The sequence below is a fragment of the Pongo abelii genome, chromosome 12 (assembly GCF_028885655.2).
Source record: "Pongo abelii isolate AG06213 chromosome 12, NHGRI_mPonAbe1-v2.0_pri, whole genome shotgun sequence".
Lineage (NCBI taxonomy): Eukaryota > Metazoa > Chordata > Mammalia > Primates > Hominidae > Pongo > Pongo abelii.
This window is the reverse complement of record NC_071997.2, coordinates 43,133,317-43,277,495: the sequence shown is the minus strand read 5'-3', so window position 1 is coordinate 43,277,495 and position 144,179 is coordinate 43,133,317. Positions and strand designations below refer to the sequence as shown.

At 47.6% G+C, this 144,179-nt stretch overlaps 1 protein-coding gene across 8 annotated transcripts; it reads left to right on the top strand.

Moving 5' to 3' along the window:
* The first annotated feature begins 72,150 nt into the window (after positions 1-72,150).
* Positions 72,151-133,001, top strand: PAX8 (paired box 8). 8 transcript variants are annotated; one of them, XM_054546684.2, is made up of 12 exons: positions 72,156-72,326; positions 72,689-72,788; positions 104,006-104,171; positions 106,328-106,528; positions 108,194-108,282; positions 108,842-108,964; positions 109,246-109,421; positions 114,235-114,355; positions 114,883-115,010; positions 123,196-123,297; positions 130,197-130,283; positions 131,755-133,001. In XM_054546684.2, exons 2-11 carry the CDS (start codon positions 72,764-72,766, stop codon positions 130,281-130,283), a joined length of 1,218 nt encoding a protein of 405 aa, XP_054402659.1. In that variant the 5' UTR covers positions 72,156-72,326; positions 72,689-72,763; the 3' UTR covers positions 131,755-133,001.
* The last annotated feature ends 11,178 nt before the right edge of the window (positions 133,002-144,179 follow it).

The window sequence follows — 144,179 nt, the reverse complement described above, 5'->3', positions numbered from 1 at the left end:
TCACCTGTCACCCAAGCTGGAGTGCAGTGGCGCTATCTTGGCTCACTGCAAGCTCTGTCTCCCGGGTTCACGCCATTCTCCTGCCTCAGCCTCCCAAGTAGCTGGGACCACAGGCGCCTACCACCACGCCCAGCTAATTTTTTGTATTTTTAGTACAGATGGGGTTTGTCCATGTTAGCCAAGATGGTCTTGATCTCCTGAGCTCATGATCTGCCCGCCTCAGCCCCCCAAAGTGCTGGGATTACAGGCGTGAGCCACCTCACCCGGCCAAGAGTTTTTTTTATGAATTATGAAATAGAACAGAGAAGATTATGGCCTGAGTAAAGGTGGGAACAAAGGAAATAGAAATGATCATATGGATGCAAGAGACTCAGCAATGAAATAATCACAGACCCTGCGATTGAGGACTAAAATGATGCGTGTTTTGGCTGAGCCTTTAGTTTGATGACCTTGGTGAGAGATACTTGTACAAACCTGGAGCCAGCTTGGGGAGAAAGTGGGTGGATCCAAGGTCCTGAATTCTACCATGGAAACAGATTTAGAAACTTGATTTAAGCTAGGTGCCAAATTGATTCCACAGGATTGCCAAATATTGGGAGGGCAGGGACAAAGATACTGGCATTAGTGATGTGAGGAGGCATGAGACTCCATGTGGGAATGGAGGCTTATGGACATGGATTCCTTTTGTAAGGGCCTGCCCTCAGGAAGCCTCTCTGTCTGCCAGGTGAAACGTGTAAGAGGAAGCCAAGGAACAAAAGGAATGATTTAGGTCTGAGTGCCAGAGAGCATTGCACCACCACTGATAGACCCAGAGAACCCAGAATGGGAGATGCTCAAGGACAGTGGTGGTGAAAAGCAAACACAGAAAGGGAAATTTGATGGCATCCAGTCCTACCTACCTCGCCAAAGAAGACACTTCTGCTATGTCCCCAGTACCATTTGGGTTGAGTGTTCTTCTAGAAACATGAAGTCTACTGCTTTGTGAAGAGTTGGCTCCATTACTGGACAGCTCTAAATGCAGGTGATGATGATGATGATGATGATGATGATGATGATGATGATGATGATGATGATGATAGAAAGAGGAGCAGGAGAAGGGGACAACTAACATGTATTGAGCAGTCTCCTTCTGCCGGGCATTCTTCCAGGTTGTACATGCACTGTCTTATTTAATCCTCAAAATAACACTATAAGATAGGCACTATAATTATCTATCTTCGTTTTGCAGATGACAAAATGAAGGCACAGAGAAATGATATAGCTTGCTCAAGGTCATACAGAAGTGGTCGACCTGGGATTTGAACCCATGTCATCTGATGGCAGAGCCTTCACAAGACTGGCATGTATTGCTTGCTAGTGATTCCATATCTACCTGTCTGTAATTTCTATCTAATTCCATTTTCTGTAGGAATTCAAATCAGTAAACAGAAACTTTTTTGCATTTTTTCAAATGTGTTAAGACCGCAAAGTGTACATTTTCTCTGAATTTTCTCTTCTGTAGGTTAAATACATCCATTCTATCAAGTGTTCCATAAGAGGAGATAATTCTAGTGCCCTTACCATCTTGGTCCTCCTTATTGAATATCCCTGAGTTGGTCATAATTCTCACTGAAGGTGAAACCTAGAGGTAAACACAGTACTCCCAGTGTGACTCAATCTGAATGCAGTAAAATAAGAGAATGTAGTGCATGATGGTTCCCTGTGTGGGGGTAGAGCAGATGGCAAGAAGACTAGGCCTGGAGAAAAGCCCACTGTAAAAGGATGGGGTGATACTGAATCAGAAAAGAAGACGAAACAATGAGTTTAAGGAGGATAAGAACTGAGAACTTAAACAGATCTGCTGGCTTAGGGAGAGTCATTGGGAAGAAATGCAGGAGCTATGGAAAGAATAGGTAATGAGCCAGCAGGAGGGACTACGTGTTGTCCTCTCTGGTTACAAAAGGAAAGGGAAAAGGACAGTGGCTGGTGGGAGGTGGAACAGACAGAAGGATGAAGTAAGAGGTTGTTTACATGCTAGGAAAGTGAGGATGGTGCGTAAGGCAGGGAAAGGATTGTCAATAGAGAGGAAAGAATGCAAGAAGAGGGAAAGACTGAAGTTGCTGCAGCCAGAGTCAGATGGAGGCAGCAAGTGAGATGAAAGGTAAAAGAAGCACTTTGGGGGTAGAGATAGCGATATCTGAAGGTGCAGAGAAGGAGGGCTGATAACACCTCCCACATAGTGCTTCATGTTGTGCAAAGGTTTTCCATGTTCATTATCTCATTGGATCACACACTAGTCCTGAGAGGGGAAATACTACTATTTGTAGTTTACCATGGAAGACAATGGAGAGTCAAAGAAGGTAAGTGACTTCCCCAGTGCTATGAAAGGAATACAATTTTCTGATTTCTTGTCCCTTTTCCTGAGTCTATGACTACAGCCTATTACACTGTGTCCCAGAGCGCTCAGTAAGATGTGAGTCAAGACCATGTCCCAAAAGGGAACCAAGAGAAGTGAATTGTTGAGAGAAATTAGGAACTAAGGAGAGCTTGGAAAACTGAGCACATTGTTTAGAAAAGGGGACAATGAGAAATAGAGAATTGGTCTGGCAACATCAAGAGCATCAAGGAAGATAGCCTAAGTCTGCACTAATTTAAAGGAGGCCAACCCCAACCTTCTCCTGTGTCCTGAGAAACAATACTCCATCCATTAATCCCACTGAATTTAATGAATGCCACAGTGCATCAGAGAAACAGTAGGTGACTCAGAGCAGGAGCAGGAGTTTTGTGCGGCCAGACACAGGGTACAAGGTATAAGACGTACATGAATCAGGATGACGGTCATGCCGGGCAGGATGTTACCAAAGAATGATGTACCTGCACAGAGACCCATAGGAAAGAAAGGGGACTCAGTGGAAGGGGGTGATCTAAGAAGGTTTCTGGGGAGTGCTGAGCCCAGAATTTCACACATGTATAAGCATGGTGGTGAGAGTAGCTACAAAAATTAAGAAACGTTAATGTTAGTGAATGTGTTTGGCTGAAGACAAGTCCTTTTACTAAAAGGGCTGTAAAGCTCTCCCATAAGGGTTGGCAAAGGAAGCCTTTGTAAAATCTGATGTGGAGAAGGGGCATGATGAGTCAACATGGCATTGAAACTGTCCATGAGAAATCAGGTTAGGAGACTAATGAAACATGGTGTGAAGGCCTAAACTAGGGTTCTGGCAATAATGATGGGAAAAAATGTTATGAAAGGGAGAATAAATTGATTTGATTGCTGAATAAGATGTAGATAATGAAGGAGAAGACAGAAGTCAAGGATGAGTCTTGATCATCAATGAAATCATAGCAATATTGATGGATAAATAAAAATTAGAAGAGTCACAGTTAATGAGGAGAGGAAAGCTTAAGAGAACACAGGGAGATATGCATAGATACCTGGAGACACAGTCTGATGTTCTCATCAGTGATCAGATCTAAGTGATGAGATTCAGAGGTCATCTATAAGGAGAGACGTATGACTCCTTGAGTGTGGGGAACAAGGGAGAGAAGCAGAAGGCCATGGTCTGAGCCTTGAGTGACATCAGAGAAATTTTCTATCTGCTAGGGAAGTGGGAAGAAACATTTCAATTAAAAAGCATTTCAATTCAAAAATGAGAGATACTGGAAAAAGAAGCTGAAGGCATCAAAACTTAGAGATGGTAAGGAAGTCCTTGGTGCTCTTGGGTTGAGTACCTAAGATTGGTGAAGGGGAAGCACTGTGTGTGTGTGTGTGTGTGTGTGTGTGTGTGTGTGTGTGTGTGAAGGATGGCCTGGGACAGGCAAGGAAACCCAGAAACTTGGAGTTCTTTCAGGCAACTGTCAAACTCCTTTAGCTCCCAGGATGCTGCTCTCAAGGTGTTGCCAGGGTAGGACCAAGTGCCCAAAGATGCTGGCCACATTTTTGAGGTTGGTAAAACCTGGCCTGGAACTCCTGGTGCCACGTTGGCATGTAAACAGGTATCTACTAGCCTCACCTTGTCTCAAGACCAATATATGCTGGACGATCTTGGCCCTAGATGGAACTCCATAACAAATACATGAGGGGAAGTGCATTAGAAAGCATTTCCATTTGTGTACAAACAATACTTTAAAAACTGCTTGCATTTTTGGGAGTTGAGTTTGGCAGTTGCCTGGAAGAATGCCCAACCCCAGTTCTACTAGAAATCTTGGCCCAGCTAGTGATAATTAATGTTTTATGAAGAGTGTGAGCTGACTTACAAGAATACATATAAGAATGGTGAAAACATGTTTGAAGTTATCTCAGTACATAAAGGTAGAGTCACCATTTGTGTGTAACTAGAGAGTTTGAGTTGCCCAGCCTGAGTTTGAGACCTGCCAACCTCACCTCCTTGCTCTGTAAACTTGAGCATGTCTCAGACTCTCAGAGCCAACTTCAAATCTCAGACCATCTCACGGTGTAAAAAGAATAAAATGGACCAAATTACATAGCAGGACTTTATGAATTTTAAAGTGCTTTTTAAATTATTGTATTGCCAATAAGTAGTAAAAGAGCCTTTCTTTACGTTGGTCTTCAGAACCTAGAGTTCAAGCATTTGACAATGACTTTCCCTGCATGGCTTTTTCCCTCATCTGCTATTCCTAATTCAGTAATACATAGCAAGTTTCCTTTTCCCAGTTATCCTCAATCATTTTTAGCAGAGAAACTTCACAGTCCCATGCCCTCTAAAATGAGTTTGGAACTAAGTCAGGAGGTTTGGGAAGACAGTTCGGTGATCTGAAACAAATAATTCATTTGGGGGCTTATGTCTCATTTTCTTGTGGGGTAATTCCAAGACCTGACTCACTTTGGGCTGAAGCTATTAGAAAATGTCCATGTAGCCTTAGTTTAGGAGAGCTGCAAAACACCACCTTCCAGGCCCATTATAATGCCAGGAACTTTCACGTCCTTTACAATACAAAATTTAATCTAATCCTCAAAGCAGCTTCTCAGGTTGAAACTACTATTCCTAGTTAACAGATGAAGAGTCTGAGGCTCAGAAAAATTAAAAAGTGTGCCGAAAGTCACATATATATGTGCCACAGCTGAGATTTTCATCTTTTTTTTCAAGTCCACCCCTATATACCACCATTAAACCACCCCTATAAGGAAGAGTCTCTGTGAACCAAAGGAATTATTTTGAGCTCCTTCTCCCACTATTTGGACTCAAGAGTTTCATCGAATATGCTACTCTGTCAGCAGGGCTGAGATAGAGAAATTATCCAGTGGAAAGGATCACAGAACCCAGATATAGATCCACATATGTATGAACACCACTTAATATAAACACAACTGACAGTGCAGGTCAACAAGGAAAGAACAGACTATTCAACAAATCTCACTGCAACAACTATTTAGCCATAAAAACCAACTAAATTGGAATTCTGCTTCACAGCATACATAAAATCAATTCTAGGTGGCTTAATAACTTAAATATGTAGGGTAAAATTTAAAACTTTAGAAGACAATATGAGGGAATATCTTTGACTTTAAGATAGGAAATACTTTTGTTTTAAAACACAATATAAAAAATAAAACTCATAAAGAAAAGATTGTTAACTTTGACTGTGTTGAAATCAAGAATGTGGGTTCATCAAAACACACTATAAAAAATTGAAAAGACTGGGCACAATCTGGGAGAAAATATTTGCAACACATATAATCAACCACAGGTTTTCAGGACAGAATTTCTGCAAATCAGTAAGAAAAAGGCAAACAGCTTAACAACAACAACAACAAAAAATGTCAAAAAAAATCATGAATAATCATTTCACAGAAGAGGAAACACAAGTTTCCAACAAACATACAAAAACCCATTCAACCTCACCAGTAAGCAGAAAAAATGGGTGAATGAATGGGGTGACCAGCTCAAAGCCTATATAACATGAATATAATTCATAGAAACTCTTGGGGCAACTGAGGGAAGAAAGCAGAAGAGCAGAAGCTAAGACCTGAGGTCTGCAACCAGGAATCTCTTTCTCTTATCTTCTGAATGCGCTCAGTCAGATAGAATTAGGGTCATCTAATCCAACATAAGCCTAATTAGGCCAGGCATGGTGACTCATGCCTGTAATCCCAGCACTTTGGGAGGCCGAGGCAAGGGGATCGCCTGAGGTCAGGAGTTCAAGACCAGCCTGGCCAACATGGTGAAACCCCGTCTCTACTAAAAATACAAAAATTAGCCAGGCATGGTGGCAGGCACCTGTAATCCTAGCTACTCAGGTGGCTGAGGCAGGAGAATCGCTTGAACTCGGGAGGTGGAGGTTGAAGTGAGCCGAGATCGTGTCATTGCACTCCAGCCTGGGAGACAAGAGTGAGGCTTCACCTCAAAAAAAAAAAAAAAAAAAAAAAAAAAAAAAGCCTAATTAAATCCTTCTTTATTAAATGAAAAGAAGAATGAGAGTATGTGAATTCTGCATTCTGCACAACCTCTCCACTAACCCCACCCTCACCAGTCTCCCTGTAGAATGTCTTCTTCTTTCTTGACTCCCTCCTGCTTTTTCCCTGACCCCTGCTCCCCAATCTATGCCAATTCAGTCCTTTGAATGCTCTTTGATTGTAGACATTGTTTACTGGTTTGCAAGCTCGATGCCCTTCTAGGCCCTTCTAGGCTGTAAGCTTGATGCAGGGAAATGTGTCTTAGTCATCGGTTAATCCTGCACCTCTTACAGTGCTTGGCAAATCATATGTGCTGGACACTTCTTTTGAATCTAACAGACACTAAGTCACCGACCATGAAAAGCAGCGAATCTAAAGTCAATGACTCAAAACGCAAGTATTAATAGATTAACAGAGTAGGGATCTCAAAATGAAAAGAAAGGGCAAAAATACAAAGTAGACTCCAGGCTGATTATGACTAAGATATAAAAAAACAATTTAAACTAAGCCCTGAAGTCTTGCTGAGTCCCCTGCTAAGCCAAGCAAGTCTGATGCACATAATACCCTTGCAGGCCACACACAGCCCAAGTTTGGGCTGGGATATCCTCGGAAGAGAGAATAAAAGTCAACTTTGTGGAAATGGGGCAATCCAGATTTTTAGAATTTGAGGTATTTGTCCCTAGAAAACACTCACATCATTGCATACTGAAAGGAGCAGGCCGGTGGCAAGGTGACAAGGCCAGGGGTAGGTGCAGAAACACAAGGAGGTAAAGGCAGAGGGTAGGGACCCACCCACAGAGAAGTGTGAGCATCAGAATGAATCATGCCTGTTATCACTCAGACCACTATCTGCACTGAACCTGTATTAATTCTGCCAAAGTGGCCAAAACCCAGTGGAAATTCTTCTAGCAGATACTTCTGGAAACTCCTCTTCCAAAAATCTCTCAAAGTTGCTTTACTTTGTCGTACATCAAATGCTTCCTTGCATCTGAATATAAAAACAGAACTTGAGGATGAGATCAGGTTAGAACTCATAATAGGTTCTGATGATTTCTTTTCTTCTTCTTTTTGGGAATATTCTCAAATGTTGACCAGTGTAGCCTGGTTAGTGAAAGCCATTATTGTTCAGCTAATGGATTAAATGCCTAACTAACATTACAACACAAAGCAGGTACAACTTGTTGACCACTCATGGTGTGGTCACCGTCTTAATCAGTGAATGTGTGTTATCCTCATAATAGTCACAGTAGTGTCCTTGGCCAGGATTGTTATCAACCCCACTTTCCATATCAGAAAACTGAGTCCTGAGCAATAAAGTAGCCTCTACTAAATAAAAGCACTGAGATTATTCTCCAAGGCCATCTGATTCCATCTCCTTCTAGCTGATATTCATGAAGAAGGATTGCTCTTGGGAACACCGGGTTCTCTATACGCATTGTCAGTTATTTCTGCAAACAACAATAACAACAACCATTAAACTCTGGGAAACTCATGGGCAGGACTCAGCGCAGAGCTGGGCATCATGCTACTTTGTACATCTGCTGATTAATTTTGTTTGTATGAAGCCACATACAGCATCAGGAATTTGAGAATGTTAGCTAACCAATGAAGACTTCCAACTCCAGGGGGTCTGTATTCTTTTCCTCTTCTTTCCCTTTCCTTTTTCCTTCCTTCCTTCCTTCCTGCCTGCCTTAAACATTTATAGGCACCTACTATGTACCAAGTGCTGTGCTGTGAGCTGGGACACAGAGATTAAAAAGACATGGACCACTCAAGGGCCTTGGCATCTAGGTATGGGAACACACCAATGCTCAGTGCAAGAAAGGCTACTCAAATTCCAGGGAGACGAGTGAATAGACAGAATCAAACACACCTCCTTTTCTCTGGGTTCCTCATTAGACTACAGGGCTATATTTCTAAAGGGAAGGGGAACTCCCAGGCAGGTCTGTCTGGAAAGTGAGGGCAAGTCTGCAAAGGAGCCCGACCACATTACAAAGAGGAAGGACAGTGCCTGTGACAAGAAGGAAGAGCCACAGAGCCAGGGTGGTGGCACAGTGCAGGACCTGGGAGAGGAAGACAGATTCCCCTATGCCAAACCCTGAAGAAGCGGGGAAGGGGCTGCAGGTCTGGGAAATAAGTTAGCGAGCAGCAGAATTCTATCTGACCAGTTGCACCCCAGCTCCCACACTCAGCCCACTATCTCCCAAGGAGGACTTTGACTTCTCTTTGTCCTTCATCTTGTAAATAAGAAGGGAAAATGTAAATCACCTCAGTGCTAGAGAGTAGGACAGGGCTGGAGCCCGCCTTCCAGTGGGAGGGGGAATATCCATTCCAATATTTATTTATTATTATCATTTAGAGGAGAGAGAGGAAAAAAAAAAGCCAGAAATATTTCCAAAATGTCAACACTATTAAGGAAATCTGAACACCTTAATCCATTTAAATGTCAGCTAAAACCAGGCAAAGGGTTTTCGGGAGGGGAGAATGAGGAAGTAAGGAGGGGCAGAGAGAATTAACGCCAGATTCCACATAATCTATCAAAGTTTCTTTCTTTTCTTAATATATTAAATATTAAATGCTTCTTTGCATCTGAGTGAGAGAGGAGAGAGAGAGGGACCAGGGTGGAACTCATAAATGCCTAGATAATTGGTTTTGAGGTTTTTTTTCTTCTTTCTTTCTTTCTTTCTTCTTGGCGGAATCTCAATTTCCCTATAAAAGAGAAAATTCATTTCCAGCCACTAATGTAATGTCAGCGTGCTGTTTACTAAGCATGGATGATGTATAGGGGGACACTACTTTCAGAGGACTACTTAATGATGCATAGAATTAAATCCTGAGCTCCTCAGCTGAGCCTCCTCCCTCCCTCCTGGTTCCCAGGCTCCCAGTGCATCCTGGGAGAAGCAGGCTTGGCATAGCCTGTCTCTCTCATTACTAGAATTCTGGGGTCTCTGCCGAAGAAGCTTGGAAATCACCCTTAACTTTAGCAGACACATTTGCCCTTGGCGTAGACCAGAGTGAGCTCCTGGGCAGTAAGAAGCTGATGGCCAGGGGAAAGCAGACTGCTCAGTGCTGAGGGACATAGAAACAAGGAGTTCATAGGATGCACCAGGGTGTTGGGGTTTCCCTGTAGAGAAAGGGCTGGCCAGGGAGAGAGAGGGGTGGAGCTTCTCCCAGCTCTCCTTCTGCGCCCTGGGAACCATGGCATTCAGATGTCAAGTAAAATATATTTCCCTAGTTCAGCTGCAACCTTAGGGGCCTGTGAGGCTGTCATTGCCAGAGCAGCACCTTGGTTCTCCTGCACCTGCTCTCACAGTGGGCTGGCCAGCCTGGGTGGGCCTGGCCTCTGCTGAGGAGCTGCACCCTGCTGAGAGACTACCCCACCTTCCCCACTGGGGAAAAGTGATTCAGCCATGCCACCAAGGAGACCACCAACTGGTGGTCAGCACTGAGGAATTGGGAATGAAGGCAGGAAGGTAGAAAATGGGAGGGATGAGTGGGCTGAGGGGAGAGGGGGAAATGTAGCTCTCCTGTGGTGGGGGTGTTGGGAGGGGGTATCCAGACATGCAGTCCCTTCTGAATCTCCGCCAGGGTCGCTTTGGCCCTCTTGAGTCTACTGAAACTGACTTCCCCCTAGGTAAACCCAGTGGCCTCATTTTCTTTATCCTCCTGAGCGTTTGCTATCACTAACCACTCTTTCCTTTTGAAAGCCCTCTACTTAGGCATCGTCGATGCTGCTCTCCAGAAAATTCAGTGAGTCCCTATCTCCTTTGTGGGGGTCTTGGGCTCTTCTAGTCTGCGCGCCAAGGATTTCCTATAGGAGTCTTTCTTGATGGCTCTCTCCTCTGTATATTTTCACTCCCTATACAGGTTCCCTGTTTTTCATGAATCCAAAGCCCATGTCTCCAATCTAACCATGAACCTGGGCTCCCAGAGTATGTCCACAGCCTCCTCTAGCAGCAAATTCAGAACTGTTCCCCAGTCAGCTCCCTTCCCCGCCACCCCACTTCTGCCCATGCTATTGCCATGGCTTTCAGATTAGAGAAAACTTAAAGTCATCATTGTCTCGCTTTTCTTTTATTAAAATTTTGAAATGACCTTTGGCTTCCATCTTTCCTACTTATCCCCTGACCCCCATCACCCCTGATCCAAGTCCTAGGCCTAAACCCTTGCCAAGGTCCCCCAAATTTTGCCTTCCTGCAGTTGAATCATCCCAGCCTATCCTGAACTCTGAACCCCACCTCATTTTCACAAAATACCATTTAAAACCCATCATTTTACAGAGGCTAGTCACCACCCACTGAACTGTGTCCAGACTACACAGCCCTGAGCAGATCCTACTTCAAAGGAGAATCAAAGGGAGCGCCTTCACCAGCTGAACCTGTGGAACAACAGTTGGAGAAACTGAGTTTCCAACCTGGAAAAGGGGAAGTTAAAAGGTTGCCGAGCTTGTTTAGGAAATCAGAAGGGCTGCTCTGCAGCAAACAGGGAGAGATACTGATGACACAGAGAGAGGTATCTGAAATCAGTGAACACCAGGAACTATGAGCTAGGCTCCACAGGACTTTCCAACAGAGACACCTAAAGGTGAAATTATCTGCTCCCATCTTGAAATATTTTCCAACAAAGACTGATGATCACGTGTAGGGATCTTACAGAAGAAACTCACATGTAGGACTGGGAAGGCATGCATAGTTTTTCTAGAAGGGTTTTAAAGTTCCTCCCCACCCAGAGGTCCTGTGATGCTGCACCTCGCTTCAAGACCTTCCTTCATCTAGCCATCCCTCTGTATTCCTCTTTTTTCCCAGCATCCCAGTGTATGTCCAGGCAGGCCAGATTCCTCACTGTCCACACACACTCCATGCAAGTCTTTGCCCATGTGGCTTCCCTATGAAGAATGGCCTCTTGCTGGTCCTTCAGACCTCCTCCTCCAGGAGACCTACTCAGACTCCTCTGCTCTCTCTTATCTTTGCTCAGCCCTTCAACCACACAATCTTGTACTATACTCCCCCTCCCTACCCTTAACTTTTTCTAAGTGAGGATGAATCTGACCTCCTATAGTATATGAATCATAATGCATCTTTTGCAATCTCACTGTAGCTAACACAGAACCTTGAAACACTGGCCATTAATAAAAACTCGATCTGTTGATTGATTAAACACAAGTACACACAATTTTCACTGCCCACCTTGAGTATTGCTGTGTGAGCCTTGCCAGTCAGGAAGTGTTGCCCAAAGAAAAATTCTGCATGTGGCTCTCCATCATATACTGAACAAAATGCCAGTTCCTAAGCATGACACTCAGATCCCAGCCCATAGTGATCCTGAGCTACCTGTTCAAGTGTCCTTGCATTCCTTACTCTATCCGCTGGCCAAATCAGACTATATGCCATGAACTATTTTCACAGTTTCCCTGCCTCAAAAGCTCTTCCCATTTTTATGCACCTGGACATTCCTATTTGGTCTTCAAAAGGCAGCTCAGAAATCACCTTCTCAGTGGAGCTTTTCCTGATGACCTCTAAGGCAGCTTCTTTGCTCCCTCCTCCGTGCTCCCAGGACACTTTGGGCAGATCTCCATTATATTGCTCACCATATTTTATTATAGTTAATTGTGTACACATCTGCCTTCCCCGTCATATGATGTGCTTGCCTTTCAAGGGCAAGGACAATGCCTTACCCAACCCTCATGCCTCTAGTACCCAGCAGCATGTGAGGTGTATAGGAAGAAGGAAGGAGAGAGGGAAGGTACAGAAGGAAATGGAGGAAAGGAGGAAGGGATACAGAAAAGAAAAGAAGGAAAGAAAAGGGAGAAGATATTATGGGCAGTGGAGATGTTATGACAAGGATCCAATAAAGCACATTAACCTGGCCCATAAATAATAAGTGACCAATAAAAGACACTTCATGAAGCTTCATGAGTCTGAAAAAGGAGATCTTTGCCTTCTTTCAGACACATCCGCTCTGGTCTGAATATACTTGATTCATGGCTACAGGTTCTCTGCATTACAGTCCATACTAATTAAAGTAAATGTTCTCTCCCTTCTGGGTCTTTAGTGTGCCCTGTTGCATAAGACAGAAGACAGTAACTATTTCCCAAAATAGTGGAGGTCTTGCATGATGAGATAATTCAGTGCAGGGATCTGGGAGCATGTCTTGCCCCAGGAGCATGGTTTATTCAGCCATAGTGGGGTGGGAAGGTGGTCCTGGGCTTTGTGGTGATAGTGGATGTGTTGGACTAACTCTTGGCAGATTCGGTCCTCAGGGAAGTTCTGCCTAGGTATTGCTGCTAATTGGAATAACTAGGTGTCCCAGCTGGGCCAGAAGGGAGCCCCTGGAACACTCCGCTAGATGGAGCTGGAAAATACCATTCTCCAAAAATGTATGTGATCCCTTGATTACAGCAGAAATGAGATATCGCTCAAAAAAAATGTTAAACTGATTCTATAGGAGTTTGCACATAAATAGACATGTCTGATGAGCTACTTGGTGTTTCCTTATGGAAGCCCATTTGCAGAAAGGAATGATATGAACCCTGTGAGATAATTCACCAAAAGTAAGAAAGTCTGCCAAGGTGAACCAGACACAGCAGCAGGACTGGAGCTTAGGGTGATGGTGGCTCTGTGTGCAGCATTTGAGTAACATTAGGAACTCATTCCAATTCAGCTATCCTAAAGACACAAAGAGAAGAAACGTCTGTGTGTTTGTAAATTGACTAAATTTTGTCCCACTAAATTGTGACCCTTTGAGGTACAGACAACGTTATTTTGAGATCTTCCTCAGTGAAGCACCGGGGACACAATGTTCTCACTTCCTGCGAACATCACTGGTTGAGCCAGTTGGCAGCGATTTAGGATGACAGAGCGAGCCCCTTATCATGGCAATCCTGGGACAAACAAAGACTTTTGCTGAATAGTAGAGGTGACAGGCCAAAGTAACAGAAGCCAGCATCAAATGGTGGCTCGGACTGCACAGCCTCCAGCAACTACCCCATGGGTAGTCCAAGAATGTTTGGGAGGAGGGAACTCAGTAAGACACTGTGAAGCAGGTGGGAGCTCAAAGGTAGCAAGGCTCGAAGCTATGATTCAGATGTCATTATCTGAACCTACAGACTGGTGAGATGCAAGACTGAGAATACATTGTTTTGTTATTTTTGTTTTACCTTTTGATGTTTGTTTAAATACAGAGAGTAATCATTTAGGCCAGGGGCGATAATAAAATAACCCTAGCAGATGCTCATACCTTAGATCAACTCAAGACACCCTACAGCCGTGTGCTCTAAGTTCAGGCTCGGTGTGTGGGGCAGGCATTCCCCAAAGATAAGAGGTCCCACCTGGGAATCTTGGCTATACCCCCTGAGAGTCCAGGAAGCCTGGGGTGCTCCCAAGGATGAGATCGTGAAGGGGAGGCAGAGTTCAAAGCCCACCCTCAGGGTGTCAGAACAAGGATCTCCTCCCTTAGAGCCTCTGTGTGGCATCAAAATAAAGGGATTTCAAGAGACCCTAAGAAGTTGGACACCTTGCCATCAGTCAGTCCACCAAGAGCTCTGGTTGGCAGCAGCTCTTTAGGTCTGAGCACCTGTTCCTGGGATTTAGGCACAACCAGAATTTCCTTGTATTGTTTTCTTTTCTGCATCCTTTGATTTTCCCCTACTAAATATAAATTCTTTTAGACTATGGCTTCTAGATTTTACCCTTTAACATAATTCCCTAAATAAAATATCCTGATCTCCCTCCCTTCTCATGTCCTCCACAAGCCAACCCATCTCCATTAGCAGGCCCACCACCCAAGATAATTGGACTGGCCCCAGAAGAAAATGAAGACCCTACAAAATCTGCCTCTCCCCCAGGGGGTCACCGGTGCCTCCAAATCCGGTCCAGCAGGCTTGGTCTCCTCTTTTCCCTCAGCCCCATTCCTTCCTGGTCAGCCCATTATCCACTTTCCTGGGTCTTATAAATCTAGAGCTAATCTGCTAAACTCCTCTGGGTCTGAACGTTAATGGCTGCTGCGAGTAAATGGGTTACCTTTCCCTGGAGCCTTCTCAAGCCACTATGGCAGGAGATTTCCACTCAAATCCTTCATATTAGTAGGTTCCTGAGACACCCACATTTCAGTTCTTTGGAAAGTACTAGGGTCAAACTACTGGAAGACCTAGGACCCCGGTCACACACCCCACCTACTCCACACTTCCTGCACTGTCCTGGGCCGTCTCTCCCTCCTGAGGGTCTCCACAAATGGCTCAATTCCATACGGTCTTGTTGATCTTACATCAACCAGTGCAGAAACTTCTGTCTCTCTCTCCCCATTCCTAACTCTTTCTTTCACATTTTCTTATTCATACTCACCTTCCTTTAAAATAATTCCATGGATCTTTTTTCAAAGTTAAAGTTAAAGAGACTTTTAAGAATCTTAGTTTGAGTCTGTGACAAAATAGGGGAAATATCGTCCCTGAGGATGATTCTTGAGACAGTTATAAATGACTATAATAAAATTAGAAATTTAGAATAAGAAGGGATTCCCAACTGCTATTCTTCTAGCCAGGAGTCGAAACAGGCCCTTCACAAAGGGAGTGACAGGGAGGATGGCAGGGAGGGGCAGTGAGGAAAGTGGGGAGTTGAATAAGCCTTGCCAGATTGGGAAATGAGACCCACAGGGAAACATGACTCCAATCCCTCCTCAGCCATAAAGCCTTGTTCACACACCCTCCCCAGCAGCACTTCCCACACACATGTGTAAACAACAGAAAGGGCTCCAGGGAGCCAGGCTCTGAGCGGGAGTGGGAGAGAGAGAACAGTCTGAACTCTCCTGGCTTGGGATTTAGGGAAAGTGTCCCTCAGTTTCCTCATCTGTAAACCTTAATAACTGAAGCTAACAGCTACTTAGCCATCGCCATGGCAGACACTTCCAATTTCTTTATGTGCATTCACTTACTCACTCCTCACGGCAACCTGATGAGGCAGGTCCTATTATTGATCCCATTATACAGATAAAGAAACTAAGGCTTGGAGAGATAAAGTCACCAGCCAGAGCTTATATGGTGCACCTTCAGTTCATCCACAAGACTGGCTATTTTTCTACCTGCTTCTCTGAAGCCTTTTATGGCAGGACTTGTATCTTATTCCCTTGAAATACAGAATCTTCCTGGACCTTCTCCTTCTATGTTCCATTTTTGTCATCAGTAGGCTAGGGACAGAAAGAGGGTAGACGAATTTTCTTTGGTACTAAATTGGTCTATGGGTCAAGAGGAAAGTTAGCCAGGGATATCAACCCATGCACGTGGACAACACCTCACCTGTTTTAAATTTTTCTTCCACACATTTTCTTTTGGCCTTCTCAGAAGCCTTCAAATATAAATGAAGCAAGTCTTCCTCATCTATAAAATGAGGGTAAAATTGCCTGTCTTGCAGCGTTGGTATGAAGACTAAACGATTATAGGAGAGCCCTTAGGACAAAGTCAGGCACATAGTTTACTCTTACCAAACGTGAGGTTCCTTCCCAAGTCTAGGAGAGTGATGGCACTGACATGGAGACTGGACAATGCATAGTCTCACAACTGTAATTCCAGCATCCCGGGCTTCCTCCCTGGAAGCAAGCATGACAGCATCCTGTGCCTCTTCTCTAGGCTACCTTTCTCCCTGCCTGTTTCTTCTCCTCTCTCCCCACCTCAAATGTCCCAAATCTACAAGTTCTAAAATAAATTTACAACACGGTACTGTGCTTTAGGACAAGAATGGGAAAGAAGACCCCAGATATGGAATGGATAAGGGATGTTTTGGGGAGTAGGATGCAGACATCGTCAGGGAGGGAAGGGCTCAGGTCACTGAGGGGAGGAAAGGTACATGGCACTGAAAGACACCCAGATGAGTGCATATGCAGCACATGCACACACATGCACATGCATACACACATATATGTACACATTATCCAGTGCCTTGGTAGACCACACCTCTGGCAGCAGTGGGTAGTCTTCACAAATGAGCCCCTGCTCACTCTAGAAAGCTATTCAGGCAAACTGTTCCTCTAGGAAACATTGATTTTTAGGGACTCTTCTGAGAAAGAGCAATTGGGGTTAATATATGCCTATAATCATATAAAATATAACTAGGCTCTGTTTAAAATGTGGCCAACTGTGCCTGAGGACCAGTCCCCTTGGCTGGCCTTTTAGTCCCCATGGCTACCCCTGAGATATCTCCACAGTTCCTTAGGGCACCACAGTGTACACTTTGAAAACCACAACCTCAAACCAGAGAAGGAAGAAATGCAAGGTTCTGAAGTTGGGGACAGGGGACCATGGTTGACTCTCTGATCACACTATGCAGGCAGTTGCCTATGCAGCTCTGGGGGGCAGATTGCCTGGTCCTCTACTTGATGGCATTCCTGAACCAGAGCTGGATGGTCGCCTCCACATCTCTTGCTTTGTGAAATCCTTATAGAGCCCTGCTTTGTTTAGGCTTCCACTGTTTGGATTTTCTGTTATATGTAGGTCTGCTCAGGCCCCAGCTGATCCATCATGCTATTATTCCTCTCCTGGCCTCCTGCATCCTGGGCTGACCTCCTGCATCCCAGGCTGACCTCCCACACTAATGCTCTCTCCTTCCCCCGGCCCCATTCGTGACTTGACAGCACTTGTTCTCTTCCTCTGTACAAATCATTCAAGATGCCCTCCCTGTCTGATTCACTGCAGTATTCCCAGGGCTCAGATCCATGCTTGGCACACAGTAGGCACTCAATGAATGTTTCTTAAGTAGACAAACGAATTATCTCACCAACCTGGCATTGCTCTCATTATCTGACAGCTGTTCAGCCTACTCTCAAACCCTGACCCCTTGTCCTTCTCCTATCTCATATTTCTTATTGTCTATGAAAGATCTCTATTTGGTTGGCCTTCCAACCCCTGCAACAAAATTTGTCTGAAGCAAAGCTTGTTATCTTTCCTTCCAAGCCAGACCCCATTCCCAGCTTCCCAGTTATTGCTAGCAGCACAATTAGCCTTAGGACCACGTGGTCATTGCTCTTCATTTTTCTCTTTGCTTGGCGTTCACTCCCTCTTTGACTCCTGTCTGTTCTTTCTCAGCAAGGTCTCCCAGTCTCTGTACTCTCTTTTCTCACAGCAGTTCCTGATCCAGGCTTGGACTCTGCACTGGAAGCACCAGCGGGCGGTCTTCCTTCCCACTTTGCACCAACACCAGTCAAGTGCAGGTCCTGCCAGTCCCCTGACAGAGAGGGCCTTGAAAGTGAATGTCACAGAGAGCACTCAGTGAGTGTGGGATGAGAGATGAGTAAAGGATGCCACATCTCTTTTTCCTTGAGGAGAAGGATCCTCTGTGTCTATCGTACCTTTGCAATTAATACAATAATTGTGAAGACAGACTGGAGGCTCTTCTCAATTCATCAAGTATATTGCATCCCCGAAACCAATCTAGAAATTTTACCCCTCTCCACTACCTTTACACCCTCACTCCTTCTCCCTTTCTCCTGATTCTGGGCCACAGCTGTTCACTGAGTGGCTTCCACACAACAGCTGGGGAAGCGCCCATGATAGGAATCACTGCTGAGCTCCACAGCCTGCCTGCAGGAGGCAGAGGGTCCTGGCCTCATCCACCTACTGGCTTCTCCTGATTCTGTGCTCCCTGGCTTCTCCTTCATCACTCTCTGGAAAACACTTCAAAGCTTCCTGCTCTCTCAATGCTGACCCTATGGTGCTATTTCCCAAATAAATAAATGACAAAGAAAGAAACAATAACTCTTCATATAGGCAGGGCAGGCCATTTTCTTCACCATCCACCTCCATTGCAAACTCTAATTACCTGATCCTACCTATAGGTGCTTCTCACATGAAGAATGGCAGAGAGGATTTTGCTCACCTTAGCATGCTTTCTGGGTATAACTCTATGTCCCGGATAAGCTTTTGGGCTCTCTGCACCCCACACTCCTCAGTCTATTTGCGCCAACTGATTTATGCAGGGCTGGGAAGCTTCCAGAAAACAAACAAAAAAACAATTTGGGATTTGGACATATACAGACATGTCTGATGACATTGGCAATGCCTTCATGAAAGCCAAATTGCAGTGAGGAACTTTAGGAGATAGATCCCGAGGGAAAGAAGCCACCATTATGAACCAATCTGGAAACAGGACCTGAGCAGTAAATGGAAATATTTCTGCATAGAATGAGGCCAACACTGCTTGAGCATCCTTGCAGAGAAAAGGTCGTGTATATGCAAAGTGAAAAGAGCTGGAACGTCTTGGAGCTCAGGCATCCCTGTAAAGGAGTCACAAAGGAAGAGAGAAGCCTTTCCCTTCCCATTCTGTAGATGTTCAGATAATAGCTGTCCAGAGAAAGTGGTGGTGGCCACACTTCAAGAGGCAGCCTGAGCAGAGTGATGATGGTGACACAGACAAGAAGCAACAGGCACAGCAAAGAGATTCATGAAAGCATCATGGCAACCCCGGAGTACCACCTGAGATGGCTAGGAGGAGCCACGGGAGGATGGCAGAGGGTGGTGGCCTCAAGTTCCTAGCCGCACCTCTCCAGTCCCAGGAGCCAAGCACACAGTCCCTTGTGACCTCATTGTACCCACAGGTAGTGAGGTGAAGAAGCATTTAGATTATATAAAGAATCCTCCACTCAAGGTACATCAAGTAAGTCCAAACAATTATGTAGGAAGAATAAAAAAGACAACAGGCTTGCAAAGCATTGAGCATATTTGCAAAAGCTGAGTATAGACAGTGCAGGTGCTGTTTGGTCAGGATTGAATGGGAGGCGGAGGAGAGGCCAGACTTTGGTGTCCACTCAGCCCGTCCTGAGCCAGCACTGTCCTTGGAGTGATGGAGGGTTCGAGTAAGTACAAAAACACTGGAAGCCTCAGAGACTGGCAAGTCCAATCCCTCTTTTACATGAATAATCACCTGGGCTTTCCACAAAAGAAAATGGTTAGAAGTAGCATTTGGGTGGCACATCACAGAAGGTCCCCACACACATTAGCCTGGACGATTCTCACAATGTCCCCATGAGATTGTGTTGTCCTCACTGCGAAAGCAAAGAAATAGGAGGTTTGATAATATTAAAGAAAGTGCCCAAGGTCTCTTGGCTCCACTGCACACCATGCTCTGTGAAAGACGGAAGGGGTGGGAGGCAGGGGCTAGTGGGTTATGCAGGGGCTAGTGGGTTATGCAGAGGATAGCTTGATGAGATATTGCAACCATTAGTTCAATACAAAGAATGCATGTGAGTGAATGAATGAAAGAATGGATGAAAACCTGTGAGATATTAATAAAGATCATCAAACACAGGCTGTGTAGGTTTTTAAGAACTGAATAATCTCATTAAATAGTGGGAAAATTTAAGATTCCAGAAAACTCAGAAAATATATGGGCCAGTGTTTGGTGTACATCAGTTCATTAAAATTATAGATGTGAAGACTCTACTCATAAACTACTGAATCAGAATTTCTGGGGCCTCCTTATATTCAACAAGCTGCCCAAGTGATTCTGCTGTGTGTGAAAGTTGGAGAACTAGTGATTTAGGTTATAGTTTAATTTGTAATAATCAAGACAAATAATTAAATGCCTTGTAATAAACACTCACATTCACTGATTGCCATCATGTCTCTTTCTGATAATAATAGTGAATCTACATGAGCACTTACTCTTTGCCATATGTGTATATTCTGATTGAATTTTCATAAGAACTTTGCAGGGTGAGTATTATTATCTTCACTCAGTAAAAACAGGGCCTAATGCTCAGAGGGATGGAGTGACTTGGTTAAACCGACATTGTTAGATTGTGGCAAAGCTGGCTCTGCAACAGGTCTGCCTGTCCCCAAGCCCGTGCTCCCTCCATCAGAGCCAGGACACCCCTCCTCCTCTGCATGAAGTTGGACCCAGGGCTGGGCTGGGAGGTTCAGAACAGTCTGTCATAATTTCAAAAGTGATGAGCATAATTCACAAATGTGAACACTTATCTATCATTGCAGCAACAAATAAGAACTTTTGAGAAGCTGGTGACCAAAGTTAAGAAGCATAGATAGCCTCCAAAAACTCTAGAAGAAACGGAGACCATGCCTGTGAAAGAATTATGAAACATTAGAGAGGGAGTTTGAGGGATAACAGAAGATGGAGAAATGGAGGCTGGCTTGAGAAATGTAAGTAGCCTAGATCTGGAATCTGGGAAGGAAGGGAGTGAGGGAGTATAGTGGAAGGTGCTGCAGAAAGGAAGTTGGGTGAAAGGGGAAGGAAAGAAACTTCCAGATGAAAGGATTCAAGGATAAGCCTGATGTGATGGAGGTGGGTAGAATGAGAGCAAGAGCCAGGAGAGAGAGAGAGAGAGTGACAGAGAGAGAGAAAGAGAGAGAGAAGGAGAGAGACAGGCCTTGAGCGGATGATTCACCCATGCATGATTTGTAACATCATGCACTGGTCACTTAGAAAATGTTGGATCACTGAGTTACAAAGATCTTCCAAATGCACAGTAAAAAGCCCCACTGTACACCTGGAGGTAAATAAGAAAGCAAAGGCAAACGACCTTGAAACAGCATTGACCTCTCAGACACCCTGAAAGGATCTCAAGGAGTCCAGGAGTCTCAGGCTAACACCTTGAGAATTACTGCTGTGGTGTAATGAAGAGCGTTCTGAACTGGGAATCAGACAAACAGGATGCTGTATCGGACTCACCTTTTCATTAGCTTGGGCACGTCCCTGAATTTCTCTGAGCTCTGTCAGACAAGCTGGATGACTCATTATTTCTTAACAATTCCCCATGAATTCCCCCATCAGAGCATTTCTCTGCTCTGCCTAAGATAGACTCTTCTCTGCCCAGTTCTCCAACTGCCACCTGCCAACTGTACCCCTTCTTGAAGGCATAGCCAGTAACCACCGTGACATGTTCTCTATTTCCCCTCTTCAGATACATCTCTCCTTCTTAGGCCCTTTACTGCCTGTGTTTGGACCTCTCCTGGGGATCTTATCTCGCTCTGTCCGCAGAGTAAAAATGACCAGAATCCTTTTCTGGCACCCCATCACCTCTGGCACCCCCTCTTCCCCTTCCCAACTGGACTGTGAGTCCCTGAAGAGCAGAGACCACCAGGTCTTGTTCATGTTTGTGTCTCCTTCAGCCACTAGCCCAATGCCTGATACAGAGTAGGCACCCTGTAGAAGTGAAATTAATTGGTTAGCGTGTTTCAGAAAGATCTATCTGTAAGGTTAAATGGATATTTATGGGAGAAGAGGCTGGGAAAAGGTGACTGGGAGGTGAAGGGAGAGGAATGGCGGTAAAGGGAAATAATGAGAAAACTGATGGAAGGGGCCTGAGGGGAGAGGTCAGAGTGTACACCTATGGGCTAAAGAGATGGGGTGTGATGGGGGCACAGTAAGAAGATAAGAAGGGCATTTTATGGTAGACTTAGAGGATGGGGAGGGGAGTGGGATGCTTGGGCAATGGCATTCCATTGGACTAAGACACTAAAGAATACTTGGGATGAAAATCAGGAGACACTGGGTGGAGGAGGAGTCCTGGCTGCTGGATGAGTCCTTGAGTGAGTGAGGGGCACGAACAGAGGTGCTAGGAAGCCGACCCCATTCACTCTGCACACGATGCCAGGGATGCCATTGGATCTCCTGTGTGGGGCTTCCTGAGAACCCCCCTTCCAGGCACCTGGAAACCCTTGTCAGCTCCCACACATCTGGTGAGGAGCAAGCCCGCATGAAGCACAAGTGGAAAAGAGCAAGACACTCAAAACCTCTGTCTTTTTCTCTTCAAATATTTGCAGAGGGAGTGTGGCAGGAGCTCAGTAATGCGGTGCTTATTGCTCACACTACATTAAAATTCAGATTGGCTTGTGCAATATCCCTGGCATAACCACTCTGTGCTGATATTTTTATAACTCTTAATATCAAACAAATTGCCTCTTCACTGAGACAGTTTAATGTGACGGGGGCCGTGCCTGCCAGCTTCCTCACGCCGGCCCCATAAAGATCACCGTTCTGTTACTGGGGACAGAGGAGCTATGAATTTACTGTCCAAAATATGACTAGATTATGCAGAGTAAATCTTGGACTGTATTAAAAGGATCATGGTGTTTTAATTTCTTTTCTCTCTGCATACACTCACCACCGCATCTTTTTTTACTAATAAAATAAGATGGGGGCCTCCAGGTTGAATCATCTATGAATCATCTTTTCTGGCCTAGGTTCCTGTTTTTGTCATATTCATGCCTCTTCTTCAGTCGTCAATAGATGCCTTTGGCTCCGCCTTACATTCAGTAGATGCCTCCTCTTTCCTTCATGATCTGGGAGAGAAAAAGATTTGAATGAATTTTTCTAGAAAATCTCCACCATACTTCAACTTCAGGGTCAACAGAATCTTCTCTCATTTGGGTAACTTTTACCCCAATGGCATCTGGGGAGTAGAGAGAACTGTAGTTGAACACTGCACTCTTCTTCACGAGCTCATTCTATCAAACACTCCTTTTATTACAAAGATATGATTTCCTACATAATTAGGAAAAATAGACTGTATTTATTGAATAATCAGTTCTCCCTTTCATTTATAAATCAAGGACCTAGAAAAATGCCAATCAGAGCAATCCTTTGAGATAGTACGTATTCCCAAATTGAGTTGTTATAAATCAACCCAAAGCAAAGAAACCTGACATTTTACTAGCCCAGGTCACTTTACTGTAGGTAATCAGTCCTTTCCAAATATTGAACATAGTTTGTGAACTCTGCCCTCCCACCATTACTGCCCTAGAGAGCCACTCAGAGACCCAGGACACTGAAGTTTAGAACAAATGAGTAAGGTGTCCTCCAAGAAATACATTGATTGGAGGAGTCATGTGAGTAGAAGTCTCAGTACAGCATATGCAAGTGCTAATAGCAGCACAAATGCAAAGAACAAATGATCAAAGTGTTTTGCATCATCTTCCAGCCCTCCTGAGACCACACACTCCAGACTGACAGACAGACATACAAATGGACACCAGTCACACATCCTTGCTTTCAAGGCAGGGAGGAAAGCTTCCACTTGAAAAGTGCCCCATCACTTGAAAGAGTTACCTGTGTGAGGTCACATAGTTTTGAGTGTTTTTCTCTCATATCTTTATATGTCAGATCTTCTTTTTCTTCTCTACTTGTATTTTATGAAATAATACTTAGGATGACTCCACCATTTTCAAGTTTTACATTTTAATATAGTTTGAAATTGGTATCCTCACATAACACAGTTAACACCAATCAGAGGTAACTTCACCTAGTATTAAAACTTGGTGCACATTTGTTTTGTAAATGTTTTAGGAAGATTTGAACTGAATAATATTTTTCTTTAAATACCATATCTTTTTTGTTTCCTATGGCTGAAGCCATATCCACTCCCTTTGCTTCCAGAACATTCCAGATTACCCTGGCTTGCAGCAGTGGTGGTCTTTGAAAATCTACAAAGTCCCAGAAAGGCTGATCTAGGCTAGGAACTCAGATCAGGCCCTGCAGAATTGTCAACTATTAAAATATGTCACATCTTATGCTTATGAAACTAGGAAAAAGCATAAATCACGCTTTTATAACTGACTGCTATGGTCTGAATGTGTCCCCCAGAGTTCAAATGTTGGTAACTTAATCTCCAATGCAACAGTGTTAAGAGGATGGATATTTAAGGGTTATTGGGCTCTGTCCTCATTAATGGATTAATGATGTTATCATGGGAGTTAGTTATTGATGGAGCAGGTTTCTGATAAAAGGGTGAGTCTGCCCTGCTTTCTCTCTTGCTCCCTCCTGCTCTTTTCCCCTTCCTCCTTCCGGGGTAGGATGATGCAGCAAGAAGGTCCTCACCAGATGCAGCCCCCAACCTTGGATTTCCCAGCCTCCAGAACAGTAAGAACAAAAAAATCTTTTCTTTAGAAATTACTTAGGCTGTGGTATTGTGTTATAGCAACACAAAACAGACTAAGACACTGACTATGATAAAAATGGGATGTTCTGGGCCAGGTGCGATGGCTCACACCTGTAATCCCAGCACTTTGGGAGGCCAAGGCGGGCAGACCACGAAGTAAGGAGATCAAGACCATCCTGGCTAACATGGTGAAACCCGGTCTCTACTAAAAATACAAAAAATGAGCCGGGTGTGGTGGCAGGCGCCTGTGGTCCCAGCTACTCGGAAGGCTGAGGCAGGAGAATGGCGTGAACCCAGGAGGCGGAGCTTGCAGTGGGAGGAGATGGCACCACTGCACTCCAGCCTGGGCAACAGTGCAAGACTCCGCCTAAAAAAAAAAATAAAAAATAAAAAAAAATCTGAATAATGCAAAAGTTAGGAAATCTTGATAATAGCAAAAATTTAGAAACAATCAAAATGAACAAAAATATGTGCCTTGTTAAAAAAAAAATCATCCATAGAGCATACAAACCTATAATAAAACACTGTAACAACTTAAAATTTTGTTTTAGAAGAAATATTTAATATGATATAAAAAGGGGCCGGGCGAGGTGGCTCACGCCTGTAATCCCAGCACTTTGGGAGGCCGAGGCGGGCGGATCACGAGGTCAGGAGATTGAGACCGTCCTGGCTAACACGATAAAACCCCATCTCTACTAAAAATACAAAAAATTAGCCGGACGAGGTGGCGGGCACCTGTAGTCCCAGCTACGCGGGAGGCTGAGGCAGGAGAACAGCGTGAACCCCGGGGGGCGGAGCCTGCGGTGAGCCGAGATCGCGCCACTGCACTCCAGCCTGGGTGAAAGAGCAAGACTCCTTCTCAAAAAAAAAAAAAAAGGTATTTACAATTTAACATTGAATGAAATAAAGCAGGTCAAAACAATGTTTACAATATGACCTTGTGTTTTAATACATATATATTTTGAGATTTAGGATAAATTCCAAATTGTTTATAGTAGAATAACAGGTGATTATTTTTTTCTTCTATGTTGCTTATCTCTGTTGTCTTAATGTTTGATGGAACAAATAAGTGTATTGCTTTCAAAATAAGAGAGAAAAAAAGTAGTCTGGAAAATTGTTTTCATTGCACATCTGTGGGAGTTGAAAATTGAGCCTAGAGCTTATAAGACATTCTTGTATTCATGCATCTCAACAAATAATACTTATGGCCTAAGGTAAGTTAGCCCTGTGGCACTGCAGAAAAACCAAAGACCCACTACCTGCCCCTGACAACTTATAGTTCTGCCACCCAGACAAGAGAAAACTTCAATCGCTGCCTTTGAGGTGAGAATCGAGGGCTCACCTCTGCCAAGTGCCTCTGAGACTTCCACAGCTCCTTGGACTGAAGTTGGAGCCAGCACTGCCTCCTGTGCCCTGAGGGTCCCAGGGGATCAGGGTGTGGCTGAAGTAGTCTGGGCCTGCAGCTACTTCCTCAAGTCCACTCTCTCACCCGGACAGCCTGTCCCACTGCCCTTGGACACCCACCTCGTCACACTCTTCTGTTTCTCCCCTTCCCATCCTCTCTGTCTGGTTTCTTCCAGGCCACCTCCAAAGAGATCTGCTGCTCCACCCTCAATCTGTTGCTTGTGCCTTACTAGAGGTTTCTGCCCTTTTCAGCGCCACATCCCAGGGAAGGAAGAAACATGCTCCAGGGCTGGAAGTTCCTCTTTGAGGGGAGGAAGTTCCCTGGAGTCTGCAGCAGATGGGGGAGGCCCCAGTGGGGCGCACGTGGATGCATTTCTGGGAGGAAACCAAGTACCATCCGCTCTCGCTCGCTCCCATCCAGTGTTTTCTTCCCCCAGTGAGTCTCTTAATTTTGCTCATTTATCTTAAAGAGCTCCGTAAGCGCCGTGGGCTCTGGTGGGGGGTGGGGGGGGGCGCACGGGGCCTGCGACACCCGACCCCCACGCCTGCCTCCCAGAGGAGCCATCCAGCGCGGACCAAATCTCATTTTCCTACAAATAGTTTGTCAGAAGCAGCAGGGCAAGTAATAAATCACGGAGAGCAAGAGCGGAGAGAGAAGGGGGGGAGACTGGCGAGGGGAGGGCGGGGCCGAGGGGGCGGAGGGAGGGTTGGCGGCGCAGATGGAGGAGCGCGCGGGAGGGTGCGAGCGGCGGGGTGGGGCGCAGGCTAGGGAGAGACAAACGGAAAAGGAGGGAAGGAGATCAAAGAGACAAAGAGAGGAAAACACAAGGGAGGATGAGAAAGGGAGAAGGAGCCAGGGGAGTCCAGGGAAAGGAAGCAAAGGGAGAGGGAGAGACTGAAGAGAGGAACGGAAAAGACTGGAAAAGATAGCAAGGGGTGAATCAGGAAGCAGAGAAGGAGAAATAAAAGGAGAGGAGAAAATGAATCCAAAAAGGATGCGAAAAAGGAGGAAGGAGAGAGGTCTGGTGGAGAGGCAGACCCGGAAAAGGAACGTGGGCGAGGGGGTGCTCCATGTGTCCTGAGCCCCCTCTATGCCCTGAGCCACAGGGGTGCCTGTAGTCTGACTCCTTGACCTCGTCCTCCCTCATCCTTATCCCTGCTGCCTGCTCCCGGTGGACTGATGCAGGATGCAGGCAAGGATGGGCTCATCTTTGTCCACTGTTAGCCAGCCTAGAGAGACAGTCATTGCAGTGTGTGTGTGTGTGTGTGTGTGTGTGTGTGTGTGTGTGTGTGATGGAGACAGGGAGGGAAACCTGCATACCAACTATTACGATGAAGACATGCGTCCTTAAGCAGGCTACTTCACTCTTCTGAGCCTCAGTTTTCTGATCTAGAAAATGGGAACAATAATCTCTCTTTGCAGGCTTGGGAGAATTGAAAGAGATGACCCACAGGAAAAGCATCTACCACACGATGCAGGCTGTCAATTAGGAAACGCAGCCTCCCTTGAGTTTCTGTGTGGGTGAATCTGGCTCCTGGGGCCCCGGGTGGGGGTGCCAGGCTTCAGAATCTGCACACTGCTTCACCACCCCCGCAGCCTGTGATCCCAAGCCAGGCCCTCTGATCCGGCAGCTGTCAACACAAGCACACTCCAGTGCTTTCTGCTTTGCTGTTGGCCTCCCTCGGGAAGCTTTGAACACTAGTGAGATCATCATTGTCAAACTCTCTGAGCTCTGGTGCAAGGGCAGTCAGATAAGGAGGAATATGACGTGCCAACCCTCCTCTTTGGTCCCCAGCCCTCAGCCTCACCCTGCTGACCTCTGGCTCCTGCTTAACTCAGGAACTGTAGGCTCAGAACAAAGTTTGAGGTTCTGCTTCTCTGATTCACCCCTTTCTCCTTCCTGATTACTGGCATGGTGCCAGGCACTGCAGGACAGAAATCAGGTAACTTTACAGATGGGAGGAATGAAGTGGTGCTTTTAGGGGCCTATGTTGTGCTGGGCACCAAAGTAAACTGCATGAGGACAGGGACCTTGTCTGCATGGCCCACAGAACTATCCTGGCACAGTGCTGGCACATGTTGAGCTCATGAAATGAATGAGTCACTTGATATTGTGAATATGCATTCACTTATTCACACCTTATGACTAAAAAAAAGCTGTTATTCCATTTTATGGAAAGGGCAACTGAGACGCAAAATCACAGGCAGGAAGTGATCAAACCAGCGGTTGAATCCAGAGCAATCTGTCTCCAAAGCGTGTGCTCCTTCCGCTGCAGCCCGTGGCCTCCAGGCATCCTGCCCGTCGACGCCTGAGGCACCAGGGTGTTAGGAGTGGCAGAGACCCAAACCCGTGATTCCTGCTGGACCTTCTCCTTCCCCCTAGATTCTGGAGAGGGCACCCCACAGAGCACTCCATTTGAGGTGGCCCATTCATTTCTGGGCTCCTTGCCATTGGCATTGTCCTCTAGCTCTGGACTTCAGGCTATGCCGCTCTCAGCCCCTCAGCCCCAGCCCCAGCCCCCTGCCCTGCTTGGGACTTTGAAGATGAGGTCACGTGCCTCAGAACTCCTCTCACCTCAGCTCTTAGGACCCCAGCCATACCTGCTCTGCACCCCTTCCCCTCTAACCCTCCAGCAACGGGGGCTTCCTCTGGGGATCTCATGTCCAACCCCGAAAAGCAGCAGAGCCCAGGGAAAAGAGAACCAGGTTCCGCTCTCCTGCCATGTACCAGCTAGATGACTCTGGGCAATTCTTTTCACCTCTCCAGGACTCAGGTTTCTCAACTGGAAAATGGGGATTTAAAAAAAAAAATCCACGCCTAACTCCCAAGGCTGTCATGAGAATGGATTAAGGCAAAAGCTGTGAAAGTGCTTTACAAATGAGAAAGCCTCCAGCTCTCCTTCCCAAGGGTCTTGCATTTCCCGCACAATGTACCCCGAGCACTGTACATGCCTGTCCACCTTTGCTTCATGAAAAACCATGATATGTCGCCATTCAAAATCCAAATAAAGCCTCACGAGTGAATTTACTTATGGGAGACAGAATAAAGCAATGGCTAAGAGCTCTAACAAGAGTAAAAAATCAAGTCTCCAATTTTTAGCTCTTCCACTTACTAACAGTGTTAACTTTGAACAATCATTTTACCTCTCTAAGCCTCAGTTTCCCCATCTATAAAGTGGGATAATAATAATACCTGTCTTATCAGGTAGATAATGTATATGTAACATTCCTGTCTTATCAGGTAGATAATGTATATGTAGCACTAGGGACATATTAAATACCCAATAAATGGCTACTGTTGTTATCTCTTATTTTAGTCTCAACTCTTGAAAAATGAATCAGTTGTCAGACTTCATAGCTTGTCACCTCTCTCTCGATGGTCCCAGTGTCAGTTCCTTGGTGCATGTCCTTGTTTTGTCTTCCTTCAGTGATGACCACACCCTCCTTTTCCTGCCCCCAAGTCACCCACCGCACTGTGTTCTGACCTTATCACCACCGTGGGTTCCCAGGGAGCCAGACCACATGAGGATGAGGGAATGCAGACGAGGGGAGGGGACCTGCCCAAAGTCACAGGGGTGCTACATGGGCAGAGCTGCTTCTAGGCTCATGAGGCCAATCATTTGGATTGTCCCCACCCAAAGCCCCGACAGGGCATCGAATTCCTTAAAGCCCAAGACTGGCTGCCTTTGTGAATGCCCTTTCTTAAAGCCCTTTGCAAGGGTGCCTTCATGGCCTGGCCTCCCTCTGCCCATGCTCTGTCCCAGCCTATCTTTCCAGCCCCTTCCGATTACTGTCACTCTCTACTTCCTTGACTGTCTTGCCCTGCCAGGAAGCTTTCTCCCATATGATTCCTTCAGAGCTTGTTCTTGCGTGTGCCAGGCCTCAGACTGGCTACTGTGGGAACAGGAGAATCTGAGGCACAGTTTTTGCCCTCAGAGAACCCCAGTCTAGTGGGTGCCACATGCCCAGTTAAACTCCCATCCTAACCTTGCAGCTCAAGCTGTCCTGTCAGTCCCTGAAGCCCACCTTCCTCCATGAAGCTCTCCCAGATTGGCTGACTAATTCAAGGCTGCTTCCCAAATCCTCCCAAAGGGCACCATTCCTCTTTGGAAGCTATACACATGAGGTATTTTTATCTCCTTTTAAAAACTGCACCTCTCTCTCTCTCTCTCTGTTGAGATAATATATACGGCTGACATCTTAAAGTCCATTTTCAAAATGTATACTATCTTTTCTGTGTTTCCTGAATATAAAAGTCCATGCCAGCCATATTGTATTGCATTTGAAACCTCTAGAGGTAGGAATCTCAGTTCTGTGTAAGTCTCAGGGTATCAAGGCCCAGATGCCATAGCAGGAGGGGGCAGCCAGGGCTGCCTTCAGGAGGAGAGGAAAGGCACCCACAGAGCAGCCAGAGCCACGCAGATGTCATTGGAGGAGAGATGAAGTGCTGTGGACGTTAGGGAAGGAAAAATCCATTTCTGGATGTGGAGAATCCAGGGAGGCACCCATCCTTGAGGACCAGCTCAAATGCTGTGCCTGGCAGGACAGCTTCTCTGATCCCCCAACTGCACTTGAGCTTCTGAGGAAACACCCCAGTTTTCCCGGACTCACTTTGTGACACTTAGTGGATTCTCTATGGGAGTTTGGGACAGTTAAATTTGTACACAACTTTGCTTTCTCTCTTTATGACTCAATTTGGCTAATTCCTCCTCAAAAGAGGCCAGATACGATCAACTTTTGTATCCCCTCCCTCCACATCATCCCCCTAATGTCATGCCTCATACTAAGTGGGTGCTCAATAAATGCTTGAGGAGGGGAAGAAAGAAGGGAGGGAAAGAGAGAAAGGAAGAAAGAAAAGAGGAGGTAGAGAAGAATAGAGGAGAGGAAGAGAGGAAGAAGAGCTGGAAGGAAGATGGGAGGGAGAATGGAAGGAAGAAGTGAATGGGAGGAGCATTGAGGAAATGCCCACAGGTGGAAGCAATCCCCTATAAATGCAGGGGCTCTTCTCCGTGCTCTTTCAGTGCCAACAAGGGGCCCTGGGAACAGATTTAATTTTCTATTATCAACCTGGGGAGAGAGCCCCTGTCTCCTAAGCATGCTGTGTGGAAACCAACACTTTATGGATAGCACTGAATATGTGTTTCCAATGAGAAGTAACAGCTGCAAACTCATTAGGATGATTAAGATGGCTCCGATCACCAACCTTGAGCAGGATCCAGTAAAATTAAAAAAATCCGTCAGCACCACTACCCCCTTTCAGAGCAGGAGGTTGCCAGGCAGAGAGGAAGTGCCAGCAGCCAGGGTCCTCTGGCCCAGGTGCAACTGCAGCTTCCAGGTGAGAACACAACCGCCAGATGGCAGACACATGGTGATGGCTGGGAGGTCCAGGGGCTTTGCGCCTTGCATATGGGGCAGGAAAAATGCAGTCTACTGAAATGTGAACCAAATGGAAATGTATTCTCACATTTCGATTCCTTTTTCTGAGACATAGTGGACCTCAGATTCTCATGCTGGTTTCTTTGTAGCAGGGTAAGGATTTGTCCCACATGCGGGGCTGAGCCAGGCCCAGGAAGAGCAGCGGGCTAGGGCAGAGCTGCTTTGAGCTGATGGCATGGCTTTGGGCTGTTTGTTTGCCTGACCTTGTCCTAATCTGTAAAACCTATTTTTCCCACTCAAGGTGGTACCATGTCACAGTTTGTCTATACAGACTTTCTAAATGGGATTTGGAAAGTTGTTTTTTTTTTTCCTAGAAAAAATCTTAGACTGCAGCTCTCATTATTTCTATTCAACACAAATCCTTCTCCCTCTCCACATACATCTGATCTTTCCTTAAGTGTCACTAACCACATGAGAGTCTCCTCTGCTCTGAAACTCACTCTGCCCTCTGTGTCAATGACCTGGTTACTCTTCATCACAGGCTTCCAAAAAATCTCCAGCCATTCACTCAATCAGAGGATCCTTTATCAAGAACATGCTATACGCAAGGCTATGGGAGAAACAAAGATGGGTCACACAGTTTCTTTCTTTAAGAAGCTTCTTTCCAGGAGAAATAATTTAAACAAACAAGTAAATTATTATAGTATAGTGTCCTGTATTTCATAAACATAACGCCCTATGATGAATGTCAAAGTTGATCAAAATTTTAGAGGTCATCTAGCCTTTAAAATATCCACTTCCTCAAGGTGGCTTTACAAATCCCATCACAGCACCATCTTTGCACCTAGCATTTGGAAGGCCTAAGTTCTGTGGTTATGGAAAGAGATCAGAGTTTCTTGATGGAATTATTTAAGAGAAATGCCTGTTCTTCTGGGTGTTTCCATGTCTCTCCCAATCCTGCTGGCCATTTGAATCCAGGGTTTAGCCTCTCCAGGCCTCAGTTTTCTCCTCTGTTAACTGAGAGGGTTGGACTACGTGGCTTCTGAGACCCTTCCAGAGCTAACATTTTATGATCTGTGATTAAGACTGAGACGGCACTGTTCAGCCCGCTGTCCACAGGGTGACCCACTAACTTTCATAAAAACAATCATCATTAACCTATGTTAATTGGTCAATAAAGCCATCACAATTTTATAGCGTGAAATCTGAGACCTGCTGAGATCAACGCTACTGGTGAGCCAACTGGAAGTTCAGCCTCAGAAACGAAATTGCTGACTAGTAACCCCAGTGTCATATTAGTCAAAGTGGCATAGACTCAAACTTATTCTGGTTGAAATAAAAACAACTGATGGAGAAACTGAGTGGCACATAAAACAGTCTTGGGGTTGGAAGAGCACAGGTCAATCAGACTGTGGGGGCTTCTTGGGGTAAGGACTGGTATAAATGAAATCGAGAACTATGTTCTTCTCCCCTTAAAACACCTCCATCATAACCACACTGGTACCCAGGCAACCTGTGGTCAGTGAATCAGGGCTGGAGCCTCCCATCCTTTCTCAAGTTTAATCTGCTTATTATTTGTCTCATCTCAGATTTGGGGATCATCTCTTGTTCCTGATTATCCACTTTCCCCTTGGATTTGATAGAATTCTGCTGATCTTTTAGGCTCACCCTCAATATCTTTCTATTTTTCTGCCACCCTATTCGTAATTAGAGTTATCAAGTGTACCACCTATTATGTGCCAGATGATTGTTGTGCTTTATCTCAGTAAATCCTTCCAACAATTCTAGGAGATTGGAATTTTTCTCTCCAAAATTTTATACTAAAGGAAACTGAGGCTCAGAGAGTTTAGATAACTTGCCAAGGTCATACACCGGTAATTAGGGGAGCCAAGATTGAAACCCAGGTCTGCTTGCATCCAAAACTCTTTTTCTAACATCTAGACCCCTACCCCATTCAGCCCCTGGGCCAGGTCTACCTAGCACCCCTCAAGGAAGAATTAGATAGTCACACTATGAATTATCAGTAACTTCACCTTGTCCAAGAGGAGCAACAAAATGTTGACAAGAGCAAAGTGGGGGTTGAAAGCTGACCTGACCTTGTCCTAATCCGTAAAACCTACAGATTAGGTGCTCAATAAATGTTTGAGGAGGGGAAGAAAGAAGGAATGGAAAGAGAGAAAAGAAGAAAGTAAAGAGGAGGTAGAGAAGAATAGAGGAGAGGAAGAGAGGAAGAAGGGCCAGAAGGAAGATGGGAGGGAGAGTGCAAGGAAGAAGTGAAGGGAGAAGCATTAAGGACATGCCAGCAGGTGATTTGCATTTAAGCGGAAAGACGGAGACCATAGGCAAAAACTAAGAGGAGACAAACAATGAGTTTGGGAGTCAGGGAGGTAAAAGGAGCCAGACACAATGCAGGTGAGAGCAGAAAGCCCGATAAACCAATGCAGGACATGTGAGCCTGCAGTAAGAAGTGGCTTTTAGCACAAGGCACATCCTGCCAGGGAGAAAGAATTCCATTACAGATGCTGCATGTGGCTGGACAGGGAGAATCCTTGAAGGTCAGCCACCCAGCTTCCATCATTCTGTATCTCCTCTGCCAAGAAGGCTTCCAGGCCAGTACAGAAAGCCAAAGTCACTCTAGTTAGAGCTGTAGACTCTGTATAGTAACTACCAGGTTAAAAAATACCAAAGTATACATGTAAACTTACAATCTATACACCTACCAGCTTCTCACTTATGAAGACTGCAAAACAATTGCCATAATGTTCCAAAAGTTAGCCCTCAAATGTGAGTTGAAGTCAGCCACGGTGGAGTGCACCTGTAGTCCTAGTTACTTCGGAAGCTAAGGTGGGAGGATTGTTTGAGTTCAGGAGTTTGAAACTAGCCTAGGCAACATTGTGAGGCCACCATCTAAAAAAAAAAAAAAAATAGATGAGTAAATAACTTGTCAACATATTATAAGGAGGCTCTACTTTGAGAAAACGTGTTATACAAATGTATAAATGCATCAAACTTTGTTCTGGAGGAAAGGATTCTTCAGGTTACCTGTAGATTTGAGTTGCCCAAATTCAACTTAGACATGAGTTTTCTAGAATGCATCTATTGTGTAAAGTGATGATGATTTGCAGGTATGTAACCCTAGAAATCATTGCAGGCAGCCACACTGTGATCACCTGCCTATGCTACTGGAAGTTTCTGTTCAACCTGGTATAGCAGTCAGTAGTCATTCTTGCTGTTGTGATATCATTAACCAGAAACACTCCAGAGACATATGTTTGCAAGTTAAACGAGGACATGGCTGGTTATTATGTACATATTTAATTAACACTCCTATTTGTGTAAGATATAATATGGTGTTATATGCCTATTCTCAATGCTTGATTAGCAATACATAATATTGTTAATGTTTTAATGAAGGATAATACCATGGTCTTTCCCAAGCACTCACACTGAACAAAGTCCCTAATATGTGAGAAACGTTAACTAGGAGCCACAGGCTTCCCAAGCTATGAGGACTAAATCCAGCTCTTGTTCTTTTGAGTTGTGGGTTATTGCTTAAATTGCTTCACCTCTCTGAGCCTCAGGTTCCTCATCTGTACCTTCTGAAGGAGACCTACCCTTGAAGCCCCACCCTCCTCATGCTTTGCTCCCTTCTTGGAGAGCCACTTCCTCACCAGGCTACCTCCCACCATGTAGCCTCTGAGCCTGCTGCCCATTCTGCCTGGCTCACTGTTCTCCCTTTTTAGCCCACAGAGCTCCTGTCACCCTTCATGTCTCAGTGCAAGCATCAGGTTCTTCGAGAAGCCTCAGTGCAGAAAGGATCAAGTCAAATCCTTCCGTCATTGTTCACATTTCATGGCATTTATCGCTGATGCAGATTTCTGTGCATTTGTGTGATGATTTCTTTCACGTTTATCTCCACCAGTGGACTACAGGTTTCTGAGAAGAGACACTGTCTGTTTATACTCACCACCATACCCCAGGAACCACACCATAGTGGGAGCTCAATTCATGTGTCATGGGTGAAGGGACATTAATCAATCAGTTGATATGAAACAGGATGACATCACCTGAATCACCATCATCATAAAAAAGAATAGCTGACTCTCACCCTTACTGCACCCTCCCCCAGTACATGACCCTGACCTTCAGGAACATATCATCTCGAATCATAAACACCTGATCTTACAAGTGTCTCGTTCCTTCTGCCAGCTGCCAGCTGCCCACCGCCCACCACTGATCTACTGAGCCAGGGTGTCCTGAGTGAATAGCACCCTTAATGGCAGGCACAGGTAACCATCTGCCTCCACGCTTATTCTCCACTGCTTCCTTTTTTTCCCCAAATGAACGTCTTGTCCTTCTTCCCTCTTTGCTTCTCTCTTTCAGAATCATCAGAAAACCCTAAACCATTTTATTTAACAAATCAGCTACTGGTTAGTATCTTTAAAGAAATCTGTGCATTTTCTTCCTTCCCTTTCACTTTACCCTTCCCCTCTCGTCATTCCTCTCTCTCTCTCACCATTTTCTCCCTCTATTCATTCTATTTGTGAGCCAAAAATTGACCTTAATAATGACTGATAAATGCAAGAGCAGGGCTCAAGTGATCTGTCTGAATCAATGAGAAGGAAGGTGGAATTAGATGTCATAAAGAAATGGTGCCACCAACCTAAAAAGTCCTTGAACATGCCACATCCTTCTCCAGAGTCCCCTCAAAAGTCTACCCCTTCAACATACCTTAATTGATTCTCTTTCTTCAAGAGGTCAGCATTCAGGGTACATGCAAAAACTAGTATATTCAATTTTCAGATGCATTGTTTAATTACTCACACAGCAACAATATTATATGCTTGTTCATCTCATTGAACGCACAGATGTGCAAGGTCTTAGCTATACTGTGAGTGGCTGATTAGGGAAATCTAAGGACAATTTATATTATTGTTTCTATGCAAAAGGTCTGGACTCCTGAGCTCCTTTGTAATTTTTATCCTCCCTTCTGAGAGTTGCAAGCAATCTGGTAATCATGGAGAAAGATCTCTCCATTGGAGATAAGACCACCCAAATTTTAAAGAATGCTGGCAATGGCCTGAGAATGCCAAGTCTTTGCTTTAGGATCTAGATGGAACTCCCAGACATTTGACCTGGAACAAGCTCTCAGCAGCATGGGCCCCAGGATCCAGGGTAAACGAGATTCATGCAAAGTCTGCAGCAGCAACAGCAGCAATACTTTGCAGAACTCCATTTCCACCACCCTGAAGGGATCTGCTGTGCCTGGGACCTCTTTCTGCCTGTCTTTCTGGTACGGCTGTGCTTTTCCTCTGTCACTATCCAGCCGTCAAGGTGGCCTGCAGTCATAAGATCATAAAAATCACAGCAGCAGCAACAACAGCAGCCGTCTTTCATGGAGCATCTCCAAGCGTGTGCCACACCCTTTGCAAACACTGCCAAACAACTTGCAGATGAGAGGATTCAAGCTAAATGACAGAGACTGTGTCAGGAAGCTGAGGTCCGAACATCTCTGGCAGCCGTCTTTCCTCTAAGCCCCTGCATCCCCTGTCCATTCTCGGTCCTAGGAGCTGACATGAGTGTGTCTGGGTTCCTGATCCAAGGAGTCACTTTATACACAGTAGATAAAACCCAAATTGCAAGTGTGAGATGCATACAGAAACCAAGGTGAGCCCTAGAGAAAAGCAACCCAGATCCAGTCAGAGGGGTAAGGGGAGAGGGAGCAGAGCAATGGGCCTGAAAAGAGGAGCAGTAAGAGCAGACATCCCCAGGTCCAAGACTCAGGATAGGGTCCTTGGGGAAGGTTAGGGGTCCATGATACACACCTTTTCAGACATGTCATGGATTTCAAGGCAACTGGGACACCAAAGTGCCAGAAATGGAGCAATCACTTGCAGAGCATGTGAGCACACTCACCTTAAGCGGTAGTTGGGGCTTTGCAATGTTATATATTACACATGGACCAAGTCCAATTTTCAATGCACCAGGGAAGTGCACTTGTTAAAAGGTCTCTAAGAAGAATAAAGAAATTTAAGACGACTAAATAGGGAGCCAATTTAAGACGACTAAATAAGGAGCCACCCTACCTGTCCTGGCCTGCAAGCTCGTGTTCTTCCAAAGCAGGTCTTCTCCCAAAGTAGGATAAAATACCCTAGCCGATATTTTATCAGCCCACCTTGGTTTCTGATGAGCAGCGAACCACTGATTATTGCCACTGATGGTTGCTGTGTCCTATTTGTAGTGGTCTCGGGGGAGGAAGATCCACAAGCGTCTTCACAAATTCATTTCAGCTCCTCTCCTTCTTCCAGGCTGAGGCTTCCCCTCTGCTGCCAATCTCCCACCACCCCCCTTAAGATGAACAGGCTGGGTCACTATCCCCTATAGTTCCTTTGTAGCTAGCAAGCCATATGAATTTCATAATTCTGCTTTTTCTTCTAACACAGGACACCCGGGTCTACCTTCTTTTTCCTGAAAAGAGAGAACTATGGGACACAGAGCAAGGCATTGGGGCATAGGAATGGCACAAGTCAGACTCCTGGGAGGGGGTTCCAGCTTTGCCACTTATCAGTGTGATCAACTTGGCCTTGTGACCCGGCTGCTCTGAGCCACAGGTTTCTAATATGTATGAGGTAGACAGGAGTAGCAGTTACAATGAAGGTTCTCAGGATTCCAGAAAATCGTGTGCAGGGCACCTGGCATGAGGGAGCTATGACTACTACCGTGTCAGCCTCACAGACACAAAATAATCTCTTCCATATGGTTAGGTTTAAATCAGGTTAACAAATATCCATTGTGACCTGCAACACTAAGCCAAAGTACTATTTGGGAAATGAGAATGGAATATTAGACATGGTTTCTGTCTGAAAAAGCTCGTAAGTGATTTGACAGAGACACCCAAATCCCTCTCACCACCCCCGGCATAAACACACACTTCCATGCCCCTGCAGCAAGAAGGTCAGGCTAGGTTGTTGAATGGAGGCAAATTCTCTAGTGGAGTTTTCTTCCCTTTGGTCCTCTGAGCTCTCCATGAGGTCTGTGGATTGTGGCCCCTGTAGATTTATCTGAAAGATCAAGCAGAGGTTCCTTACCAGAGAATAAGAAGTGGAGTGAAGAGCGAGAAGGAGGCCACACTGACAGTAGGAACATGCCCTACTGCCAACTAGGCACGTTCTCTGCCTTAGTCTCTGTGCTGTATGTGCATTCCAATCATTTAACTTAATCCTAAAACAGCACTGCAAATACTACAGTGGATGCTGTCCTGCTTCACTCTGATCCCCCATCAAGCTTAAAGGACTCATTTCCCAGCTCTTGGACCTTTCTGAACTACCCTTTATAAAGAGAGCCAACTCACCCAAGGTCAAGCCGCACATCCAATGAGTGGTCAATATGGGGCTTTACAGGCCTGGTCCCCCTCACCCCAAGTCAGTACCGCTCTGCAGAGCCATCCAGCTTCAGGGTACTGCATCACCTACATTGCTGCTCAGTTTCTTCCTCTGTCCAACTCTACTTCCTCCCCTTCCCCAGCAGATTCTGCTCCCAGAAACACTCCACAATAAACTTCCTGCACACTTATTTCCCTATGAAGAAACAGAGGCTCAGAAAAATTAAGTAGCTTTCCCTAGGTCATGCAGATTTTAAGTGATAGAGCTGGGCTCAGACCCAAGGTTGTATGACAACAAGACTGTCAATTTCAGTGCACAAGATGAAATCCCTCGTTAGGAATCCAATGGCTCAAACTCTAAAATTCCCTGGAAGAAGTAGGATGCATACTTCAGACCAGTAAACATCCAAATGAGATAAGTTCTTATAGTTTAAAACAGATTATAGCACTTAGTCCCTTCTCCTACTGTGAAGCTGTCCCTAACCATCTATGCAGACTGTCTCATGTAACTAACAAGAGCAGCAGGGCCCAGCTGGATAGCCAGCAAGAGAAGCCCAAGAACTCAGCCATGGGGTTCTTACAAGCCACTTACAACTCTCAGCTCTACCATGACTTTAAATAAGCTACTCACCATCTCTGGATGGGCTTCAGTTTTCTTATCTATAAAATGGAAATAATAGTCCTGCCCCAAAATTGGTTTTAGAACTAAATGACATGATAAATATTTTTAAACTATCTTGAAATGCATAAAATCTTCCAGTTCAATGGGAATGCAGAGCCTAGAAAAGGTGGAGATAAAAGTGTGTTTACCCAGAAACCCAAGGCTACTTCCACCAGCTTCTCAGCCTTGAGACTCAGGTTTCACAGACTACTGATGCTCTCAGGGGACCATCTGACTAATGTTCACGGTCCACCCTGGAGCAGCATGGCACATGGACGTGCAGGAGATTGGACGTCAGAAGACCCAAACTGCACAGTCCTAGTTTTCTCAAAAATGAGCACTGTGAACTTTATAAGCCACCTCCCCCCTCTGGCTCTTGTTTTGTCTTTATTGAAATGAGGAAATTGGACTGGATGCTCCTTAGTGCTCCTTCCATCTCAGGCATGTAGAATTCTGGGATGCCTGGTGCCTTCTTCAGAAAGTGTTTCTCCTTCTCCACTCTACTCTTCAATCTCAGTGAATTGAAGAGTATTCATTACTCAGTGAATTCATTACACCAACCTGCTAGCTCAACCCTTCTCTCCTGTTGGGGGCCAGGGGCAGGGGTGGTGGGGAGTGATGGCTTTGCGACCCAAGCAGGAGGCAGAAAAGGAAGGGACAGTATTACTAGCAAACCAAAGGTCACCTAGAGTCCCTGGTATCCTTGGACAACAATAAGCCCACGCTGGTGGTTCTTTTCAGGAGGATGTATGAATGCTGCTTACCTAAATGCCAAGCCTTCACAGGCAGGTCTGAGTGTGTACCATGCTGTTGGCTCCCACAGGCAGGTCTGAGCGTGCACCATGCCACGTGCTGCCTGGTTATGCATTTATATCAAGCCTCACAACACACCCCATTGTTGACCCTATAGAGCATCTCAGGAACTACACTCAGATCTTACCATAAGTCAGAACAAACACAGTTAGGAAGGAAAATGTACTAGAGAGGAGTTGAGTAGATATACACCAAAGTGAAATAAACCACAGTTGTTCAGAAAATCAGTTTGCAAAGTTAATGACCAACAAGTTCTGCCCAGGCTAGGCCTTGCCGCCTTGCCCCTCTGCACCTTGGCACCTGGGGCAACAGGAAGAGAGAGCAGCTGTAACTATCACCTCTTGGAAGCTTTGGTTTCCCCTTTTTGCAAAGCCCTGCTCTGAGAAATATGTGCTTCCCAGGAAAAGAGAGTGGGTGATTTGGTTTGCAGGCATAGAGAATGTTTCCTCAGCGAAAACTATCAGCAGTATGTTGCAGTTTTTAAAGAGATTGCTTTCACTGGAGAAAGGTTTTTAAATCAATGGAAAGGTTTCAGGAAGAAATACAGAACACCGGTGACACTGAGGGCAACAGGAGAGCTTTCATTTTATTCATTCTTCATATGTTCATTCAAAAGTGCTTGATAAGCAGCTGCAATTTACTTGAGTGTCAACCAAAATTGTGAGAATCCCAGTGTGATTTCAAATTGCCCTTTTAGGAAATTAAGTAGAAAAGTGATAACGAGTAACTTTTTGTCATCAGTTCTAAAAAGCCATTTGTGAATTTACTTTTATACAGGTTTTGTGACAATAGGGCCACCAGACATTTTGTATTATACATGCCACTCCTGCCAACTGTAGACGTGATATTTAGAGATGATTCTGAGCAGTTGCCAGAGAAAACATGACATATACATAAACCCAAAGTCATTTACTAGTGTTGAGTTTAACTCTCTAGTTTAGAGATGATCACGAGTTCATCTTATGTGGCAACTCCATTGACTGGGGTGCCGTGTTGAGACGTCTCCTGAGGCCAATATGGATCAGTAGGAAAAAGTGCCTTAGGATCTGGGCAAGAGGGATACTTGGCATCCTGGCTGCTCCATCTTGAAGGCTGTATCCCAGCATCCTTCAGGCCTACTGATCAGGAGCATTCTCCAGCTGTTCATTTTCTCCTAGGAAAGCATTCGTGATGAGGTCTGGGCTCTTTTTTCTGGGGGAAGATCTGAACTGGAGAGATGAGTCACATGGCTAGAGCAAGATACCCAAGTGCTAGCCCCAGACTGTCTGCCACTTCCCTCTCTGTTCCACACAGCCAGCAACAGAGCAAGCTTTTTCCTCCCAGCAGACAGCCAGTGTCAGGCATGGCGGAGGCAAGGCCGAGCAACCCTGGGGGCGATAGAGGGGAACGGGTTTGGGTTGGACAAGCCCAGTAGACCTATTTCTCTTAGGACCACGAAAAGCCTGTCCCCCACACTTGGCTGGGAGCTAACTGTAAAAGTTGCAGCTCCTTGAGAGTTAACTCCAGAGACAGCTGCACTCCTCACCTTGTGTCTGCATAATTAACCAGCAGTTGTTCCTGCTTTGTGGAACATGGACCAGGCAACCCACATGAGGTCCTGTGGGGACATTCTCAGCCTGATTGGCAGACAATTGGCAGAGGCAGATGCAGCTTCTGCAATGCTTGACTGAAGGGACTGAGGACAGTCCAATTTTTTCTTTCCCACCTCAAATCACATTTATCCTTCTCTTCTGTCTCCCTTCCTCAAGGCCCTCCCACCATGACCAGCCCCTCTGGGCACTGACCCTGCTATTCTCCTGAGGTGGTCCAGATCAGCCCTGATATCTGCTTCTGGAATGGAATTTGAATTGAATCCCTAAAACCTTAAAATGTAAATTCTATAGTGTCTAAGCTAGAACCTTAAATATCTTGTGGACAATCTCACCGTTATACAGAAGAAGAAACTTCACCTTGGCATACCCAAGGACACACAGCTGGCTGGGGCAGGGCTCAGGCCGACTCTAAGGGCTGATCATGGCCAAATTCCACTCACATTTCATCCTCCCCAAAACCCTACGAGACATTCAGTCCACAATCATCTGGAGCTGCATGATCTCCCTAGATAAGCTTCATGCCATCACTTTAACTCCCATTTCTATACCTTCAACACTAACATCTTATTTTAATTCCAGACCTATTTTTTTAGGTACCTAAGAGTCCTCAGATGCAACCGAACAGAACCTTGCTGCCTTCTTCTTTCCTAAACCTATGCAATCTTCTGTGTCCTTTCCTGTCTCCATTACATTCTTCTGGATGTGAATCTATTCTGGGAGGCAAATGAGGTGCCTGTTCCTCTGGGAGGGAAATGAAACATGTCTCCCAGCCAGATGGCCACAGGGAAATTGCTCTGGGACTGAACGTCAGACATGAAGATGAACATGAGGCTACCAAGATGACTGGCTTCCCCTAGTGGACTCTCAGGGAGTGGACACAGAAGCTTGGACATCTGACATCTCTCTGTTCTCATCCAGCCTCAGCTGTCCACATTCAGGGACTGAAATTCTTTCCTCCCAAGGGATTCAATCTGTGGTAGTTCAATCTCTTTCCAGGGGAGGGAGGTGTGTTAGAACCTAGTACTTCCCAAAGGTGAAGTGAAACCTGCCTCTCTCTAAATTCCACAGATTAAATATCCCATGTGACTGCCTATCTAATATTAAACATGACCCCCATGTTTCCCGGACCAAACACCTTCCCTTCTCTAGACCAAGCATCTCTAGGTCCCAGTGCTCATGGGACCTAATCCCCAAACCACCCCAGATACACACCCTCTTTATGCTCATGGGGGTTAAACCCTGCATAAGGTGCTAAGGACAGACCTGCATAGAGGAGAACCTCACCTCATCTGCCGTGTTCCAGCAGGAAGGTCAATCTGCTCGAAACTGCCTGAGGTTACAGCAGTTGTGTGGGCCACCCAGTCCACAGGTCCTTTTCCCAATCCTCCAAGACAGCGGGGCCCAATTTCCATCGCAATGTCTCCTTCCTGCCCTCAGCCAGGACACCTGCCTTGTTTTCTCACAGCCTCTCCTACACCTTTTTCAAACTCCTTCTCAGATCCCTCCTCTTCTATGGATCTATGCTATGTGCACCTCCTTGCTGAAAGTAGGAGTGAGTCATTGCTCTTAAACATTACCTATAAAATGAGGAACTGAGCTGGGCAGTCACTAAAGTCTCTCCTCACTTATATATCCTGTTAATTAATTGTCTTATCTGTTAACTTAATCACAGCTTCTAGTTTGCCTTCCTCCTCAAGGGCACGATAGGGTCTGACCCAGTTCTATTGCTAAATAAACACTGCTTATTAAATTGAGTTGATACATATTAAGGAATGGAATGAACCAGGAAAGGGAGCTGTTGATAGGGAAAAGGTAGGTGCTGGTTCAGAAAGAGGCAGAGGAGGGGGCCCTTCCCCAGGAAGGTGACTTGGGTCAGGACAAGAAAGATGGGAATAGGCTAGAAGCAATGGACAACACACAGAAGGGAAATAAGAGAGAGATACTATCATGGCCACACCTCTTGTTTAGGATTCCGGGTTAGGGTGGCGATCGAAAAAGAGATTGAAGGGCAAGGGATATGATTGTCATTAGTCCAGGAGCTTCAAAATCAGGTTTTGCAAGCCACTCACATCAACACTCTCAGCCTCCTTTTCCTTCACCTCCAAAATGAGAGACTTGTAGCAGAGCCTCAAAAGTGTGGTTTGGGCTTGTTAGGAATGCAGTGTTCCAGGCCCCACTCTGGGATGGAATGGGCATTCAGCCAGATCCAAGGAGATGCATGCTAAAGTGTGAGAAGTGCTGTCCTGGGCAACCTCTCTGAGATTCTAAAGCAGAGATTGTTAAGAGTGAGCCTCCATGGTGCCCAGAGTCCGCTGCACGATAGAATCACCTTGGGAGCTTCGAAAATCCCATGCCCACAAGAGAACTTTCTGGGATGGTGGATTATTCTACATCTTCACTAGGGTGGTGGTTACATAAATGTATACATTTGTCGAAACTCATGAACTGTACCCTTTCAATGGGGATATCGTAGTATGTGTAAACTATGCCTCAATAAAATTAATTTTTTAACAAAACTATCCCTAAACTTAAATCATTACTCACAGTAAAACTGTAATAAAGAATACTATATTTAAGAATATCAAGACTGCCTTAAAATGTACTGTATTTCTCCCCCAAGGAAGGGGCTGTGCTCAGGAATAAGTCTGAGTTGGCTTATTTTCTAAGGATATAAATAAATGTTTCTTTACCTGATGCCACAGCCCATACCAATTAGGTCAAAATTTCTGGGTATCTTTTAAGCCTCTCCAGGAAATTCCAATGGGCAGCAGGGCTGAGAACTGCTTGAGTGCCTCTTGCAGATGTTAGCAGTCAATCCTTAACTTACCGCTGCATTGGGATCTTTCCGAGTGCCCAGCACTGTGCAGAGGGCAAAAGGTGGATAGAGAGAGGAAAGCAGGCAACACACTATGTCTCTCAGTCATTGATGGTCTGGTTTGGAATACAAGGCTGGACCTACCCAAAAAGCATGAAGTTACTACTGAGGCAGGGCCACTCTCACAAACAGTTTGAGTCTCTGGTGTTTGGCTGGAGCCTCCATCCTTGCCTTACCCAGGCCTAACCTGGCATCTTGGATAATGTCAAAAGGCATGAGTCCCTTTCCTAAAATGCCAGGCCCCATGGAAGACAGCTTTGTCCTGCCTCTCAAACCAGATAAAGGCAGAGAGCACTGCCCTAGAGCTGCTGCTTCCAGCAGCCTTGTCTGCCTCCTGCTCTGCCAGCCCAGCAGAAGATGCCCAGACCTACCAGAGTGGCAAGGACATGGCGACTTCTTGGAGGTCACAGTTATTCACCTCTGAGGTTGCTTTTGAGAGTCCTCCTCTCAGCTCCCATCCCACCTCTGCTTTTATAGATTAATAAGTGCAGACTCAGAGAAATCAAGCAGCTTCCCCAAAGTCACACAGCTAGGGAGCAGAAGGGAGACCTTGAACCCATGCCCCCCGGGTTCCAGAGCACATGCTCTTTCCAGAGTGCCACATGCTCCCCATTGGGCAGCAGGGTGAGATCTCCCCTCCCTTATGGATTAGCCAGAACCGATCAATTGCCCTACTATGCGGTACTGACTGGCTCCCTGGGACATGGGTGCAGGAAAATGAGGCAAAGTAACGGTGCTGTGTGTTGAGGGGGGTCGGGGCCTCTGGGTGACATCCCCTCAGCATGCAGTCCCAGGGAAATGCAGCCACCGGAGGGCACAGGTGCCTGGTGCTGCCTCAGAAAGAGGAACAACCATGTGCGAGGGGAATAATTCAACTCCAGGAGGCGAGGGCATGGAGAGCCCCGCTGCCCCTCCCCCTTTGCCAGGGCAACGTGGGATGTCAGACAACACTGTGGCCACCTCATTATTGGGCTGCTTGGCCATTGTCCCCGGGACAATGGTTTCCGGCCCTGGCTTTGTGTGGGGCTGCCAGCCGAAGTTATTAACCACGGGAGCTGCCTTTGAGGGACGTCCAAGGGAGGGGTGAAAGGTCACTGGAGCAGCGAGGGGAGCGGAAGTGGGAGGGAGAGGCAGCACAAAAGAAAGGGATGAACCCCCGTCCCCCTCCCCTGAAGGAGCCCCAAACAGAGCTGCGCCCAGAGGGAGGCATGCGGAGGCGCTTTCAGAGGAAGTTCTTGCTGCTGCAGCGGGACAGAAGCAGCTGGGATGGCTGACCATCCTGATAGGCCTTGGAGGTATCAGTGTGGATGGGGATACAGGCTGCACATGGAGAGGACTGAATGGGTTGGTGGCGGGGGACGGGAAACAGGAGGCGGCAGCAGAGGTTGCGTTTGGGGCTTCTCAACTCACTCCTTAAATAGGTGTTTGCTACTCAAGCCCTCTGATGTCCGTGACATCCTCCTGTGCCCCAACCCTCAGAGAAGCAAACTAGAGGGACCCCAATATGTTGGTCCCGGTAAAGAAAGCTGCCCTTCTTCCCAAGGCTGCCTGTGTCAGCCCCTGCAGGTCTGGACGGTGTTGGTAAAGACACCATGGTTTAGGCTTGTCTGGGCAGGTGGTTGTGGAAATTTGGCCATAGATGGAATTGCAGAGGTTGCGTTAGTTATTCAGTGTCAATCTGCTTTTAATGGGATAGGGAATCTGATGCCCAGACAGGGAGAGGACTCTATCAAGGGTACAAATCCAGCAATGGGCAGAACTGAAACTTGATACATTATCTGTTCCCTGCCCTTGAGAAAAACTGGGCCTCTGGTGTTTGGCTGGAGCCTCCATCCTTGCCCTACCCAGGCCTATCCCAGCTTCTTGGATAATGTCAAAAGGCATGAGTCTCTTTCCTAAGATGCCAGGCCCTATGGAAGACAGCTTTGTCCTGCCTCTCAAACCAGATAAAGGCAGAGAGCACTGTCCTAGAGCTGCCGCTTCCAGCAGCCTGGTCTGCCTCCTGCTCTGCCAGCCCAGCAGAAGATGCCCAGACCACAGTGTGCTGCCCTCCAGAGCAGGGCTAGAAGGCCCGGAGCTTTTGGTCATGAGGCCCCAGGAGGCCCATAGCTCGTCCAAGGTTGAGGGGTTAGGGTGGGAACTCTGGTCTCGCTCGTCACAGTCTCTCCTCCAGCCAGCACACAAGGACGGGACACAGGCATGGGTAGGTGGACCATCAGCTGAATTATAAGAAAGCATTTATAGCTTATCTACAAGTTTGGATATGTCAGGGCATTTAAGGAGAAAGGATGAATTATTCTACCCAACTTTTATATTTAAGGTTATATATTTTTTAGAACTAGAAAGAATGCTTCAGTCCCACAATATGGTTGGTTGGAGAGGAGAAGAAAAAGGAGACATCGAAAAGAAAATCTAGTGCTGGGTGGATATAGAATGTGAGGATGTAGAGCTGGGAAAACAGAGGACGTGGTGGGATGGGGAAGGAAAGGTTGTGGAAGGCCTGCATCCCATCTCAGTTCCTCCACTGCTTCATCCCAGATTCTGTTTTTGTTCCCCTGATTTAGACTTAGTCTGCCTCCATTCTCCCATCCCCTGTGTGCCCCCATCCTGGTCCTGCCTCACTGGACAGCCTCTCCGCGGCCTTCCTCCTCCCTGCTCCAGAATTCTACCTGGTGCCCCCCAACCCCACTCAACTCATTGTCCACCTGGCTTCTGAGGCCAGGCACCCTCATTCCCCTCTCCCACCCATCCCACCCAAGGAAGCCCAGCACAGACCATCTCAGCTCACTCCAACCTCACTTCTTTGCCAAATGCATTTCCAAACACCCTCATGAGCTTTGCTGATCTCTTTGCCATCTCTCCCTGCCCCACTCCAAGGGCTCCTCCTGCCTGGTGAAGACTGCCCTGGGTAACCCAGAACTGAACCTGTAGCAGCCAGCATAGCTGAGCTTGGAGGCAATAAGCAGCCAGGGAAAGGCTTTCTAAAAAAAAAAAAAAAAACAATAACTCACTAAGCAAATTAAACGAAGGTAGAGATGCAGCCCTCCACCCCTCTCACACACACACTCATCCTCACACACAGCTATACCACACCTCACAAATGTTGCTTATGTTTCCTTGGTCATTCTGTCACCCTCCTGTCTGTCCAAAGCCAAGGACACTGCTCTACTCTAAATTTTTGTCCCAAAGCCCCCAAATACTGCAACCCTGACCCAATACATGAAGCCACCCCAAAATACAGCAGAGGACACCAGGACTTTCATTTTCCCTCAGTATGGCCCATCCTTTGGGTATGCCAACTCCATGGCCACCAAGCACTGCATGTGGGACAGGGCACAGTTTGGAGGCCTTGGTCCAGCCACTGCCCCAGACCCACCTTGGCTCTCTCCTCACTAACACCCGAAAAGCCCAAACTTCCCAGTGTTTAGCAACAGATTAAACTCTAAGCCAACAACAACAGAACAGGGTGGAGTGAGTGGAAAGCAAATGAAATGTTAAAAAAAAAATTAAGCAATACTTGCATTCTCATTAGTAGGAACATGTGAGATGAAGCACGTTATGTTATTAGGCATTCTCTCGATTCAGTAAACACAAGCTGAATAAATTTATAAATATCAGCATTAAGTGAGATTTAACGGGGAGCTGTTTATCTTCTGCCTTTCAGGCAGGCGGCAACGCTCTCCATGTATCACTCGCCAGCCGTGCAGTCCTCACTCTCTTGCCCAGGTAAGCTGGGGAAGAGCCTGCTGCAGCCCAGCTCTGGTTGTGGGAGGGCTGGCACCAAGGGGCTGCAAGCTTACTTCACCTCATCTTCCCTCACCATGCTGGTTGCGAGGCAGCCCGTGCGATCCGTGCTCAGGAGGTCACACTCCCACGCTGCATCCCAGCCCCTCCAGCAGCACAGCATGTCCTGGGTGACTTTGAGAATGCTATTTAACCTCTCTAAGCTAAAGCTCCTCAACTGCAGCATCAACAGATCAGTGCCGACCTGGTAAGGCCGTCGAGAGCATCAAATGCTACTGTTCAGCAGGTGCCTGGCACATAGTAGGTCCACAAGCAAATGATTTTCCTGCTCGCATCATTTCTAGCACAGAGCTGGAGGAAGTGGCAAGGTGCAGGTGGCCACTGGGCCCTGCTATTCTACATGGGAGCAAGACAGCTGCTAGGTGAAGGGGAATGACCAGGCAGCCACAGGTAGGACATGTGGCCTCAGGAAGCCTGGGTGTGTATCCTGGTTCTGTAAGGAACACGTGTGGGGCTTTGTGTGGGTGACTCTCTGGCTCCCCAAGCCTCCCTTTCCTACTATTATATCCTTAAAGTGCCTCTGAGGCCAAAGCCTTTGTGGCAATTGTTAAATGAGTCCATATGCAGTGAGTATCATGTTGAGGGAGGACAAGGTCACCAAGAACTGAGAATGTTTCTCCGAGTGATGAGACCTAGATATTGGGTACATGGAGGTCCCCGGTCACTTAGTGATGCCGGCAGCCTGTTGCCTCCTTGCCTGGACCCCGCCTCGGCTCAGAAAGCCAATTCCCTGGATTCCAAAGGCCTTCCCAGACCGATTAGCATGTCCTGCAGCTGTCAGCTCCCTGTGCCTAGCCTGGACCTCAGCCCATGTCTAGCACCCAGTCTCCCACACCCACACATATTCACAAATAAAAGAAAATAACAAATGACATAAATTCTTCACTCCTGGTCTGGCTTCCTGTGTGTAAACTGCTATGACAACACAAGACACAGAGGCAGGCACCCAATAAAAGCTGTTGAAAATGTGACTGACACCAATTTTCAGCTATCCAGGAGGGCACGGATCCTTATAAGGTCCAAGCAGAGTCCTCGAGAATAGTTGAGAATTCTTGGGTTCCATATGAACACAGGAGATACCCACACAAAGGCTTGGATTTCCCAATACATGACTACCCCTGAACACTCCTTCTTTCCCTTGTCTCTCTGCTGAGACCTCTAGACCCCAAGGATCCACCCACGACAACCTCTCCAAAGGTACCCTGATATGCTTTTCTTCCAGGCAGCATTTCCACAGAGCTGTGGGTGAAAGTCACAGGATGAAAATGTGCAATGGGACTGTATCCCCCACCAACACACTGCAGGCAGGGGGCACACAGAGTTCCCCCTCTGCCCATCCCAGGAATGGCCATCTAAGAATGATGCAATCTTTTCAAATAAGAAAGTAAATAAAGGCAGGTGCCATATAAGAAGACCTGGGGGACTGTGGGGATGTTCCTTAATGTCTCAGAACATCTGCCTCCATCAATGAAATGAAGGATTCAAAGCAGCTCATCCCTGAGTTGACCTCAATGCTGAATCCTAAACATCACCCTTAGGATGCTATCTGGCTGGGCAAGGAATGAAGGATCTGGGAGCCAAGTTGCAGGAAGCTGCAGCAGCTCCCCATTTACAGATCCTCTAGTGCCAGTTTTTCAGGCTTCCTGACTAAGAGAAGAAGCCAGGCAAATTCCACCATTCAGCTACATTTACAGGAAGCTGGCTATTTGGGAGGCTCTCTACCAGAGGCTTTGGGGAAAAAAATGCAGAATTAATGTAAAGATCATATATTTACCTATGAGAGAAAAGATATCCAAGGATGCCCCTAGGCCTCATTTGATCTAAAACTAGGCCTGGAGCTATCTAATTGTCAAGTCAGTTCAGGCTTCTATAACAAAAATACTATAGACTGGGTGGCTTAAACAACAAACATCTATTTCACATGCTGCTGAAGGGAACCAGCATGGTCAGGAGCATGGTGAGGGCCCTCTTCCTGGCTTGGAGGTGGCCATCTTCTTGCTGTGTCATCACATGGCAGAGAGAGAGAGAGAGAAAGGATGAGAATGAGAGGAAGCAAGCAGTTTCATATTTTATCTTATAAGGGCACTAATCCCATCATGAGGGCCCCATCCTCATGACCCAATAGCCTCCCAAAGGCCCCATCTCCAAATACCACCCCACTGGTAGTTAGGGTTTCAACATACAAATTTGGGGGCACACAAATATGCAGTCCACAAAACTAATACCCCTAAGTTGTCTGCATATATATGCTTGTTCTGGTGCTGCTTTGAGGGTCTCAGATGATAAAATCGAGTGTAGATCAAACTTCTCTAGGCCTCAGTAGGGTGAATCTAAAGATTGGTTCACAATAATGGCAATAAGCCACAATTCACTGGATTAATCTCACCTACTCCTTCAGGGGTCTATCCACATTCAAAGTACCACAAGTACTTGTAGAAGTCTCTGAGCAGTATCATAAAGACTGACATAGATACACGCAAAATAGAAAATGGATAGATGGTAGTATGGGGTTTGGGGTGTTGTGTGTGTGTGTGTGTGTGTGTGTAAGTTAAAGAGGATGTCTTGTTCTTGGGATACATGGGGATATGTTTCTTTCGAGGCTCTTCGGTGGCAATGCTTGCCCTGAGCTCAGGAGACAGGCCAGAGAGATATATCTGTTCCCTACTTAGAAGAGAGCACTGACGCATGAAGGTCGGGAGGAGGCCCGAGAATAGTGTGTTGAAAGCAGAGAATGTGACTGAGGCCCCAACATTAAAAATGAACCTTGAATTGGAGATGGGGAATGAAGAAAAAGTCAGAGAAGACGGCACACGTGGAGCAATCTGAAAAACAGGAAGCGCCACAGGTGTGCACAGTAACTGGAATGTGAGGTTAGTAGAGAGCTTCAGGAAGGAGGGAAAAGGCAATCATGACAAACACTGCAGGACAGTCACAAAGACGGGGAATGAGTAAAAGCCATTGAACTTGGCATTGATGACCTTCATGGGAACCATACAAGGAGAAACCTGTGGAATGAAACCTAACTACACAAAGCCAAGGAATTAGTTAGCAGTAAGGACATTAAGGCAGTCTTATGGGTTAAATCATACACACAAAAATTGTCAAAATTCTCATCCCAGTACCTAGAAATAGAACCTTATTTGAAAATAAGGTCTTTGCAAGTGTAATCAAGTTAAGATGAGGTCATTAGGATTGGTCCTTAAGCCAGTATGACTTGTGTCCTTATAAGAGAGAGAAAGATGCCAAGTGAAGACACAGACATACAGAGAGAAGACAGAAGATGGAGGTGGAGGCTGAAGTGATGCAGCCGCAAGTCAAGGAACTCCTGGGTTACCAAAAGCTGGGATAGACAAAGAAGTATCCTCCCTTAGAGCCTTCAGAGAGAGCAAGGCCCTGCCACATCTTGATTTTGTAAGCCAGATCTCCAAGATTGCAAGAGAATGAATTTCTGTTGTCTGAAGCAACCCAACTTGTGGGACTTTGTTATGGCATCCCTAGAAAACTAACACAGGCAGTAAGTGCACTTTTATAAGAAATGTGTTCATGAAGAGATGGAGTTAAATGCTTTTAATAAAGAGAATGTTTGGTTTTCATTGGACATACTTGAGAATGTTTATAGACTAAGAGGAAAGAATCGAGAGAGAGAGAGAACTTGAAGATTCAAAACAATGGAAGGATGGTTAATAAAATATGGATGAGGAAGAAAAAGATTAAAAGGAGAACTCAAGTGGCATAATTGGCCAAAAAAGTGAGGGACACTTTGTTATCCCGGGCCAGGTGTCTTGGCCTAAATCCTATAGAAAGCAGAGCCTGAGGCAAGGATTGAACTGCTGACATTTTATGTGGGGGAAGGGTGCAAGCTCAGGACAGTGAAAGTGAGGAATAAATGGAAGGAAGGCAAGTGCAGGTGCAAGGCCTTGTGATGAAATGCATTGCTATCCTAGTGGCAACTTCACACCAACCTGCGAAGATGCTGTATTAGTCAGGGTTCTCCAGAGAAACAGAATTAATACAACATAGAGATAGAGATAGATACATAGATATAGAGATAGATCTCTCACATATAGACCTATATATCTATACATGGAGAGAGAGAGAGAGAGAACAGGGGAGGGGACACAGAGACAGACACATTGAGAGACAGATTTATTATAAGGAGTTGGTTCATGTGATTATGGAGCTGAGAATTCCCAAGATCTGCCATCTGCAAGCTGGAGAACCGGGAAAGCCAGAAATATAGTTCTACAGTCCAAGTCCAAAGGCCTGACAACTAAGAATTCCAGTACTGTAAGTTCCAGTTCAAAGGTAGAATACTGATGTCCCAGTTTAAGCAGTTAGACAGAGCGCAAATTCACTTTTCCTCTGCCTTTATGCTCTATTCAGGCCCTCAATTGATTGGAACTTCTACATTAGGGAAGGCAATCTACTTTATTCAGTCTGCTGATTCAAATGCATATCTCATCCAGAAACACACACACAGAAACACCCCAGAAATAATGTTTAGCCAGACACCTGGGCACCCCATGGTCTAGTCAAGTTGATACATAAAATTAACCATCACAGACATACAGCAGGTCACTCATGAGACATGCTTGCTTGACATGCTGGGCTTCTCTATAGGATTTGCAAGGAGAAATCATACCTTAAAGTATTCACAGGAAGGAGGAGGAGCATTTATCTGACCATCTTCCTCCAGTCTCCCATTTCCCACCAATCAAGATTTACCCAACAGTGAGCAAATCCCCCTGGGCTTCTGGATTGCATCATCCAGTCCCCATTCACCACAAAACCAAATCCCATGGTGTGATCAAGCCTGGAAAAGGAGGGAAAACTCAGAATTGTCTGGGCACCTAATGAGAGAAAATAGAGGCAGTTGAGGAAATCCAAGAAAGCACACAAAGTTTGTGTCCAAAATTAAGGGGGAAAAAAAAGAAAAACAGGTAAGTGAAAATATAGAGACATTTTTAAAATAAAGAGAAGTTGAGGAAACTGACTTTGAGTGGTAGGTGATGTTCAAAGAGAGCTCAAGTAAACTGTGGGAAAGGAAGGAATGGGGAACATGGCTGTGACCCCAAAACCTTAAGGACCTGCAATACGTTTTTAAAAAGTAAAAGAAGCCTTGTTATAACTGCAATACTATAGAATCCTAGAAATTCATTTAGAAATCACTTTCCTTAACCTTTTCACTTTAAAGATGAGGCAACAAAGGCTGGGAGAGAATTAATGGTAACTAACTTTTATAAATGTACAATGTTTGCTATGAATGAACCTGTGTGTGTGTGTGTGTGTGTGTGTGTGTGTGTGTGTGTGTGTGTGTGTGTGTGTGTGTGTGTGTGTGTGTGTGTGTGTGTGTGTGTGTGTGTGTGTGTCCCCAGGATGTCATCTACACATTTCTCCACCTGGTGGCTCCTGCCTGAATTACAGGCAGAGTCCAGCCAGTGGAAAGAAGCAGCAGAGGACACTAGGACACTGTCTTGGAATCCCAGAAGAAAATCTTAAGAGCTGAGACCTGAGACCTCCTTCACAAACCCAGGCCAGCTTCTCGTGGACTAGCCTTAGTCCTCAGAGACTCAGAATGTTTGCTGCCCCTCTCTCCAGTTCTGTGATCCCTCCTCTGTAGCTCCCTTTCCGTAGAAGAAAATACCAACCAGGGGAAAGCAATGAACAAAAGGTATAATGTTTGACCAGTGGTCCTGGACACTAATTCTTTGAAGACTTCCAAGATGGTAAATGGAAAGAACAACCCACATGTATGCACATACATACACATATACAAAATGCAAAGACTAAGACCCAATTAGCCACTCACTCTGTTTCTTTTACAGGAAGGGAAGTGTCATCAGCCTCAACTACTACTCCCCATCCCCTGCAACTGCCATTCTTTCTGACTTGTCTCTAGAAAAGGCCATGTGACCTCTCCCTCAGGCTGACCCATTGTCCCAGCCAGAATGTCCAGCCAAAGCAGAATAAAGCATCTACTGGACCTAAAGTGCCCCTGATATCTCCCAACTGGGTTCTGAAAGGGTCCCCTGAGGGAATTTTATCAGACACATTTAAAATGCCAAGAATGAATCAGTGTGTCACCAAATTTCAGTGTCAGTGCTAGAGGCGGATTTACAGTTCAAATGAAGTCTGTTAAAAAAGAAGAAGAAGAAATTCCACTTTCTTCTCTAGCTGTGAAAATATTCTCTGAGGAGTCTCCTGTCTGAATACCTATATGACCAAGAGTGGAATTTATCAGAGCAGATGTGAGAATAAGAGTTTAGTGTTAGTTCTCTATTGCCATGTAACAAATTACCCCAAACTTAGAAGTTTAGAACAACAAACATTTATTATCTCAGACATCTATTCCTGAGGGTCAGCAATCCAAGAGCTGCATAGCTGGGCGATTCTGGCTCAGGGTTTTTCATGGGGTTATAGTCAAGCTGTCAACCAGTCCTACAGTCATATGAAATCTTGACTCAGGCTGGAGGATCCACATCCACAATGTCGCCTAATTTCTGACTGGAGGCCTTGGGTTCCTAATGGCTGTTGGCAGGAAGCTTCAGTTTTTCTCCACATAGGCTTCTCCGTGGGGATACTTGAGTGTTCTCATGACATGGCAGTGGACATGTAATCCAAGAAAGAGCAGGACAGAAGCCTTGTCTTTCAAAATCTAGCCTCAGGATTGATATACCATCAACCTGCTGTACTCTAGTGGTCATATAGACTAACTCTGATAACATGTTAGAAAGAAATATACAAGCACCTAAATAGTGGGAGGCAGGGAATGCTTTGCCTTTGGGATTCTCTAGTGGCCACCTTTAAGGCTGGCTATAACATATTAGGTGGTAAATGCAATGGAACTCATGACTCTAATATATAGAATAAAAATAGAATTACTAATACTGAAGATTTGTGGTCCTCAGATTTGAGCAGGCATCAGAATCACCTGTGTATTTAGCAATACACAGATTGCTAGAATCCACCCCTAGAGTTTCTGATTCAGTAGGTCTTGGGTGGGGTTGAAGAACTGGAATTTCAAGCAAGTTTCCAGATAATGCTGATGCTGCTAGTCTGGGGGCCACACTTGGTGTAGATAAGTTTGTCAAAATTTAGAGTTTGAACATACCTTAAAAGTCTTCTGATTCAATGGTTTCCAAGTCCAGATGACCATCAGAATCACCTGTGGGAGATTCGTCCCCACCCCAACTCAAGAGTCTATGATTTTTTAAACTCCTCTAGGCAATTGCGTGATCAATCAGGTTGGGAAATCCCCAATCCCAAAGTCTCCTCTGCTTAGCATCCACAGCATCAACCCTCCTCTTAAAGAAGACTCTTAGCAAATTGTGGTGTATGTATATACCATGGAATACTACTCAGCCAAAAAAAGGAATGAAATAATGGCATTCGCAGCAACCTGGATAGAACTGGAGATCATTATTCTAAGTGAAGTATCTCAGGAATAAAAAACCAAACATCCTATGTTCTCACTCATAAGTGGAAACTACGCTATGAGGATGCTGAGGCATAGGAATGATACAATGGAACTTGGGACTTGGGGGAAAGGGTGGGAGGAGGGGTGAGGGATAAGACTACACAATGGGAACAGTGTACACTCCTTGGGTGATGGGTGCACCAGAATCTCAGAAATCACCACTGAAGAACTTATTCATGTAACCAAACACCACCTGTTCCCCAAAAACCTATTGATTTTTTTTCTAAGAAGACTTGTAGCATAGCAATAGGCCATTAACTCCCTCCTAAGGCAATGCCCATTACAGTGTGGGCAGATCAACTGCTTCAAAAGTGCTGCTCAGACTTAAGCAAAACTGACTTGTCCACGATGTTCACACATTGCTCACCAAGCATATGGTTTCTCTCTCCTCATAACCACTGTCTAGTTTTCTAAAAAGGACTTTTATTTCACCCTCAGTCTTCTATTTTTTAGGCAAAATATCCTTCATTCCTATAATTCATCCTCAGTGGACATGGTTTACACTGCTCTCATGGTTCCTAGTCCTTTCTGTTTCTCTTTCTCGGTCCCCTTCTTTGTAGGTAATGCTTAGAATGGAGCTATTAACCCAAGTGTGGTGCAACTCAAAGAAGTATAGAGGAAATATAGCACTTTTATCTTGGATGTGCTTTTCCTATTAGTCCCACCTAAGAATATAACAACCTTTCAGTCAGCCCCAGCACACTGGATGGGTAAGTTATGACAAATAGATGTTTAGAAAACTCCCAAGCCATCTGAGAAAGCACCCTCAATGAGTATCTTCGAGATGTCTAAGCAGCCTAGAAGATCTTGACTTCCTATTCTCTGAGAACTGCGATCTTTATTCACAAAAATGAACCCCCAATAGCCTCAGTGAGAGCGGACTGGACCAGGGTGTCAAGCAACACAGGCTGGGATGAGGAGATTCTCTTTGATGAAGGGAGAGTGGTCACTCTCTTCGTGAGGATCTAATGGATAATCTCAGGACCTGCCTTTTGTCTGATGGAAAAGAGAACTTCCCTGCAGAGATACAGAAGGAGAAGCCAATGCTCCAATAGAAACGGGGGGGGCAGAGACAGAGAGAGAGAGTGGGGGAGAGAGAGAGAGAGAGAGAGAGAAAGGAAGGAAGGAAAGAAGGAAGGAAGGGAGGGAGGGAGGGAGGGAAAGAGATGGCCAGCAGCCCAGTGAGTGACCTTCTGGGTCCTGGTTCTGGTCATTTCTGAAACTCAGCTGCATCACTGACCTTGGGTTCCATAACCCATCTCTGCATCTCTATAACCCATCTCCTATATTTTTTGCCTAATTGGGCCTAATTGGTTGCCATTTTTTCAACTAAAGAGTGTCAGTGAATAGAATACAATTTCCAGAAGAACTTTGGCACTGCTCGTGCTATTATGTCTGCACTGGATGGAAACAAGCCTCCCTTGTGCAGGGTTGGTATTCCTTGGGCCTCTAGACCCATCAAGACCTTTCTTTTCACCTAAATCAGTTGAGGACCTGTCTGCACTCCACTAAGCCAGCACCTTTCCCACCCCTAGCACAACCCATTCCAGGGTAAGCCCAATTTTATATTCAACAATAAAATCAACAAAACCTTTTAAAAACTTTTTGGAAATGTCCATTTGGAGGTGAATAAATCATTTTGAGAAAACTGCAGCTTCAGCTCACACTGACGTGTTCACACCACCTCACTCCCTCTCACACGGCTGCAACCCTAAAGTGGATTCACCTACATGAAAGCTGCCTTCCAGTCTGCTCTCCTACTTCCACACCTTCTTTCTCAACTATTTCTTCTTGGAACCCTCAGTTACTACTTACTGCTTCTCAATATTGAGAACCTACATGTACCAGGAGCTGTGTAGGTCAGTGTGGACTCAGAGAGGATAAGGCAGTCCCAGGTTCTGGCCTCAGAGAGCTTCTAAGAATGCCCTCTTTGCAGCCCTCAGAATCCCACCACTCACAGAGCTCACTGCTCAGATCCTTGTCCTCATCCCCTTCCCATTCCCAGCCTGCCTTCATCTCCATCAAATTGCACCTGCCCTAAAGATCTATTCCCTGAGTGTCGTGCTCTCTGTTTTCTGAGTGATGGCAAGCTCATTGAATGGTCCACTGTCTGCTAATAACTCTGCTGAGCTTTTGGCTTAATATAATCACACTACTCCCAACAAAAATATTTGTGTTTTGACACATCTCTAAAGTCACAGTGCCTGAAATGGAGAAGAGACCTGACCTATTGGGTGTCATTTCAAGCAAGACACTTGTCTTGTTCTTCCAAGTGAACTATTCACGAAGATTCCACTTTTCCTAGGCAAAGCCTGGGGATTCAACAATCTTGTCCAGATTCCAGTTAACTTCCTGATGGTGTTTCTTAGCCCCAGAGACAGACTCTGGAATTGGAAGGCCTGGGTCCAAGTCCTGATTTCTGCACACAGTCATTAAATGACCTGACCTTGGGTATGGTGTTTAGCTCATCAGAGCTTCACTTTGCTCATCCATAAAACAGATCAGCAGTAACCTCATCAATTGCTCATGAAAATGATATGAGATAATGTTATTAAATTACTCTGGGATATGAATGCTGCCATTATTTCAAGCAGTCTCCCCGCCTTCCCCCAACTCAGCACAGCACCCGTGCAAAGGAGATGTGAGATAGGAGAGCTCAGCCCACTCTGGGTGCATGGCTGAGAAAGTGCTAATGAAAGACGTTCATCTTCTAGGTCCTTCACCAGTGGGCAGGGAAGGAGAAGGAGTGACTAAAGACATGCTGAAAACACACCTCTAAAATAAATCCTGAGCTCATCATTCCCTCTCCCATCCCTGGACCTAGGTCTACCCCAGACCTAGAAGAGTATTAACTGACTGTCTTTTTGGGCTGACTCCAGACAGTAATGTTGTCCATTAGGCTCCCAGTTCCAGAGGCTCCATAGAGCAAAGTGAGAGGAAATGTTGCCTGCTTTCCTCAGGAGCATCACGGGAGGGGCTGTGGCATGACCTCTGGTGTCTACTCTCTGGAAGACTACAGAATGCTGGTGACTAAGGTATTCCACACCCCTTCCACCTTTTCGTCCACATTGTTTCCTCCTCTGTCTTTTACATGGGCGTCTACGTCTACTTCTGAGCCCAATCTATGACCCATTCATTCATTCATTCACTATATATTGGTTGTCTACTCTGCATCAGACACTGCATGGAAATGAAACACAGCAACTCCCATTACCACACCCCACCCCCATGATGCCTGTCTCCTAGTCCAAGGAAGACAAATTTGTAGAAAAGGACCATCCGAACTAGCTTACAGAAGTGAGGGGGCTGGGACTCCTGAGTCAGTCTGGGGTAATGAGTAAAAACTTAAGCAGAACTGGAGAAGCCCGTTCTGCATCTCCCTTTCCTTATCTGTAAGAATCAGGCCTCCTTCCTGCTCTTGTCCCTTGGTCCCTAAGACCCTGGGGCAGCTGGAAGGGGTGGATGTTGGCCTGGGGATGGAGAGGGACTGGAGTGGGACAGTGAGCAGGCCAGGAGCAGTTTACAGACAAAACCTCAGGTCCGTTGAGGAAGCCAGAACCATGAGACAGAGGTGACTGGAGTCAGAAACAAACATGTGATCTGGAGTCTCCCAGGTCTGTGTCTGAGCCTCCATCAGAGCACAAGTACTTGGAGGGAAAGGAGTCTGGTCTCACGCAGTCAGCTTCCTCTCCTGAATGGGAAAAGATGGACCTGGGAGACCAGCTGGATGGGGTTTAAACCCCAGGTCTGCCTGCCACCATCTACATGGCCTTGGTAAATTTGCCTGATTATCTTAAGCATCAGAAAACAAACAAAAAACATTTGTAAGGATCTGCCGCTGACAGTTCGTTTCCTGCTTTTCTCTGACAACCAGTGCCACTTCGGGTGAAACATTCCTGCAGTTTTTAACCACCTGCTACCTGATGTCATAGTTCTTTGTGTAGTCACCAATACAGATTCCTCCTGAGGAGCTATGAGTTCCAGGCAGGAGTTGTGACTGTCCTTCTCTGGAATACCCACGGAACTCAGTCCAGTGTCTGGCGCACGTAGGTGATCAGAAAACAGCTGTTTTCCTCCTTCATTCAGCCCACGGAGATGCGGGCTGTGAACGCGCTTTGCCAGGGGAGGATGGGGAAGCTGCGGCGCCTCTCCTCGCGCCGGGAGGCCCAGCCCTGCGGGGCGGAGGGGCTGGAAACCTGACAGCTCCAGCCCGGTGACAACCGCCGCCTGCGGAGTCCCAGAGGGCCGCGCCGGGAAGCAGAGCGCGCACTCGGCCCTGGTGTCCCAGGACGCTGCACGACGACGCTCCGTTAACCTCCTGGCTCCTTCTGATACTGAGGCTGCATAAAAAGAAGGATCCCATGCAAATGAAGGCCAGTGTAGCGGAAGGCTAAATACTTTTAATTAAAGGAAGGCACCTGGAGACCCAGCCGGTGGGAGGAGAGAACTAGAGCAAGTCAGCTGTGCTCTGGGCGGGGAGGGGGAGAGACACCTCTGCCCTGGAGGGGCTCGCCGTTCCTCCAGGGCCCTTCTCCTCTGCTACCCCAGCCCTCCTCCCTACTCCTTCCACCTTTATCAGGCAGAGGGGACAGGAGGTGGCCTGACCCAGAGGAGTTAAAGGTGTGACTTGGGCGCCTGTAGGAGAGGGGACTTTCTGTCCCTTGGAACAATTCTGACATTGTGTCTCTGACCCAGAGCCCTGGGGACTCAACCCTCAGACCCCGATCTGAAGGTGCGGAAGGAGAAAGTGATTGTCCCCAGGCCACTAGGCAAGTGAGAAACACTCAGGCCTCCCAGGACTGCCAGCATCAGGGCCTTCTTGCTGCCCTGCTGCAAATTCTAGGCAGCAGTGAAGCCAAGGATAACACCTTGGGGAGCCTTTAGAGCACTCACATTTCTTCTTCATTATCACGGGCATGTCTAAAATTTGCAGAGCCCTTAACAAGCCCTGTGCCATGTGCTTCATCATCTCATTTAATCCTCACACAACTCCTGAAATGAAGGTGTTCTCATTATCCCCATTCCACAGGTGAGGTCACTGGGGGTCCAGAAGGGCTAAATCACCTGTTAAGGTCCCACAGTAACTTGCATAGAGAAGTCTCCAAGACAGTCCAACTCAGAAGTTCAAGGTTGCAGACCTTTTTCCTTAGAGATAAGGGTACCAAGAATGGTGAAAACGTTGGACACACTGCGCTTTGGACAGCATCTGACACATAGTTGGTGCTCGCTCACAAAGCAGGTGTTCAGTCATTGCAGTGGCCTCCTCCTTTAGCCAGACCTCCCTTCCCATGGTCAGGGTGTGTGTGTGTTCCCCTGGAGGATGACTCTGGAGAGACAAAACATGGGACACAGAGACCACCTGCTGGGCCCCAAGAGCCAGGGTCAGGGGCAAGGGCATCTCAGATACCTGGGTCCTGACCTCTAAACCAGTGTCTTTCCTGCAAGTGAAGATGGGAAAGGGTGAGTGCTGGCGCAGTCTCTTCCTCTGTCTTTGTGGAAAGGTATGATGAGGATTGGGGATAAAGCAGAACTGATATCTCTGAACCTATAACTAATATCCAGAACCCAAAATGGCCCTAGTTGGCTTTAAGCTTCTTGATTCAGATTCACCTTTTTTTAGCACTCACTACATGCCAGGCACTCAAGTATCTTGCAATGTACCAAGCAAAGGTATATCCTTATTCACTTGCCTTTTAGAACCAAGGTTCCTGTGGGCACCAGGCACGGTGACTCACACCTGTAATCCCAGCAACTTGGGAGACCAAGGCAGGAGGATGGCTTGAGCCCAGGAGTTTGAGACCAGCCTGGGCAACATGACGGGACTCATTTCTACTAAAATAAAATACAATAAATTTGCTGGGTGTGGTGGTGTGTGCCAGTGATCCCAGATACTCAGGAGGCTAAGGCGGACAGATTGCATGAGCCCAGGAGGTTGAGGCTTCAGACTGCAGTGAGCTGTGATCATACCACTGCACTCCAGCCTGGGTGACAGACTGAGATCCTGTCTCAAAAAAAAGGTTGCTTTAGTCAAATTGAATTCTACCTCATCATGCCATCTCCTTTGGGGTTACTTATAAAGAAAAAAATAAACAGCCCAAGGAGGGACTTCCTTGCAGTCTGAATGGTCCTGTGGAGTGAAACCTACCAGTGACCTTGTCCTGAGTGTCAACAGGGTACAAAGCCCTGTAGAACTCCTTGCTCCTAGAAGGACAATAACAAACACAATCTTGTACAGACCAAGAGTTCGGTAGCACCAAATCCTTGTCTAATGGTCTGTTGAGAACCAGATCTGGGAAAGAAGATCTTCAAGAATGGATGGTGACTTGATGGGAATTTCTGCACCCAGTCTTGACAGAAGGGAAACTTTTGGACTTCTGAAAAATCAGCAAGTGCTCAACAGTCTTCACCAAGCAAAGCAAATGTTGGAGGACAATAGTCAATGCCAATGTCATCAGGAGTCAAACAGTAATGATCTTGTCTACCACTCCTCATAGGGCCTGAAGCTAGAATGCAGTTATTTACTCCTTCTCCTGTCTACTTCTCCCTGGATCTCAGAGCAGGCCAGAGTAAGAGAGTCCCACAGAAGTGACCTCACCCTCCCGCAGGGCCATTAGAACAATACCTCCCCCTTTGGGGCACCTGTAAATCAGGGCCCCAAAAGGGTCTGGCAGTGCTGGAATGGGGTGTGGCTTGGCAAGGAGAACTGCATGTTTAGTACAATGGCCTGATTGTGTGGATTGTTCCAACCCAGCAGTGCTCAAGTGGTCACATGTTCCCTGGGCAGCAGGTGCTATAACCTTTGCCCAGAGATTTGGAGCCTTTGGTGGTAAGACTGAGTGCCGATGAGGAGGAGAGTGGTCTGGCTGTCTCCCACTGCCCTTGGGATCTGGGGAAGGTCACTCCCTGACCCTGCCCATGGTCTGTGCCCAATTCTCACCCATATTCTACTCAGAGCGTCCTCAGCTATCCAGAAAAAAGAGTGAGGCAGGCAGCATGCCCAGGTAAACAATAAAAGGCTACTGAGTTTCTGCTTCTGCCACTAGCTGCCAAGAACCAATGAGGGACAGGCATGGCTAAGCCTTCAGTCCAGTGTTTATCTTATTAACTGCTGTGTGCCCAGTACCCAGCACCACACCATCACAATGAGGTCATTGTGTTACCCTTGCCACTCAATCATTCCATCGAACACTCATGTAAGCACAAGCATTTACTGAGCATTGTCTCTGTGCCAGACACTGTTCTAGGCACTGGGGATACAGCAGTAAACAAAACTACCAAGAATTCCTGCCCTCATGTAACTTACCTTCTACTGGGGGGAGACAGATGATAAATAAGTGAAGTAGACAATATATCAAATGGTGAAGAGAAATAAAGCAGAGTGAAAGGGATAAAGCCGGTGGTGGGGTGGTGGGGGAAGCAGGGTTGGTTTGCAATAGGGGAATTGCAGAAGAGTTCCCTGAGAAGCTGATCTTGGAGCCAAGACTTGGAGGTGAGGGATCAATCTCATCAGCCCATCTATGGCAGTATTGGTCCTAGACCAGCATCCCCTCCTCACTTCTCTGGTCTGACTGTCATCAGACAGAAACTTCCCCTGGGCCACTGGAAGATTCTGAGGTGGGAGGAGCCATATCTGCTTGCAGTGACTACTGGGCTTGGGGAAGCTGAAGCTCACCAAAGGACATGGGAAGATAGGATGGGGCTTACCCTCATTCTGGTCTTCACAAGACAGCAACCCATCACCACCAGTCAAGGATAGAATTGAGAGTCAAAAGCTGACTATGACAATATTTCCCCACCCATCTCCCATCACCACTTCTCTCTATCCTCAGGGCTGCCATCATCCCTTAGAATTATGGGAACACAGTGCCCCACAAACACCCCACCCTGCCTGCAACCTGGCCTCCGCCAATCCATTCACCACACTGTAGCCAGAAAGAGCTTTCCAAAACATGTCTGTTCCTTCACTTTCCCCAACTAAGATCCCTTTGCTTTTTAGTATAAAGTCCAAATTTCTCAACATGCCTACAAAGATTTTTGTGATCTAACCCAGCACACTTTCCCAGACCCATCTCTCAGCTCTCACTGCAGATACATGCACACACACACACACACACACACAAACTTGGACTCTATTACTGTACTTTATCTCCCACTACACTGAACTTAGTTCCCTAAATGTACCTGGCCCTCTCTGGCTTCTGGACCTTTTTCTGCCAGTACCAGAACATTCCACCTTTACCCTTCACATTCTCACATTTGCCTGGTGGATTCCAACTCTTCTCTCTAGTCTCTGCTTAGAGGTCTCTTTTTCTGGACAGCCAAGACTCTGTGGGGTACCCTCACTGCTCCCCACACCTCCCCCTCTACACTCTAGCCACATTACAGCACGAAGCACACCTCCTTACCAGGACCTATTTATTTGTTCCATGAGGACATGGTACTTGTTTCAGTTGCCACTGTGTTCCCAGGTCCTAGCAGATAGTCCAGCACTTAGTAGATGCTCAGTAAATGCTTGTACAGCTAAATACATCAAAGGGGAGGAAGACAGGAAAACAGAAAAGGCTCTCCTGGTGAGGGAACCATGGCACTATATTGATCATCATAATTGCCTCATCCCTTGCTTTTCTCCATTTCTTAATAGTTTTCAAATCATTTTCACGTCACCCTGCTAATGAGATGTGGCTGTTACATGTATAGTTTTACTAAGTGTGAGAAACCTGAGAATTTGAGGTCACTGCTCAGAGCAGGGTGATATCATGAACCCAGGTCTCTCTGACGTTGAGTCCAGGGTGCTTTCCATAACTCACAACTCCTTGGGCTCTAGAATGGAGAGACTAAGTTTCAAACATGGCTGTACAGCTATCTCTTGAATCCTGAACAAGAGACCATAAGACTGAACTCAGTCACCTAATTTGACCTGTGAAAGCGGCTTGAGGATCTCAGGGGGTCGACGTGTACCCTCTATTTCCTGGTTACCTGTGGGCAGTCAAGGCTGCTTTCAGGATCAGGAGCATTACCCAGTCAGGATGCCCATCCTAAGCTTCTGTACACCTTGGTCACTGCCTGGAAAATGGCAATGGCCCTGGAATGGGGAATCTCTCCAGGTACTCCCTTCTTACACTTCCCTACCTGCTTACCTTTAATCTTTAAAGGGATATTCAAAAGCTGTAAAAAGACAAGACAGACTAGGTTTATGGGAAGCCAACTTGTCCATATTCATTCTAAAGGTGCTCAGCCTGTACTCCCACAGTTCCATTTGTCACTTCTCATCTCTCCAGGAAAATATTTATACATACAGTTCATTACAGAACAATCTTTTTTTGTGGAGTGCACTATCTTGGCTCACTGCAACCTCCACCTCCTGGGTTCATGGAGAAACTGAACCTGAAACGCCATGGCTCTGGAAGCCATGGGAATGGTATCTTCTATTCTGGATTCTGCTCTCCAGAGCCACAGGTCTCTGGTAGCGTGGAACACTCTCTCAGAACTCAGAGAGTTCTCAGACAGTAGAACTTGGCAGCCCATTGAGCTTCTGGAGTAGGCTCTAGTCTGTGACTGTAGTCTTGGACACTGTAAGAGCAGACTCCTGAGCCCCAGAGAGTGCATACTCAGATCCAGGATGGAAGGGAGGAATCAGCTCACTCACACCTGAGAGACCACCTCCTCAGGTTGTCCTCATTGCTCCTTCTCCCCAGCCGCCTTGCCCCCCTGCCATTTTTGGGACCTCTCTCTGTCTCATGGTATCCCTGGTATAATGACTGTGACACCACACCAAGATCCATGAGCAATGCTTCTCTGACATCTTTCTTGTGGCTAGTTTGACTTTCAGCCACTAACATTTATTGAGCACTCACTGTGCTCCAAATACTTTGTCTGCCTTAAACATCATAATATCTTACAAGAGAAGTACCATTATTAGTCTCAGTCTTCACATATAGAAAGTTTGGCTCAGAGAAGTTGAGTGACTGGCACAAGGTCACACAGCCAGTATGAGAATGTGCCAGGGTTCCAGCTTTGGCCACCAGATTCCCAGCCCAGCAGTGTGACCCTATGGTCTCTCTGCATTATGGAAGAAAGGGTACCAGACCCCAAATAGGAAAAAAATCCTTCTCTCAAGACTCTAGGCCATCTTCACTGGAGCAAGTGATTCTACTTAAAAAATAAAATCTCAGAGAAGGTGGGATCAAAATCTATAAAGTGCAGGGAATGTGGACAAAGTGAACAGAAATTACCACAGACACAGCACACTCCAGGAGGTTCAAAGGAGTGGTGTTTGGAACAAATAAAAGGAAATGCTACATGACATAAAATATGGTAGGCCTAAAAATAGAAGGAATTTTAAAACAAGTTTAGAAAATGTGTAAATGGATGACTCACTCATTCTTGCCACAACTGTGTTCTGTTTCTGTGCTTTGCAAGCACAGTAGGAGTTCAGTTGGAGAGCAATGGGATTCACCATGACCCCAGCCTTTGATTTCCTTTATGTTCTTTCAGTTACCTACCCACTCTGTGGGCCTAAAAATCATACATCTCATTACTGGGGTCAAGCTTCTTCTCAACAGTCCACTAGTGGCCCCTAACACTGACACTGTTTTTTAAGCTTATTTTCTAGTTTATTCTAATGCTTCCTTGGAGTTATTACAGTTGTCCACGCCTTGGAGCTACTCCATGGGGCAGTGAAGAGAATGCTGGTTCAGGCGTTAGATGGACCTGAGTTCAGATCCTGGTTCTGCTGCTCAGCAATTGGGTGACCCAGAGCACCCTCTGTGGCCCAGTTGCCTCAAAGCCCTGGCTTTACTGGGTGTTGTGAAAGATAAATGGAGCTGTGTATAAGGCACTCCACAGTTCCTGGCATTAAGTAATACTTAGTAAATTACAGTAGTAGTAGCTGTTGTTATTAGAAGGAAATACCATGCTTAGCATTCCCTTGGGGTAACGGTATGTCCACCCTGGTGTGGGGGCCATGAGCAGCAAGGATAGCCACTGAAGCATAGAGAGGAAAATAGGGCTCCAGAACCCTCAGCCCTCAAGGCTGCTCCTTCAGATGCAGGGAAGGCAGGCGCTGTGTGGTCCACAACATGACACAAGAGGACACAGCCCTGTAGTGAGCTTAGCCCCATGAAGGAGTGGGCAAAGCACCCAAGTTTGCTCCACTCAGAATGTGCCAGAAGCCCTCCTGGGGTAAGCAAAAGGCCAGTTACATCTCTTGAATCTTCTCTATGCCTCAACCTTGTTCCCTTGTCCCGCTCAAACCTGCAGAGTCTTTGGTCCCTTCACCAGGCCCCTGGGCACTGCCAGGAGCTGGGGAGGATAGGCCCTATTCCGTGGTTTGTGCCCACAGCAGGAACCGCTGGCATTCCAAGGCCATAAAGAACAAAAGCCAACCCTGAGTCTGATGAAAAGCCCTGGGCCTGGGTTTTTTCCTTGGCACTTCCCCAAGAACAGCTGTCAGGAAGGCAGCCACTCCAGGGCCCTGGCATTGGGCGGAGAGGATTCCTGCGTCCTGACTCCTGCTGCTCTGGGCTGGACCACAGGGGCCTAGCTGAGGGGAGGGCATTCCTGCCCGGTGAGCTGCTCTCCTCTCCTGTGGTAGGAAAGTTTTCCAGCCTTGGGGGTCTGACCTCACCCTGGCCACTCCCTGGGTTCCAGAAACTTCCTTCCTGAGGGGAAGGGGCAGGTGTGGGGAGTAGCAAAAACTAGGCTGAAGTGAATAGAATTTATAATATTTAAGGCAAAGCCTGAGTCACTGGTGCTTTATTTGGCCACCTAGTTGGCCATCTGCTAGCTGGGTGGCCTTGCTCTCTACTTACCTTCCCTAGAACCCAGTTTCCTCATCTGCAAAATGGGTTGCCAAAAGGGTCTAGCTCATTTTTTGTAACTAAAAAAAAAAAAAAAAAAAAAAAGCTATGATTACTAGAGAAAAAAATTGAGCTGTGTACGTCAATCCTTTTATCTCCCTCCGTCACCTTCCTTTTTGTGTCCCCAGGAAGTTATTTTTCCACCCATTTGGAAGTACCAGGGTTTCCTTCCAGAAACCCAGGCAACTGCTACCAAAGGCTGTGGGGTGGGCAAAGAGCCCAAGGGACAAGTGCCCAGGACACATCTCCCACCCAAACCAACTGGACAAATGCCGCCAGTGGCTTCTTCCAAACTGCCTTCGGCAGCCCAGCCAGTGGCCCTTTTCCTTTCACCTGCCAGGACCTATATTTCTATTTCTGTGTTTTCAAAGCCTAGGGAGGTGGAGAACCTGGAATAATTAATGATTGATTTTCAGGCACTGCTACCAGGAGGCCCCAGGGCAGGCAGTCCACCATTTCCTGGGTGTGGGGACAGGGTTGAAATCCCATGTGGCTTCGGTAGGATTGGGCAAGTCTGTGAGGGGAGAGGGTGGAGCGAAAGCTGCCAGTGCCCTGAACACTTCTGCCCTTTGCAAAATGATGAAGTCGCGGCTGGAAGTTCTGCTGTGGTGCTGGCCTTCTGCCATTGACTCTCCCCTCTCTCTGGGTCAACAAATGTTAATTGCTGCCCTCACAGACACCCCTGCCCCACTGCTACCCTTGCACCCACGCCTGCACCCACAGGCATGGACTCACCGGCCCTTTCCTCTCCAAGGCTCCTTTGGGAAAGGATTAAAGGAACCGACTTCCACAGCAAAATTTTAGAGGCATTTTAACTTTGCCCTCCTTGGATGTATTCCTCTGCCTTTGTTGTCTAATAATAATTAACTTTTGTACAGAGGTGTAGTTTTCAAAGGGCTTTCACATTCATAATTTTATTCATCCTCACAACAAAGCTACGAGGGGTCTGACCCTCCCCAGCCCCCCATCTATATCCACATCATGCAGAAGGGGAAACAGGTTGAGGCAGAAGAAATCATCCCATTCTACACAATTAGGGCTGGAACTCTTACCTCTGATGCAAAGTAGAGAGCTGCTGTTTTCTTCCTGAAGGGATGTACTTTAGTCCCAACAATGGTTCATTACGTAGGGGAAGTGGCATGGTGGCAAGTAAGCCAGGAGGATTGTTGGGAGCAGTGGTCTTCCCTCGAGGCTGGTCTCTGGGCATTGTGCGCAGAGAAACCAGGGTACATAGGAGTAAGAGGAAGAGCTCATGGACCTACTGGAGTTCAAGGGTCTCAGTCACCTGAGCCACAGGTAGAATGACCCAAGTGTGCAATCAATCACCCACCCAATAGTCAGTTGAAACAGGGCAGCTTATAAAAGACCCCCAAACCATCCCACTCCCGCACTCTAATCAGCTAGGATGACCAATTCATCCTGATTTGCCCAGGAAAGTCTCAGTTTTAACTCGTATCTAGAAAACACTCTTGGTTTCATCCAGGGCAAACCAGGGCACTTTATCACCCTACCACCAGCCCAGTGCATTACAGCTGAGTCCAGAAAAGAAAGAACATCTTTTGAAGGCTCAGCAGATCAGCATAGAATTAAACAAATCGTGGGATATTATGCAAATTCAAAAACCACTGTAGTTAGGCAATTACCTAGGATTGTTGGAATGTTAAACCTGAAAGAATGTTCATTTCCACAAAGAAACGCTCAGATCTGTGGCCAGATCGCTTGCATTTTCAAAGGCAAGCCAGAGTTACTCTCTCGTCTCTACTTCTGTATTTTGATATTGGCAATGAATTACATTTTCTCAAAAAAACACTGAGTTTAAAAAAAGTATAACTAGTTGCCAGTTGATAATATTGCCACGAAAGCCTTATGGGCATCAAGCCTGAGAAGAAAAGGTGGCAAATGAGGTATTCTTTTTAAAAAGTGAGTTCTAAGGCCGGGCCAGGCACAGTGGCTCATGCCTGTGATCCCAGCACTTTGGGAGGCTGAGGCAGGCGGATCACCTGAGGTCTGGAGTTCGAGACCAGCCTGGCCAATGTGGTGAAACCCCGTCTCTACCAAAATATAAAAAATTATTCAGGCATGATGATGCATACCTGTAGCCCCAGCTAGTCGGGAGGCTGAGGCAGGAGAATCGCTTGAACCCAGGAGGTGGAAATCATGCCACTGCACTCCAGCCTGGGTGACAGAGTGAGACTATGTCTAGAAGAAAAAAAAAAAGAGTTCTAAAAGTCCCATTGAAAGTATATTAGTCACAGTGCAAATTTATTTTAAAATTTCAAATATCATCAAAGGAAGGCATATGATTTTTATTCTTAACTAAAATGATCATGGATTTTAAGTTTGAAAAAATACTGTGATAATAGGTGATTTTAAAAATATATGTATTTCAAACCTTTCGTTTTGCAGAGGAGGAGACTGATGCCAAAGAGACAGAGTTAAAGTACTAGTTAATGACATTTCCTTGGCCTTGGTCTCAGAGAATTAGGAAGTACCAAGGAACCCAGGCCTGATTTCTGATTCTAATTAGAAGCAGGGTCAGTCCAGGAGGACTGTGTTTATCTCTGCAGCAGAAGTTCACTGCATTCTCACTTCTTGCTGGTCCTAGATCTTCTCTGCTGAGTCTTCTGGTCCTCTGCTATGTCACCTGCAGTCTGGAGAAGAGGTACTGTCAAGGTGTGGGGTGTGTTTTTCCCTGAGGAGTAACCTTGAACAGTGCACATTGTTTTTACCTTAAAATGAAATTTTAAAGATAAGCTTATAAATGGGACAGGAATGTTCTGATAACTTGCTGGATTTGTCCTCTAAGAAATTTTGCCCAAAAAGGGGATGGGAAAGGGAGAGGGTTCATTGCTTGGGCAGAAAAGATGTGCATAGGCAAGAATGACTGCATGAGAGTCGATGGTTATTGGTACATATCAGAACCTTAGATTGGGTAGAATCTCTAAGGTTGTCAGAGCTGTTTGAAATGAGGGCGTATTAGATTCACCCTGGAGCATTGCCTCCCTGGTGGGAGGGAATCCTGGGGAGACAAAGAGAGTTTCTGCTGTAGCTGCCACACTCCACACCTCCCCTGCAGCAGAAGGACACAATCTAGGGCAGCAAACTGTCCCATGGGGTCTGGAGGACCTATGCCAAGATCCATTTCCATCCCAACACCCTTGGATTGTCTCTCTCTGGGAGGGACTGCCAGAGAAGTTAGGAATCTGGAGCTTTGAAAACCACAGAGCAATTTAAAATTACAGTTTTAGAGAAACATTTAAAATGATGAAGCACCAACTATTTTTGTTTACAGCCCCTCTTTGCAAATGTGGAGGAAACATTTAGGGACACACATCTTCTCTCTTTTTTCACAAGATGATTCATTTCTCCTAAATTGAGAGATGGGTGGAAGGAAGTTGTGGATTGACATGAAAGAGAAAACGTTTTTTAATTCAGAAAAATAGTTCATGTGTTTTCACACACGTGTACATGTGTGCATACACACACACACACATCCAATCCCCCTGAATATCCCAGTTTCCCCTGCCCCCGCCTCGCTCCCCTCCCACTGGCTCCTTAGCCTCCTGTCCCAGAACAACCCCACCAGGCCTGCAGAGCCATCTCTGAAAAGGGCATGGCTGTCCTCTAGACTGTAATCCTGAGTCCAGAGGTCTGGCCAAAGATTGGGGGAGCATCCAGGCCTTGACCCCCAGGCCTGCCAGTGTTCCAGGACATTTGCTCACTCATACCCACTCACAATCTTACATGTACCCCGACTCCCCGACTGAGAGAACTATGAGGAAGGAGGGGGCAGCTTTTGCCATCACTAAGGTAAAGAGGTGCCAGGCAGCTCGGCTCGGTCCCAGGGCTCACCAACCCTGCCGTCATTCCCACTGGTGGACCCCTTCTTAACCACACGCAAGCCCCCATATTGCTGAGGCTGTTGATTCCTACAGACCAGGCCAGAGGTCAGCTCAGTCCTGTTCCTTTCTAAGGCCTTTCCACACAGAGGTGAAGTCTAGGCCCTCAATGCCCTTCCCCTGAACTCTTCTTCCAAGTTCAAAATCCTCAAGAAGCAAGAAAGAGGACAGGTGTCTGCGTGTGTGCTCCAGAGGAGAGAGGCGAGGAGTTGCTATGGAATGGGTTATGTGACAACTTTTTTAGCCTAACAATGCAAGGGTGTGGACGCTATCTGTGTAGAACAGAGGGAATGGCTTCAGGTGCTGCTCAAGATTCTTCCCTGGAAGAGGTCATAGCTGTGGTGAGAAGGTAATAGCATCTTGCCTACAGCCCTGAAAGCAGGCTCTACCTAAAGAATCAGGCATAAAACAGAAGTTCCCTCCTTCCTTTTACAAAAGAAAAGGCTGCTTCCCGGTGAGCAAACCAGGGGTGACAGGGGGCAAGAAGGGCATCCTACAGAGACCATCCCTCTCACTTCTGGTGGTCAGTGACCCAGGAGGACCCAGAGAGCCTCATCTTCAGGCTTCTAGGCCTCTGTTCCCCACTCCTCCAATATTTCTAGGCCTGCTGAGTTAGGGCTCAGCTGCCTCCCTCTTCCCTCCGCTGGAAACAGAAGCTCCCAGCGAATGTTTCTAACTCCTGAGTCCACTCAGCCATGTCCCCCTTGCAAAATCCTCCCCCTCCCGCACCCCCCTGCACCCAGCCAGCCAATCCACGGCCTGCGAGCCTCGTCAGACCCATCTCCCAGGGCCTCAGCGGGATAAAACCGGTCGGTGATGCCCGGTGGATGGGAACAAACTTCAGAAGGAGGAGAGACACGGGGCCCAGGGCACCCTCGCGGGCGGACCCAAGAAGTGAGGGCCTGCAGCCGGCCGGCCAGGTATGTCACCCAGGGGTTAGCTGGAAGCTGGCTGGCAGTGAGGACGGGGGGATGGAAGAAAGGAGAGGGTCCCAGGAAGCCTGGCAGCCTTTTCCCTCCCAAGTTAAATGGCATAAGACTGGGACAGCGGAGGGAGTGGGCACGGAGGTTGGAGTCTGGAGCTTCTTCAGCGCACCCCCAATCCTTGATCCTTCCGGGAAGCCTGTTAGCTAGGCTAGGCTGAGGTTGGCCCTACTTCGCCTAAAAATCCTCCTACTCCTGGCAGACGATGCAGGTGTAAAGCATAACGCCTGGGGAGGGGGCCTGAGGATGCAGGCATCGAATCTCATCGCATCTCATGCCCTTCTCCTGGGTTTGTGCAGGGCAGCTGCAGGCGCGGCCGGGACCTACGTGAGTAAGCCCCGAGCCCTCCGCGGGCTGCGAGAGACTCCCCGGCGATGCCTCACAACTCCATCAGATCTGGTAAGAACGCGGTGTGGTCAGGACCCCGAGCCCCCGCGCCGCCGAGCGTCGGTGCATGCGCTCGTGTGGTTGTATCTCGGGAGCGTAAGCACGGGATTCGCGGGACCCACCCGCGTGGGGACCCAGCTGGGGGCGCCTGGGGCCTGGCCCTCCGCTGGAGCCGCCTCGCTGTTCTCGGGCACTGGGGTTCCACTCGGCCAGCTGAGCCGCCCTTCCCTGGTTTCGAGGGACCACAGGGAACGGTGAGGGGATCTCTGTGGAGTTAAAGGGGATTTCCTTTGAGCTCCATTCCCAGCCTTGCATGGCGCATTAGTGTGGACATTCTTCGTGCTCTGTCCCTGGGCTGCACCAGTGCAGGACTTGCCATTTCCCCGTCCCCGACCTCTAAGTCCTCTTCCTCGGGTGCGCTCAGTCTTTCCCAGTGACTCCCCTGGCTGGACTGTGAGCTCCCCGCATCTCTCAAGCCAACGGGAATAGAGCCAGTGGTCCCGGGCCTGGGATCCGGCAGCGCACTCAGGTGCTCTCCGCCTCATCCTGGCCCAGCACCGGGCAGGCAGGGAGCCGTGCGCTGGGCGTCCGGCTGGTGAGGACTAAGCTGCTTGCGGAGTCAAAACCCCCTCCCCACCTGCGCCCGGAAGCGGGGCCTTCAAAAACACTCAAGCTCCCAGGCCGCGATGCCTGTTTTCCCCCTTCCCGGCCAGGGCTGGGCAGGGTCTTTGCTGGGAAGGAGCTCCAGGGTCGGGGCTGGTGGGTGCAGCCTTCCCGGCGCGCAGCGAGTGTGGACAGCGGCGGAGGCGCAGCGCGGCCCGCAGTGATGGATGGAGCCCGGCCGGCTTCAGAGAAGGCGATTTATGGGGCCAGGGCGCATCGCTATCGATTTGGGCCGGCGAAGTGAGAGGAAATCAATATTTCAAAATGAATTCTCCGCGAATATGAAGTCCCGCTCTGCAAACGGGACATTTGTTATAATAAGGAGGGTCGGATCGGGCGCGGAGCGCGGCTGAGATCTCTATTTAGCCAAGCGCACCGCGGGGCCCGGGCTGTGCGGCGCAGTCTCCAGTCCCAGGGCCATGGCTCAACTAGGAGGGCAGCGGGAACCCCCTGGGGCGCCGGAAGATTTCTCACTCGAGTTCTTTCTAGAGCTGCAGACTAATGCTCCCTCCCGGCCCCCATTCCCCTCAGAGACCTGGGCCAGAATCGTCTGGCTGCCCCCAAAAGGCGCGGGGTCCCTTCAAGGGCCTCAGGGTAGAGCCCTCGCAGCCATTCCCCGGCGCGGCGGGGTTGGCGAGCCCTGGGACCGAGCAGAGCTCCCTGGCACCTCTTTACGGTCCGCGCCCTGGAACCACGAGCGCTCCTAGGCCACTTTCTAAGGTCAGGATCAGGTTTTAGTCCCTTAATCTTTAGCCAAACCGTGGTACTATACCAGACATCGCCAGGACCATCCCTGAGGCCTAATGTGCAGTGCCCGGTGCCCAGTCCCATGCCAGGCCGGTCCAATGACACTTCTGCTCGGCTCTGGAGATCCATCTTTCCTCCTAACCTTCCCCTGACCCTTCCGGCAGTGGCAGGAGGAGTGGGTGCTCTCGGAAATCAAATTTACTGTGGCCAGGCTGGACCCTTACTCTCTGTCGCTGCCCAAGAAATGAGACGATGTCCCCGTCCCTCACATGAGCTTTTTTTTTTTCGCGGCTACTTATTTTCATTCTAGAAGTACTCATTAGAATAAATGGGAATACAGTATGCAAAGAATACAAAAGGCACAATTTATTTTTACTGTAGTTTTAATCAGTAACAGTCCCAGATGATGAGATGCGCGCTTTCCCATTAGCTCGGATGCAAATAGCGCTTGAGTTTTGGGAGGGAGCCCTCTGCCCCTGGACCTACCAGGTAATTTTTTTCCCCTTTCTTCTTTTCGGGAACACAGAGGGGCTTCTTCTACCCCCTTTCCAAAACAAATAAACAAAGCAGCGAGGGAGGGAGGATGAGACTTTCTTCTCATAGTTTAATTTAAATGCTAATAAAACAAGAAAATGGCCTATAACAGCATAGACTGCTGAAGGCGCTCCCTGTTTCTTTTCTGAACCCTCCCTCGGCAAACCTGAGGGAGAGGCCGTCTGTCTTTCTGATCAGTTTACCTGACACTGTTGTCTGTAATTGGAGCTAAATTCATAAGCGGACCCCTCTTGTTTTTACAAGCCCATTTTCTGTCAGGTTTTAGCAGCTTCCCCCTTTTCCCCAGGCACCTCTATTCCTGAGTTCGGCAGTGCTTAGGGAGCTCCCCTGTAAGTTTTCTTTGAGCAGAGCGTGGGACGCAGGCAGCCACACGGCTTTTCGCGGGAGCGAGGCCGAGCGCACCCTTCCCAATAACCGGAGACGCTCAAGAAAACTTTCTTGCGCGGCCTCCGCCGCCCAGCCTGCCACGGCTCTCTCGCCTAGTCGTTGGCTGGTCTTGCCTTGCAGAGAGTCTTAACATCGTCTTTCCTACAACTTTATTCTGAAGGAATGTTGAACGCGAATCATTCTAACGTGCGCAGGTCAGCGATGGGCTGAACGTTCCTTAAAATCGCTATTTTTGTTGCATCAGGGACGAAATTCTCTAAAGCAAAAACATTTTTTAAAAAAATTCAAAGATGCAGAAGAAATGATAAATGCCACATATATATCAAAGTGAAAACAATACTGTACCAATGAGGAAGAGAGTTTTGTAAAAGCAAGCAGGCTGGCTATCATTAAAAGTTATCTTAAATAACTTGTCCCAGCCCACTCCCACCGGTCCTGAAAATAGTTCATTCAAGTGGTAAAATAAGACAAGGCAGAGGACGATGTCTCTAACTTCCCTGATGTGAGATCTAAAGCCCCATTCCTTCCTCTTGGTTTTAGAATTGAGGAAAGGGGAATAAATGCATTTGAAAAGGATCTGGTTTCTTCCCAAGTTTCCTGCCTGGATTGAAAAATAAGGTTTCAGGGAATGGAAGCAGCTTTGAGGAACATAAAGAGGTATTGGGGTTCATCAATTCATCTTTGTTTCAAGATGGTTTATCCCCCCCACCTTCCACAATGCAAGTTAATTAGGAGATAATTTAGCTACCTTGTGAATTAGTTTTAAGATAAGTATCTTTTTAAGCTTTGTCACTTTAATTGCCCCACTGATTGATAAGAAGTAATTATTTCTAATTGACACTTTTTTGATGTCTATTGGAAGCATTTATTTGGAACTTTTTGGGGGTGGAAGGGAAGTTAATTAATTTTATCAGTCTACCCCCAAAAGGACTCTGCCTAATTTTGTTGAAGAAGACAAAGGAAGTGAAGGAAACCAAATAAAAAATCAATCTCATGGAATTTTAATTATTAAGGGACACTTTGGTTTCAATTAGAGGGCATCTACTAATATAATATGTCAAAACGTTCTATTTATGGCCTCAAATCTCTAATTTATTGAGATGCATTTTATAGGTATTCATTTTCCTATGGATACACTCAAAGACCCTTTATATGCTGCCTTCATTTTGGAGCAGGTTCCTCTGCTGTGTAAATAATTTTTGTGAAAAGTAAAATCTGTCAAACTTGGTATGCCCAGAAAAAATGAAATCATTTTTGTAAGAGCCAATTGTAAGAAAGATTTACTAATAGTCATCCTTGTTCTGTAATTATTGATGGAGTTGGGTATAAAGGTGAAACTTTACTTACAGTGACATGCCTTTTCATACCTAAACCTTGGAGTAAACAGTTTAATCATTCACATCCTCCAGAACATTTTGCTGTGAGAGAGAAAGGAGTGAAAGAACAAAGAGAAAAAGAAAGACACTGAAAGGATGCAATGGGGGTGGAAAGGAAAGAAAGGGAGAAGGTAGCTGGAGATAATAAAATGAAAGCATTTGTTTCAGAAATGAAGATAGCCAGGTGCGTGGAATGTTTGCCATTCAGTATAAGAAAATTGAAATCCTGCTTTCAAAACACATTTTTGTTAACACCAAATCTCTACCACAGTCTCTAAGCAACCCCTAACCACCATGGGATACCCCCATTTTTCTACACCTTAAAAAAAAAAAAGAGGCAGAATTTTAGGAAGCTGGCTGATCCGGATCTTGGATATCTGGCTGTCAAAGTCTTTATTTGGGGTCCATGAAAAGGAAGTAAGAAAACGTACATTGTGCTCTGGGATTTATAAAGAGATTCGAGTGTTGTTTATGTTTATTTTATTATTAAAGCCCCTGTGGTCTTCATCTCTATTTTGCACACACAATCTTTTCATAGATCGACTTGTGACTTATTGATATAGGAAAGCATTCCCACATTAACCCGAAGTAGAGATGCACACACATGCACACACATGCACGTCTGGAATGAGAGAAACACAATCACACAGGATGCATTCCTGTCAGGTTAATTTCAGCCAGTGCCTTTTTCAATCATTTATTGTAAAATCTTGCCTGCTTTTATTGATGTTTCTCCCAGATTATGTGGAGCTGCAAGAATGAGGAAATATTTTAAATGAAAAATAAATTTAAGACGTACAAACATCAGATAATATCACATACCAACCTCACTATTAGTGAAATTGAAAGAATATATAAATAATGCAAAAAAAAATCAGCAAGGGAGAGTTTAGTAATGGAAAATTCCCCTGCAATTAAATGAAACAGTAATTTAGTGAAGATATGCCTGAATGAATTAGCATTTATTAATTGGTTCTCATAAAAACAATTTGTGTGTGTGACTTGGGGAGGGGGATGTTTAAAGTATATATTGTCCATAGATAAAGTTCCTCAAATATTCATATCAAATTATGTCGTTACCACATTCTATTTTGTGAGAAATTCCAAGTCTCTCACTGGCAAGTTTCACCTGTACACAGAGAGCTTGAGTGCAAAGGAAAGGAGTCCCATCTAGATCAGAAAGAGTAAAGCTGGTTCCCGCTTCTCTTGGTACATTTCCAAATGTGAAACGAATGAGGGACACACTGGCAGAGTCTTCTATGCTTAGGAACATCCAAACCGGGCCCCAAGAAGACTCCCTGAGGACCCAGCTCTTCTGGGGCACAAGTAGCTAAGCCAGAGCTAAGCCAGGGCTGCTTTGTGGTTCTGGTCCCTCAGCCTGCTCCAGCATCCTCTCCAGCTCAGGCAGGAACTGCAGTTTGTAATCTCAGCGAGGAGCTTGCTAGGGTTGACTGGTGCATGGATGTGTTTACTTTCTCTCGCCACAGTTGGTCTGTCTTCAGTTCTAAGCATTTTAAAGCTGCTCTATTTATCAGTCCAAGAAGTGCTGAGTTCTCCGTTGAGCTGAGAAGCTTTGAGCTCTATGGTTCTGAGTACGCGAGAAGCCAAAAGATAAAAGAAACTGTTTCATTTAAGAAAAAAAAAATGTTTTAAAAAGTGGGGGCAGGGGAATGAATGAGCCCACCTTCAAGACTGCAGATTAGTTTTGCTTTTGTTTTAGTTGAAAACTTGGTGCACTGGCCCCCATCGGGTCCTCATTCTCTTCAGAGATAGAACTTAGTATTGAAAACACCCTCTAAGAGAGGAGAATGTGCCCTCACGTTGTCTTCTCTTAGAGGGTGTAGAGTTCTTTGCAGGAGGGATTCTTTCCGAATGCAGATTGGAACACCTTCGCCCAGGTTCTTCTGGGGAGGGAGCTAACATATTCTGCCTAGGAAATGCAGACAATGACTACTTTCAGCAGGAGTTCTAGACGTTCCTTTTGTGGGGAAGGAGTACAGAGCATGACAATCCAGGAGTCTCTTGGCTCCTGAAAACTCCACTCTCCCACACCAATCCCAGTTCATCCAGTCAGTGGTTAGTGACCCTGGGGTGGATGGAGTCTCTGCAGCGAGGTGGAGTAGGAAGAAGCATCAACCTTCTTTGTTTATCTACAGTAATGACACTTTTAAATAGATCTTGAGTATTCATAATTATTTCCTTAGGTCCAGAGTTAGGGCTGACAAGACTTTTTGGGTTGCTGAAAGCCCCTCTAGACTCCTCCCTTGGCCAGATAGAAATACGATGAGCAAATTTCTCTTATATAAGCCACTGGCCAGAAAAATCTTCATGGGAAGGTTTCTGTCTTAAACCTCTAATTCACGTCACTGAGTCTAGACTTTACCTTGCTTGGCTGGGGGGTCCTTCCCCAGGAATGGGTCTGGGTAGAAACCAGCATCTCTTTACTGAGGCATGTCTAAGATCAAGGAGAAGAAAGTCCAAGAGTCCTCCAAGGATACTTGGGTTCCGTTTCTGTGTTTCTTCCCGTGGACCCTCCATAGTCCTGAATGCCATACAAGACGCCGGCAATCCCTATGGCTCAGCCCAGCCAAACTCACAGCTCCTCCTGCTCTGCCCATGTCACATTTACATCCAAAGAAAAAGAACATCTGCACAAGAGCTGAGCATACCTGGCACTTAGTGAGCTCTCAATGAATGGAAGCTGTGATTCTTCTCTCTGAGGACTGCCACAGGTGTGGTGTGGTGCTGAGAGCAGACGTATTCATCATCTCATTTAATTCTCACAACTCTGCCAGGCAGGTATCACTACTGACATTTTTATAGAAGAGAGGGGAAGGAACTGGTGTTCAAAGAGGTTGATATGACTTCAATTCCCCTTCCCACTGCTCCCTACCTCAACCACCCAAAGTCCAGCTCATCAGAACTCAGCTACTAGATGATCGACACCTGGAATCCTAGTGGAACCTCCCATCAGAACCCTTGATAAGAAGGCTCAAGTGCCCATGCTGGCAGTGACAGGCAGGGCCTTCAGTCCATCAGCTTGCTTTCCTCATCAGTGTTCCCCACTCTCCAGTTTAATTAAAATACGCCCTTTTCCAGTATGGTTCTCAGTCTTCCCATCTGTGAAATGGAGAAGTGGTTCCTGCCTGGATGCCTCTCCTAGAAGTAGCTATGAGAAGGAAGGAGATGATCAGCCACTTGGAAAGGCAGAGGGAGGGGGGTCTTACTTTCACACATCCCCCCAAGGCTGCCGTGTCTCCATCTGCACTGGAAAAAAAGCAGCTATCTTCAGGCACCACAAGTTGAAGGACCCTGAGGAACTTCCCTAACTTGGTATCTCCCAAGCACACTCAGCCTCCCTGCCTAGGTTCATCTTGGATGTGAAGCAAACAGCTTCAGAGTTGCTGGGGAGGCTTCACCATGCTGTTAGGGGCCAGCACTGGGGGCCCCATCCACAGGCAGCATAGCTAGGAGTGGTGGCCACTGGAGGTGCCGATTGTTATGTCCCAAAGCTTAGGTTCATCCCCTCTGCCACTTCCTCAGGATCCCTCTCACTCAGGGGCTTAAAAGCAAGGCATTTCTCTTTTGGAGCCTCTGCAGAGGTTCAGTTTTAGAACGTTAGCTTGAAAGAAAGGGATTTTATTTTAATGTTTTCACTTTTTCATGTAGAAAGTAGCTGCTTAGCTCCCGGGCTGTCAGATGAAAACCTGTCTTTGGTTTAAGCAGAGGGAGAGATTGAGAAAGAAAAAATAATTCATTCCTCCCTGCTTTTAACTTTTTTTTCGTCGTCTTCAGCCACAATACTCATTGGTTTTGTCTTTTTTATTTGTTTTCTTAAATGGCCTTGGGGTGACCTGGGTAGTTAGTGCTAATTAGTCCACTAGGACATATTGTGACTGTCGGGGCAGCACAGCAGAAGGGTCCAGGAGTTGGTTGGGTGACGCACCTAGGAGAGAAATGGCTTAATCTGCTGTCATCGGTGTGTACTACAGTGTTTGCGCACACCAGGCCCTCTGTGTGTTGCAGTTTTGATTCTTCAGCATCTCCAGGAGGACAGTAGAACTATTATTCTTGGGATAAACTCAGGGGCCATGAGGTGTCAAGAGAGTGAGAGGCTTTTGAAATCAGCATGAAGCCAGGATGAAAGCCCCTGCCCTGCAGGCAGAAGAAGAAGGCGAAGCCCGGGCTTCCGTCTTGGCCCAGACCTTGCTGTTTTTATGTGAACTTAGTCAAGTCAGTTGTCTCTCTCGGCTTGTACTTCATCTTTATAAAATATGGGGATGCTGCAGGGCTTCTGGGAAGTCATCTGAGTAAAACCTGTCTCCTCACCTGGCACATAGCTGCCACTCAAGACACTTTTCTGTGCTCCATGTAGTAGTCACCAGGGAGCAGAGTCTCCAGAACACATTCCCAAAGTCCCATTGTCATAGTATTTCCTGTGAAACGGCCACCAGTAACTTGCAACCCAGTACTTCATTCCATTTAAAATTTAGGACAGACTTTTGAATATTTCATGTGGACGAAATAATAGATCTACCACCTAGGAGTACTGGGATTAAATGAAGGGACGCATGGAAAGTGTTGGCTATGACCTCTGCGGCTGTTATCTGCTGTTACCACAGCCTGAAATGGAAAAGGATGCCTTAGTTCACCTTACCAGAAAACCCACTCATAGGGAAAACACTAAGCTTTTGATAGAATGGCTGTCTGTGGACTGTGTGTTGAAATCCAGAACATTCTAAGGGTTTAATAGAATTGGTCTTTGAGCAAAAATGAGCTCAAGTGGGTTTGCAGTTATGCTGTGTGTGCAGCTAAGACAGGACTGCAGGAAGACTTGCCTGGAGTACTTGTTTTTAATTGACACTGAATCATATATTTATTTTTAAAAAATTAAATCCACAAATCCTCTGCCTTCTGCTTTCTTCTGTCTCCCTCCCTCCCCACCTGCCTCTGTCTCATAGTTTTCTACTTTGGGTAATAATAATCCAGCTTTGGCCTGATAGCAAACCCTGGTTGACATTTAAAAGTCTCTGTGATTAGCTGAGCACCAAATCTCTGACTTAAGCTTTGCTTTGCTCCTTTGCTTCAACACTGAGCAAGGTAGAAGGCACCTCTACAGGGCAGGGAGCTGGAGTCTTGCTCTTCCCTTTCAAGAAGGCAGACCCGCAGAACCAGGAGGAAGAATGATCAGAGAAAACAACTCAGTGGTAGGAAAAGGACTGAACACTAACAACTCATTCTGCAGGAGCACCAAAGGTCATTTATCTTGAACAGCCACCCCAGCACAACTATGTTGTGGCTGTTGACAGATAAACCCCATCTGGCTTTCTCGAGTCTGCTCCTCATTGTTCCAGAGCCAGTGTGCTCCATGACGGTCTACACTGGGGCTCCATCTCAGGGCTGCTGGACAGTTTGTGGCAAAATGTGGCAGGGCTGTAGGTAGAAGTGCCATGGAGACACTTCTGCCAAATGAAAATGCTTACTGGACACTTCCAATGCCTAGGTTCCATGCCTTCACAGATATGCAAACTTTCCCCTCTCTAGGCCTTACATCTCTTTGGCAGTATGAAAAGACCTGGGTCCTTCGAGCCTTGGGGACCTTCCTGGGCCCCCCATATTCCCTGGGGACATGGCAGTACCCCATACAAGGAAGGTCCCCATGGCCCATGGCCCACCCCCACTGCTGGGATGGGGCTGTCTAGACAGGTGCCCCACACTGTGACAGGCCTGCCTGGGCCTCAGGGCTCCCCCTTTTGCAGGTGGCACCTGCTTTCAAGGGTCCTGTTTACAGTGACATAGTTGCTGTCCTGAGACTCTCCTTTCCTCAGGGCCTGGGTGGGGCCCATGCCATGTCTGCAAAGCACTTGGTCACCTGCTGCCCACATTCCAGCTGTCCTCACCCAACCCAGCTCCAAAGCCACCTCCCCGTGAAGCTGTCCATGATTCCTCTTCCTCTTCCCCACCTCCCCAAGGTCTCCTAGCACTCTGTTCATATGGCATGCCTTGCAGTCCAATTTTTGGAGAAGGCTTGATCTCTGTGGCTCGCAGCTTCCAGACTTGAGCTACTTGAGTACCTGGGAGAATGTATGCCTCGCACATCTCAGAAGCTTCATAGGCTTTCCTTATGCTGGTCTACCTAGATCCAGAGTTGTTCAAGGCTGGAGGGGGCTCACAGATGAGATTCTGTCACCACATTTTGCCAGTGAGGAAACTGCCAGTGAGGAAACTCTGCCTTGTGGCAGAGCAGACACTCCATCTCATCACCAGGACTCTTTCCATGACCCTGTGGTAACTTCCAGGGCATGTTGAGTTAGAGTGAGGGCTGACCCAACCCACGGAGCCTTTGCTGTGGCCTGTGCTACATAAGCAGGACCCAAGGAAATGAAGGGGCCTCCTTCGCCTGTTGACAGGGACTGGGAAGCCCAGTGACAGCTGCTGAGACATACAGACACACACCCATGAACACTCACATGCATGCACACACATACACAGCATATGTACAACACTCACATCCAAACATACAGACAACCAGAGGGGATTAGGGTGAAGCAGGAAGGCACTCAAGGTGCAAAATTCCAGGAGGCTCTCTCTCTCGGGCTCATGCAAGGGCAGGGTTGGCCCTGAGAGCAAGTGCCTCCTTAGATCTTATAGCCTGGACACCTGGCTGTCCTCGCTGTAGTCCCCTGTATCCATATGGCAAACACACTCATACCCAATTACACACACAGACCACAGTACTCACAGACATACACATGCACACATGAATACAATATTCCCCATCTCACACACATAAACATACAAAAAGTAAGCCTTTAAAATATACAAGTATGTGCAGAAGACTGTCCTAGGTCTGTGGGTGATTTAAAAAGACCAGAGAAGGACCTGCTCTCAGAGACCCTGAGAAATGCAGCTGGGAAGTTACAGGTGTGATTGATGAGTCCTGGCTGTACTCACAGTTGCTAGAAAGGAAGTCATAATTGATGCACTGGGGAAAGTAGGGTGTAAGCTATCCAGGAATCTGCTCTGTGCTGTGCATCTATTTAGGCATGAGGTCACTGACATGTGACCTCCCTGTTCTAGCAACCTGTGGTTTAAGGTCTGAGTAGAGGAATACCAGTGTCCAACCATAAGCCCCTCCTGGCCCCTAGCCCCTCACTGAAGTTATGGGTCATGGGTAGCCATGGAGCCCTGTAGAGACCTTTCGGTCCAGCATTCTTGTTTTCACATAAGATCCAGGGGCAGCCAGTCATTTGCCTGCATCAGCCCCTAGCACCACTAGGTCTCTGGGGTTCACAGTGGCTCTTCCCAGATGAGGACAGAGCTACCAAGTGGGAAGCAGCAGTAGTGGCAGGACTCATCCACTCAAGAACTGGCCTCAAGTTCCCCCAAGAATGAAGCACTGAAGGCAGGTGGCTGCCAGCTAGCATGGGTGGGCCTCTTGGCTCAGCTCAGGTTATTCTCTCTAACATTCTGTCCTTACTCAGAATTCCTGGGCAACTCTGTGCCTGAGACCCCTCAGCCCCAGGCAGTTCAGGCATGCTCTGTCTACTACACTCTAAAGGAGAAGCGTGAACACAAACCACAGTCGCATGCGCAACACCGAGCTTATTTCTCCACCCACATGAACTGTATTTGTCACTATTATACACAATATGGTGCCATCATGCAAATTTTGTACATTTGATCAGCCAATATTTATATAACTTTCATAAATCAGTGATTCTCAAACAGTGTTACCCCATAGGGTGGGCAGAGGTGCTCATCAATGTAATAAAACTGAACAACAGTGGTAGAAAAAGGTACACTTGTACTTATCTTCAAGTTTAAGATGTAAATTTTTTCTGTTCAATGGCCACTATACCTCATATTATTTTTAGGATCGGGATTGGACTTAGCTACACATTATGATTTTCAAGAAGTTGAGCTCACTGTTTTGTGGCGTTCTTTGCAGAACACCGTGAACTTCCGGGTGCCCCATGTGCTGACAAGTGTCAGAACAGCTGGTGTCCAGCTGACGTGAGGCTGGACTTGTGTGATAGGCACGTCGTGGCCATAGCTCCCCACTCTGTGAAATGATGAGATCGACACGCCTCCATCCATCAGTAGTATCCCCAGCATGGAGAATTTACACCATCACCCTTCAAAGAAAGGAGCCAAGTCCTGGGCACCTCCTCTCACCTTGACTTTCCTACAAAACACCCTTCTTTCCTGGCACCAGTATAGCACATGTGTGTTGGTCATTTAGGAGCCCAGGTGCCTTGTGGTAGAGTAAAGACACATACAGAAAAGGTGGTCTTTTCTTACTCAGCATCCCTGGAACACACCCGGAACATGATGCCCTCCTTGAGATTTCCTTTAAAGACCCTGTCACCCCTGAGGTTTCCATCCCAGCTACCCACAGAAGTCATGATTTCTTTTGTCTTGCTCTCAGCTTCACAGACTGATACTCCACCATGGGGAGGGCTTCTACTCCCAGCCATCCACTGTCCTGTGGTGAACCTCTCTCCTCTCCTCCTGGCCCATTTCTCTCCCAAGTGCGTGCTCAGTCTGCACCATGTGGCCAGATCATCTCAGGTTTTGATCCAGCTCCTAAAGAGGCACTCAGTGCCCCTTCACTCTCTCACTCTGACTCCCCAGCACTTGGGTTTTGCTGCCTCTGTGTCTGGAGTGCTCCATGCAAATTTCTCACCCCAACCGCTGGCATGCTCAGTTACCTTCAGTTTTTATGATGTGCCCTCATGCATCCCCTGGCCGCACAAGGCTCAAGATCTAACTCCAAATTATTTCAAAGAGCATTATTACTCAACTATTCAATTTAGTAAGTCAATGTCTACTGAGCCCCTCAGTGTGGCAGGCAGGGAGTTAGGCTTTGGGGTTATGGAACTCAGGAGACCATGCCTCTGCCTTCGTGCTGACATTCTAGAGAGAGGAAAGCAAACTGAACTTTCACCACAATCACAGAGAGAAAGCAAAGGCTTCAGTCTAGATAGACACAAAATGCTGAGCAAGTAGTAGAGGGAGGCATGCTGAGCTGTGACCGGGTCAGGGTGGGATTCCTTAAGGTGGCTCAGAGGAGAAACCAGCCCCAGCAGAGATGCAGAGTCCCAGGAGGGTGTGCAGGTTCCAGGCACCAGCAGTCAGCCCTGGGTGAAGGAGACAGCAATGGGAACATGGTCAGGGTTCAGCCCAACTGCAGGGGTTGACAAGAGAAGCTAAGCTATGGTGTTAATTCCAATGTGCCATCAGAACGTCTGAGTAAAGTGCACTCGATGTATACGTTTTAGGGCATTTTATTCACTTGTGCATGAAACTTCCATCCTCCCCTGGCTTGACCTCATGCTTCTGTTGTTGGCAGTTTTCATATCCTTCTTGGCTCTCTTGCCACAGCTGCATACCTGCTGACTCTGTTGTCTTCAGGCTTTGTGGTGCTTTTATTAAGTGGAAAAGCCATGACAATAATCTGTGATAGGCAATAATCTGCGATAAAGCTAGGTTATTCGCTTTATCAGAATGTTCTGATTTCTCTCCTCTCTTGGCTCTGTTTCAGACAAACTTAGCCTGGTGATTTTCCAAAATAATCACATTTCTCCTTGCACTTCCTTTTAATCCAATCATTAACAAGCATTTTCAGGCAAACTGCTGATCTACAATCCGAGAAGACTTTCTCCTACCTCCGTGGCCTATTTCCCACTATTTCCGTATGCAAACCCATGTTCCAGCCAGCTAGTCATTGTTTCCAAAATACACCATGTACATTCTCACCTCTGTGTCTCTGCCCATTCAATGCAGCTGCCTGGAACACCCTTCCCACTCCCACTCCCTTGACAAAGCCTCAGTCAAGCTCCACCTCCTTCCCGAGACCTTTTTAGACACCCTCCACCTTCAGTGACCATCCTGTCTGACTTCCCACTGCACCTGCTCTGCTCCACTCCCTGGGTACTCAGTACCTGTTCCAACAAATGTCACTTAGCTTCTTACAGTGACAACCTGCCTCTGAGCTAGAAAAGAACAAGAACCTTCCAGATCTCTCTCTATCCCCAGCACCTTACACAAAATCCTACATAAGGAGTGAGGACTCGACAAATGTCTGGGCTGCTGGTTTTCACCTAATTCTCCAATAACATTTTTTATTGCTTCCTTAGTTGATCCAACTTGCACATTTGAGTTTTGTATATGAAGTTTCTCTAACATGAAATACACCTGATCCTTTCCCATGATATTGCTGTAATTACTTTTCTATTTTCTTTATGATAATTGGCAATGAGGAAACTGAGAAAATAAGAAATGCAGCCTTTGAGGGAACCTGATGCAGCCATTCAAGCCAGAGTTTCCCCACTGGGATACCTGCCTGGTCCTAGGGGCATCTTGCAGGCACAGAAGCCTATGCTTGAAGGCCAGATAGCCAGGTTGAACAGCAATGGGCACTGGGAGTAAAAAACACTGGCAAGCCTGGGGAGTTCTGAACCAACAAGGGACCTTCCTAGTGGATGCTGGGTGTCGACTTGGCAGGGTGATTGGTCAGATTTAGGTTGACAGCATCTGTGAGGATAAAAGATTACAAGATTCCTGTAATTCCTGCAGACTAGGAATACAACTCCAAACAATATTTAGCACATAGTAGACATATACTAGGTGCTTCACGAGTATTTGTTAAATGGATCTTTCTTTTCTTCTTTTTTCCTCTCCTTCTTCCTTGCTTCCTTTTTTTTTTTCTTCTTCTCCTTCTTCTTTCTTGGCTTTAGATAAGTGTTTCTTAAGTGTAGTCTGTATCAGAACCTCCTGGGATTTTTGTTAGCAAATGTGGAGCCCTGGAATCTGTATCCTTCACAAGCTCCCAGGGATTTTTTTATGATCAGGACTCCCATGTGGAGTCTCCCATGTGGAATCCCTCATGCCTGCCTGCTGGGGGCACAGCCCTTCTTTTTACACTGTGCCTCTTCCTCCCAGAGATCTCCCATCTGGCTGTGGGTAGATCAGATTTGAATGCAGTCTCAGATCTGCCCCTAACTGCCTGTACACAGGCCATTTGAGCCTCCGAGATGGCATCTTTATCTATAAAATGGGGCAAAGTGCCAGCCCCACCTACCTCATGGGATTGTTGTGAAAACCAATCCTGGATGCAACCAAGTCCAACAACTGGTGTTTGTTGAACTAAATTTAAGAATCACTTATTTGACAGTACTTTGGAAGGGCCCTGTGGATGTCAGGTGAGTTTATAACCAACATTTAGACTGGATCCAGGATCAGAAAGTTCTTGAAAGGAGGAGAAGCCTGGAGGTCCTGGTAATTGGAGGCAATCCAGCCTGGCATTTGGAATCTTTGCTGTGCTGATACACTGATGTTCTTTCACTGAAAAAAAAAAAAAAAAAAAAAAAAAAACATTGCCACATGATGCAAGGATCACAAATGGAGAACAAGATGATGAACAAGATGGTAGCAAGGATAGTAATGTCAAGAGAAACAGGTTCACCAAAAGAGGGTAAGATGTTAGAAAGGATTTTACCCTCTACTTGACTGACTGAACCTGCCTTATACTTAAGAGTCATTTGTAGGGAACTGGAGGGGCAGCCAGTTACCCTAGGAGAGCGGCCTCCAGGGGCTGCCCAAGCCTGCTGTGTGAAATTCAGGGCTAAATCTTTAAAACTCTATTGATCTGTGCGTGGGTTTGCTAGGGCTGCAGTGACAAAGTACTACAAACTGGAGGGCTTAAATAATAGAAATTTATTGTCTCACAGTTCTGGAAGCCAAAAGTGTCAAATCAAGGGGTCAAAAGAGTTGTTTCCTTCTGAGGCTGGAGGAGAATCTGTTCTGTGCCTCTCTCGTAGCTCCTGGTGGTTTGCTAGAAGTCTTTGGCATTCCTTGTCTTGTGACAGCATAACTCTGATATTCACATAGCTTTCTCACTTTATCTCTGTGTCCAAATCTACCCTTTTCACAAGGACTTGATCATATTGGATTAGGCCCACCCTAATGACCTCACCTTAACTAGATCATCTGCAAAGACCTTGTTTCCAAGGTACTAGGGTGGTGGGTAGAGAGAGGGGAGGGGACTATTCAATTCATAACACCTAAGTATTGTGTGTCCTTAGTCCGTTTCAGTCCCCACCCAGCCCTGACTTGACCCTCAGCTGCTTTGGGTCTGAGCAACACCACTGCAGAAGCTCTGATTTGGGGCTGACAGAAAGAGGAGGGGAAGGTGACATCCATCCTCCACAGCCTTTCCTGTTGCTCCAACAGAGAAGGAGACTCCCCTTCCCAAGCCAGAATCCCCCAAAGACAGCCTGAAGTCCAGGTTCAACACTTAGAAAAGGCAAGTCATGGTGACTCACACCTGTAATCCCAGCACTTTGGGAGGCTGAGGCCAGAAGATTTCTTGAGCCCAGGAGTTCAAGACCAGCCTGAGCATCATAGCAAAATCACCTCTCTGCAAAAAATAAAAAACACTTAAGAAAACAAAAAGGACAAGCAAACAAGCTGATACAAGAACCTAAACTCAGCCGGGCGCAGTGGCTCATGCCTGTAATTCTAACACTTTGGGAGGCTGAGGCAGGTGGATCATCTAAGGTCGGGAGTTCAAGACTAGCTTGGCCAACATGACAAAACCCTATCTGTACTAAAAATACAAAAATTAGCTGGGCGTGGTGGTGGGCAGCTATATTCCCAGCTGCTTGGGAGGCTGAGGCAGGAGAATTGCTTGAACCCGGGCGGGGCAGAGGTTGCAGGGTTGCAGTGAGCCAAGATTGCACCACTTCACTCCAGCCTGAGTGAAAGAATGAAACTCTGTCTAAAAAAAAAAAAAAACCTAAAATCTTTCAGGGCATGCCTTGCTTCAGGACATGTTCTGTGCAAACCTCACCACTTTCTTCCTCCACTCTACCAACATGGCCCCAGTCAAGAAACCACTAAGCTCCCAAAGGGTTAAGACAGGGATTTAGGTCAGAACGCTGAGGTTCTTTCTTGGTTCTGCCATGAGGTGAGTCTGTGACATTAGACAGCCCACTTCTCCTTCCTGGTCAAGGATCCTCTCAGAAGTGTGCCTTGCAACTCTGCCACTCCATAGACACTGTGCACATCCACCTTCATAATCTGTAAGCCGTGGCAGCCCACTTTGTCACCATGCAAGTCATGTGGCAGCCCATAGGCCCCACTGTGTGCTACCTTCCCTCATCTTATGGCACCCCCAGTGTCACTCCTGGTGTTTTGTCACATAGGAAGGTTACTCAATGTTTCCCTCTAGAGCTCTCTCTGTACCAGCTTCTGCGGGTTTCTGGCCTCTGTTTCCTGGCTGAGGGCAGTCCCAGAGTTGTAGACATTAGGACTGGAAGGATCATCTGCTTCTGTCAAGCCAGATGAAGATACTGAGGCACAGACTGGCATTGTCACAGAGTGGGCAGAACCTAGGCCTCCTAATTCTCAGCACCCCCTGTTTCCTCTCCAGAAACCACAGCCTGCAGGCTGCATCTGCTGGCCTCTGTCCCTTCCCCTTTTCTTCTGCAGCGGTGAGGGCAGCCTTTAGAGTGGATAATCTCCTTCGCCATGGTGCCTGCTATCAACAGGTGTGGAAACAACAGATGCACGGTTTTGTCACAGATTTTGCTCCTGTGTGTCGCTCAAAAAGGAGGTTCCCCTTCATTTGTTCTTACCTGTTATGGTCCACAGGATGGCCAGGCCCTCCTTCTGTCCCCCACCCTGAAGACTCTGCAACTCACCCACACAGTCACACACATACACACACACACACACACACAAACAGTCACTCTCTCTCTCTCTCTCTAAATGTGCCCTAATTCAGGCTAAAGCCCACCCTTTACAAATGCCTCCTCCATGAGTTAGTCAAGCCCGTCAGGTTGTATCTTAGTTAAGATCTCAGAAGCAAAGAATCCCAGCCTTCAAAAGAAACTTAGAGGTCATTTAGTTCAACTGTCCGGGTGAGGGAGGTGTCTTTATGTGACTTCATTATATTGAATATTCCCTCGTTCCTCTGGCCTCTCAGTCTCTGCAGTCACCCCAGCTACAGCTGTTATTTCCTTCCTGTTCCCCCTTCTCCCCATCCTCCCTACCTACCCCTGTGCTCATGGTTTCCTGCCCTCAGCAGGGGTTCTTCTCACCACCCCTCTATTTCCCTCCTTACCCATCTCTGGGTGATTTTTAAATCAGTGCCCACTAAACTCACATTTATAGCATTATAACTTTGAGCTGTAGAACCTACCAGTACTTTATGTCCTTTACTATCCATCCCCATCCCCAACACACACACATACTCACACATGCGCACACCCACACACACCCACTCATTCGTACACACATTCACACAGACACCCATATACACACCTCCACAGATATTCCACGCAGCTACTTGTGGACAGAATTGAAGGAGACAGTGCATGTAAATGGGTTGAAAATCTTTAAGGTTCTATAATATGTCAGGGACTATTAACTTGTAAGTTTCTCAAGGGCAAGGACTGTCTTCTACTCAGAAACCATCACCCCACATACACACAGCCTGGAATATTATTAGACACAGAGTGGGTGCTCACTGAATTGAAATCTAATGTATTGAAAATTGCTTTAATATAAACCCATTAAAAAAAAGCATTAATAGCCACAGGCCTCTGACCTCAGGGGGAGTTGAGGGTGTAGTGCAGTAACTTGTACAGTCGCTAAGCATCTAAACGCATGTTCGGCAGGTGCTGCCATACCTGCTTTGCCTGTTTCCCTCCCCAAATGCAGAGACCCTGGACCTTCCTTCTGCAGCCCAGAGGGCCTTTCCACAGCCCTGGTGTGTGATGCCAGGAGTCTGCAAGTGTCTAGGAAGCTCAATGGGAAGGACCTGGGAAGAATGACCTCTAGTAAACCTGCAGGGAGCACTGGGAAGCTCCATTTGCAGCCCCTGACTAGAAGTTCATGTTTAATCAATTAATTAATGCTTTCGATAAGTGTTTGTTGACATCCACAGAGTAGATATAAAGTCTAGACTATCAACAGAGGACATTTTTAAAAATACAGATTCAGGGATGCTATGCCAAAAGATTGTGACTGAACTGACCTGAGGCGGGAAGTTTCTGGACTCTCCAGATGATTCCAGTGTGCAGCTGGGAGGAGGAAAGCACTGCTCTACCCACTGCAAAGCACGCCTGCATGGTCAGATGAAAGCTGCACCTCCCCTCAAGGAGCCAGGAAAGAACTTGACAACGAGATTCAAAGAGAAGACAGGGGCTGGGGAGGTTGGTGGGAGTATGGAGAAGGTTCTGGAAGGTTGCTTCTGGGAGGCTTCTCTCCCTGGGCTTCTGAAGGCCAGAGTGCAGGGTGTGGATTAGCCATACCCAAAGCCACATTCACAGAGTGGAGAGCATCACTCCTGCAGGAAGGAAAGGAAGTGAGTCCCCTGCTTGGGAAATAGTGCCCAATCTCAGAGGGAGAAAGTGGCTCATCTGCTGTTACTTTATATACCTTATATTGCTAATATAATTTATAGGATCTAAGACAGCATGAAGAGACCTCCAGAAATCTCTGAGACAGCACCAAAGGCAACCCTACCCAGGGAACCCTTGGACTTGGTGACCTTCAGGCTCAGAGCAGCCCATGTGTGTCTCACTTGCCTCAAGCTCTCTGGCCCCTGTGCTCCCAAGGCCTCCAGCCTGGCTCCAGGAAAAGGCAGGGCCTCATGTCAAGCAGTACTTTTCTTAAGAAGCTTAGAGGTCTGTTGACATTTGAAGCAGCTCCATCCCTAGAAATCCACACACTGAAGCCCTTCCTGGGAGGGAGGTGACAGGGTTAATCTAAGGGCTGGGGGAGGGGGAGAAAGGCCTTGAAACCACACAGTGAAGCCAACCAGATTAATAGAGGAAGAGAGAGGGGGGTAGACCATTAGGAAGACAAAGAGAAAATCATGCTGGAGCAATAGAAAGGGAAATCTAATATCAACTAGGGAAAAATAAATGGAGATTAGGGCAAACAAATTAGCTTTAATGGGTTCAATGCTAATACAAGAATAACAGCGGAGCTGCGAATGCCTTTGAGGAGAAGATGGGATAAAGAACCTGAGCAGTCATGCAAGCAATAAAGATTATGCAGGGAAGGGGGATGGCCAAAAGAGCCAGCGGGGAGGGAGAGAGAAGGGAAGACTCCGGGCAGATGGGTAGGGGAGCGGTGGCATTGGAGGAGTCTGCCATCTTTGACAGGAAAGGACTGGGACAGAGAGCTGTTAAGAACTGGGGAGGCAGCAGTCAGGAGGGAAATAAAAGAAAGCAAGGAAACTGGGAGACACTGAGGGCAGGGATGCAAACCCAGAGCCGGAAAGACTGGGAAGAAAGGAGGCAGCGATGGATGTAAACAAAGAGAATGGAGGACAACCAGCCAGTACACAAGAGTGGAGGGAAATAAAGGAATTAGGTGCCCTCTCTGACTGGAGAAAATTTAAAAAGGAAAAATTAGGCACCAAGAAAATGAAAAGCTGGAGAGGATTTGGAAGTGAGTTTTGGAAAGCACCCATACTTGGTAGGTGACAAAAGGACATATTCGCTCTTAGGGAGGGGTCTGGCTATTCCTGGAATACAGTGCTGCTGCCAGGGGTGGCACTGGAGGTGGGTGGGCAAAAGTAAGCAGTGCAGAGCATTCACTATGGCATCTGAGAGCTCTCAGCTTGAGTCTCAGTAATGCCACTTTGTAAAGGTGGAGCCTTGAACCTGTTACATGCCGTCCCTGTTCCTCATCTTCTCATCTGTAAAATGATAATGTACTTCATTCTTCAAAGGGTTATTACAAGAATTAATTGAAAAGATGCATTTAAAATACTCAGCTTTGCCCAAAAATAAGCACCTCCCATAATACTGGCTATAATTATTATTCTTAGGCATTGACTAATGGTGAAGAGGGGCTGGGTACTAAAGATAGCTCTTCCTCCCTCCTTTCCCCCTTCCTCTTCTTTTAGGTCCAACGTTGGTGAAATACCAGCCTAGTTTGATTCTCTCCCAGACAGAGTCTAATCCAAGGGAAACCTCTTTATCCATCCTCTATCTCCCTCCCCTGTCTCTCCCCAGCTCCCCCTCACTATTGGGGATGAAATAATAGTGCTAAGCCCTCCACCACAGCCACCCTCTGGGCTGATCTAAGGAAGAAGCATCAAAGGAAGCCAAATTTCATATTCTATTGGAAGACCCTCTTATATCTGCCTGAGCTTCAGAGTGTAGTAAACAAGGAACTGGAGTTTGTCCTCATGGCCTCACATCTTAGGGTCCTCCTGGGCTGCATTAAAGAGCATAGACACCCCACCAGAGAAACAGAGCCCCAAAGACCAGCACACAGCAACAATAACAAACTAGGAGTCAATCAGTAACAGCCTAGTCATGGCACTAGAAGGGGAAAGAAGGAGCTGGGATTATTTCCTGCCCCTCCAGGCATCCCAAAACCCTGCCCTTTTATCATTACTAAGGATTTTAGAAGAGAGAGAAGAGAAATCAATCCAGGCAAGAAGAGGGGCAGATGGGGTGGGGGAGCTTTGCCATTTGCTAATAAATAAGTTAATTAACTTGAAATCATTACAAAAAGAATCTTCCCATAAAACCATAACCTCCAAGAGGGCAGAGACCCATCTGTCTTCATCCCCCTATGTCCCCAGAACCTGGAGCAGTGCCTGGTATGGAAATGGTGGGTCTCGGTGGTGACGGTAATGGCTAACATTTGTGGAGGGTCTACTGAAGCCCAGGTCCTGTGTCAGGTGCTACACGTGCACCATGTTATTTAGGTCACTTGGCACACCTAGAAGGAAAGACAGAAAGAAGTGACAGAAATTCATGCCAAAGTCATAAGTTAGTCAGAGGTGAAGCAGGGGTTTCTGACTCTCTCTTCCATATAGCTTTAAGGAATGGAAATAAATGAATACATGAACCTCACCCACTCTTCAGGGCAAGAGGACAGATTTGAAAGCTACCTCTCAGTTTCGGTGTTATATATATATAGAATAATAGAATATATGAGGGACTGATAAATGGGCCACCTGGCAAGTAGTAGAAGTTTAAAGGATAGTGGAAGGACTTTCTTCTTGTTGTATGTGGCTCTTGTCAGCCAATACCTGAGCAGCAGTAGTTGAATCAGATTCCAGCTCTCAGATCTCCCAGAGCCAGCCTCACATGCCCCCCAGCAACAGCTGGGACGTGCCAGCCCTTTGGAGATCCAAGCCCCAGCTCCACAGGCCCTTCCTCTAAGCATGTAGTTCTGATAACTCCAGTTTCTTCCTTTTGCTTCCTCCAGCCCGAGGGGCAGTGGCTGCTTCCTGTAGCTACTATCTCTGGGCTATTTCAGTGCTTCCTTTGTGCTCCTACAGCCCTCCAACACCAGACAACAATTCCCCATATTAAAGCCCCTTTGTTGAAATACCTAGGAAGGTTTCTGTCCTCTGACCAAGCCCTGGCTGATACCAGAAGAGATCTGAGGAAACCAGATTCTAAGACTGGATTGATCATGTCCTTGGCCTTGAACACAGTACTGAGCTCCTTGACAATGAGAACTGGAGACTTTTTTTTTTTTTTTTTAACTGATTGAGCCCTGGCAGGCATATGCATGCAGCACTGCCTACACAGTCCTGAGTCAGGAACTTCTCATGGGATCTCCGAGTCTGGAATGTCTGAGTTCTCAGGAGGGGTAGCATTTGCTGCTAACCCTCTGCCTCCCTAGCTTGAGCTGTCTCTCATGGTTTTTTCCCTTGATGGATGTTAAAATCTTCCCAACAGAGCTATCAACCCAGTGAGGGAGGAGTCTGTGTAGATCACCTCCCATCATTCTCCGTAGAGTGTCTATGGCCAAGGTTAGAAGAAAAAGACTTCTTGGCTCAGAATCCAAAGACTAGAGTCAGTGACAGTTTCCTTAGTGGTGTAAAATGGCAAGAGTAGCACTAATCTCACAGAAGACTCCTACAGAACACACTGCCACATTCAAAGCTGCTCTCAACAGTGTGAGTCTGGCAAGCACTCACACATTTAATGTTGACGTTGAAGGTCTGATACGTGAGCCAACAGGAAGACCTCTGCATTCGTATCCTGACTCCTTCAGAAGCAGGGCAAACCTCTTTTTTTTTTTTTTTGGACTGTGGAATCTGGACCGTCTTCTTTAAATAACTCATTTCTATGAGTATATGTGTCTGTAGAAAACAGAATTCTGTTTAAGGCAAAGAAGGTGTGGGCTTCACTAGACTTGTAGATCTGCCTCTCTCCTTCCCTCCTTCCCTCCCTCTATCCCTCTCTCCCTCCTTCCTTCTTTTTTTCCTTCCTTCCTTCTTTCCTTCCTTCCTTCCTTCCTTCCTTCCTCCCTTCCTTCCTTCCTCCCTCCCTCCCTTCCTTCCTTCTTCCCTTCTTTCCTTTCTTCTTTCCTTTCAATAACCAACAGGCACTTATATTCTGCTTAATGAGATTATGTCCTGGCTTATTTAAAAGAAAGGACCAAAGAGAGCAGGCAGGGAAAGCCAGGGAAGACTTTCTGTAGGAGGGAGCTTCCTGAACCGACTCCTAAGTCATGAATGGAAATCAATCAGGAGAAGGTGAGGATGGGCACTCCAGGCACGGAGGACACAGTCAAGGACCCAGGAGAGGATTCAGATGCAGCAAAAGAATGGCAAGCAATTCTGTGTTGTTAGGGCATCAGGTTCAAGGCTCAGACAGGTAAGAAATGAGGCTTGAACACTAAGTCAGGGTCAGGTAGTGGTAGGCACTGTCTACAAGATTTAGTAGCTTGGACTTTGCCATAAAGAAAATGATGCCATGCCTTGCAAGGATTCTTAAATATGGGAGCAATATGGCCAGACTAGGGTTTAGATGTGTTGCTCCTGAGCTGGGTAGCAAAGGTTCACTTGAACAAGGTTGGATGTGGAGATCAATGAGTCCAGGTGAGTAGTTAACTCCTACTCACCTTCCACTCAGGTTACATGTCATTTAGAGACATCTTCCTAATCAGCTTGAACTCATTTTCTCTTGCACCCCCACCCCATTATTTTTTAACACTGCACCCTGTTGTGTTCTTCTTAGCATGTATTCCAAGTAGTAATTATACATTTATTTCTGTATTCACTTTTTAAATATATACCCATCTTCAGCCTTCCTATCCCTAGCCTGGAAGCTCCATGAAGGTAGAAATCAATTCTATATAATCAGTTCTATTAAAATGTTTGCTACATGGTAGGCATATAAAATCATGGATAGAATTGATAAATGAATGCATGAATGTTTGAATGCTGGGGACAGACAGGAAGGTATTGGTTAGGTAAATATTTAGGAGGTAAAAATTGGTCTTGTGAGTATTCCATATGCAGAGAATGGAAAAAGATAAAGGCTATCAACTGATCCATGTGACATGTTTATTGAACACCTAATATAACTTAATAATGATCAAAATGAAAGAAGTCTTGCCCTCATGGAGCTTTCTATCTGGTGATAGAAGACAGTTATGATTTATACGTATATAGTTATGCAAAAAATGTAAAATTAAAATTTGGACCTAAAGATGCAGTTAAATTTATCTATGATACCTCCCCAGTCCCCCCAAAATTCCTCCCTTGACTATGAGACTTTTTCTTCCTCTCATTTTCAACCAGATTCCAAACAGCAGTTATATTTGATGCTACATTTCTATGACTGCCATTCAAGAAAGGTAAAGCATGTTATTAGAACACCCAAACAGAAGCCTGAACCTACTCTGTAGGATAAAGCAAAGCCACCGAGGAAGTGACTCAGTGCTGAAATATAAAGGATGAGCAGGAGTTAACTAGATAAGACAAGGAGACAAGAGCTCCAGGAGGAGGGTACAGCATGTGCAAGTGCCCCAAGGCTGGGGACACACTGTTACTTCCAAGGTCCATGCAGAAGACCGATGACAGTGCAGTGCAGAGAGTGTGGTGGCAGGTGGCAGGAGGCTGAGTAGAAGGGGCAGGCCCTGAGCTTGCATGACAGCTGGTGTTGTTACCAACCAAGACAACATTAGAGGAGGAGCCCCCTTGTCACCTAAGAGGAAATCTCCAATAGAAATTGAAAACAAAAGTTGGGGAAAAGACCTGACTGGGGTTACCTGGGATGCCCACGATGCCATCATAAGATGGGTAGTAGGTACAACAATGAGAGTATGTAGGATCACCAAGGATGGCCGTGAAGGGGGAGAGAAACACTGAGAACTAAGAGAAGCCTGAAGGGAGAAAACATACGTCATGGAGCAAATAAGGGAAGAGAACCCCATTAAAGCAAAGCAAAGCAAAAAGCCTAGACTGAAGGTATAAGGAATCAGGAGATGGGATTGTCACTAAAATCTCTTCAAGAGGGAGAACATGGCACCCTCCAACCACTCACTATCCATCCACGGCCACTCATCACCAAGCACACGCTAAGCAGGAGGCACAGAGCAGGCTGAGCACTGAATGTGAAGGGAGGAATGGGCTGCAAGTATAGCTGCTTTTTGACAAATTTAGTTGAAAACAATAGGAAAGAAGAGTATCATGGTTAAGGGAAGAATTTTTTTTGTTTAATTTATTTTGAGGTCAGGGACTGGAGAGGCAACATAGATTAATTTAATTCCATTTTTACGTTTAGGGGAAGGACCTGGTATAAAAGAAGAGGTAAGTAATGTTTTTAAATGGGAGGATAATTGACGGAGTAGGATTCCAGAACAGGTAGAAGGGCAAGAAATCAATAAGAAACACAAGCCACAGCTTTGCCTAGCTGCTGTCTTTCTGCTCCAGTTTCCCTTAGGAAGACAAGTGTAAGGCACAGAGATAACCAAGGGTCATGCAGCAAGTTGGGGGTAACAGCAGGTGCAGGATGCTGCTTTCCAGCATGCCAGCCCCTTTTACCCAGTCCAAGGGTCTCATGTGTCCAGGTAACCCATAACCTCATGTGTGCTGGCATGATCCAGTGTGCAGACTTTGGACACTGGGATTCCATGGGCCTGGGACACTTTCTTCAGGAGCAGTTGGAGGCACAGACCCTGGCCTTTACTCCAGAAAGGCATCAAGCCAAGAGGATTAGCTGGGAGGTGGCACATGGAGATCACAGACCTGAAAGTGAGCAGCTGAGGAAGGGAACAACACCAAGCTGAGAATGCCAGGGACTGATTCGCATGGACAAGGCCTTTCCTTTATGGAAGGGGAGTAGGCCTGGCATGATTTGAAGGGCGCCCAAAGAGGCCACTGCACCTCTCACTATAGCCCTGCCAAGGCTCAACTATCACCTTGACACTCTATGGGACTAAAGCAAAAAGCCCCAGGTAGTTAAATGGAAATTTTTGCAGAACAGCACATTGAGCCATTGCCACTTTAGGACTGGGCAGAGCTGCAAAAGATAAAGCAAAAGGATAAAGAGGAAAGTACTGAAGCGTGGGATTTGGGGTCGCACCGTGCAGAATCATGGGAATCCATGCAACAACCATAACCAATGTAAACCATTTGTCTACCACTTGTATATATGAAAACACTAATTACAGTAGACAAAGACAGGGCCCCTGCCTTTGAGTAACTCATAAAGAAACTCAAATAGAGAAAGTTACTGTTCAATGCAGTCAGTGCTATGATATGAATTTGTGCAAAGGACTATAGGAACATGGAGAAAGGATTTCCACATCTTAAGGGTTTGGATATTGGTGCATATAACAAGAATTTTGGTCAATGAGCATCTCTGTTTTCTTTCTGCCATCCCAACTACTCAGAGCTCTATAAAGGATGAAGAAATTACCAACAAAGTCCTAAGACCTCCCTGAATGGTCACTTTTCAAAAGGATACGTTTCTGGACAGCAAGCAAGCTTCACCTAGACCTTTGCTGAGCTCCAATCCCTTTACTGTAAGATAAGTCCTCTCTGACCCCAGGAAAGCTTGCATTTCCCGTCTGAGTACCTTTCACTCAGGAACCTGCTTGCATCCGGCCAGGCGGTCTTGTCTTCCTCCCCCATATCCACCCCGCCTCCCCACTCACAATCCTCCAGACATACAAAGAGTCTTTGCTTATGAGGCTTCAAACCTCTTCCTGGGTCACACCTTTCCCCCTCACCCCACTTCTCGCCCAACCAGGAGGCTCCTACTCATTTGTGGCTTCCGGCCTCAAAGCCCACCCCACCTGCAGCTGCATGAAAAGGTGGTCAGCACAGTAGGCGCCAATCATCCCCCCAACCCCAGTGCAGGAAGGAAGTCTGCACCCACCTCTGGGCATTTGGTGGTGACTCACCCAGAAGAGTCCACTCCCCCACACCGGACACAGGAAAGACAAAAGTCTTTCCATTGCAGGGACTCAGCTCAAAACTTCAAACCATAGGGGCCATCTCCATCTGCAGCCAGCAGGCTCTTTCCAAATTCTCTTTCCTGCCTGTCCTACAGCCACACTAAATGTCTTTCAATTTCTTGAAGGCACCAAGACTTTATGCATGGATTTTTTTCCCCCTGAAGAAAATTCTTCACCTAGTTACCTCCGAGATACTCTTCCTTGCAGCTTCCCTCTAACCACTTACGGGTCTCCCCGAGCACCTGGACTTATATCCTTCAAGAAAGATCACCATTAACATGGTGATTCCTAATGTATCTTATCATATCCCCCAAAAAGGTTCGCAGTTCCTTGAAGACCAGGGTTCTTGTCTTGTTCAAGGTTGCATTCCCAGTGCTTTGTAGCTGAGTCATGATAGGCACTTGGTCAATGTCTTGAGTTGAAAAGAAATGAAAACCATAGTATACAAACAAGCATTATTATTCTTAGAAGAATGTTGGAGGAATATGAAGAGTTATTCTCTTACTTTTAATATACCAGCCATCACCTGTCCTAAACCAGTGGTTTTCAAAGTGTGACCCTGGCCTAGCAGCATTAGCACCACGTGGAAACTTCTTAGAAACATAAATTCTCAGTTCAATCCCAGACCTACTGGTTCAGAAACTTAGGGCATTGTGCTCAGTACTCTGTATTTTAATAACCCTCACTGCCAAGTGATTCTGATGCACACTGAAGTTTGAGAAAACTCTCCATAGTCCTAGTCCTACTCCCAAGATTGGGTCATAACATTCAACCATGGGAATATTACAAATTAGAAAAACGTTACATTTATAGCAAGATTTGTTTATCTAAATAAGCACTTCTCCATCCTGATCCCCCTATCTTCTTTTTTTTCTTTTTTTTTTTTTTTTTGAGATGGAGTCTTGCTCTGTCGCCCAGGCTGGAGTGCAGTGGTGCGATCTTGGCTCACTGCAAGCTCCGTCTTGAGGGTTCACGCATTCTCCTGCCTCAGCCTCCCGAGTAGCTGGGACTACAGGCGTCTGCCACCATGCCCGGCTAATTTTTTGTATTTTTAGTAGAGACGGGGTTTCACCGTGTTAGCCAGGATGGTCTTGATCTCCTGACCTCATGATCCACCCACCTCAGCCTCCCAAAGTGCTGGGATTACAGGCATGAGCCACCACACCCAGCCCCCCTATCTTCTTATAGGGGTTTAAGTCAGCAGCAGGCATAAGTTTTGTTATGCTCCATTCGATAGATAAAAACACTAAGGTTGAAAAAAAATCCACTTTCTCAAATGATAAGACTAAAACAGGCAGTGTCAAAGAAGGGTTCAGGCCCAAGGCTCTTTCCACAGTAACACAAAGTCATTCAGAAGACAGTCAAATAAAATAAGCACCAGAGAATTCACAGTTTAGGGGCCAGAAATGTGAATGCATCTTTCCCAGCACTACAATGCTTACTGATAACGGTAAATAACCTCTCAGAAGGCTTCCTGAGGGTTTGGGTTTCTAAGGATGCGAGTCAGTCCTTCATAATAATTAAGGGCAATGGCCCACACAGCTTACAGCGTCGTTTTGTGTTTTTTTTTTAAAAGGCACAATACCCAATTCATGCCACCCCAAAATGGCATTTTTTTTAAACCTGCTTCACATTTGTAGAGGTGAAGAACCTCCACCTCTAAGAAACCTTGCTTCCAGATATAGAGGTCCCAGCCTAAACACCTAGGTTTGGGTGGATACGGCCCGGAAAGTTCTGGAAAATGAGGACAAAGCTGGACTGCTGAAGGTCTTGTCTGTGTTTGGGTGGCTGTCTGGCGCCCCCGTGTGTTCAGTGCGTGGACCCAAAAGAGCCGGAAGGCAACAATGATGCAGTGAGGGCAAATGGCTACAGCAATTCACAAATGGCACTCTGGCCAGTGAGGACCAGAGGAATGGGCTTAGGACTGGGCAAAGGCCCCTCTGCCCACCATCTGGGCTCTCCTGAAGAACCTCCAAGCACTCTTCCAGCCCTAGTGGAGAAGAAGTCACTAGGAAGACTTGCCTGGACAGGCATAGGTGGAAGCTGTGCCCAAGCTCACCCATTGTCTCCACCAGGAAGATGGGTCATTGCATCCTTCTTGCTGGGTGTTTGGCCAGAGGGCTTTTCCTCCTGACTTACTGCCCAGGGCAGAGGCTTAGAGCACCCCCACCTCCCTTTTTTTTTTTTTTTTTTTTTTTTTTTGACAGAGTTTTGCTCTTGTTGCCCAGGCTGGAGTGTGATGATGCGATCTCAGATCATCGCAACCTCCACCTCCCAGGTTCAAGCAATTCTCCTGCCTCAGCCTCCCGAGTAGCTGGGATTACAGGCATGTGCCACCACACCCGGCTAGTTGTTTTTTGTTTTTTTTTTTTTGTACTTTTAGTAGAGACGGGGTTTCACCATGTTGGTCAGGCTGGTCTCGAACTCCTGACCTCAGGAGATCTGCCTGACTCAGCCTCCTAAAGTGCTAGGATTACAGATGTCAGCCACTGCACCTGGCCCCCACCCCCTTTATTAAAGGGAAATTGAGTGTTCTGCTGAAGACAGCTTGGACCCCTGAGGAGACATTGCAAGGCAGTTCTGAATGTGCTAAGTCAGTGGGTGATAATGGGCACTGTGTGCCCAGCAAAGGCACTTCCCACCCTCGGCCATAAATAGTCTTTAACTGGTTCACACAGAAGGCTGGGGTTGGCTCTTCCTTCTCACCTGCCTGCTCCCTGACTCCCACACTGCAGGGCTCTACCTTCCCAGTCATATCACCAAATCCTGCCCTTAGTGTGAAAAGACCATGGCATGTTCAGCACAAAACAGCAGAGCCAATGACAAGCATCCAGGCATAGCTCTAGCCCCAGAACAGGGCTCCCCTCAAGGAGCAGCCCTGATCTGAGCCTCAAATTCTGGATGGATCTCAGCTCCTCCTCATATAAGCTGAGTTAGACAAGTCACATAAATCAGAGCACTAAAACTCTCTGAGCCCCAGTCTCCTCATGAGAAAAATGGAAATCTCGGCCCTGAAATTAGCCCAGTATAGCTCTAGGGACTATAGAGTTGAATATGTTGGAAAATCTAACAGACAAGTATCCTCTTGCCTCTGAGTCTTTGCACATTCTGTTCCCACTGCCTGGAACAGTTTTCACCCCTCTCTCCCTCACTTGGCTAGCATCTGTTTATCTTCATTCTCAGCTTAGACCTCCTCAGGAACCCTTCTGTGTTTCCTTGAGCCAAGTCAAGTTCCCCTCCAGTGGTTCCCATAACTCTCTGCATGTCACCAGTCCCAAAAGTGGTCACAAAATATGTTAACTGGCTGTTTGCTGGTCTAGGACCTCACTGTAATAAACCCCATGAGGGAAGAATAGGGATCATGTCTGCCTTATTCACCTTGGCATCATCAGGGACCTGTGCAGTGTGTGGCACATAGTTGGCACTCAATACAAATGGATTTGACTGGATAGACGGGCTCAGAATGAAACACAGGCTGGGGCCAGAGAGCAGAGGCCAAGTCAGGAAAGCAGCTAAGGGAACGTGTACACACATCCATGACATGGATAGATTCCCACAGTGGCCTGTAGCCTCTGTGTCAGTCCTGGAACCCAGTGCTATCTATGCCTGTGAGGACCCTGCACCAGGTCCCTGGTGCTCTGGCCTGTTAGAGAAAGAAGGAACCTTGGGGGTCATTCAGGCCAGAAGTCCACAGACAGAGCTCGTGCCTTCTCTGCCCAAGCTCTACCAGAGAGGTTCTGCTTTTATTCTTTTGTATTTGTTTTTCTCAGTGGGGTAGTGTTTTAAAATCTGGTTCCATGAGGAGAAGGAGAAAGGTGAAAATCACCTGTGCCGCCATTTTACAAAAGGAAAAGAGACTCTCAGAAGAGAAGGGGTTTTCCCCAAGGTCAAACGGCTCAGTATTGGCATGGGAAGACCGCACATCCTCAACTCCTTACACACTTTTCAAAGGGAGGGAAGAAAATAGGGGATTGTGATTTGGAGTGAAGGGCTGAGTCTGCCCAAAGAGTCCCCAAGCCCAAGGTGCTCCTGTGACACCATCCCATCGTGGGGGATGAGCATCACATACCATTTGTGCCAGCATCCTGGGAGTGAGAACTGGGGAAGGGGTGCAGAGGGGCCCACAGGGCCTGGCCATGGGATTTCATGGTCACAGTCAAACACACACACACACACCTGCACCTGCACTCATAGCTAATCCCCACCCAAACTCCTACCTGGCCCTGACAACTGTCCCTGGGAATATTGTCTCCTTAGGCCATGGAGGGCTGAACCAGCTGGGAGGGGCCTTTGTGAACGGCAGACCCCTGCCAGAAGTGGTCCGCCAGCGCATTGTAGACCTGGCCCACCAGGGTGTGAGGCCCTGCGACATCTCTCGCCAGCTCCGCGTCAGCCATGGCTGCGTCAGCAAGATCCTCGGCAGGTAAGCACGAAATTCACCACAGGCCGCCTTCCCTGCAGGGCTTGACTTCTCCAGCTGATCTCAGGGCAGCTGGAGAATTCCCCTCCCAGGGAATGGGGATTTGCTCCCAATGTCCAGTTTTGGTCCTGAGACCTGAACAGTTATGGTGGTCCTTCTGGGTCTCTACCCAGCCACTATTTTTCTGTTTTCTTGCCCTTCCTTCTTTCTTTGTCCATTTATCCTACTTTTAGTTTCTCCCTCTCCCTTCTTCTCTTTTGCTCCATGTCTCATTTGCTATAGGTTTCTCTCCTTCTAAGGCAGGAGAATCTTCCCCCAAGGTCCTCCTCCTACGGAGACCTAGGGAAATTGGGCCACTAGGGAGGGGACACACAGTCAGATGAGCTCCCACGGTCTAACCCCTAAAAGAGGGATATCTGAATTTGTGCTTCTCAAACCATAATTCCCCAAGACCCCAGATCAGTGCTTCATAGTCCTGGCAGCACATTACAGTCACCAGGGGAAGCCTGATTTTTAAAATAGCAATACTGTTTATGCCCCAGCCCAGACCAATTAAATCAGAACTTTAGGGAAATAGGCACAAGTTTTGGTATATAACTCCCCAGCCCGTCTGCCCCCAGAAAGTGACTCTAATTCTCTGCAGCCAGGGTTGAGAACCACTGACCCAAAGATTCAGGAGAGACCAGGAACAGCAAAGGCCTGCTTCTGAGCTGACGCAGTCACAGATTCCAGTCTGCAAAGCCACTTCCATTAAAAATGCCTCTGTGCCAGAGCTTCCAGTCAGCTCTGTGTACATATGCCTGTCCCCCTGCTCTGACCCTTAGGTGGATTTAGGAGGAGCCCTGGTTGGACAAGGCAAAGGGACCTGGACTGTTCTTTGAACCGTGAAAAGCCCTGGCTCTCCTCCTGAAGTAGTTAGGGAAAGGCATGATCCTTTGCTGGGCTTGGGAGAGGGGATTCCTGTGATGGGCTGTGGTGTCCCAGAGGAGATGAGTCCCGGATGGAAGTAACAGATGAATGGAGTTTTAAAGAGCCAGATTCTTTTTCATTCAGATGAGAGCAGAGAGTTTCTACAACAAGAAGAGGAGGATATACTGACACAGGCCGTTGATCTGCCAAAGCAACTAGTTGGAGGACAGAGGGAGGGGAAGGGTGGAGGCCCCAGAAGAGGAGGCTCAGCTTAACAAGCTGGACCTGGCTGGGGATCCAAGCAAGGTCAGGATTCCAGAGTCCATGAGGAGAAGCTTCAACTTGAACCTGCTAAAACCTGATAGAAAACCAGTGATCAGGGCGGTGAGGGATATGCCTCAGGCTTGGACAGGGCAGGGAGCAAAGGTGAACCACCAAGACAGAGCAGAGGGTCCAGTGACCTCGGCTAGCTTTCTAGGTGGCCAAAGAAAATAGTCAGTCATTGGCTGGGCATGGTGGCTGATGCCTGTAATCCTAGCACTTTCGGAGGCCAAGGTGGGTGGATCACTTGAGGTCAGGAGCTCAGGACCAGCCAGGCCAACTCAGTGAAACCTGTCTCTACTAAAAATACAAAAATTAGCCGGGTGTGGTTGCAGGCACTTGTAATCCCAGCTACTCGGGAGGCTGAGGCAAGAGAATCGCTTGAACCTGGGAGGCAGAGTTTGAAGTGAGCCAAGATTGTCCCATTGCATTCCAGCCTGGGTGACAGATTAAGACTCTGTCTCAAAAAAAATAATAAATAAATAAATAAATAAAAAATAAAAATAAAAATAAAAAAAAAACTCAGTCGTGCTTTAGCCAAAAGAAGCTGGATAGAGCAAACTGCTGTGCCCCTGTCATTCACACATCAGGCACACCAAGATTTCCTTTCTTAGAAGGGAAATCTTTTGTGCCCCATACAATGGCTGTTGCAGGTGCTAGGACACAAGAGACTGGCCAGAGGGAAGGGAGAGAGAGAAGCCAAGGTGAGGCCTTTAGCAGAGGATGCTGGTTTGGCAGTAGCATGAACCTACCCAAGCGAGGGAAACAGATAGTTCCATGCACATCAAGCGTTTGAGGCCAGGCTTGGAGGCACGTTTCACTCTCATATCCCTACCCAGAAGCCTCAGAGAGGAGGGAGGCTCTGGCTAAATCCCTGTCTAAAGACCCCACCTGCTTATTGGGTAATTCTTTGGGATTCTCTATTGGAGTAGGTACTACGAGACTGGCAGCATCCGGCCTGGAGTGATAGGGGGCTCCAAGCCCAAGGTGGCCACCCCCAAGGTGGTGGAGAAGATTGGGGACTACAAACGCCAGAACCCTACCATGTTTGCCTGGGAGATCCGAGACCGGCTCCTGGCTGAGGGCGTCTGTGACAATGACACTGTGCCCAGTGTCAGCTCCATTAATAGGTAAGAGAGAAAGCAGCCTCTGGCGTCAGGCTGGGGCCCCTGGGCTTTGGGGAAATCAGGAAAGAGACAAGAAGGGCCTGGCTTGGGTGGAGCAGAGGCCAGGAAGGGGCCTGATGCTGAACAATCAGGCAGGGAGCACACCTGGCTCCAGGCAGATACCATACCTCTCTGCCTCCTCCCTTGCCCCATGCTATGGGGCGCCCTCCCCCGGCCCCCAGCCGTAGTGTGCTATCTACAGTTTCCTTCCTCAAATGCCACATCTGCTTTCATTCAATAAAAGAATCTTCATGAATTGATCCTTTTCTAAGCCATCAGACCCCTAACCCGGCCCACATTGAAGCATTCACTCATTTATTTAGTCCCTCAATGATTCACTCACTGCCTCAATCAATCATTTACTTACTCACTCGCTTGTTCATTAATTCATTCACACATAATTCACTCATTCATTTTGTGCTAGGCCCTGGGACACACAAAGCCCATCTTTGCGGAGCTTGCAGTCTAATGAGAACACAGATATTAATCAACTACTTACAAAAAAATATTGTAAAAATGCAGCTGTAAGTCCCGCTAAGAAAAGGAACATGAGGATATGCAAGGTAGCATAGGATTATTTGGTTTATGAAGGTCATGAAAGTCTTCCCCTGAGTAAAAAACAATAAGAGAACTAGGTGAAAAGAGCTCAGACAGCTATGCAAAGGCCCTGTGGCTAATAGGATCAAAAGAAAACCAGTAGATAGGCCAAGTGCAGTGGCTCATGCCTGTAATCCCAGCACTTTGGGAGGCCAAGGCAGGTGGATCACCTGAGGTCAGGTGTTTGAGACCAACCTGGCCAACATGGTGAAACCCCATCTCTTCTAAAAATGCAAAAATTAACTGGGTGTGGTGGTGAGTGCCTGTAATCCTAGCTACTTGGGAGGCTGCGGCAGGAAAATCATTTGAACATGGGAGGCAGAGGTTGCAGTGAGCTGAGATCACGCCACTACTGGACTCCAGCCAGGGCAACAAGAGCGAGACTCTATCTCAAAAAAAAAAAAAAAAAAAAAAGAAAGAAAGAAAACCAGTAGATAAAGAGCAGGGGAGCATAAGGTAGGCTGAAGTTGAAGATGTCAGCAGAGGTGGCCTTTCAGAGGCTGGGGGCTGTGTTATACCTTCTTGCCTTTGGTCATAAAGCAATGGGAAGCCCTTGGCAGATTTTAAGCAGGTGGTCAACTTGCATTTCAGAAAGTCCACTCTGGCTGCAGTAGGGAGAATCACTTAGAAAGAGCCAAGAGGGGATGGGCGTGGGCCAGTGAGTGACCCTGGAACACTGGTGATGACATACACTAAGGTGCTGATGGAGAGATGCAGACAGGGGTCAACGGTGGCAAGGTTCACAAGGTCAAAACACAGAACTCGATGATGGGTTTGATAGGAAAGAGAGGGAAGCAGAAGTTAAGCCCCATCTCTGTTTTGGCCTTGAGTGACTGATGGTACCAATCATGAGATGCAGACAACTGGGGAGGACTAGGCATGTGGAGTAGGGTCACAGACTTGACTGTGGACAGTTGAGTTTCAAGTGCCTTTGAGATACCCAAGAGGGGTGTCAAAAAGGCGACTGGGTCTGGGGCAGCTATGAGTTCTCTTTCCTCCTCTTCTCTCTCATGGCCTTTCTTTTCATCACAGAATCATCCGGACCAAAGTGCAGCAACCATTCAACCTCCCTATGGACAGCTGCGTGGCCACCAAGTCCCTGAGTCCCGGGCACACGCTGAGTGAGTGCTGAGAGACCTGGATACACACACATGCTCGTGTACACCTCCCCTTCAGCGTACCCACATATACACAGAGGCACACACAGACACACCCACACAGACACAGCTGTGCACAGTACTATTCACAAACCCATGTGTAGACTGAGCTGTGCCACTGCTATGAAGTCTGGCCTGTTCCCAGGGCAGATTCACTGAACTATGGAGAGGTGCAAACACTTGAGACAGCTCTAACTCCAAGAACCCCTCCCACCAGAAGGCCCCCTGGAGGAAGGACCCGAGCCCCTCCAGGTCTCAGTCCATGGCTCGGCTTGTTGCCTCCTGCACAGTGTCAGCAGGGACTGTGAGGGGTGTCACTCTCACTCCCTGACCCTCTTCCTCTTCCCACCGCTGCAGTCCCCCCAGAGTCACCCCAGGGCTGTGAGGGGTGTCCCACCCCTTGCCCCTCTCCCTCTCCCCCAGCCCCTGTAGTCCCCAGCTCAGCTATAACTCCCCCAGAGTCACCCAGGGCTGTGAGGGGTGTCACTCCCACCCCTGACCCTCTCCCTCTCCCCCACTGCAGTCCCCAGCTCAGCTGTAACTCCCCCGGAGTCACCCCAGTCGGATTCCCTGGGCTCCACCTACTCCATCAATGGGCTCCTGGGCATCGCTCAGCCTGGCAGCGACAAGAGGAAAATGGATGACAGTGAGTGCTGGGACAGGAAGGCAGCGGGTGGTGCACGAGAGCAGTTTGCTCAGGCTTTGATGGGGACAGAAATCCTTCCACTTATGACATGGGACTTTGTAGGGGCTCTGCATGTGACTGTCACATGTCCTGTCCCTCAGTTGGCCAAGGCTCCTGGGCCCAGGTGGCTGGCCCTTTTTCTCCCTCCACAGTGAGTCAGCTTGGAGTCAGTCCTCTACTTTGGTCTAGAGCATGAATAGATAGGTCCCCTAAAAGCTTTCTTCCTTCCCGGGGGGTGCCAGGTGATCAGGATAGCTGCCGATTGAGCATTGACTCACAGAGCAGCAGCAGCGGACCCCGAAAGCACCTTCGCACGGATGCCTTCAGCCAGCACCACCTCGAGCCACTCGAGTGCCCATTTGAGCGGCAGCACTACCCGGAGGCCTATGCCTCTCCCAGCCACACCAAAGGCGAGCAGGTGAGAAGCTGGGTCCTGGGAGGTGAACAGGGTGGGCAAGGGCCGGAGAAGGTCTGTTCTCCAAATGAGCCTCTGCTCCACCAAAGCAGCTGGAAGTTGCATCAGTGGGCTCGGGGCATCTGCCTTATGCAACTCCAAGCCTGACACATGCTTTATTTTACCAGATGCCCTGGCATCTTCCTCTCTTTCTAACCCTCCTGGCTTCCTTCACCCAAAACCTTTGAGCTTGGGCCTTTCAGGGATGGCAGCACAACCTGATGATGCTATCCCTTGCCATCAGCATCTTTCCCAGACTGCGACATCAGGTTCCACAACTCTGAAGCAGTAGCACAAAGCCTTCACATAATGACCTCAGCCACCACTTCCTAGCCCCACCTTTGGCCACTCATCCTGGCCCCGAGCACGCCACCCTCGCTCACACCTCTCTGCCCTTGCACACCATGTGCCCTCCACACAGAATGCCTTTCCTCCCACTTCTCTGCATGGAAAAATACCACTAGCCTTCATGACTCAGCTCAAACATCACTCTCTCCGTGAGTCCTCCCCTGCCCCTCTGACATGAATCATCTCTCTTGCCTCTTGCCCTTCTGCATGTCCCACATGCTGCTCTCAGTAGCTTCTCACAGTGTTGCTTAATAATCTAGCAGACAGAGAGGTACAAAGACACGCGGACTCCTTAAGGACAGGGAAGCCTCATGAAACATTAAACACCATTTTTATTCCCAGCACCTACCATTGTGCCCCCCTTATAATAGACAGTAATGGTATAGTGAATGAATGAACAAATGAATGAGTTGAGAAATCCAGAATAATACATCCAAAGCTACAGGGAATTTTTCTTGTTAGTGCTCAGGACAGGTGAAATGAATCATAACAGGTTGGTGTCTGTGAAAAGCTGACAGAGATGTGAGAGGTCCCACCCCGAGGCCAACAAAGACTCTGCAGCTCTGGCAGAACCACTAAGCTCTCAGCTCCTAGTCATCACATCTTTTTCCCTTAACCCCACCAAGTCAACCAGATGAGGAGTGTCTTCAGGGTGGGTCTGTTGCCCCTCTTTGCCCATGCCGTCATTTGCTGTAGGAGTGAGGCAAGCCCATTTGCCTTTAAAAACTGAGTAGGACAATGGAGATGATGCCAATAATCAGCCCACCACTTCCAGTGACCGTCTGGGCCGCTGGTCCCGTGCCAGCACTCGCAGCTGGGCAGGCAATCTGCATCAGCAATTTTATCAGCTTTGACTGTGGCGACCACAAGCGTGCAGAGAAATCTGGCCATCAGCAGCATGGGGAGAGGGCCTGGGTGCTCACCCACCAGTCAGCACACAGCTCCAGGAAGGAAAGGGGGTTGCAGTGGGGGGCCTGCAGGAAGCTCACTCTGTGAGAGTAAGCCTGCAAAACTCAGTGTGCAGGCACCAGCCACTCAGTGAAAGTAAAGAAACCCTGCTGATGAGACTCTGGACACCCGCTGAGTCCCAGAGCCATTTCCTGGCTCCATCCCTAAGCTCCCCAAAGGACCCTGCTTGACTACAGAGCACCCCCATGCCATGCTGGCATATGAACATGGGGGATCCTGGAATGAGAGAGTCTTTGAGCTTTCAGCGACCTCCATGACCACCTTGTCCAGTTTCTCCATTTGTGTGGAGATAATCCAAGCAAGACAAGGAGGGCTTGGGCAATCAGAAGGTTTTGGAGCTCAGACCTGCCAACCCTCATTTCATTCAGACTGGTCCACTGTCACCTGTTTCAGATATGGTGCTTCTATGTAAACACTTATTTGAAGACTGAAAAAAAAAGCATTTGAAAACCATTAAACTTCTCCAACCACTCATCTTTCAGATGAGGAGACTGAGGTCCAGCAGTGTCCATAAATTATTCATTACCTCCTCAGTCAATCATTACTCACCCAGTCATTCACCTGGAGGGTGGTGAAGGCAGGGAGAACCAGCCAGTGCAAGGGCCCCTCATGTCCTGCTTGGCCTTTGCTTTTCCCACCTCTGGTAACTGACTATGCTGCCAAAGTAATACTCCGTGCTCTCTCACCAGGGCATAGGAATGCCCTCTGGCTTGGGGAGCCAAGAAAGAAGCACAAGTATTCATACCTGACCTTAGGACGGGTTGTAACACAGCTATCTTTTCTGCAAAATCAACAAGTGGGGGACCAGGCATGGTGGCTCACACCTGTAGTCCCAGCACTTTGGGAGGCTGAGGTGGATGGGTCACCTGAGGTCAGGAGTTTGAGACCAGCCTGGCCAACATGGCAAAATCCCAACTCTACTAAAAATATAAAAATTATCCAGGCCTGGTGGCATGCACCTGTAATCCTAGCTACTCGGGAGGCTGAGACAGGAGAGTCGCTTGAACCTGGGGGGCAGAGGTTGCAGTGACCCGAGATTGTGCCACTGCACTCCAGCCTGGGTGACAGAGCGAGGCTCCATCTGGAAGAAAAAAAAGGGCAGGGGGAAGTGTTCAACAAAAACATCATGTGGCCTTATTCCTGGTTGCTATTTCATGACCAGACATAGCCAGAAGTCATACAGCTCTTGTTTCCCTATTTTACAAATGCATCAGAAAACATCAACGGAATATGAATATCAGTTTATTGACAGAAATCAAGAATTTGGTGGCTTCTGACTCTTCACATGATTCTGAAATAATATCTATGATAACTCTCATTGGGCATCTGTTGTCACCAAGTATTCGGTGCTCAGCACATTATGTATAAGTATACAAAATGTCATGTAATGCTTACATCAGCCTCATAAAGTAGAGTCTATGATTCCCATACAGGTGAGAAAATTAAGCTTCAGAGCAGTCAAGTAGACTAAAGCTACTTGGCAGGTCATTGCAGAACCAGGGCTCAGACTCGCTGAAGTTCTGAAGCATTTTGCTGCTCTGCCCTGATTGAAGTTCAATTCCAGCTAAAAAGCCCAATAATCACTGGGAAGTTTCAGCCATTGAATACAAAATCACCAAAAGATTTGACTATATAGGTTTTCTTTTTCCTTTTTTTTACTAAGTTACTTGGATTTTGAAATAGCTATAGGATTCTGAGTAGATATTTTGCTGTCGAAACAACACATCCATAAAGCATTTTAAACTTTTCTTATACTCTCTAGAAATTAGGTACTTTGTTCAATTTCAATAAGCCACACCCTGGCCAGGCACAGTGGCTCACGCCTGTAATCCCAGCACTGTGGGAGGTCGAGCCAGGCAGATCATGAGGTCAGGAGTTTAAGACTAGCCTGGCCAACGTGGTGAAACCCCTGTCTCTACTAAAGATACAAAAAATTAGCCTGGCATGGTAGCGCGCACCTGTAATCCCTGCTACTCGGGAGGCTGAGGCAGGGGAATCACTTGAACCCAGGAAGCAGAGGTTGCAGTGAGCCAAGATCACACCATTGCACTCCAGCTTGGGCAACAAGAGCAAAACTCCATCTAAAAAAAAAAAAAGGCCCTAAGCAACTCCACCCTGCCTCTAAGTGGGCCCCCTTGGAAGGCATGGAACCAGAGCACCATTTAGTCAGTAATTGCTGCTATGTGCTAATGGTGCCCTGTGGCCTCCAGAATTGACTGCAGCTTCCAAAAGTGCCCAGCATGCAGCCGGAAAGTGCTGTGGATCTTTGCAGAACCCAGCTCAGTGGAAATCACTGAAAACAATTGCCTTTAGTGGCACTGTTATGTAACCACTGAGCATTCCCTGAATTCAGCTTTGCACATCTCACGTAGCAGGTATGTGACGTGTGTGAAGGTATGTGGGGAATGGGTGTGTTCTTTTTTCTGCGCTATCTGCTTCCCCGTTGGGAGGAGGCCATGGTAAGGATGAGGTACACTTGCCTTTAGTTAAACAAGTTCTTTTCGGAAGGAGTACCTAAGGTCATAGCTGTGCTCCTGGCAAGGGGAGGCCAGGAGGCATCTAAAATGAGGTCTTACTGATGAAGACCCCCAGGTACTTGACAAAGAGTGTTTCCAACAAAAACAACTCTAAATACCATTTTCAAGCTGAACTTGCACATTTCTATTTGTTTGGATGTGGAGAGAGAAAAGAAGAAATCCACGTGGTGGGTAAAGCACCTGGGTCCACAGCCGAAATCCCGGGTTTGGTCTCAGTTTCATTATACAAAACTGGGCCATTTACCTGAGTTCCAGGCTCCACATATAAAACACAGACATAATATTACTCACCCATGTCACTGGGCTACTGGGGGACTCTACTAGGACAGCAGAGGCAAAGCTCTGATGTAAGCTCTTTGCAAATGTAAGAAGTGGTCCTTATGTCACCCAGTTTAGGGCAGTGGTTGAGAGCAGACACATTCTGATCCCTCGAGTCTGAATCCTATCTTTGGCCCACCTGGAAGTGGGACAAGTTTCTTAAACCTTTGTGCCTGGGTTACCTTTGTGTATCTGGGTTCCCTTTGTGCCTGGGAAGAATAAATTAACAGATGGAAGGACCCTGAACAGTCCGGTCGGAGACTGCTCCAGTCCTTGGCACCGTCCTGTATTCTGTGGGTCCCAACAGTGTGGTGAAACCAGGAAGCCAACCAGCCATCCAGCCAGGGTGTGGTCCTCTGGCTGAGACTCTCTATCCCACATCTGGGCACTCATGCCACCAGCTGGCCTTGAATTCCAGGGATGCGGGAGGACAATGAGCATGAAGGAAACGTGCTGAGTGGAGTTGAGAACGTAAAGGAACAAGGGGACGATGAGGAACTCTCCTGGGGAGATTAGGGCTGCCAAGTCCTAAGACAGGCTCAGGGTCTGCAGGAAGGTCGGCTTGTTGGATCATCTCTGTGCGCTGACTTCTCTTTGCTCCCCAGGGCCTCTACCCGCTGCCCTTGCTCAACAGCACCCTGGACGACGGGAAGGCCACCCTGACCCCTTCCAACACGCCACTGGGGCGCAACCTCTCGACTCACCAGACCTACCCCGTGGTGGCAGGTATAACGCCCCAAGCCTCCCTGGCAGGTGGAGGGCGGGGGACTGAAGAGCTTGGCTGGCTGTCAGGCAGAATGTGTGTGGGGCCCTGGCCTGGAGAGGAGAGGTGGGCTGCGCTGGCTGGGCCTCAAGGTGGGTCAAGGGGGTCGTACCTCCAGTCCTAGGCCGCTCCTGGGTCTCCACGCTCCCTCCTGTGGGAGAGGCGGGCACACACACTCCTTCCCAGTCTCTCCATTTTCACTGCAGAAGCACAGCAGGGAGATCTAGCTTCTCTCTCCCCTCCTTGCCACACCTCGTGGGCCCTGGCTCCCCAGCCCAGACTCTGAGAGCAGCTGGGTCTGCCTGCCCCGCGCCCCGCCCGCACCCTCCACATCTCATGGCTTGGTTTGTGCATGTTCCCACCCCGTCATCTCACACCCCTCTCTCCTTGTTGTCTCCCTCCCTCCGGCAGATCCTCATTCACCCTTCGCCATAAAGCAGGAAACCCCCGAGGTGTCCAGTTCTAGCTCCACCCCTTCCTCTTTATCTAGCTCCGCCTTTTTGGATCTGCAGCAAGTCGGCTCCGGGGTCCCAGCCGGTGCCTCGGTCCCGCCCTTCAATGCCTTTCCCCATGCTGCCTCCGTGTACGGGCAGTTCACGGGCCAGGCCCTCCTCTCAGGTACGACAGGGAAGTCCCGGGGCCATGCAGCTATTGCGGTGGGTGGGAGGGGGGTCCTCAGGGCCGACCGCCAGCCCCCTCTCTGGCCTCAATCTCATCCACCTCTACCCTATTCCCTAATTCCTCCGGCAACTTTTGGAGGCGCCAACATGAAGTTCTCTGTGACTGGGAAGACATGCTCAGAAGGGGCAGATGCTCGGAAGGGGTGGATGCTCTATGGGTACCAGGAAGTGGGATACACCACCCCAAGACCCCATGGAAAAGCAGGAACCCTAAGGCCGGGAGCCGGGTGCTGTAACATAGCAACATTTGGCCTTGGTAAATGCATAAATAAATAGAAGGAAAAATGAACATTTTGGAGGGAAAAAGGCATTGGCTTTTGGAGCCAATTTCTGGATCAAATTTCTAAAAAGGCCAAGGGTCAGTCCCAATTGTGTTTCCATGATGCAGCTATCTTCATGCCTAGCTTAACAGCATCACCGGGAGAACAGTCAGACATCTGTTAAACATGATAAATTCAGTGATTCAACAACTTGAGAGAGGAGGAGTGAGGGACCTCCCATCAGGAACCTCAACTGCCTCAAAATATTTAAAGCTGGAAGCACTGACCGGGCGCGGTGGCTCACGCCTGTAATTCCAGCAGTTTGGGAGGCCAAGGCAGGTGGATCACGAGATCAAGAGTTCAAGACCAGCCTGGCCAAGATGATGAAACCCCATCTCTACTAAAATACAAAAAATTAGGCGCGCGTGGTGGCAGACACCTGTAATCCCAGCTACTGGGGAGGCTGAGGCAGGAGAATTGCTTGAACCCAGGAGGCACAGGTTGCAGTGAGCTGAGGTCGCACCATGGCGCCCCAGCCTGGGTGACAGAGCAAGACTCCATCTCAGAAAAGAAAAAAACAAATAAATAAAAATAAGTAAATCTGGAAGCACCTGAGGGAGCCTCTAGAGCAAACCTCTTATGCTGATGAGGAAACTGGCCCAGGGAGGAGAAGGTCCCTGCCAAGGTCTCTGGGTGGGAGCACCATCTGCAGCTGGTTGAGGCCTGGGCCTGCACTCCATAAGTCAGACCTCAAGGGGAGCTGGGTCCTCCTGGCAGAAGGACCTTTGCCCATCCAGCCAGGGCCTAAGGAATGGCTGAGAGTCAAGTGCTTGGCTTGGGCTGGAGAGGGCCTGAGATGCAGTGAAAGTGGGGAGCAGAGACCCATATGGTCTTCAGATACCTCAAGGGCTTCCACAGGGATAGGACTATTTTAGATGTGGGCCCAGCGGGGACCCAGGACCAAGGAAGGAAGCCAGCTAGCTCTCAGTTCAGCATTGGAGGAATCTCTTTAATATCGACACTGTCTCCAAGGAGTGTGGGTATTTAGTGACAGAGTAAATGCGTCCTCACCTCCCACACCCTCCTACCCTGATGACCTTGAAACGCTAGAGCAGAGACCAGTGCAGGGGTGGGGTGTGGGAGACCTGTCACAGAGGCAGCCCAGAGTCAGACAGTCCATCTGGACCAGTGGTTTCAAATTTGGGCCTCTCAATGCTCTCTTGAAATGAAGCCTTTTGCAGAAGACATGTATGCTCACCAGACCCCTGAAGAACTGCTCTTTTAGAAGGGGGGCCCTGCCCCTAGAAAGCCCTTGGACTTGAAAACCACTGCACCAGAGGATTAAGACCTCTACAAGCCCAGAGTAACCACAGGGTCATGGGATAAAAGTCCATGGACCCTTTTTTTTTTTTTTTTTTTGAGATGGAATCTCACTCTGTTGCCCAGGCTGAAGTGTAGTGGCGCGATCTCAGCTCACTACAACCTCCGCCTCCTGGGTTCAAGTGATTCTCCTGCCTCAGCCTCCCGAGTAGCTAGAACTACAGATGCGCGCCACTACACCCGGCTAATTTTTGTATTTTCAGTAGAGATGGGGTTTCACCATGTTAGCCAGAATGGTCTCGATCTCCTGACCTCGATCCCCCCACCTTGGCCTCCCAAAGTGCTGGGATTACAGGCGTGAGCCACCGCACTCGGCCCATGGAACCTTTTTTATAACTGGCTCTACATTTTCTTTCTGGCTGGCACCCGGGGTTTTTTTTTTTTTTTTTTCCTCTGTGCATCCCTGCACCTAATGTGAGAAGTTTTCTTAGAAGAGAGGGACATCCAGTATGTGGGCAGAGAGATGGTGTTTAAGGGTCTAAAGCGAGGAATAAAATGTTGACTCGGAGTTCAAGAATTCAAGAGGATGAAGTCAGCAGAGATGGGTCATTTGTTTTGACCAAAGTGATGAAAAGAGAAAAACCTGTGAGCTGAGTAAAATTATGTCAGCCAGAGAAAATGGGATGATGGGGAGGGAGGGGAATGAGAGGAGAGTGGACAGGAAGGGAGGGGAAGGGAAGGGAGGGGAGGGGACGGGGTGAGGAGAAGAGGTTCATGTCAGTTACAGGGAGTTACACAAGCCTGCATGTCTTCTGAGAATGGCACGCTAGGGCTGGGGGCGGTCATGGGGCAGGCAAGGGGTGAGGGTGTGGTGATGCCCATGATGATGGGGAGCAGGTGCTGTGGAAGCCGCGGAGAGGCTTGGCAAGACCAGCTGAAAGAGAGGGAAGGGTGTAGGGCAGCTGGAAGAGGATAGATGTATCAGAGTGCAGACATAGAGTGCAGACATAGGCTGTGGTGTAAAGTGTAACTGGAACAGCCCAGGGCAAACTCCCTGCTCCCAAAGCCCCCACACTTTGTCCCCTCCCTGTCATCCTGTTAGCATCCTCTGTCAACATGCAGTCAATCAGAGGTGACGCCTCCAACTACTGTCAGCTGTTAATTTAGTGGACATGCCCACTCTCCAGGCCAACTGCAGGACTGAGAGGTCACCCAACCCATGGGACAAAGCAGCTGGCAGCAGATACCAGGTGGTCACGTAGGGAGCAGGCAGCCAAATATGCAGCACCGGCATATCTTTCAGGCTGGTGGCCCCCAATCCAGGCCCAGATGATGCTGAAGTGCAGGTGTGAGCACTTTGAAGGTTGCTGGCTGGTCACAGGGCCCCCTAGCCCAAGGGTTGACAATTCAGCACAGAGGCAGAGGCTCTGAAAAGAGTGAGGAGTGCTAGGCTTGGAGGATCTGGGGTCCAGGCAAATGGCCAAGAGTAGGAAGCAAGTCAGAAAGCGGCTCAGACACAAGGGAGAGGATGGCTGGTGTCCATGCTGAGCTCAGGGTGTTGGCCTGGAGCTCCTTACAGACTGTCCACCTGAGGCCTCTGGTCAAGACTAGACCTCAATACCTAACACGTGGCTGAGCCATGGTGAGAGAGCTGGGAGGACATGATGGGGGCGGTGGGGAAGGTTAGGAAGGGAATGGTTCCAGGAGCGCAGGAGGCTGCAGACTTTCCCAAGAAGAGGTGAATTTGAAAGAAAGAGAAGGAGCCTGGGCCTGATGGCTCACACCTGTAATCCCAGCACTTTGGGAGGCCAAGGTGGGTGGATCACCTGAGGTCGGGAGTTCAAGACCAGCCTGACCAACATGGAGAAACCCCATCTCTACTAAAAATACAAAATTAGCCAGGTGAGGTGGCACATGCCTGTAATCCCAGCTACTCGGGAGGCTGAGGCAGGAGAATTGCTTAAACCCAAGAGGCGGAGGTTGCGGTGAGCCGAGATCATGCCATTGCGCTCCAGCCTGGGCAACAAGAGCGAAACTCCATCTCAAAAAAGAAAAAAAATAAAGAAAAGAGAAGGAAGCTGAGGCCACATTATTCCTAGGTAATGCTGCAGACCAGAAGAGAGGAGAGAGGACACAGTGAGTTTTCATTCCATAATCAGCTCAGCTTTAACCTGTGTGAATCTTCCACATGCCTCTGAGTGACTCCCAAGGACCCTCGCTGCCGCCTCCTGCAACTCCTTCACCTGCTTCATAGCGTTTTTCTCTGGGTCACTTATTTCCACCTGGTGGCTCTGATAGTGTGATTTCCAAGGTGACTATCCTTCTGAGTCTCAGCTCGTCCCCAGTCAGCCAAGAAAGAAGAAACAGCAAGGTTTGGGGAATAGCAAGAGTGCCCCTAACGTTGCTGCCAGTTCCCTTTGGAAGCCCCAGTCTGGAGTCCCAACACACTGGCCAAAACAGCAATGTCGAGGCCGTCCTGGTCCCAGCTGCTCTGGGACTGACTCCAGCTCAGCTCAAAGGAAAGCTGTGAGTTAGGTTTTATCATCAAAGAGTCCATTCCCCTCCTCCATCCTTTTGTACAAAATTATATTTAGTTCTGCCAAAGAGATTTCTGGGTTGCCATAAATTCTCCTTGCTATCAGAACGAGATAAGGAATTGAAAAGGGGTTACATGGAGGGCAGACTTCAAAGGGGGCAAATAAAATAGTCTGAAATCACCTCTACCCTCTGAATTCCTCCAGGCAATAGCTTTATGATTCTGGCCTCTATCAATATTTAGAATATTTACCAATATTTCAAGGTGTGGGGGGAGCTAGAGTTTTCTTACAGAACCCCACTCCATGGCCAGTCAACATGGGCCTATGCTTTCTGTCAACTTCTTAAAAATAGGACCACATTGGAAAGAAATTTGGGTGTAGAGGAGATAGAATTCATAGCAAGGATAGTTTTATGATGAAGAGTCTTAAAAACAGAGAAGTAGATAAGAGGGCACGGTTAGGCCGTGATGGAGTTTCCACCCCACAGCTTCTGTGATTTTGTTTCTAAGAAGGCTTGTAAGCTTCTTGGCTTTTTGGAAGAAACTATGCATTTAAGCAATTGGAGCAAAGGGTTTTGTAGGGCTGTTGGGAGAGTTTATTGTGCCACAGTCTGGGTGAGAGCCATGCTGAAGAAAGTCTTACCAGTCTTTCCAGGAAGACCAGCTTTCATGGCAGGAAGCCTCAGGCGTCTGTTCTGATGTCCGATTCAGAAGCCTCTACCCCATTGGGAAGACATTAGGTGACTGAGGGGAGATGAAGATTAAAAATCTTAGAGTACAGGGGAGTGAGACTGATGAATTCCATTTATAAGATCAATGTAGGGGCTAGTTCTCATGCGGTGGAGCCCCGTGGGGGCACCTCTGGATCATATTCAGCTGTATTGTAAGGGGAGTATATGCCCTGGAACTCTGCCTGCTACTCTGCCAGGCTCGAGAGGCAGCAGGTTCAGGTAATAGAATGAGAAGGAACAGGATGAAGGCAGGGGGAAGGGGAGCACGGGGCCACAGGCTGCCAGGCCAGAAGCAGCCCTGCAGGGCATGAGGCCAGCAGCAGCAAACAGGTGACCTGAGAGTCAAGACCACCTCCCACTGCTCCCCACCCCGATCATGGCAGACACAAGCTGCCTCAGAATCCTTCTCAACATTGGGTGCCAGGAAGTCCCTACCAGCCAATCAGGTAGTCAGGTGAATCCCGTTTACAAGCTGAAATCTAAACTAGTTCCTTATGTGACAAGCAGGAAGACGTGGTTCAGAGAATTAAGTGGCTGTCTTTCATCCAGGGTCCAGCCTGGATCTAGAGTTCCCTTTCTCTCTGTCTCTCATGGAGGAGGAGGTAGGGAGGGAAGAGAAAAGAAGGAAGCAGGCCTGAATCCGCCACCGCCCTCTTCCATCACTCCCTCCCTCACCACCTGTCCCTGCTCTGTGCTCCTCCTGCTCTCACAGACTTCGTGTCACTCCTTCCCTCTTGCCTAGCCAGTGCTTCATCTGAGGGCCAAGGGGGCTGAGTTTGAGGGTCGATTGTGTTGTATTCTTCTTCACAGAAAGCTCAGATTTTATCTCAGTATAGCTTCTGCATATTTCTCCCTCTGCGTCTAAATATCTTAAAATTCTCTTTTCCCCTCCTGTGTTTCCAACCCTTCATTTGTTCCCTTGATGACCTTGTGTCAGGTGAACTGAGCACACCTGTAGAATTCTAGTGGGTTTCACCCCATTCGGTCCAGTGCCAAGCACAGCTGGACACGGCAGGAAAAGTCAAACAAATTAGAAGGTGGTGTTCAGGTTTACCAAAACATTCGCACAGTTTTAAACAATGAACACTGATGGCTCTTTATTCTGTAGGAGTTCACTGGCATATAACCATTTCTAGAATGTGTCCATTGCGCTAATCAATGTCCACCTGTAGCATGAAACCCTGGCTCTGAATTATACAGATAACCTCATAGAAATTGTAATAAGGTGCCTACAGCTATGTTTTTTTTTTCCCATTTTGCATATGAAGAAACTGACACTTGGGGAACATACTAGGCTTATCTAAGGGCACTCAGAAAACTAGCCACAGAAGCAGTATAAGAACTCCAGGCCCTCTGATTCCCAGGCCCTTCCCTCTAGAGGAAGGGAAGAAGTTGTGTGTGCCTGGTTTTTGTTCATTGACCCCTTGGGCTTGGCTCCAAATGCCTATCCCAGCCTACGTCCCTTCTTGATTTAGTGCCTGGCCTTGCTAATTTAGCATCCTGGCTTTCTGCTGTATACCCAAGTGCTTAGAAAAGTGTCTAGAACATAGTATTTACTCAATAAGTATTTAGCGAATGAACATTGTCTTTGGGGAATCTCCAGAAAGAGAGATAAGGAGGAGGTAGTCACTGTAGTATTGGCAACTTACAGGATTTCATGGGGCGTTTCTTCCCTTCTGTCATGACCAGGCACCCCTTGAAGGGGCTGAGGTATGAAGGACCTGGGGTGGACTGATGGGTGGATAGTTGGACAAGCAGTGCCATAGAGGAGATGAATTTGGTGAGTTGGTTAACAGGGCTCACAGGTGGCCCACACAGGTCCTGGGAGGAAAAAGCAGCCCCCAGAATGGAAGAGGCAGAAGACATTTGGGTAAAACAGTCATAGTCCAACACAATGGTTCTTAGCCAGCAGCGATTTTGCCCCTACTACCTCCTGCTGAGGACATGTGGCAATGTCTGGAGGCATTTTTGTTGTCACACTGGTTGAAAACTGCTGCTGGTATCTACTGGATGGAGGCCAGAAATGCTGCTAAACATCCCACAATGCACAGGACAGCCTCCTGCAGCAAAGAATTGTGCAGCCTAACATGCCAATGTTGCTGAGACTGAGAAACTCTGTAAACATCACCAAGAACTAGGATGAGCAAATAACTCATTATTCCAACTGGAGCATTTTGAGAGTGAAATGAGCATTATTAACAAATATGCTGGGATACTGGTCATCACCTGGGTACACCTTGGCAAACCAGGGTGTATTGTCACCTTGCCAAGAATCTTGGGATGAAGCAGAATCTGGTTGGGGCCTGCAGGACACAGGAGTGATAGAAGACGGGCAGGGGCAAGGGATCACGTTTATGTGCATTGTTATATGTAGTAGATGGGAAGATGCTTGCCAGGTCAGGTGGGGCCTCCAAAATGGGAAAGTGATTTCTTGATATAGAGGTGAAGCAGAGCCGGGAAATGAGGTCTTTACAGAGCTGATTTGGTACCACCAAGGTGGGGGTATGACCCACAAGCTATAGATAAACAGAGAGATTGGTGTCTGTTTTGCTAAAAATGGTTCTTTTCAAAATAGAATGAACAGATATGTGGCTTGTGGTCATGTAAAAGCTAAATATCTCAGCCACATCTCCTTCTAGGTTGGGGTTAGCCAATCGGTGTCCTGTACCTTGCAACTCTGATAGATTGCATCCACTTGGAAGGCCCCCTCTACTCAGGGGAAAATGGTATAGTGGTTGATTAGCAACGTCTGTCACAGGCCCCCCAAAAAATAGTGGTGAGTTGGTGGCCCACATACATGCCATCCCTTCGTAGGGTCTTATTCTTGGTACTCCTCAGAGCCGGGAATGAAAGGGATGAGCTCTGAGTCAAGTGGCCTCAAACATATTTATGGAGGCCAGCTATACCCACTGCTCTGCTGGCTGCTGTTGGAGGTAACAAAGAACAGAAGACATAGCCTCAGCCTCCAATACCAGGACATTCTTGTGGATTAATAAGATAACAATCACGTAAACAAAACCACTGGAGAACAGGGAACAGTGTGAGACTGCAGTAACAAGTGCTCCCTGCATGGTGGAGCCTCTGTCCTGCAGAAGACCAGACAGAGGTGACAAGAACTTGGGCTCAGATGAGGAGTGGGGGCAGGAGGAAGTGGGTTTGGAGAATGGCTGTAGAGAGGGTGGGAATGGCATGGAGGAAGACAGCCTCAGGAGAGTGAGATGATACATATGGGAGCCCCCATAGTCCGACTGATGACTCTTTGCTGTATTTTTCCAGGGCGAGAGATGGTGGGGCCCACGCTGCCCGGATACCCACCCCACATCCCCACCAGCGGACAGGGCAGCTATGCCTCCTCTGCCATCGCAGGCATGGTGGCAGGTAAGGAGAGGGCCGGCAGGAAGGGGAGCACTGCAAAGAGGAAGTATTGGAGCAAGGTGGGACACAAGGGGCAAGAGGCATACTGTGCCCTATTCATAGACTTCCCAAAGGGCATTGAAGGATGGACCAAAGGGGGCATCTCCTTGTAAATGTCTGGAGACGATGTCCCAGTGCAGTCCTGACTCCCTATTTAATTTGCCCCAGCTCGGCCTCCTTCTTCCCAGGCATGCTACATTACCCTCCATGATGAAAAGGGAGGGGCTGAGATAGGTCTGTGTTCAAATCCAAGCTCCACCACTTCTTCCAGTGAATCAGTGAGCATAAATGGAGAGCACTCTAAGGGCCCCAAAACACTGTGAGTGGAAGATGAACCCTACCCTCAAGCAGTGCTGGTCTCCCAGTGATTTAACTCTGATGAATCCCAGTTTGCCCATTCTGTAAAATCTGAATCTGAAGGGTATTGATGATGATGATGATGACGACAATGATGATGATGAAATATATGCTTCACATCTCTCTCTCAAGCCTGCATGGATAGGACCCAGGTTCTAGGTACTCTAAGAGTACTATAGAGGATGAAATGAGCCTGGAGTAGCTCTCCATCCTCATTTGGACTGTTCTGGAACCTGCCTGCCAGTCATTTGGGTTTCTTTGTCTGCCAGTCATCATCCAATGATGATTCAAGGTGACAAGGTCTAGACGAATGAAGATAATGGGAGTTTCCTTGGGCAAGTCTCAATTTTTTAGGAGCCATGTAGGAAAGACTTTGGGATGGATGAGCCATAATTGAGCCATTTTCACTGGTCAAAAAGGCCTGGGACCTGAAGTTTCTGGAAAGAGCTCCGAACACAAGGGATCTGTGACCCCCATGCCAGCCCTAGGCCAGCCTCTCTGGCTCTGACCCCAGAGACTTGGCATATTTACCTAGGCCTGCTTCCCTTCCTTGCCGGCAGGAGTTAATCTTTGCCAGCCACCCACTCTGGGCACCCTATGCAGGGGCAGGTGGGCTGGGATCTCCTGGGCAGAGGGAAGGGAGGGAGAGAAAGAGGGAGGGAGAAAGGCTCTGTGCTCCCTGGGAACCTGCTGAGCTGGCACTTGTTGCTGCCTGGTTACCGTGGCGATGTGCTTAATGCAGCGTTGAAAATACAGAATACTGACTCCTCTCTCCCTCCTGGCCCCGGACTCCCTCCCTCCCTCCCTTCCTCTTCTGGAGCGTGAAATGAGATTGGTCAAGATAAAAAAGGAAAAGATTCGGTTATTTTTTTAAGAGTGTGGATAATGGGGCCTCTCAATCAAAATCCCAGGCTCCAGTCGGCTCCCCCCATTCCCCTTCCAACCCCTCCACCTTCCCCTGCCGCCTGCTTAGAGGAGGAGGAAGAAACATAAAGCACAAGGCTTTTCTCTTAATTATGAATCATTCCCTGAGGGCAGGCCCAGGGCAAGGGGTTCCTGGGGCCCAGAGTCTGACCTGTGAGGTAGCTGGAAGGCTTGGGCCTCTCATCAAAGTCCCCCAGGTTGTTTCCAGAAAGAATCCTGAGTGGGTGCTGTGAAAAAGAAAAAAAAAATAGCACAACTAGGACACTGACTGCAAGTGAAATCCACAAAGGAGGGACCTTGCCCTACACAGTTGGGCTCCCAGTGAGTTCCATGAAAATCAGTTTTAGAAAATGCAGTACTATTTAAATGAATCACTTGGTTCCTAGGAATAGCATTGTGCAAATGAATTCTTAAGGAAATTTTTTTGTGGAGAAATTCTATGTCCATCTCTTACCACTGCTTGCAATCTCCCAGTTGATTGGATGGGGACTCCTGCAATTAAAGTGAATAAACTTTCATCGAGCACCTACTACATGCATGTTAGGTACATGATAAATGCTTAAAGCAAGGCATGCCAAAGACATTCATCAATCGATTGTGAAAGGAAGGAAGTGATCACTTATTATGTACTTTTGCATGTCTAGCCATTCAAATATGTATAACTTCATTTCTAATTTTACCCTGACCATAAGACTAAGAGGCTAATACTATCCCAGTTTTATGGATAAGGAAACTGAAGCAAAAGCAAAGTGGTGTGCTCAGGGTCATAATCATACTAAGTGACTGAGTTATGCAAACACGGATTTTTCAATTTCAAGTCTAAGGCTCTTTCCTCTACACCATACTGCCTCCTACCATACCAGAAATAAAGACACAGGCTGCAAGAGAGGAGAACAGGAAAAGGGCTAGGACGGATTTCCCTTGTCTATTCACCTTCTGTTTCTATTTTATTTTATTTTATTTTATTTTATTTTTTGTTCTGACTCCATTAACAGTCAATGATTCTCAACCAGTTCTAGAGCAGAACCAGCAGCTCCAGATACATGGATCCATCCAGTCATCTATCTTTCCACTCATTCATCTTCCCATACATTTTTCCACACATCCATGCATTTTCCCATCTATCCTTCCATGTTTCATCATCCATCCCGTCATCCTCCACCTTTCCACCAATGCTTCCATCTTTCCATCCATCTTTTTTTTTTTTTCTGGAGACAGAGTCTTGCTCTGTTGCCCAGGCTGGAGTGTAGTGGTGTGATCTTAGCTCACTGCAACCTCTGCCTTCCGGGTTCAAGCGATTCTCCTGCCTTAGCCTCCCCACTAGCTGTCACTACAGGGACCCACCACCACACCTGGCTAATTTTTATATTTTTAGTACAGACGGAGTTTCACCATGTTGGCCAGGCTGGTCTCGAACTCCTGGCCTCAGGCAATCTGCCCGCCTTGGCCTCCCAAAGTGCTGGGATTACAGGTGTGACTCACCGTGCCCGGTCCCTCCATCCATCTTTTAATTCATCTGTCTTTCCAATTATCTATCATCCATCTTTCCATCCATCCATCTTGCCATCAATCCTTTTATTTTTCCATCCATATTCATTCATCCATTCATCTTTTCATAGAACTATCCTTTAATCTGTCTTTCCATCCATCCTTTCATCATCCATTCTTCCACCCATCCCTCCTCTCCTATATCCATCTTTTCATCCCCTTTTCAATCTATTCCTCCATTAATCTATCCATCTTTCTATATATACATCCTTTTATCGACCCATCTTTCCATCCATCTTTTCACCCATCCATTCTTTCATCGTCAGTCCTTCCATCATTCACACTTTCATTCATCCTTCCATCCTTCCATCCATTTACCACTTTTTCACTTAACAAATACTGGTTGAAGGTCTACTGTATAGGATGCTGGGGATGCAGCAGTGAATAAGCCAGATTCCTTTATTCCTGGAGCTTATAACCTAATGGTGAAGACAAATGGACAATAAATAAGTCAATGAATGAATAAACATAATAATTTATTGTCGGTGAAGACAATAAAATGGGTGATGTAATAAAGAGCCACAGGGAGAGGAGATAACTACTTTAGATTGGGCTGTCAGGGGAGGCCTCTCTGAGAAGGTGTTCAAAGTGATCATCCAAGTGATAAACTGGGGCAGACCATCCCTGGCCCAAAGAACAGCAAGTGCAAAGGGCCTAAGGCAGGAACTAGTTTAGCATGGTAGCACATAATTGGTAGTGGCTGGGTCAAGTTTGAAAAGGCTAGTCTGATTTCTAGGAAAATGAATTGTACATAGTCAAGAGAGAAAGCATAAAGACCAGTTAGGGGACAGTTGCAGTAGTTCTTGCAAGAGATGATAGTGGCTTGAGTTAGGGAATTAGCAGTGAAGGAGGAAAAAAGAGACCCTGAAAATATATTTTGGTTGCAAAGCCAGCAAACCTTGCTGGTAGATTGGCTGTTGGGATGAGAAAATAGAGGAAACAAGGATCATTTGTAGGTTTGGGGCATGGATGATGGTGGCAAGTATATATATGGGAGACCAGGAGGGGAAGTGATGTAGTAGATGGCAAGTGGAAATCAAGAGTTTTTTGGGCCATGTTAGGATCGAGATGCCTACTAAATGCCCAGTTTTAATAAGTTAGCAGGTACATCATGTATGTCTGAAGCCAGGAAAGAATCTGACTAGAGTATAAATTTCAGCCATTGCACAAAACTGTCATTTAATGATAAGACTACTAGAAACCAAGCCTGGGGTTCTTCAACAATTTAGAGCTCTAACAGAGAAGAAACAGCAAGGAGAAAGAGTAGGAAAGACAACTGAGTTACAAAGCAAACAGAAGACTGGGCGTCACAAACCCAAAGGCATGGAGACAGGGATGAGCTAAAAGGTCAAGGGAATTGTGGATATAGAAGTGACCATTGGTATGATGGAGTTAGAGACTGTGGGGACTTGAGGGGATCAGAGTTGGCCTGATAGGAAGGGATAAGAAGGTGAAGGCAGAGACCATGGGGCAGAGAAAGGCACTGGTAGCTAGAGAGGAATGTAGGGATAGGAAGGGGACTTTTTAAAGACAGAAGATAGCAGAATATGTTTGCAGGGTGAAGGGAGAGACTGATGAAACAGAAAATGGGATCATTGGAGCTGCCAAATCCTTGGAAAGGTGAGTAGGGTGGAATGCAGAGCAAAGAGGCAGGGTTGGCCTTTCATCAGGGCAGAGACGTTTCATCTGCTGTGACTGCAAGCAGGTAGGCACATCTGATGACGGGAAGATGCCACACCCAAGCGTGTACCACCTACCGAGCTCCATCCCCTGCCCCAGGTTCCATGTGACTGAGGTACTCAGTAAATGGTAGTTAAATACATAAATAAATGGGTGAGTGAGTGAATGCATGAATGAGTGACAAAATGAGAGGGTAAACACATCATGTTTTCCACCTCTTTCCCTTGTCCTTTAGAGCCTGCTGTGTTTGCCATTGGGTAGGGTGTGGTAAAAGGTGCGAGGGCCCTTGCTATGTGGCCAATAGAGAGTCAGCTGAAACCCAGGAGACCTGGGCTAAACGGGGGGCAGTTGGCACTGGGAGATGCAAGAGAGAGCACCGGTGTGGAAGGACGGGGCCAGGGTTCTAGTTCAGGCTTTCACTGAACATGTGGCCTTGGCCAAATGTCTTTACTTCCCTATGTAACAGCTGTGTTATCTGTTAAATAGATGTTTAGAGTAGATTATTTCTTAGTTTTTCATCTGTTAAATAGATGTTTAGATTAGATTATTTCTTAGTTTTTTTTTCTTTGCTTTTTTACTTCTTTACCCTCTTCCGTTTTTTATCCATGTTTTTGCTTGATTTACGTTAGACTTAGTCTCTGCCCCTAAGGAACTTTCTTACTGTGTTCTTAGTCCATCATTGACTTTCTAGGCAAGGAAAGGATCCAGTAGCCTTTCTCTGCTTTAGGCTTCTCCTCTTCATCTCTCTTCTTCCTGTATAAATGCCTACTTGTCTGGCAATAAAGCAGCTCCCACTAACCCCAACCCAGGCCTTAAGACTGGTTGGATGACTGATGTAAGCCTCCATTGAGCTTTATTTTCACACCTGTTTAATGGGAAAATAATAAAAGCTTACATTTATTGAGCACTCCCTATATATTTGAAGCATGGTGCTAAGCATTTAATACATATTTTCTCATTTAATTCTCATTAAACCAAATGAGATGGGGTAATTATTTGGCCCATTTTACAGATGAGGAAACCAAGGTTCACCTGTAAGTCGCTCACTCAGAGAGGCTAAGTGACTTCTCCAAGGTTACATAACCAGGAAATGGGAAGTAAGGATTTGACTCTAGACAGGTCAGCTCCAAAGTCAGGGAGTTTCAAGCAACCCCTCCAGAGAGTCTGGGGAAGGAGACTCAGAACCATGTAGCTCACAATCGTAGGTGAGTTTCTGAAAAGCTGGGTGGACATTCATTGAGTCTCAGGGTTGGCAGGAATCTAGCTTTGTAAATGGAATTATCGCATAAGTGAATAAAGGGATTATCTGCAATTTCGAGTCAAGAGCCCTAAGGTCGAGTTCTACTCTGACATTTAACAACAGTGTGATTTGAGGCAAACTACTTAATCATGCTGCACTCCAGTTTCCTTTTCTATAAATCGGTAGTATCCATGAGTACCTCATAGGGTAGTCTTGAGAATAAAAGATCACAATGTGTGGGAAAGTGCTTTACAAACTTTAAGCTCTTTACCAAGCACCGGTAGTAGCTGTGGTGATCAGCTTGACTTTGTTTTTGTTATGTAAGGGAATTCTTAAGTGATTTCTTCGGTAAATAATTCCTTTGGAAAAGTCGAGAATCCATTAACAGAAGGAGGTGATCTGATTTACTTTGTGTAAATTTCTACGTTGAGTTTGCTTAAAGTGGCAGACTCAGAATGGAACAACAAACTACTCCAAGTCCCAGGACGCAGTTTCCTGGGAGGTGTGTGCCCTCTGGGGCTCTCCCTCCTCTCCCATCCCTAACCCTCACACCTCCCCCTCAGCCCCGCATGCACACAAACACACACACTCATACCTAGGGAGGCTAAAAGGTTCATATATATGGATTTCCTCTTTGGCCCCTAACCCCATACCCCTGCTGTGGGGCCCTCCCAGAAGAGCCCTTCTCCAGAAGGTCCAGGCAGCAGAAGGAGCAGTTAGTCCCTGGGCCCTAGAGTCACAGCACAGTTTCCGAGCTCCACCAAACCCTCCAGCTCTGGGAGCTTCCGCAGATCCCAGAGGCTCAGTTTCTTCATCTGGAAAATGGGGGTAGTTATAACATCTACCTTCTGGGCCTCCTGAGAGGGCTGTAGTATGTCAAGCCAGTGCCTCCAGTACCTACGGAAAAGGACACTGCCCCAAATTATCCAGACCGATGGGTTCCAAAAGGGATGACAGAGGGACCTTCTGAGCTCCACTGTTCCTGCCGTGGCTCCAACTGTCTCCCCCACCATTCCTGAGCTTGCCCATTGCCAGCCCTGCAGACCTCCCCACACCCCAGCCCTGCATTGATGCTCTTCACCTCACAGGCCTCTCCCCTGTGTGCCTCCAACAGGAAGTGAATACTCTGGCAATGCCTATGGCCACACCCCCTACTCCTCCTACAGCGAGGCCTGGCGCTTCCCCAACTCCAGCTTGCTGAGTAAGTCCCTGGTGCCGCCCAGGCCTCTGCTGGGCAGGATGGATGCAGTGGTGGGGGGCAAGGGTGGGTCAAAGGTTACCTGAAAGCTGGGAGGCCTCAGATTATACAGAGGGCCTGGGAGACGGTGCTGTTTGTGATAGAAGAAGGCAGCAGGAGGGAAGTGTACCTGGTTGTTTGGGGAAAGAGGGCAGAAGTCCAGATGCTTCCAGGCATTCGTTTCCCTCCTGCTTCTCAAGCCTGTGTCTTTTAAATCTTTGTTTTGTGTAAGATTCAGGGCTCAGGCCTTGAAGGGGAGGACAAGGGAGGACTTGAGAAAAGCCTAAGAGAGGACCTCCTGCCTCCACAGCTTACAGTCCCACAGTGCAGACACTGACGCAGGGCACCCCGCCAGAATGCAACTGCCCTCCTTCCTGGGAGCCGATTTCAAGAATGCCATCCTGTTGCCCCTATTAACCATCTAAGTGGCTCAGAAATACTCATGATTCAGCACCAAACCCTTACACAGAAATCCTTTGTTCCACCACATTCCCCATATTTAGCCTGAGATGCAGACAGTATTCAGGGTCGAGGTCCAGAGAGTGAGCTTCAGCGAGCTTCCAGGCTTCTCTTCACCCCTCTCTTGTCCTGGACTGGGAAGAGAAGCTTTTCAGCAAAGCAAAACCCCACCAATGGGGGGACTTGAGGGATCCCACTAGAGCCTCCCTGAGTGGTGGCCTTGAGGGTATCAGAGCAAACTGGAGCCAGACAGAAGCAGTGATCCAAGGATGGCCGACCCCACAGGCACCATTGCAGGCTAGGAACCATCCATTCCCCAAGGCCCCCTCTCCTCCCATTACCTCCTTGTATTCCAGAAATAACTTGAAAGGTGGCAGACCTGGGCCCTGTTTGCCAGATCAGTTCAACTCCAACCCACCTTTCCATTCAATTTAGCCAGAAAAGACGAGGGCAATGAGACATGCCAGGGTTCAGGCACCTTCCCACTGAGCCTCCCCAGGCTGCCCATCCTGCAGGTGTGCAGAGCCTCACCTTAAGGGCCGTCAAGCCCAGATCCCCTTTGACCCCTCAGCAGTCTAATCTCCCTGGGTCTTAAGAGAGAAGACTTTCTGTCCTGGCACTGTTTGGGCAAGGCTAGGGAGGATCCGATGACCTCTCAGTGCACTTGATTCTTTGGGGTTCCACATGCAATTGTTTTCTATTGCCCTCTCCCTGCAACGAGGGTGTTGAAGGTCAAAGCAGCCATAGGGGGAAGGGGCAAGAAGCCACTGTTCTCATTCTGGCCAGAAACTCAAAGGTGAGGCCAGAGAAGGAGGAAATAGGGCTGGAGAGGAGTTAATCTTTGATGATCAGATAGGCCAGAGAAATGAATGATTAACTTGTGTTGTCTTAAAGGTCAGCAGATGCAGGGAAGGCTATGGTGCAATTTTCCTTTCTGACCAGCAGTGTTGTTGTTATTTTTTTTTAATGTGTCCAGGTTCCCCATATTATTACAGTTCCACATCAAGGCCGAGCGCACCGCCTACCACTGCCACGGCCTTTGACCATCTGTAGTTGCCGTGGGGACAGTGGGAGCGACTGAGCAACAGGAGGACTCAGCCTGGGACAGGCCCCAGAGAGTCACACAAAGGAATCTTTATTTATTACATGAAAAATAACCACAAGTCCAGCATTGCGGCACACTCCCTGTGTGGTTAATTTAATGAACCATGAAAGACAGGATGACCTTGGAGAAGGCCAAACTGTCCTCCAAGACTCCTTAATGAGGGGCAGGAGTCCCAGGGAAAGAGAACCATGCCATGCTGAAAAAGACAAAATTGAAGAAGAAATGTAGCCCCCAGCCAGTACCCACCAAAGGAGAGAAGAAGAAATAGCCGAGGAGCTTGGGGGGATGGCAAACGGTTCCTGCCTGGGCCCAAGGGGTGCACAGGGCACCTCCATGGCTCCATTATTAACACAACTCTAGCAATTATGGACCATAAGCACTTCCCGCCAGCCCACAAGTCACAGCCTGGTGCCGAGGCTCTCCTCACCAGCCACCCAGGGAGTTACCGCCCTCAGCCTCCCGCCTGCCCCACACGGAGGCTCTGGCTGTCCTCTTTCTCCACTCCATTTGCTTGGCTCTTTCTACACCTCCCTCTTGGGCATGGGCTGAGGGCTGGGGTGAGTCCCTCAGAAATTCCACCAGGCTGTCAGCTGACCTCTTTTGCCTGCTGCTGTGAAGGTACAACACCACCCCAGGTCCTCCTGCAGTGGGGCATCCCCTTGGCAGCTGCCGTCAGCCGGACCAGCCCCAGGCAGCTTAAAACAGACATTCCACAGGGCCTGGGCCCCTGGGAGGTGAGGTGTGGTGTGCGGCTTCACCCAGGGCAGAGCAAGGCAGAATCGCAGGAAACTCGCTTCCCCTTCCCGACAGCTCCTGCCAAGCCAAATGTGCTTCCTGCAGCTCACGCCCACCAGCTACTAAAGAGACTCAAGGCACCCCCTGAAGCCAGCGATAGAGGGTCCCTCTCTGCTCCCCAGCAGCTCCTGCCCCCAAGGCCTAACTGTATATACTGTAAATGAAACTTTGTTTGGGTCAAGCTTCCTTCTTTCCACCCCCAGACTTTGGCCTCTGAGTGAAATGTCTCTCTTTGCCATGTGGGGCTTCTCTCCTTGATGCTTCTTTCTTTTTTTAAAGACAACCTGCCATTACCACATGACTCAATAAACCATTGCTCTTCATCTCAGGCTTTGGGGTTGGCTGGGGAAGGAGGCACCTCGGGGCTGGGCTTTCTCCCAAGAACATCAGAGCTGAGTAGCCGACAAACTCACTTTGGGGCTGTGGGTTGGAAGGGACCATCTGATGCCCCAGAGCTCTGGCTTGGCCTTCTCCCTCTGCCTTTAATTCATGTTGAACGCTGGGTACCTCACTCATCCCAAGTTCTTCAACACTGAGCAAATGCAAGGATAGCACAGTATTGAGCCAACCATAGACTCCCCACAAGGAGTTGCTGTTGTTATTAACAGGAAGCCAGAGAATCAGCAGGATGGGTTAGTGAAGGATCCGGGAATAGCTATGACTGGAGCCTGCATAAACAGCTCTGAAGAGAGAGAGAAGACCGGGCTCTCTTGTGTGCCAGGCACAGTATGGAGGGCTTCATATAAGTTAAGTTGAAATTAGCCCTGTTTTACATACAGCCTCATTTTACATATGAGGAAACTGAGGCTTTGAAAAAAATGAGATGTCTTGCCCAAGATAAGAAGTAGTAGATTCAACCAAGTCCTCTTACTCTAAGCCCAATGCTTTTACCCAAAACCCCAGAGTCCTCATCAGGGATGCCAAACGGTTCTAGACCCAATGGGGATTCTGGAGCTGCCACTGGGGATTTAATTTCTTTTGATTTGCTAAAAATTTGGCCTGACTGAATGGAGAGGTAGAGTGTGGTGGGGCCAGGACAAGGTGAGGGAGGCTGTAGAGACTTAGGACTTTAGGCCAACCACCTCCAGGAAATTTGGGAAATGCAATGTGACAGCTCGGGCTCTGCACTCCAGGGGGCTGTCTGGTGTCCACATGGACCTTCTCCATGTGAAACGCAGCTGGAACAAGGAGGCAGGGGCCTGCAGCTGGGATCCCCAGGTGAATGTGGACAGCTGGACAGACAACACTGGGATTGAGTCAGATGGAAGGGGCCCAAGGACTCCAGGGCTGGGAGGACAGAGGCTGGGAGAGAGGGCTCTTACCTCCTTAGGCCTCCCAAAGAGAGGTTAGGGATGCTGCCATGGATGGCATGACAGGGGGGAACCCTCCCTGGAAGAAAATCCATCTCTTCTGAGGGGATCTGAGATGCAGCTGTTTTTTCAATGGCAGAACTTCCCTCTGCAGCGCGACTCCAAATCCATGACATCTGAGAGTCTTCTTGACCTCAAACCTCTGGGATCCCGAGTGCTCCCTACCCAAGAATCACTTTGAGCACAGCATCCCAAGGAGCCCGTAGAGCGATCCCTTGCATTCACAGCCACAGCCCCTCTGGGGACACTCTGTACTCCCGGCAGACCCTTTCCAACTCACAACCAATAAAGGGGCTTGGGCTGTGCTTTGGCTGAGGTGACCATGGTAAAACTCGCCTTTCTTTCCCGGAGGTGAGCTGGGTTTGCCAGGAACCTCTGCTCAGAGCGGGTGTTTGGTGACTGTGGGATGTGTTCCCCATGTAGCGGGCCTTGGCTAATACCTACCCAATATTCTGCCCATGGTCAAACCATGGGTCCCCTTTTTGGGCTCAGAAAATGGGGCCATTTATGTATTGGGCGAAAGAAAGACAATTCGAAGTGCCCCAGCATTTGGGGTGGTGTTGGGAGGAGTCAGGCTGGCACATGGGGGGACGCAATGAAGAAGGGTGTGATGACAAGGACAGGGAGGACACGCAGAGGGCTTTGAGGGTTGGCCAAGGGGCCACTTTCACCTGGGGTAGGGAGGGCAGCATCTGTGAGTGGTCGCAGGTGAAGGGGGGTTGCTTTATGGTGCAGGGGAGCCAGGGTTTCTCTGGGGGTGGTATGTGTGTTGGTAGGAGAATTGGGGATGAGGCATGGGCCAAAAACATTGCTGAGGCATTGAGAGCACTGAGGGCCTATCCCTTCCCCCTGGAATAATACCTTTAACTGCTCATGTAGAGAGACCACCTGAGCTTCCCAGGTAGTTTACTCTTAACTTCTCCCTGGTCCATTACCCTCACTCCTCTTCCTCCTCAGGTTCTAGCACAGGCCAGGCCAGCCCAGGGTGCTAGGAGCTTGCAGGAAGTTCATGTGGACCAACCAACTCTGGCAGGTCAGTGGGTTTCTTGCTGGGAAAGGGGGCAGCTGGAACCCTGCCTGGGGCCCACCAGATGAACAGAATTGCTGTGACCCTGCAACCTCTACCACAAAGTTCCAGGAGTAGAGACAGCGGAACTGGGAGTCCTCACCTACAAAGCCAGCCCCCAGGCTAGTTCCAACCCCTCCCCTTGTCATATCATCTCTTACTTCTCCAGTATCCTTGCCATGAGTTCTGAGACTAAGAAACATGTATCTTCTGCCCTCTGTGTGCCAAACACACACTCAAAAACACACACTCAACCCTGGTGACAACTTCAGGCAAGAGGAGTTAGTGAAACCTACTGGAAGTGGAAGCAGGAGCCTCCAAATAGAAAGACAGAGAGGTTGAGGCTTTTGCTAAGATCTCCCCTCTCTCCCACCTGCCCTCACCATCCTCCCACTTCCACCACCCAAAATACACACACCTTTCCCATCCATATCAACATGAGGCTTCCTGGCCAGGCACTGTGGCTCACGCCTGTAATCCTAGCACTTTGGGAGGCTGAGGCGGGTGGATCACGGGGTCAGGAGTTCGAGACCAGCCTGGCCAACATGGTGAAACCCCGTCTCTACTAAAAATACAAAAATTAGCCAGGTGTGTTGGCACATGCCTGTAATCCCAGCTGCTCAAGAGGCTAAGGCAGGAGAATCACTTGAACCCCGGAGACGGAGGTTGCAGTGAGCTGAGATCGCACCACTGCACTCTAGCCTGGGTGACAGAGCAAGACTCTGTCTCAAAAAAAACTAAACAAAAAAAATCCCATGAGGCTTCTTTAAGATAATTCACACTTCCTTGTCCTTTGGGGGTGGGCACCAGAGGAAGGGGACTGCAGACCTCAATGCCATTATTACTGGGCCTGGGCGTCAGCATCAGCCCTGTCAATCAGGGCTGAGGGAGGCCGGGGGGAGCGGGGGATTGAGCTCCCTCCCAGGCAGCTCCTGCACCCACAGCTTAACAGCTCTCTGTCCTGCCTCAGCCTCAGAAGTGATAATAACCCTCTACACAGGCTTAGTTTCTTTTTCCATACAAAGCCCATTCACATCCATTCACATCTCTGATTTTGAATATTGGCCCCCTTTTGTTTTGCACTTGGGGAATCTGACACCAAGAGATAACTTGACTTTTTCAAGGTCATTTAGCAAGTCAGCAGAGGAGCAGGGACCACAGCCTGACCCCTAATCCAAGGCCTAATCTGCATCCTGTTGTCAGGCCTCAGATATCTGGACATGGCCAGGCTTCTGAGAGATCTCAGACACCCTTTGCTTTGCAGGGAGGGGCAGAAGTCACTTGGCCAGTTGGGGCACAGTGACTTCTGCTGCCCCTCCCTGCAAAGCGTGACTGGACACAAGGCCCAGAGCTCAACTGAAGAAGCACTGGGGCCAGGCAGATTTGTGCCAGGGTGATCTCAGACTTGCCTCCATCCTTGGCCCTAAATCTCCCTTCAGGGTGCCCTTTGGCAGCCCCTCTCTAACCTTTAAGGTCATAAAGCCTTCCATGTTCCATAAAGGAGCTGGTGGCTCCTCTGCCCCAGGCCGCTGTGCTACCTTCTGACACCAAGTGACCGAGCTGCCGTGGCTATGGTTCTCATGGAGGAAACTCCCTCTCTCTCACCTCTATCTCCTTCCTTTGTTCACTTCTTTTAGTTTTCTAGTTTTTTTCCTTTTCTGCTGAGTCTACAGCAATTATTCCTTTCCCAACTGTTTGAGAGACATTCGTGTCTCCAGGGCTATGAATGAGGGAAAGAGACAGGGAATGTTTGGGGAGAGCCTGGAGTCCCTGACCGTGCTCAGGAAATGCCAAGAAGCATCCTTCCTCCCTCTCTCCAGTGCCCTCTTGCTATCACCTTCTCCCCATCACCTTCTCCTCTTCTCCCTCTCCCCATCACCCTGCCCTCTTCTCCCTCTCCCCATCTCCCTCTCCCCTTTGTCCTCTCCCCATCACCCTCGCCCCATGGCCCTCTCCTTGGCTTCTTGCTCTTCTCATTACTGTCTACAGCTCCTGTGGCTCTTTGGGGACCACTGGGACACAGACGCTGGAGGTCATCACCTCCTGGGTGGCAGACGCCTGTCTCCACGAGTCCCCAGTCTCATAGGCACACACCACTGTCATCAACCCCATCCCTACATCTCCATGACCTTCACATAGAAGGAGGGTGCCTGGTTCTCCTTCCTGGAAGAAGCTGGAGCAGGCAGACAGGGCGGACAGGTCTCTCCTTCCCCTGACCTCGCTCTTTCTCCTACCCTTGAGAAGCAGCAGGGGCTAAGGCCCACGGTGGAGGGGCTCAAGCCTCCTGGAAGGTGGCAAGAGGGGCTTTGGATGGGGAGAGAAGGGAAGGTGGGGGACCCAGCTCCTTGGCATCTGTGCCTGGTGGCAGCCGGCCAGGCTGTGGAGGGAAGCGCTGCCTGCGGCTCTCCCGGGGAAATGTGATTTCCCCCTGAGTGAAGCGGACTGTGCAGTGTGGAAATTGGCTCTTTTCTGAGCGAGCTGCTGCTGTTGCTGCAGAGTCGGGGCGGGCCGGCTGGCCCCTGGAGTGAGCCGGGAGCAGCCATGTGCTGAGAACTCATTAGGGATAAATCAAACTAGTAACAGCATGAAGCCAACACCCCCCCACCGCGCCTCCCTCCCCTACCCCCTCCGAGACCCCCCCACTTCCCCTCCTCCTCCATGGGCTTCTTCCCGTCAGACTCTCTCCTGCCTTCTCCACAGCCAAAGCACCCTCCCTGAAGCCAAGGCACCTCCCCCAGACAAGGCACCCTCCCCTCCAGTTTCAGGAGCCCGAGCTCCTGCTCCCGAACACAACCGCGTGGGCGCAGGCTTACCCGCCTACTGCCCAGACGCCCAGAGCCACCCCAATGAGAGACAAGTTCATTTATAAATACTGTCTTTTTTGTTTGTTTTATGTTTGTTTGCTTTTTTTTGCTGGAGATGGGGGCCTGGTAGCAAGCTTCACTGACAGCCACGGGCCTTGCTAGGGGCACAGATTGAGACCTCACAGTCCAGGCCCTCTCATCCTCCCACCAAAGTCACATCATTCCCCTGTCCTCACCTCCTAGAGGAACCCAGTGGGGAGGCCCCCAGCTGTGGGTAGCATTGGTACCCCCACATATATCCATCCCCCTGGGGAGATGAGAGCACCCAGAAGACTTAACTGCAGCGGGAAAGAAATTGTCCTTAAAACAGAGGAGCTTGGTCAGAATGGAAACTCATTTCCCCACCGGAGGAAAACAGGAAGAGAAAGAGACAAGGAGGAAGAAAGAAGGCAGGAACAAGGCCTGGAGCTCTTGATATCATGAAGGCGATGAAAGTGTTTACCTGCAAAGTGTAGCCATTTCTTCCCTAGAAACACCCTCCTTGCTGAGGGGAAAGGGTCGGCCCGGTCTGTTATTCCAGGGGCTGAACTGGTTGGTGTTATTAAAGTTTTGTTAGTTATCATATCATAATAACGTGGCCCCTGGTTATTGCCTTTGTTTTCCCCCTGGGAGAGATTGGCTGAAGGATGTTGCTAAAAGGGCCCAGACCTGGAGTGTAGGGTTGTGACCGAATTTCTGTCCCTTCCCTGCCAGCGACCCCAGGAGACTGCTCACTTACCTCCACTGTAAAATGCATGGCTTGAGCCAGAAAAATGTCCAGCTTAACACTGTGACGCAGTAGTGACCCAGGTCAGTGACAAGCATTGAAGGCCTCATCTGACTGGTTTAGGTATGAAGCCCTCTTTCTCCAAAATTTCCCTGGTAATTTTCCATCAGGCAAACACCATATTTCCATATTTGGAATCTGCTCTGTGTTTGGCTTGGGAGTGGGGCGGCTTCTGGTACCCCACCCTGCTTGATGGGAGCTTGGGTCCTGACTCAGCTTGCCGAGGTAAAGCCAGGTTTCCAAAAAATTCCAGGATGGGGCAGAAACCAGAGGAGAGCCAGCTAGCCACAGTTAGTATAGGCTGGGGCATGAGGATTCTGCTATAGCCTTTACATTAGTTGATTCATTCATTCATTCATTCATTCATTCATTCAGAAGTCTTTTATGAACTACCTGCTATGAACGTTTCCCTTTGGTAGGCACCAGGAGAAAACAAGATGAACCCAAAAGGACTCCTCCCAGCTCCCAAGGGGAAAAAAAACCAAAAACAAACAAAAAAACAGCTTAAGAAACGAGACTTGTACAGAACTATAGAGCAAAGTGGGAAAGTGATCAGAAGACAGTTGTACATAAAATACAGAATACTGTTGGGTTTCAGATAATATTTGCAGAGTCCCTCATGGTCATCCCAGGCCTCTATCTGGGATCACTGTCTTCTCCAAGAAGCAGCCACTAGGAACAGGAACTGCAAACTCTAACCCTCAATCCTGAAGTCCGACCTGTCTTCCTGGAAAAAGGCTGCTCCCCTGGCCTCTTATGCTTCTCTATCTGGGAGGAGTAAGGCGGTGCTAGGCAAGGAAGAAATAAAACATCATCAGCATCCTTTCCCAAACACCCTCTCACCCCATTCCAACCGCCGTCTTCCAGACTTGCCCCAAACCTATCTAACCGGACCGCAAGCCTAGGACCAGAAGGCCTGGGTCTCTCTCTGAGCTGCTTCTTTGTTCTTACACCTGGGTGGGGAAGGAGGCAGTGGGTGCCCAGGGCCTGAAAACAGACTACAGGCTGCCACTCCCTGCACATCTGGCTGGTCCCCTCCTTCCCGTCTTGATAGCCCCCTGCACCCAGGGTGGACAAACCCAGCTCCGCAACCACAGGTTGGAGGACTAGAAAAGGGAGAGAAGGGTCCAGGGTGGGGAGAGTGGGAAATGGCAAGCAGAGGAAAGAAGAGGGCCAGGTACATCACCTGGCTGTGAGTTCTAGGACTGCTGGGGGGGGTGACAGTGATACAGGCTTTAGGAACAGGCCTCACCTCCATGATCCCCATGATGCATGCACATTTTCTCAGAGGTCTACTTGGAGGATGGAGGGAAGGGATTTTAGAGGCTGAAACACAATGATGGGGGGATGCAGTACCCAAATGTCCCAAGGAAGGGAGGGAAAGTAGAAGACAGGGAGTCAGAGAAGCGGGGAGCAGGTGCCTCCTCCCAGCAGCCAGCCCCTGGGAGGGGATGGGGGTGGACCCAGACCCAGGCCAAGGCTCAGGGCCCATCTGAGCATGTCGCCTGCTAAGGAGGAGTGGAGGCGGGGGAGGGGAGGGCGGGGAGGTGAATAAATAATAGGAAATAAAACTTCATGAAGCAGAAAATAAAAGGCAGATTATACAGATGTGGCAATTTGAAGGATCATTGCCTCTGTCCTCTTTTTAACTGCTGCATCTGGAGTTTCGAAGCGGCTTATCCTCTCCCTCCCTCTCCCAGGTCCCCGCCTGGCTGGAGGCCCCCACAGGGCCAAGGCACGTGTGGGCACAGCACCTCAAACGCCTCAAATGCCGGTGGCATTTCCTAGCACCACGCGCAGCTGCCCAGCCTGGGACGGGCTTGCAGGGCGGTGGGGACAGTGGGTGAAAGGGTGGGCTGGGTGATTGGGGTGAACCTCTGAGCAGGTGTGGGTGTGGCTGGGCTTGTGAGAGAGTATGAGCTTGGGTGAGGACCAGGTAGACTGTGGGGAGTGAACCTGTATGGTCAGGAATGGGGTAAGGATTCGTCAGGCATGAGGAAGGGGACCCTGGTCTGGATGACTATCAGTGGGAGAATGAGGCCTAAGTCTCTGCAGCTTCTTTCTGCTCTTCATCAAAATTCATGTGTTAAGCCTCAATTTGACACTGTGCCAGGTGCTATATAAACAGACATGGTCCCTGCCCTTAAGGAATTTCCAGCCTAAGACACACAAACACTGACATTTTGTTTATTTTATTTTAAATATTAATGTATTCCTCACCTTGTTCTGGGGAAGGTTTGAGACAGCTCATATGATATGCATGCCGTAAATTAGTAAAATACAATAAAAAATAAAGCATCGGACCACAGAACGTATGCCATGGGTGGTATAGCGGGCCCTAGGCGGCTGTAAAGTTGATCCGGAATTGGCCTTCAGTCTCTCAGTGGTCAAGTGAAAGGGTGTTGTGGTCACATACATGGCTGTCGTTCACAAGAGGGCAATGTACCAGCTCTCAGAAGAAGCAACACTTTTTCTAGTACTTGACTCTAAGGAAAATTACCCACCTCGGCCCAGATGAAAGAGACTAGCGTGGATAATGTCCTCAAAACATGGCAGCAAATTCAGGCTCAGTTTCCCTGGGCTGTGTCCCGCAGGAAGAGCCAAGGTGGTCACCCGCAGCCTCTGCTCAGTGAGAGCACTGAAATCCACACTCCCTTGAGCAAAGAAACGCTCTGTATGTTTCAATTCTTTCTTCAACACTGGGATTTCTTTCAAGTGGGTTTTCATATACAGATTAGCCCATGGCCATGACTAGAGGCTCAGAGGAAATACTAGTAACTGAAGTCACAATTCCTAGCTGGGTCCAACTCAGGGTCAGAGCAGTGAATGTGTACATGTAGAGGGAGGAGGCCAGGAGTTGTGGGCAAGACTGTCAGCAACCCTGCACAGGGAAAGCATCTCTTCTGTGTCTGTGTACCTCCTCCTGAACCCGTGTCACACCACAGAGGAGGACAAAGAAATCAGAAAACCAGAGGCTTCTAACCTGATCATGAGGCAAAGGTCCATCCATCTGGGTCAAATCTCCATATGTACCCTGGTGTGTGATCTTTCAAAGCAATGGATGACCTCAAGCCATCGCAGAATCACTCACAGAAACAGGTGAGTCAGGAGAGGACTAGTTTGCAGGAGTCGACACCAAGTGTCTTACAGGTAATAAGTGACACCTGTACCGTATGGTCATTTGTAATTTCCAGGAAGATATATTGAGGAGCCATGTATTGTGGACAGTTAGAATTCCAGGTCTGAAATTCAGAACAGAGATGAGAGTTGAAGGCTTAGATTTAGAGACTTCTTCCAGAAACTATCTTGAAAGCCCAGCAGTCAGCCAGGTAAGATCTTTGAGGCTACATGGTTTAGGGGTGGGAAGAGCAAGAGGGAGTAGCAGGAAAGACAGAAAAAGAATACGCACCAGCACTTTGGGAGGCAGAGGCCTGCGGATCATGAGGTCAGGAGTTTGAGACCAGCCTGACCAACATGGTGAAACCCCATCTCTACTAAAAATACAAAGATTAGCTGGGTGTGGTGGCACATGCCTGTAATCCCAGCTACTCAGGAGGCTGAGGAAGGAGAATTGCTTGAACCCAGGAGGCAGAGGTTGCAGTGAACTGAGATTGTGCCACTGCATTCCTGCCTGAAAAAGAATATGCAAGAAAGTAGAAAAAGAACCAGGAGATAGTTTTGAGATGTGCATTCTTTTGACTCTAGATATCGGGCCCTGGGGAAGCAGTGGAAATCAACAATCCCAGTTCCTGCCCATGGGGAGTTTATGTTGCTCTGGAAGCAGACAGGCAAAAAGAAATGAAGAGGGCCGGGGCATGGTGGCTTACGCCTGTAATACCAGCACTTTGGGAGGCTGAGGCAGGCGGATCACAAGATCAGGAGATTGAGACCATCCTGGCTAACACGATGAGACCCCGTCTCTACTAAAAATATTAAAAAATTAGCCGGGCGTGGTGGCGGGCGCCTGTAGTCCCAGCTGCTCAGGAGGCTGAGGCAAGAGAATGGCGTGAACTCAGGAGGCAGAGCTTGCAGTGAGCCGAGATCGTGCCACTGCACTCCAGCCTGGGCGACAGAGCGAGACTCTGTCTCAAAAAAAAAAAAAAAAAAAAAAAAAAAAAACACACAATGAAGAGGAGAGAGGAGTGGAGAGTTACAGAGTTTCATGTAATAGAAACTGAAGGAGGAAGACTTAGGGAAGGCCTCCTGGAGGAAAGGGCATCTGCATATTGGTTTTCTCTCCATCATCCATTCCTCCTATCCTGTCCTTCCAGTACTCAGAATTTCTCCACAGCTGGTCCCTATGTTTCGGTGATGCTGACTTCACTCTCATCCTCTCCAGAAGTGGAGTCTGATCTCCTTAAACCCCTGGGCCCTAGTGACTGGCTAAGATATGGGCACATGGCCCAACGCAGGCTGCTACAGGAGACTATTCCTGGATTTGAGTTTGAAACTTCCAGGAAGCAGAGAGTCACTTTCTGCTAGATTTGCACCAAGAAAAGGGATCTTGAGAGCTCCTGGGGCCATCTTGGAAGCATGAGGGTTGTTCCTGCTCATAGACCTGGGAGATGGAGCCCCCAAAAGAACAAGAGAGAAAAAGGGCCTTGAATCAGAGTGAAGCCCGAGATGAAGCCTCACCTGACCTGGATACAGATTATTCAGCTATTGGAGCCAATCAAAGTCCTTTTCTGCTAAAGCTCATTTGAGCTAAGATTTGTTACTTGCAGGCCAAGGCAGAGCCAAATGCAAAGCTACCCAGCATCCAAGCAGGATGGCATGTATGAGGGCAGAGCCTAAGCCAGAGCCCAGAGGAAGAGGGAAGCAGACGTGGGGTAAGTCTGGTGAGGCTGTGAATTAATAGCTAACCTCACAGGTGTTCCTTCTGTGCCAGCCATTGTTCTGAGATGTTTACGTGCATAATTTCACTTAATCTTCATGAGGACCTTATGACATAAGTAGTGTTATTATCCCCATTTTATAGAGAAGCAAACAGAACATAAGAGGCTAACTGGCCACGGTCAGATGGCTAGAAAAGCTGGACTCAATTCCCGGCAGTCCCACTCAAGGGCCTGGCCACTGGGGCAAGATCAGGCTGAGCCTTGGTGCAGGGTCTGGTAGATGATCACATAGCTATCAAGGCCAAAGGTCGCTGAGAGGTGATCGGGGAAGAAGGCTGAGAAGGCATTGGAGTTGATGACTGAAGCCATCAATTGCCCTGGGAGGTGCCATTTCAGGCAAAGGTGGGGTGGACGCCGATTTGTAAGGTGTGAATTAAAGCCAGGTATGAATGGGAACCTGGTAAGGGCTGGGAACAGCTGGCAAAGCCCACACATCCCGTGAATTCATCACAGAAAGCAGGGAAGCCAGGCTCAGCTACGGAAAGCAAGAGAGTCTAACACCAGCTTTGATTTTTGCTCATGATGGTGTTTGCAAGGCAT

Coding starts and splice junctions, on each gene's coding strand:
- PAX8 (XM_054546677.2), top strand. CDS start 72,764: ATGCCTCACAACTCCATCAGATCTG. Junction 108,965..109,245: donor CAAGAGGAAAATGGATGACA/GTGAGTGCTGGG, acceptor GGGGGGTGCCAG/GTGATCAGGATAGCTGCCGA. Junction 115,011..123,195: donor GGGCCAGGCCCTCCTCTCAG/GTACGACAGGGA, acceptor GTATTTTTCCAG/GGCGAGAGATGGTGGGGCCC.